This window comes from Bufo gargarizans, chromosome 10 (assembly GCF_014858855.1).
Source record: "Bufo gargarizans isolate SCDJY-AF-19 chromosome 10, ASM1485885v1, whole genome shotgun sequence".
Lineage (NCBI taxonomy): Eukaryota > Metazoa > Chordata > Amphibia > Anura > Bufonidae > Bufo > Bufo gargarizans.
The window spans coordinates 123,035,819-123,173,982 of NC_058089.1; the positions used below are offsets into that span (position 1 = coordinate 123,035,819).

The 138,164-nt window shown below is 49.0% G+C and overlaps 5 protein-coding genes across 7 annotated transcripts; 1 reads left to right on the forward strand and 4 right to left on the reverse strand.

The window, feature by feature from the left end:
- Positions 1 to 14,798: 14,798 nt before the first annotated feature.
- Positions 14,799 to 24,556, reverse strand: TUBB3 (tubulin beta 3 class III). Of its 2 annotated transcripts, none has more exons than XM_044270652.1 (4): positions 24,465 to 24,556; positions 19,470 to 19,578; positions 17,946 to 18,056; positions 14,799 to 16,469 (listed from the first exon to the last, which is right to left on the reverse strand). In XM_044270652.1, the coding sequence occupies exons 1-4, from the start codon at positions 24,519 to 24,521 to the stop codon at positions 15,397 to 15,399; spliced, it is 1,350 nt and encodes a 449-aa protein (XP_044126587.1). In that variant the 5' UTR covers positions 24,522 to 24,556; the 3' UTR covers positions 14,799 to 15,396. The 2 variants fall into 2 exon arrangements, with proteins under 2 accessions (XP_044126587.1, XP_044126588.1); XM_044270653.1 differs by lacking the exon at positions 24,465 to 24,556 and adding an exon at positions 23,426 to 23,566.
- Positions 24,557 to 38,798: 14,242 nt separating this feature from the next.
- On the reverse strand, positions 38,799 to 47,164 carry MC1R (melanocortin 1 receptor). The gene is made up of 2 exons (XM_044270654.1): positions 46,712 to 47,164; positions 38,799 to 40,132 (listed from the first exon to the last, which is right to left on the reverse strand). The coding sequence occupies exon 2, from the start codon at positions 40,117 to 40,119 to the stop codon at positions 39,163 to 39,165; it is 957 nt and encodes a 318-aa protein (XP_044126589.1). The 5' UTR covers positions 40,120 to 40,132; positions 46,712 to 47,164; the 3' UTR covers positions 38,799 to 39,162.
- Positions 47,165 to 58,616: 11,452 nt separating this feature from the next.
- TCF25 (transcription factor 25) lies at positions 58,617 to 85,123 on the reverse strand. Its single transcript, XM_044269753.1, has 18 exons — positions 84,901 to 85,123; positions 83,089 to 83,223; positions 82,438 to 82,512; positions 82,053 to 82,198; positions 80,140 to 80,205; positions 79,940 to 80,022; positions 79,687 to 79,817; positions 78,534 to 78,633; positions 78,345 to 78,438; positions 76,304 to 76,396; positions 75,405 to 75,510; positions 75,063 to 75,222; positions 73,052 to 73,139; positions 72,253 to 72,411; positions 70,825 to 70,915; positions 65,278 to 65,357; positions 65,119 to 65,191; positions 58,617 to 58,860 (listed from the first exon to the last, which is right to left on the reverse strand). Exons 1-18 carry the CDS (start codon positions 85,081 to 85,083, stop codon positions 58,687 to 58,689), a joined length of 2,037 nt encoding a protein of 678 aa, XP_044125688.1. The 5' UTR covers positions 85,084 to 85,123; the 3' UTR covers positions 58,617 to 58,686.
- A 6,724-nt stretch (positions 85,124 to 91,847) lies between these two features.
- Positions 91,848 to 109,952, reverse strand: LDHD (lactate dehydrogenase D). Its single transcript, XM_044270297.1, has 11 exons — positions 109,698 to 109,952; positions 109,428 to 109,522; positions 105,633 to 105,774; positions 103,856 to 103,997; positions 103,024 to 103,183; positions 101,833 to 102,032; positions 100,833 to 100,961; positions 99,276 to 99,403; positions 95,887 to 95,977; positions 92,698 to 92,809; positions 91,848 to 92,314 (listed from the first exon to the last, which is right to left on the reverse strand). The coding sequence occupies exons 1-11, from the start codon at positions 109,782 to 109,784 to the stop codon at positions 92,149 to 92,151; spliced, it is 1,452 nt and encodes a 483-aa protein (XP_044126232.1). The 5' UTR covers positions 109,785 to 109,952; the 3' UTR covers positions 91,848 to 92,148.
- A 1,314-nt stretch (positions 109,953 to 111,266) lies between these two features.
- LOC122920636 (zinc finger protein 135-like) lies at positions 111,267 to 119,648 on the forward strand. 2 transcript variants are annotated; one of them, XM_044270294.1, is made up of 3 exons: positions 111,267 to 111,362; positions 111,948 to 112,590; positions 117,224 to 119,648. In XM_044270294.1, the coding sequence occupies exons 2-3, from the start codon at positions 111,960 to 111,962 to the stop codon at positions 118,915 to 118,917; spliced, it is 2,325 nt and encodes a 774-aa protein (XP_044126229.1). In that variant the 5' UTR covers positions 111,267 to 111,362; positions 111,948 to 111,959; the 3' UTR covers positions 118,918 to 119,648. The 2 variants fall into 2 exon arrangements, with proteins under 2 accessions (XP_044126229.1, XP_044126230.1); XM_044270295.1 differs by having other exon boundaries at positions 111,341 to 111,460.
- The last annotated feature ends 18,516 nt before the right edge of the window (positions 119,649 to 138,164 follow it).

Consider the following 138,164-nt stretch of genomic DNA (forward strand, 5'->3'; position numbering starts at 1 on the left):
ATAGACAGGAAGAGTGAAGGGTGCCGGGTGCTGATCAGCTTTATGAAGGGAAGGCGTGCGCCATACACACGTGCTATCTCCCGTCTCCGCTGCTAAGTCAGCAGCGAGCAGGAAGAGAGACCGCACGTGCCTTCCTTTTATACAGTTGATCGGCGGGTGTCGGACCCCTGCTGATCTGATATTGATGACCTATCCTGTGGACACATCATCAATATTAAAATCCCGGAGAACCCCTTTAATAAATCTGGTGCATTTTATGACTACACCGACTCGCTAGATCAGGGATCAGCAACCTTTGGCACTCCAGCAGTTCAGAAACTACAACTCCCAGAATGCTCCAGTCACTTCTATGGGAGATAGAAGAAGAGTTCACCATATTTGCATGCTGGGAGTTGTAGTTTCACAGCAGCGGGAGTGCCGAAGGTTGCTGATCCCTGCGCTAGATGCTGAGCTTCAGTCAGCCGGTGTACAGAGTCTTCTGCTTCTGCTCCGTACAGCCTGAAACAGCCGATCGGGGGGTGCCGGGTGTCAGATCTTCACCGATCTGATATCGATGCTCTGATATCTGTAGTTGGAGACCCCCTTTAACCGTAAAAATGTTCTTGCTCTCTAGCGCCACCCTGGCAGGTAGGACAAAACAGGAACTACAAGCAAACGGAAAACCTTCAATTTCCGCATCAACCTTGCCAGTAGTAACAGATGGAACGTTTTTAGAGGATTTTTTCTTTTTGTTACTTTATTACTCTCAAAAAACTGCCTGAATCTACTAGAGGGACAAACATTTGCCAAATGATTTATACCTCCACAACAGAAACAAACCTTCCCATGCGGGCTGAATCCTCTATTGTCAGAGGCAATCAAACCCAGCTGCATGGGCTCCTGCTCAGAAGGGATTGAGAGCGACTGAGACCCCTGCGCACAGAATGAGACCGCTGCACTGTCCTGGGACTGAGTATGACAGGAAGGAGTGATCTCTCCTCTCTCTCTAAGACGCCTGTCAATACGAACGGCCCGAGACATGGCAGAGTCCAAGGAGATAGGTCTCTCATGAAAGGCAAATGCATCTTTCAATCCCTCTGAAAGACCATGGCAAAATTGACTTTGGAGTGCAGCATCATTCCAACCAGTATCAGCTGCCCATCTCCGAAATTCTGAGCAGTATATTTCTGCGGATTGTTTACCCTGGCATAAAAGACGTAGTCTAGACTCATCATATATCTGACCCAGGGCTAAAAAGAATTCATCCACTGAACGGAGGGGCCGTGCCCCCTCCGGCAGCGAAAAGGCCCAGGACTGAGCGTTACCCCTGAGCAGCGATATAATGATCCCCACCCTCCGCTCCTCATCACCAGAGGAATGGGGAAGTAGGCGAAAATGGAGTTTGCAAGCCTCTCTAAAACGAACAAAATTCCCACTACCCCCAGAGAACGTATCCGGGAGTGAGATCTTAGGCTCAGAGCAAACTCCATGAACGCAAGCTGAACCGGTCACTTGAAGCTGAGAAAGAGTCTTACGGAGATCTGCTACCTCCAATGAAAGACCCTGCAAGCGTTCAGCCAAAAGTGAAACCGGATCCATGCTTGAGGCGGTTTATAATGTCACGGAAGGTGTACAGAAAACTAGAAGACACAAAATGAAGATCCAACTGACTGGATCCAAAACTGCATCAGACCTGGCTCTCTCCCTAACTGCTCAGCCTATGCGAACACCCCAATGGTGGATCATCGCATATCCTCGTACCTCGACTGTATAACACCTGAACACCCTATAATAGTGAGGGGACACGACCACCGGCTCCCTACACTTGATACGGAGGGAGTCAGGGTCACCTGGGATCCAGCAAACAGAAAAACACAAATGAATGAACAAAACTTATCTGTAGAAGACTCAGTAGTAGCATTCAGCATGCATACACTCCAGGAAGTAATATAAACCGCAAAGTGATGCAGTATGGGAAGGGATTTAAAGGGATGCAATCAGTGCAACTACATGACAGCTGAGAGAGGCTAACGAGATGAGAAAATGAAAGCAAAACAAAAGGAACCTCAAGGAGGAGGTTCTGAAGGACGTCTGTCAGAGCTTCTCAGATGTCTGGTGGTGACATTTTTGAAGACATTGGGCCAGATTTATCACGACTCTGACAGCTCACTCCACTTTCACATATGGCTAAAGTCAGTTTTAGCCAAGTCAGATTTATGATCGGCCCTTTAAGACTGTAATAAATGTGGTTTGACGGTAGCAGTTTATCCGTCAGTAAGCAGCTTTACAAAAGTCGCACATCTTTACGAAAAAGTCGCATGTTCTATTAAAAAGTCTCATAAGATTAGCATGGTCCTCACTGGAGTGAAATTGCGCAATTTTTTGCGACTTTTTAAATAGTCACAATAGTAAATCTGTCTAGAGATTAATTTACATAAGAAAACACGCCCACTTTTAGAAAACTGGCGAGCATAGTGCAGAGCAGAAAAAAGTTGCTAATTTTTGCGCAGCTTTAGTGATTGCGCAAAAATTTGAGACTTTTTCACTCCATTATTCTGACTTGAGCTAATGATAAATCTGGCCCATTGACTTTGGGAGCACAGAAGAATCTAGATTTTGGGACCATACTGACTACAGGTGGGACTTGCCCAATTGGCCTACAACTAGTGGGGTGGGGGCAGATCTGACCTTTCTGGTCCAAAGGGAGTGGGAGCTGGAGCAAGATTATCAACAGTTGTTTCGCTCCATTCAAGCCCAGCGCAAGATACAAGACAGTTGGATACCAGGCCCAGACCTGCAGCCCTACCCCTGGCAAGTCACAGCTGAGGTATCCCCTACTTCCTCACCAACTGTGGAGGTAGGGGACCTCACAGACTGGTACTGGGAGGAACCCCAGTCGGCAGGTTGAGATGGGACCGTAGTCACTCCACCGTCCTAACAGGGTGGCTGGGCAGGCGGGCCAGATCCCCAACTGCCACTGGGAGTACAGGGAGAGGAGATTGTTGGTCCCTCATCTCTGCAACAACCAGAATCACTGGTAGTGGAGACAGCCGGTCTCACTACCCAGCGGCAGTATACTCTACAGGGAGAGGAGACAGTTGGTCTCTCTCCCCAGCGGCAGATGGGGTATCCAGAGGAGGGGGTAAGTGATAGCCCCCCTCCACAGCTCTCTCCCAGCCCAATACTGAGGGTAGTGGGTAAGGCTTTAAACCCCACTGACCCCATCCCAGCAGAAGAGCTGGCATCTGGGCAGAGCGCAGTTGGCCTCTGCCCTCCCCTATCCTCTTCTCCAGAGCCGGACTTCCCACAGGCTGCCCCAGCGGAAGAGCTGGCACCTGGGCAGAGTGCAGTCGGCCTCTGCCCACCAAGTATCTACAGCTCCAAGCTAGAGAACCACAAGGAAGCAAGGAGTAGCAAATGCCCACTCAACAGCTGGGTACATACAGAACAGAGTCAGTCCCCAAAATTCAACAGGTCCAGTATTGGGTTGTGGGTGGACTGCCAGACTAACTCAGGTACTGACCACATATAAGTGATATATTACATCAGTGACATCACCGCTCTCTACATATAAGTGATATATTACATCAGTGACATCACCGCTCTCTACATATAGGTGATATATTACATCAGTGACATCACCGCTCTCCACATATAGGTGATATATTACATCAGTGACATCACCGCTCTCTACATATAGGTGATATATTACATCAGTGACATCACCGCTCTCCACATATAGGTGATATATTACATCAGTGACATCACCGCTCTCCACATATAGGTGATATATTACATCAGTGACATCACCGCTCTCCACATAAAATGATATATTACATCAGTGACATCACTGCTCTCCACATAAAATGATATATTACATCAGTGACATCACCGCTCTCCACATATAGGTGATATATTACATCAGTGACATCACCGCTCTCCACATATAGGTGATATATTACATCAGTGACATCACCGCTCTCCACATATAGGTGATATATTACATCAGTGACATCACCGCTCTCCACATATAGATGATATATTACTTCAGTGACATCTGTAGTGTACGGGAGCTGTAATGCCCGTCACTACAGAAGGGTCACTTGTGTGCTGTCGTTTCCCCTTATTTATGGGGAGGTTGGTATGAGTCATCTTCCTAATGTAATGCTATGTACTTCCCTGTTACTGTGAAACGTGCATGTGCAGGCCTGCTAAGGGTGTTATTCCAGCTCTGAGTCACTAGAGGGAGCTAGGGAGCCCTAGGTTATATAAGGCCCAGTCAGGGAGAAGAATAGCGGAGAGAGGAAGATTAGACTGTGTGCGAGTTAAGGCCAGGCCATGGGCCTGTGAGAGCAGAGCAGGCCTGGAGCCTGCAGACTAGGAGAGGGTATTGTAATCCCTGTAACCGGGTTCCAGATCCAAGGAGAAGGTTCCCCTCCTGAGTTCTTATTTGCTAAGGCAGGAACGCCACAGTTAACCAGCCTGAGGAACAGAAAGAAGCAGAGGCAAGTCTAATAAAGCGAGAGGTACTCGAAGTAGCAGAGGAGGTACTTGATAAATACAGACCCAAGGATATACGCCAGAGCTAGGGCATCAGGCCTTGGAGAATAATTTCCATGTTTCAGGATCAGTCAGGAATAGAGTGCAAGCCGCCTGTACTGCAAGTCCTGTGTTTAACCCTCTGAAGTCACCTTGCTACATAAGGCCTGTCTGCAATGTACGGAAACTAACTGTCTTCAAAGGAACTGCGCTTCCAACTATGTCCATGCATAATGACCACAAGTAAAGTTACCCTGTTATTCAAATATAAAGATTCCTCAATTATTCCGCCTGTCACTACACGGTGTGCCACCGTTCAATTGGCACTGGCGTCACGACATTCATCACCTGCCTGTTCCAGTGCTGACCCATTTGAAGACGACAGTGAGTCCCAGGTTAGTGGGTTACCCTGCACTACAAAGCCCAGCATACCTAAAGCTACACTACTGACCCCCTGGGACACTGCACATCACCGCTCTCCATATGTGTGAAGGCATTTTGCCTGGATTTGTGGGAGGGGCTGAGGTCCGCCTCCAGCCTATTTAGGGCACCCCCTTTACCTGGCTCCTGCACCGTCCGAGGTCTGAGTTTTGGAGAGAGAGTCGCTTGTGGAGTTAACTGGAGAGTTACTTACGAGTTGCTGAGTTCCTGAGTTCCTGAAGTTCGTTGCTATCGGTGTCCAGGATTTGGAGCATTCCGGTTCCATCCGTCCCGCTTCACCTGGTTCTCTGCGGGTCGCGTTTGCCCGTTAATCTGTGAGTCATCCACACGGTACAGCACGGGGCCTCACGGTTGTCCCCTGTACTAGCTCTATTCATTTCACCTTTCATTTCACTCATGTCACGCTTTTTGTCGCTCACAAGTCACTGGCTATTTTCATGTCTGTCATGCTTCGGATCATGCAAGAACACGACTGCCAGCCAGCACGGGTTATCGTTCCCGTGGCTGCCACCATTTCAGTTTCCCTCCATCACCACGGCAACCTCTCACACACGTGCCCCCCCCACCCCAAACCCCCGGTTCAGGTCAGCGGCATGATGGTTGGCTTGTTCCGGCCACACCACACATACTCCCCCTACCACAGTCAGCGCGCTGCTGCGGACTTCCTTGTTCTCCCCACCGCTGCACCGGCCCGTCCCGCCGCTTCTCCTGCCGCGCTGCCGATGGCGGCCGCCCGCGTCCCAGTACTTGGTCTGCGCACGTGCGGCCGGGGTACTGCGCATGCGCGGCGGCGTCGGCTCGTGCGCGGTATCCCGACGGCCGTCCGCTGGTGCGGCTGGTGTGTGGGGAGGGGGCCGCCACAGGTCTGCTCGGCCCCGGTCTGACCACAATACTCTGCCCCAGGCTTCAGCCACTGCCCCCCTCCCACAGGCGGCGCAATCCAGGAGCGGCTGTTTCCCCTCCACACACCCCCCCCCCCCTTCACACCAACACCCCCCACCACACCAGGCCACAGTTCCCTTCATCACAAACCCGCCACAGCACCCGCGTGCCCCATGGAAAAAAAAAAAAAAAAAAAAAAAAAAACAATCAATTATTTAAAGTTCCAATAGTGTCATAGGTAGAAACCCGCCATATAGTCCTGGGACACAAAAAATTTAATAAAAAAAATAAAAATAAATGTGCCACCTCATCACCGCCCGGCACACGCGCCGCGACCACAGAGCCCCCGCTCTGCCTCCGGTTCCTGCTTACCTCCGTCCCTCCTGTCACGCTGCCGATGGCGGCCGGCCGCGTCCACCTGGCTGGTCTGCGCGCGCGCGCGGCCCGGCGGTACTGCGCATGCGCGGCTGGTACACCATAATCCTCATGGTCACACATTCCAAAAAAGGAAAAAAATAAAATAAAAAAATGGTATGGCGCCTACGTAGACCATGCGGTCACACGTTCATGACGGTCATTTCAGCCCACATGCTAAGCCTCATTTCTCACGTCTCGATCCAACTTGTCACACGCGCAAGCAGGTACTTGTTTCATACTCACGTTTCATGATCCCATCAAGGTCATGTGTCCGTTCGCACCACAGTCCACACTCGTCTTACCACTTTCTTTCAAAGCCCTTTTAGGCGGTCTAGCATAGACATATTTTTCTCTACACATGTGTTCTGTGAATTTTCTTACCACCAGGTACGTACACCTGCTCTTATGATTTCTTTCAACTCTAGACCTAGAAGAGTGAGGCACCACTCACATCCAGAGCTGCATTCACCCACTTGTTCTTTCATCACGCGTTTTACCCTGCTTCCACTAAGGCCTCATGCACACGACCGTTTTTTTTCACGGTCCGCAAAAACGGGGTCCGTGGGTCCGTGATCCGTGACCGTTTTTTTGTCCGTGGGTCTTCCTTGATTTTTGGAGGATCCACGGACATGAAAAAAAAGTCGTTTTGGCGTCCGCCTGGCCGTGCGGAGCCAAACGGATCCGTCCTGAATTACAATGCAAGTCAATGGGGACGGATCCGTTTGACGTTGACACAATATGGTGCCATTGCAAACGGATCCGTCCCCATTGACTTTCAATGTAAAGTCTGGAGTCCCTTTACTTTCACACTTGCGTTCATATAATGCAGACGGTGGCTCCGTCTGCATTATATTGTTAAAACATTTCTAAGTGTGAAAGTAGCCTCAGACGGATCCGTCCAGACTTTACATTGAAAGTCAATGGGGGACGGATCCGTTTGAAAATTGAACCACAGTGTGTCATCTTCAAACGGATCCGTCCCCATTGACTTACATTATAAGTCTGGACGGATCCGCTTGCCTCCGCACGGCCAGGCGGACACCCGAACATAACTTGAAGCGTCCCCATCACCATGGGAACGCCTCTACGTTAGAATATACTGTCGGATATGAGCTACATCGTGAAACTCATTTCCGACAGTATATTCTAACACAGAGGCGTTCCCATGGTGATGGGGACGCTTCAGGTTAGAATACACTGCAAACTTGGTACAAGACTGCCCCCTGCTGCCTGGCACCACCCGATCTCTTACAGGGGTATATGATAGCACAATTAACCTCTTCAGGTGCGGCACCTAAAGGGGTTAATTGTACTATCATATTCTCCTGTAAGAGATCAGGGCTGTCAGGCAGCAGGGGGCAGACCCCCCCCTCCCCAGTTTGAATATCGTTGGTGGCACAGTGTGCGCCCACCATCGCCCCCCCCTTCCTCCCTCTATAGTTAAAAATCGTTGGTGGCACAGTGTGTGCCCACCATCGCCCCCCCCCTTCCTCCCTCTATAGTTAAAAATCGTTGGTGGCACAGTGTGCGCCCACCATCGGCCCCCCCCCTCTCTCTATAGTAGTAACAACCATTGGTGGCAGTGTGCGGCCTCCCATCCCCCCCCCCCCCATCATTGGTGGCAGCGGAGTTCCGATCGGAGTCCCAGTTTAATCGCTGGGGCTCCGATCGGTAACCATGGCAACCAGGAAGCTACTGCATCCCTGGTTGCCATGGTTACTTAGCAATAGTACAATTGTAGAAGATTCATACTTACCTGCTTGCTGCTGCGATGTCTGTGACCGGCCGGGAGCTCCACCTACTGGTAAGTGAAAGGTCTGTGCGGCGCATTGCTAAAGAACTGTCACTTACCAGTAGGAGGAGCTCCCGGCCGGTCACAGACATCGCAGCAGCAAGCAGGTAAGTATGAATCTTCTACAATTGTACTATTGCTAAGTAACCATGGCAACCAGGGATGCAGTAGCTTCCTGGTTGCCATGGTTACAGATCGGAGCCCCAGCGATTAAACTGGGACTCCGATCGGAACTCCGCTGCCACCAATGATCGGGGGGGGGGGGCAGATGGGAGGCCACACACTGCCACCAATGGTTGTTACTACTATAGAGAGAGGGGGGGCCGATGGTGGGCGCACACTGTGCCACCAACGATTTTTAACTATAGAGGGAGGAAGGGGGGGGCGATGGTGGGCACACACTGTGCCACCAACGATTTTTAACTATAGAGGGAGGAAGGGGGGGCGATGGTGGGCACACACTGTGCCACCAACGATTTTTAACTATAGAGGGAGGAAGGGGGGGCGATGGTGGGCGCACACTGTGCCACCAACGATATTCAAACTGGGGAGGGGGGGTCTGCCCCCTGCTGCCTGGCAGCCCTGATCTCTTACAGGAGAATATGATAGTACAATTAACCCCTTTAGGTGCCGCACCTGAAGAGGTTAATTGTGCTATCATATCCCCCTGTAAGAGATCGGGTGGTGCCAGGCAGCAGGGGGCAGTCTTGTACCAAGTTTGCAGTGTATTCTAACTAGAAGCGTCCCCATCACCATGGGAACGCTTCTGTGTTAGAATATACTGTCGGAAATGAGTTTTCACGAAGTGAAAACTTAGATCAGAAAAAGCTTTTATGCAGACGGATCTTCGGATCCGTCTGTATGAAAGCAACCTACGGCCACGGATCACGGACACGGATGCCAATCTTGTGTGCATCCGTGTTCTTTCACGGACCCATTGACTTGAATGGGTCCGTGAACCGTTGTCCGTCAAAAAAATAGGACAGGTCCTATTTTTTTGACGGACAGGATACACGGATCAAGGCCTAGGCTGCAAAACGGTGCATTTTCCGATTTTTCCACGGACCCATTGAAAGTCAATGGGTCCGCGAAAAAAAAACAGAAAACGGTCGTGTGCATGAGGCCTAAAGCTGCATTTCTTTTCATTTCTAGGCCTATGAGAGTGTGTTCCTACCATGTTCACAAGTTGGTTATTCGTTGGTCATGACAAGGGTCTTCTCTTAGCGAGCTGCAATGCCTCTGACTCTTGTTTTCTCCATCAGTTCAATTTCACGGTTCACGGTTGATTAATGTTTCGGTTGTGCACGTGGTTCAGATCACTACTGTCCATGCATTTTTTCCACCAGGTCTGGCTCATGTTTAACTACTTATCATCACCGTGAGGTCATCTCGTTCAGTCCCTTGGCTTCAGAGGCCCGGTGACCGTTCTCGTGTTGTCCATTAGGGGTACTATACGGTTGTAGGCGGGTTAGTGTCTCATGTTCATTGTCGGAGATGGTCATGGTTATGCGAGTCCTATTGGTGCCGCATAAGTGAAAAAATTAAATAAAATTTTATCTGCCATTAGTCGCCCGCGCATGGCTTCTCCGTTTTAGTTTCACTCACAGCACTCCGCCATTGGTCTCCCACGCGTGTCTTCTCCGGTTTAGCACGCACCCACGACTCCACCATTAGTCTCTCACGCATGGTTTCTCCGGTTCAGTTGTATACATACGACTCCGCTATTTGAGTCTCTCACGCATGGTTCCGCCATTAGAGTCTCTCACGCATGGCTTTCTCCATTTTAGTGTTTCACATACAACTCCGCCATTAGAGTCTCTCACACATGGCTTCTCCGTTTCAGTGTTTCACATATAACTCCGCCATTAGAGTCCCCCACGCATTACTTTGCCGGTTAGTTTTACACACATTTCTCCGCCATTACAGACTCTCACGCATTACTTCGTCGTTTTAGGTTACACTTATAACTCCGCCATTAGAGTCTCTCACGCGTTACTTCGCCGTTTTACTTTCACACACATAACTCCGCCATTAGAGTCTCTCACATATGACTCCGCCATTAGAGTCTCTCACGCATTGGCTTCTCCGTTTTAGTGTCACACACATGACTCCGCCATTAGTCTCACGCATGGCTTCTCCGGTTAGTGTCACGCACATGACTTTGCCAGTAGAATCTCTCACGCATGGCTTCTCCGTTTCAGTGTTACACTGAAATCAAAGTGCTAATAAATAGTCGGCAGATGAAAGACCGACCAAGCAAATATGCCACTCTAAGGGCGTATTCAGGCGAACGTATTTCTGGGTCCGCGTGTGTGGACCCGTCCGTATTTTCGCTCCGCTGCCCCGCAAAAAAGAGTGTCCTTTTTTGTCCCCAAGAAAAAGCATTTCTATATAGGGCAGCCCCTGTGCGTTCTGCAAAATGCAGCCGGTATCTGTGTTTTGCGGATCCGCAATTTCTTGAACCCAAAACACTCACGGTCGTCTGACTGTAGCCTTATTGAAAGACAGACAAGCTTGATAAATGTGCCCCAATAAGTTAAAGGGGTTTTCTAGGAGTAAACAGGGGTGCACCTATCCTTTCTGCTGCCTGAGGCAAAAACTAAAACGGCGACCGCCCCCCCCCCCCCCATGCCAATTTCTTAACCTAACCCCTTTGCCACAATGAAAGCGCTCATTGCCCATGGCCCTTCTGCTGCCCCCCTCTTGCTCCTACCCGGTGCTTCCTGAGGCGATCGCCTGACCTGGCCTCATTGGTGGTGCCCCCCTGGGAGAGAAATATTGGTGACCTCTCCTCAGGTTATCAATATGTGATCAGCAGGGGTGCTGAGAGTCAGACCACTCCACCTGCCCACAGTAAGTCATCAGAGCGTACGCGCCTGGCGCTATTGTAGGGTGCTCGCCGCTGCAGTCTTGGGGCACTGGTAGTGGCACAACTTTTTTTTTTTAAGGGGAATTTTAGTGATTAGGGGGTGGGTGGGGGCTAAATAGGGATTGGGACTAGCCTCATAATGGAGGATTATTACTGTGGGCACCTAAGCGGTGCCTGTTCAGAGGAGTAGTTCTAGTAAAATCCTCATGGAGCTGCTGTGCAGACTCCATTTAGGCCCCCACAGTATTAACTCCCTAATGACCAAGCGCCATACATGCACGGCGCAGGATTATTGCTCCTGCAACCTACCAGGCGCGGGTCAGTGACAGCAGGGACCCCAAGGAGAAGACAGAAGTGGTAATTAACGCTCCTGCCTTCTCCTTTGCCCGGTGCATGGCGCTCAATGAGGGAGAATTATAAAGGAACTTAGTCACCCATAGCAACCAATCAGATTCGACCTTTTGTTTTCCTAAGGAGCTATACAAAATGAAAGGTGGAATCTGATTGGTTGCTGTGGGCAACTCAGCCAGTCTTCATTTACACCAGTTTTGATGATTATTGTGCAGTGAATCTGAGGGGCTCCGACGACCACGTGATCACTGGGTGTCTCGGGGGCAGAGCCTGATCAGCTCTGCCTTTGTAAAAAGGGGCGTGTCTACAGGTTAGGGGGCGCAGTACTTGGCAACCCACACTGCGCCACTGGAGAACCCCTTAAATTTTGCCTTTCTGTATCTCCAGTGGGGTCCATTAGCTTTCATGGCAGGTGCCTGACTTCTTCTGTGTGAACAGCGGCGCATCTCTTGTGCCAGTTACCGACTTCGGCCAGTGCCAGGGGTCAGACTGAAACAATTAGGAGGAATTATAGTAAATTGGATCAGGTCGTTTGGCAATTACTGAGCCTCAAATAGACTGCGGGAGGGCGGCTGTAGTCACGTTCTTCACAGGAGGACTAATAATATGTCTCTTGGTAACAGCTTTGGGGCTTATTTCAGTTTCAGGCTTTCAGTCTCATACAGCAAAGCGTTTTCTTACTAAAAGCAGTCATGTTGTTTGTAGCAACCAATCACGTGGCTGCTTGAGAGCTGGAATCGGATTGGTTGCTATGGGCAACGGCTTCATGCTATGTCTGGACTACACTGTATACCCGTGCTTATGACAATAGCAACTAGGGATGAGCGAATCGACATCGGATGAAACAACTGAAGTCGATTCACATAAAACTTTGTTCTAATACTGTACGGAGCAGGAGCTCCGTACAGTATTAGAATGTATTGGCTCCGATGAGCCGAAGTTATTGCTTTACGAAGTCTCGCGAGATTTCGCATAATTCATAATAAGACAGAATTCATAATCTTTCCCCCATCTTGTTCAACCCCCCCAACAGACCTATCTATCACGATCAATGGCTGCACATTATCCCCAGTCAAAAAAGCCCGCTGCCTTGGAGTGACCTTGGATTCTGCCCTTTCCTTCCGACCGCACATCCAAGCCCTTTCCACCACCTGCCGCCTCCAACTCAAAAACATCTCCCGCATCCGTGCTTTCCTTAACTTCGAATCTGCGAAAATGCTTGTACATGCCCTCATTATCTCCCGCCTAGACTACTGCAACATCCCCCTATGTGGCCTTCCATCTAGCACCCTCGCACCCCTCCAATCTATCCTCAACTCCGCTGCCTGACTAATCCACCTCTCACCTTATTACTCCTCTGCCTCTCCCCTCTGCCAATCCCTTCACTGGCTCCCCATTGCCCAACGAATCCACTTCAAAGTACTGACAAATACATACAAGGCCGTCCATAACCTGTCCCCTCCCTACATCTCTGAGCTACTTTCCCGATACATCCCCACGCGCACTCTCCGATCCTCACAAGACCTCCTTCTCTCCTCTTATCGCCTCTTCCCACAATCGACTCCAAGATTTCTCCCGTGCATCCCCCATACTCTGGAACTCGCTACCCCAACATATCAGACTCTCACCTACAGTGGAATCCTTCAAAAGAAACCTGAAAACCCACCTCTTCAGACAAGCCTACGACCAGTGACCCTGCTGCCTCTATACCGCCATGACCAACTCAACCCGCACCTACTGTGTCCTTCTCCCATACCATGTAGATTGTAAGCCCTCACGGGCAGGGCCCTCTCTCCTTCTGTACCAGTCTGTAACTCGTCTTGTTTATGATTAGTACAATTGTCTGTTATGTATGTGCACCGCTTATCATATGTACAGCGCTATGGAATGAATGGCGCTTAAATAATAAATAATAATAATAACTTCATAAATTAATTTGTACTGTAAAAAATCATTTCCCGAACTCGGGCTCGGTTCCAAGTGGTACCTTGGAACCGAACCCCAGTTCGGGAAATGTTTTTTTACAGTACAAATTCAGGTACATTCGGGGTCCATATTGAACTATTTGCAAAAAAAAACATTAAATCAGTTCTGCCTAATTTAAAGGGGTTTGCCGTGATTTTTATATTGATGGCCCATCCTTGATATCAGATTGGCGGAGGTCGGGCACCCAGCACCCCCTCCCACCAGCTGTTCTGCACTAGCTGCGGAAAGTGGTCCCAGGAATGACTGCTCCGTCCATTGTGTAGTCGACAGAACAGGTTACCTCAATAGTCACTTCAATGAGGGCAGTACCTGCAGTACCTAGCTCCGTCCACTACACACTGGATGGCGCTGTGCAGTTCTGCCACCTATCCTCTGCGGGGGGGGGGTTGCTGGGAATCTGACCACATCCTAGGGAAAGGCCATCAATACAGACCTCTGAAGTGAACATCCTCCGTTCATTATGCATATAAATTAAGTGATCTGGAAATGACAGGGTTAAAAATTAGTAAGGCCAGAAAACTCAATATATGATGGTGCCATGTAGGATGGGTTCTGTGAGAAGCAACCCCTTTAACCCTTTCTGCTGTTGATCATCTGGACACGAGACGGCAATAACAACAGCTTTGGGGACAGAGCCCAAAACAGCTGACCAGTGTGGCAGTGGGGCTGCCGGGTGTCGGACCCCCACCGATCTGATATTGATGACTTATCCTGAGGATACACTATCCATATCTAAATCCTGAAAAAAACTCTGAGGGCTGTGTGTGAATACAGGTCGATAGCGTTGTGAACATTTATGCACTGGATTCACCCCCCCCCCCCTCCCCCTTTGGTTGTTTTTTTCCCCCTCATACTCCGCTCTCTCTGCAACTGCCGCGCTCTCTGCACTTTGATTGATAGGACCAGGTGTGATGACCTTTTCACTGCTTGGCCCTGTCAGTCAAAGTCAGAGGAGGCGGCAGTTGCAGAGAGAGCAGAGCCTCTAGAACAGGGATGGCCAACCTGCAGCTCTCCAGCTGTTGTAAAACTACAATTCCCGCCATGCCCTGCTGTAGGCTGATAGTTGTAGACAGTCTGGGCATGCTGGGAGTTGTAGTTTTGCAACAGCTGGAGAGCCGCAGATTGGCTCTCCCTGCTCTAGAAGTAATGGTAACGCCCCTGTTGTTCTTAGAAGGAGGATAAATGTCCCCTTTAATGTTTAAAAAAAATATATGAAAAAATTAAACCGGCTTGAAGCCCAAAATATAACTAAATAGAAGGTTTATTGTACACCCGGGGAGAGCAGCTAGCCAGCCTCGTGTTGCATAAGACATAAATAATGGCCTCTTACAAGCGGATTTTCCTACAGAACCTGCTGGCGAACACTTGCATAAGAGAATATTTCCAAGTATACCCACAGGGTCATGGCCTTACTACAGGGGCACCTTTATTTCAGGGCCCCTCAGTGCACACAGGGGGCGGCTCCTCTGACGGCGCGCAGGCTCTCCGCGGCGGCCTGTGCTGTAATTGAGAGGCTCACGCATTGGACAGCAGGAAGTTTATTTGTCATTTAAAAATAAATAATCCAATAAAACCGACGGTTAAAAAAATAAATTAAGAAAAGAATCAGACAGTACATGAGAAAGATGAAGACACAGAACAAAACCCCGGTCTCGGCCGCTGGACGTTCACAACACTTTATTCTCTCTCGTTGACGCCTCCCTCCGTTCCCTAGCACGGCACATGCTCTTCACCAAGACACATTCACTTCTTTTATCTGCTCCTATAACCACTGCCAGACTCTATCTAGATTATATTTTAGGCCATTTGGTTCCTTCCTGTGCTCCTCCACCCCTAACGTTGGTTCCCTGCCGCAGAGGCCCTCAAGGTGATGCACGTTGTGCGCAATATATCACAAGACTCTGCCAGCAGAAGGCTCCGTGTTTGCCTCGGCAAGTAACATACTGTTGCACATTCAATTCTGCAGGATCCTTTTGGCAGCGGAGAGCGAAATAAATAAGGGAGATGGAAGGTACAGGTTGGGCTCCTGATTGGAACTATGATCCTAACTCATAAGCGACATGTGATGCGGTTAAGAGTGGGATTCCGAATCCTTGGGGGGGCAAGGGGGGCACTAATCGGCAGCTCTTAGATGGGTTTCTTACTTTCCTTGAGCTTCAGATTCCTCTTCATCATCTTCGTACATCTCGCCCTCCTCCTCCGCTGTGGCGTCCTGGTACTGTTGGTACTCAGACACCAGGTCGTTCATGTTGCTCTCGGCCTCGGTAAACTCCATTTCGTCCATGCCCTCACCCGTGTACCAGTGCAAGAAAGCCTTACGCCTGAACATGGCAGTGAATTGCTCGGAGATGCGTTTGAAAAGCTCTTGGATGGCTGTGCTGTTGCCAATGAAGGTGGAAGACATCTTCAGGCCACGCGGTGGGATGTCACAGACGGCGACTTTGACATTGTTGGGGATCCATTCTACAAAGTAGCTGCTGTTCTTGCTCTGAATGGCCAACATCTGCTCGTCCACTTCCTTCATGGACATACGTCCACGGAAGACGGTCGCCACTGTCAGGTAGCGTCCGTGGCGTGGATCGCAGGCGGCCATCATGTTCTTGGCATCGAACATCTGTTGCGTGAGTTCAGGTACAGTCAGCGCCCGGTATTGTTGGCTACCGCGGGCGGTCAGAGGGGCAAAGCCTGGCATGAAGAAGTGGAGGCGAGGGAAGGGCACCATGTTGACGGCCAATTTGCGAAGATCAGCGTTAAGCTGTCCAGGGAACCTAAGGGAAGTGGTCACCCCACTCATTGTGGCACTGACAAGGTGGTTGAGGTCTCCGTAGGTTGGAGTGGCCAGTTTGAGGGTGCGGAAGCAGATGTCGTATAAAGCCTCATTGTCAATACAGTAGGTCTCGTCAGTGTTCTCCACCAGCTGATGGATGGACAAGGTAGCATTGTACGGTTCAACCACTGTGTCAGACACCTTTGGAGAGGGGACTACGCTAAAAGTGTTCATGATACGGTCGGGGTACTCCTCCCTGACTTTACTGATGAGCAGGGTGCCCATGCCAGAGCCAGTGCCCCCACCCAGAGAATGTGTGAGCTGGAAGCCTTGCAGACAATCACAATTTTCACATTCCTTCCTCACCACGTCTAGCACAGAGTCCACTAATTCGGCCCCTTCTGTGTAGTGTCCCTTGGCCCAGTTGTTACCAGCGCCGCTTTGTCCTGGGAGGAGAGAAAATATAAAAATGACAAAAGGCGTGAGTAATTTCCTAAAATGTAGACCACACACAGATCTACAGAAGTATAATGGGACCTCACTGATTATAAGGCCTTGTGTCTTACAACATAAATGGCAAGTGAATGGGAGCAAAGCTGCAGTAACAGGGCATGACCACTATACAGTGCACGGCGCTGCGTAGGTCCGCTTCCGGCACTGATTGGTGGGACTGCTGGGGCCCCATTTATCTGATATCCTAAGAATAGGTCATCTATATTAGTGCCCATACACCTTAGATCAGGGATGGCCAACCTGCGCCTCTCCAGCTGTTGCAAAACTACAAATCCCAGCATGCAAAGACAGCCTACAGCAGGGCATGGTGGGAATTGTAGTTTTACAACAGCTGGAGGGCCGCAGGTTGGCCAGCCCTGCCTTAGATGAACGACGGCAGATCCTTCACATCTCTGTGGAACCGGATGACCATGCAATGTTTATGGAGGGTGTCCAACTCTCCTTTGACAGAAGATGTCTGATGAAAGAAGGATCAGGCATGTTGGGATGTCAACATGTCCAGTCCTTTCTTCACATAAGAGATAAGCCTCTGTTGGAGGTGTCTGGCAACAGCTTAATCCCCTCTCCCAATAGAGAACACATGCATGCTGGGCCAAACTGAGCATGCATGTGCATGGGGAACGGAAGGGAGGGAGTTCAGACGGAATAGCTGTCGGCAGGACAAGCATATGGCTAGCTTTAACCCTAGCTTTCCTGGGCTGGGCACCCACAATGCAGCCCGGGGGTGCGTACTGAGCGACTCATGTATATATACCTACAAAATCAAGGGCATCGGGCATGTCATAGTAACATATCAGAAGTTTGGTGGTTGGAGTCCAGGTGCTGAGACCCCCACAATCACTAAAAGGAGGGGGCAGAGGCGCACAGCTGAGTCGTTTCTGGAGCAAGTGGTATACGGAGTCTATGCACCTTCCGTGAATTGCTAGGGCTTCCACCCCTTGTGTCACCCTGTTGCCCCTCTCCCGCCCCATCCCATTTGAAAGGTGCAAGGAGCACTTGGTCTGATGCAGGGTTTCTCAACTCCGGTCCTCAGGTCCCACCTACCGGTCAGGATTTCAGAATATCCCACAGAATGAATACCTGAGGTAAGTCCTGATGGATGGACACTAATTATATCCCTGCTCAATACTAAGAAAATCCTGAAAACATGGCCGGTAGGTGGCCCTGAGGGCCGGAGTTGAGAAACTCTGGTCTGATGTAAGTGACTACAGGTTTTCGTAGCTTTAATGGCTGTTTCTGTGCTACAAACCGGCAGCGCCTAATGCATAGCTGACAGCAGGGGCAGTAAGGGGTGGTCTGGGTGATCTGCACCCGCTATCCTAAAATGATGAACCTCATGTTTATGATGGAAGTGATGGCAAATATATTATCAGTATCAGCAAAGTGGAAAAGCTCTACGACAACACTACCAAAAATGAAGTTATCTGGTCGGAAAAGGTGTCCAAAAGCTCCGGAGCGGACGCTGTCCATGGTTCCTGGTTCCAAATCCACTAAGATGGCTCTAGGCACGTACTTGTGTGCTGAAAAGAATGAATATTATATATCATTTCAGTTTATCCTTTCTAGCGTTTAGTATTCTGCAGCATTTGATTTTTATTAGTTTCCTATCCCCTGGAGGGAAAAAATAGAATTAACTACTAACTCCTTCCACTAGGGGAAGACTGTCAGTCATGTAACTGGTCCAGGGATGGAGGCTCCCAGTATGAACATCTACTAAACCAGGGGTCGGCAACCTCTGACACTGCAGCTGTTGTGAAACTACAGCTCCCAGCATGCTCCATTCACTTCTACGGGGATCCCAAGGATAGCCCAGCAAGTGTGCATGATGGGAGTCGTAGTTTTACAACAGCTGGAATGCCGATGATTGCTTATCCCTGCACTAAAAACGACGATTCTGTAATGCAACCATATGGTCTTAGGCTGCATTCACAGAATCAACTGAAGTCAACGGGACTAATCACACGGACGTTTGTTTTTTTACGGCCCAGTGAACAGCGTCCGTCAAAAAATAGGACGTCCTATTTTTGGCCGTTTCCACGGCCAGACAAATTCTATTGAAATGAATGGGGCCGTTTTAGACAGGAGTGCACCCGTCTGATGGCTGTTAAAACGTGTACGCTAGTGAAAATGGCCTTTTAGGGGTTAAAAAATAAAATAAAAAATGAATTACCCCCTTCAGCCCCTTGCACGCGCAGAGACAGTCGCTCCTCACTTCATGCAGAAGGACCTGTGCTCCCAGCGGGATGATGTCACCAGTCTCTCCTGGCATGGTGACATCATCATGTTGGGAACACAGGTCCTTCTGCATCAAGTGAGGAGCCGCTGTCCCTGCGCATGCAAGTGGATGGCACTAATGAGGACATATGCTATACTGGGGGGCAGTAATGGGGCATTAATAACCCTAAGGGGCACTAATGGAGGCATTCTTTATATTGGTGGTACTATGGGGGGGCCATTATTCACACCGGGGACACTATGTGGGCCATTATTTATACTGGGGGGCTCTATCTGGGCCATTATGCATTCTGGGGGGCCCTATGGGGGTCATATGATGTTCAGGGGGATATTATGTATACTGTGAGGGTTGCAATTTTAAAAATAGGCCAAAAAAATGCAACCATGTTTCATTGTGTGAATGCTGCCTTACAGTCTGCAGGGTGTTTGCCCTTTTATGTTTGCTCTTCCTATTGTCGTTTGGTCGCCCAGTCACTCGCCTGCACACAATTAAACAGCCTGTTCCTTGTTCTCCTCTCGGTGTCTTGGCATGGTCCTATGCCTGCTTGTACAGAAGGGTAAGCCGCCCTGCACTGACATGAATCCTGGCGGGGAGGGCTGCAATCCCCTCTATGAGGGGTTTCTATTCACTTCAATGGAAGGAGCAGCCGTCGAGTACAAATGGACACACAATGTAATGTCCGTCTCGGGGCACTTACAGGACGCCTCATTGTAGTAGACACTGATCCTCTCCAGCTGCAGCTCCGAGTCCCCAACGTAGTTTCCAGTAGGGTCAATTCCATGTTCATCGCTGATCACTTCCCAGAACTGGGGAGAAAACAGAACAAAGAAGACATGTTACGATACATGGGTGCTATGGGTGCTATGAGATCCCAGCTTAGAGGAGAATATGAAGGGTTTCCAGAACCAGAATTACTGAATTATCATATAAAACACAAAGTAACTCCGAACCGGCACCGGTAACGTCTCAACAAACGGCATCATTCAGGCACTGGAGGTAACAGCAGGGGAGTGCGGCGAGGGGTTAATTGTCCCCTCAGGCAGTACGGAGTTTACACATGAAGACAACGACTGATGCTGAGGGGCCCCTTCTGGGAAGCAAATATATATTGTGCACATCATGGTCCTTTTACAGTCACAGCGTTGACCATATGTCAGGACACACATCCTTCACATCTATAACAGGGGGTGTCATATGGAGCCAGAATTACGGTACAGATTCCAGGGATCTTCTGCTCATCAGATAGACCAGAAGCTGACACCAGAAATTACAGCCACTCAAATCCTCAATCAAACCAATAATTGGTGTACTGAAACCAGTCTGAGGCCATCGTATGTGATGGGAAATACAGCTTCATATATACCATACATGATAGAACTAGTAGGTCCACCTCCACCATACATGATCGAACTAGTAGGTCCACCTCCACCATACATGATAGAACTAGTAGGTCCACCTCCACCATACATGATAGAACTAGTAGGTCCACCTCCACCATACATGATAGAACTAGTAGGTCCACCTCCACCATACATGATACAACTAGTAGGTCCACCTCCACCATACATGATACAACTAGTAGGTCCACCTCCACCATACATGATACAACTAGTAGGTCCACCTCCACCATACATGATACAACTAGTAGGTCCACCTCCACCATACATGATACAACTAGTAGGTCCACCTCTACCATACACGATACAACTAGTAGGTCCACCTCCACCATACATGATACAACTAGTAGATCCACCTCCACCATACATGATAGAACTAGTAGGTCCACCTCCACCATACATGATAGAACTAGTAGATCCACCTCCACCATACATGATAGAACTAGTAGATCCACCTCCACCATACATGATAGAACTAGTAGGTCCACCTCCACCATACATGATAGAACTAGTAGGTCCACCTCCACCATACATGATAGAACTAGTAGGTCCACCTCCACCATACATGATACAACTAGTAGGTCCACCTCCACCATACATGATACAACTAGTAGGTCCACCTCCACCATACATGATACAACTAGTAGGTCCACCTCCACCATACATGATACAACTAGTAGGTCCACCTCTACCATACATGATAGAACTAGTAGGTCCACCTCTACCATACACGATACAACTAGTAGGTCCACCTCTACCATACATGATACAACTAGTAGATCCACCTCCACCATACATGATAGAACTAGTAGGTCCACCTCCACCATACATGATAGAACTAGTAGGTCCAACTCCACCATACATGGCAGAACTAGCAGTCTGTGCAAATTTCATATTCCTGGATGCTAACAAAAAATGAAATTACAAATGATGATACAAATATAAATTTTCAAAAATACTAAAAACGAGTGCCGTGGTTTCCTTTACTATAGAACTAGCAGGTCCACCTCCACCGTACATGATACAACTAGTAGGTCCTGATCTACCATACTTGACAGAACTACTAGGTCCATATTTAATGTACACGATAGAAGTAGTAGATCAACCTCTACCATAAATGACAGAACTGGTAGGTCCATTTCCACCATGCGTGATAGAAGTAGTAGGTCCACCTCCACCATACATGATAGAACTAATTGGCTCACCTCCACCATACATGATACAACTAGTAGGTCCACGTCTATTAGTATTTTCCATGATAGAACTAATAGGCTCACCTCCACCATACGTGATAGAACAGCCTTGTAGTTCTATAACCAGGATGGGATCAGTGTCGTATATTTCTGCCTATCATGCATCAGATTACACCAGGTTTATCCTTGATTTTGAAGAAAACCAGACCCATGGCTATCCACTATGTAGGAGTGACTGTGGACGCAGAGGGAGCTGTCCTTTGTACTGATCTCCTGACAGCCCCTCCAGCCGCCCCCCGGATACCGCTCACTGGGTCCCAATGGTTTGGGTGGCATATTTCAAGACTTCTTGACGGTCATCTTACTGACGGACATTACAGCCGCCCTGAAATGGCTGATAACAGAGAACACCAGACTGCACGGTAAAGCTGTGAGCGAGCCCCTGACTCACACCGTGGACCCCTAACCTTTGGTGACCCGTCCTAGACCCCGCGATCGGCAACTACATCAACCAGACAGGCCGCAGCCTTGTTTGTCTGCAGGGAAATCACTGGGTCATTACAGTACAAAGCAACAAAGCCCGGCGACACCCAGCGAGCACATTCCAACGCTAGTAGGGCGAGGGCGGGAGGGTGGGGCACCCTGGCAGCGGAGGAGGCGATGATGAAAGGAGCTAAAATGACAACGAGGAGACAGGAATCAAAGGAAGGAATCCACTGGGATTAGGATATGCAGGGTTCGGAATAAGCCCCCCCCCCCCCCGTCACCTTCAGGACGCTGTAGTAATCCATTCCAGACCATTGAAACCACAAAGTAGGCGTACGTTATAAATTCCAGGCTCAGCGCTATGGTTAGTATACCGCAACTGGACCCCCCCAACCACCAGTGGATACAGGAGAAGGGGGGGCGGCAAAAAAGGAGATCCTGCTGAAAGCCCCATTGGGTCATATAGCTTAGGGTTCATGCACACGGCCGTATGTATTTTGCGATCCGCATTGTGTGCATTCCGTATTTTGCGGAAAGGAACAGCCGGCCCCTTATAGAACAGTCTTATCCTTGTCCGTAATGCAGACAATAATAGAACATGTTCTATTTTTTTGCGGATCGGAAATACGGACACACGGAAACGGAATGCACATGGAGTAACTTACGTTTTTTTTGCGGACCTATTGAAATGAATGGTTCTGCATAGGGTCCGCAACAACAAAAAATAAAAAACGGAATAGACACAGAAAGAAAATACGTTCGTGTGCATGAGCCCTAATAAATAGTGTCGTCGATGTTACTTTAAAAAAAATGTATTACAATTATATGGTAAATTCTATAATGAAAAAAACATAAAATAAAATGTTTGATATATATATATATATATATTCCAGATAAACTAATTTAAAGCGATATTCCATCAGTCGTGTTGCATTAGGGCATGCCCAATCCTTTGGTCTCAAGAGAGTAAAACCCTTGGCCCGTTCAGAAGACATGCATGCAGCGTAACGAGCATGCATGTGTACAGGGAGAGCAGAGGGATTATGGCAGGAATAGAAATGCCGTATTTGCATGCAAAGTATTGTCCCCAGTTATCAGCCATTTTAAGGGGAGTGGCTGACTAAGCTAAGACGACCGACAAAAAGTAAAAAAAAAATAAAAAATTCCCTGACCCCCACCCCCGATGCTTTTCGCTGCTCATCTGCACTTTTCTTTTGGGGTACTGGCCCTTTAAGAAGCACCGTTCTCATGCGGTTATAGTAGATCCGACGTGAAATCTTTCGGCCGAGCGGTCGTTCTCCGTGCTGCAGCCATGGTGCCGCCTGCTGTAAAGCTGCCTAATTAATCTAATAACCCTAATGTCTCCCGACAGCTGCTCCATCCCCCCCCCCGGGACCATAAAAGACCGGCTGGAGGAGTGAAATTGTCATCTTCTGACTCCTGGGACCTGCCGATGTCTACAGGGCGAGCAGAGCATCTATCTGTCACACACCACAGACGTGACGTCACTCCTGATGACATCACACGGTCCAGGATCCGTACACGTTTATTGTCATGACCCCCCTTGTTTTTTTTACCACTGGTATCCTGTGACGTTCCCGGCGGTCCATTCTTTGTCTGTCAGTATCTGTCATTCTGATGACGGCCGGCCGATGACATCACCGCCGTACCCTGCTGCGGCAGGGAGGGAGTGGCACCGTAGGGCTGAACAATACGTGAACCAGCAGCAGTCCAGCACCGCACGGGTTAAACCGCGCAGGATCTTAGCGAAGGTGTCACCATCACACGGAAACTAATCGCCCCCCTCCCGTCCTGCCCGATGGCGCTGACGCCTTCCCTTTTGCCTGCAGATCCCTTTAATTAAACAGGATTTAGCACGCCGGGCCCTATCAAAGGGAATGAAGTCACCGGCTGGGTTAACCCTTGCTGGACATAGGGAGGCCGGGTGTTAACCCTTGAAATGCCTGCAGCATATTATAGCGGACACAGCTGGTTCCATTGAAATCAACAGCGAGGCCTGTGATGAATGAAACAGGGGGGGGGGTCCCCAAAACAAAGGTGGGGGGGGGGGTGGAAAGAGGAGTCTGGGCAGCCATATGGAAGGCTGGACACAAAGGGAGAATACACCCATCATTGTACGACACGTGCCATCCCCACAGAGCCTGTACATTGAATTTGGCTAATTACAGCGTGCGCTCCTCATACCGCCATGTAGTGCCCCCCACCCCCAGGTAGTGCCCCCCTATCCTGCTGCAACACCCGCTTCACCCTTTGTTCTGGTGCTGCAGTGATGGGTGTGGTCCTGCAGCAGTGGGCTGCTTCCGCCGCTACGCCCACCCAGCCTCCGGGGTGACACAGACACGCCACAGACACCCCAAAATCTACCCCGCCCCTCAAGGGTGAACTACAAGGAGGCATCAGCCATCAAGGTTAGGCGGTAGTTCAAGGGCACCCAGCATGTCATTCCAGCAGGCTAGACCTACAGACGTAATATGGTCATGGCTTAAAGGAGACAGTCAGCAAGCAGGTGGTCAATGCAAAAAAAATAATAATAAAAAAGATGGGTGGGCACTCGCCTAGCTACGTGCACGTGGAGGGCATGAACAGGGCACCTACCTTGGCCCCGATCTGGTTGCCGCACTGGCCGGCCTGGATGTGGACGATCTCCCTCATAGTGGCTCAGGTCTGGCTTGGGATGCGGGCACTGGAGGTGGCGGCTGCGAGGACGGCGCCTTATAAACGAGGGGGCGTGACGTCATCGGCCCGCTACAGCCAATCACGAGGCGCCTGCGACAACGCCGCAGCATCTCTGCAACATCAGCACCGTCGGCGGGCGCGCGCGCCGGACACGCCCAGAGCGGCGGGCACGCGCTCCGGCCTGTGTATGGACTGCGCGCCCTAGGGGAGGAGGAGAGGACACGCTGGGACTTGTGATACCACAGCGGGTGGCAGCGGCATCCCCTCACCCACCGCTTTGCTCATGAATACGCCACACATAATGAGCGCTGTGTGAAGAGACTGTGTCAGAAATGCTTCAGCTTTTGAGGTGAAAATTTGAAAAATTCGACCAGTATGAAGGAAAATGATGGTATCATTACTGTGAATACAAAAATGATAAAATGGCCGCTTCCGGCCTAAAAGCTTCTGCCGTTTGAAACTGAGCAGCGCAAATTATAATCCGGCATAACGTTGACCGTTAATGGGGCGGGTGCAACCGTTTATTGCTTCCCCCACCATTATGACCAGAAGTCTCACCTGTGGGGGGGGTCTGACCACCGGGACCAGGGGCTACCGCTTCCTGTCAGAGTGGTCATGCTCCGTCACGGTGAGCGCGCCCGCACCTCTGTGTCTACAGTCCGAGACGTCTTCACCTGGACTACCCCGTGGGTTCGGCCCATGCGCCTGTTATTTCCGTTGGGATAAGCGGCAATGGGCCCTGCTTATCTCTCAGACAAAGGGTTGGCGAGGTAAAGAAATCACAACTTTCCTCCGTCTCCATACAGATTGCTATCTAATGCGTACGTCCGGCTTTAGGCTAGGACCACCCAGCCATCGTCACAGCCCCTCGGAGTCTGTGTTACCACTGAGGTTCGGTGACGTCATCAGGCCACATTTTATCGCATCCATTTGCCCATTTTTATGGATGCAGGTCCTTACCGTAGGCGCCGCTCACGTGCTGCAAGGCAGACGGACGGTATATAGTATATAAGCGGGGAGGGTGAGCAGTGAACCGGGAGGGAGGGAAACAGTCAGCAGGGCACTGAAGGGTCCGATACAAGGACAGAGGAGATCAAACTACATTACGGCTTCCTAATATACCCTAAGGGTTTTCAGGATATTGGCGGTCCTAAAACACGCAGATCTTTATACATAACGTATATGGCGGCATATTCTCCGATCCGCCCTAAACCATAAAGGGCATCTGTCAGCAGTTTTGTCCCTATGACACTGGCTGACCTGCTGCATGTGCGCATGTTATATGTTGGTCCCGTGTTCATATGTGCCCGCATTGCTGAAAAAAAAAATATGTTTTAATATATGCAAATTAGCCTCTAGGAGCAACGGGGGCGTTACAGTTACTCCTAGAGGCTCTGCTCTCTCTGCAACTGCCGCACCCTCTGCACTTTGATTGACAGGGCCAAGCAGTGTAAATGTGATCACACCTGGCCCTGACTTTTAAAGTGCAGAGAACGCAGCAGTTGCACAGAGAGCAGAGCTTTTAGGTGTAACGGTAACGCCCCCGTTGCTCCTAGAGGCTAATTTGCATATATTAAAACATGCAATGCTGGCCCATAGGAACATGGGACCAACACAGATGCCAAGCGCACATGTAACAGGTCGGCCAGTTCCATAGGTACAAAACTGCTGACAGACGCCCTTTAAGACCGGTGATGTGCCGGTGGCATCTGTTACGGGGTGAGATATGGAAGGCTGCAAGTGAACAGTTCTTGAAGTTGATGTGTTGGAAGCAGGAGACATGGCCGGGCGTAAGGATCTGAGCGACATTGACAAGAGGCAAATTGTGAGGCTAGATGACCGGGTCAGAGCATCCCCAGAGCAACCGGTGAACTGGGACTCCAAGGCTTATTGATGTGAGTGAGGAGCTAAGGCTAGCCCACCTGCTCCAATCCCACAGAAGAGCTACTGTAAAGAAGACTGCTGAAGAAGCTGGCCATGATAGGGGGGCGTCATAAGTCATGGCCTCGCAGCTCGTTGGGGCTGTGTACTCACAGATCGTTCAGAGCGCCCGTGCTGTCCCCCGTCCACCACCAATGGGTGCATGAACTTCAGAACTGGAGCAACGGAGCAACGGAAGGAGGTGGCCTGGTCTGGCGACTAGTCATCTTTGCATCAGGGTGCGCAGGTGTCACTCACCTGGAGAAGAGATGGCACCAGGATGCACTATGAGAACAAAAGACATCCGGTGCAGGCAGTGCGACGTTCTCTGCAATGTTCTGCTGGAAAACCTTGGGTCCTGGCATAATTTGGGACACGTACCCCCCCCCCCCCCCCCCCCACCTAAACGTGGTACAGACAAGTACCCCCCTTCATGGCATTGGCTCTTTCAGCAAGTACGAGGAACATGACAAAGAGTTCAAGGTGACGACCAGATTCCCCAGATCTCCATCCCATCGTTATCTGTAGGATGTGCTGGAAAACCAAGTCCGATCTATGGAGGGTGCACCTCACCACGTACAGGATCTACTGCCGACGTCTTGGTGGCAGATACCACCGGACACCTTCAGAGATCCCGTAGAGTCCAGGTCAGAGCTGTTTTGGTGGCTCAAGTGGGACCTAAGCAATATTTAGAAGACATGCATGCTCAGCCGGGTCTGATCTGTGCATGAGGATGGGGATGGTAGTTTTGGATCTATTGTCTTAATTACGGTTGGATCCATGAGCCTTTAATGCGCTCATCTCGCTGAATGACTATCCGTATGGATGCGCCTGCAAATATGGAGGATTCAGTAGAATTGTTTTCAAGATACATCAAAGCTAAGAGCAACATATATATATATATATATATATATATATATATATAGTTTCAAAAAGGCCACAAGGAGTGCATGCAGTCATCTCCTCTGATTACTGTACAGTCACTGTGTTGTATGGAGAGCGCCGCCGATGATATTGTACCAAACCCTCCCTGTATAAGTGCACAGGGCAGCAGGGGGACATTATACTGTTACTCAGTGTTATTACCAGTAATCATGGTTACTATTTCATTATAGACTGTACCAAATTAGGATGGGGGGAGGGGGCGTGAAAGAGGCTCCTGTGAGGTGACACACCCCGCGCAAGACAAAGCATCCCTCTCTGGGGTGTAGGGATGGGAGAATAGAGGAGGGCACAGATAATAGGACCTGTTCTGTGAAATCGGGACATCCCTTGGGTCCTAAAACAGGGGCATACATGAGTCACAGATTTGGGAAGAGGCAGATGTGTCAGGGGGGATGGGAAGGAGGCGGCTGAGTCATGTTGCTGTGCAGACAATGGCCTGCGGCCCCCTCCTCTCCAGCACGGCTCCTCTTTCCTTCTTTACGTGATGGACGTGCACGCGGGTCCAACCACTTGTTATATTTCCGTGTAAATCCCCGGTTTACAGGGCGGAGATCTCTTTCATCGCGGGGATGGGAAGTGGCTTTCACACAGGGCCAAGATTTTCAAACCAGTAAATGTATATACAGTAACATTCCTGTAATCTGGGATTGATAACAAACTGATCTAACAGGTGCCAGATTATCAAATATTCTGGATTATTGGATAGCCATTGAAAAGAAGAGACCAAAATCAAGTGCTAACATCCACTACTATATCTATGTATATGCAGCAAAATTCCAGAATTCCAGCATCCAATAACTAAAAATATATATATACAGATGTACTAGCAGATGACCCGGCTTCACACAGGTACAGTATACTTCGACTATTTCATTTATTTAATGTTTGTGTGTGTCGTTCAAAGATATCGACAATGTCCCCCATAACAGTGACCTCCACAGCAGCCTGCCCCTTAACTTTGACCTCCACAGCAGCCCACCCCCTTAACTTTGACCTCCACAGCAGCCTGCCCCCTTAACTTTGACCTCCACAGCAGCCCACCCCCTTAACTTTGACCTCCACAGCAGCCCACCCCCTTAACTTTGACCTCCACAGGAACCCGCCCCTCTAACAGTGACCTCACCAGTGCCCCACCCCATTAACTGTGACCTTCTCAGCCCCCCACCCCCAGTACAGTGTTCCCACAGTGGCTCATCCCCTTAACATTGACCTCCACAGCAGCCCACCGCCTTAATTTTGACCTTCACAGCAGTCCACCCCTTAACAGTGACCTTCACAGAGGCTCTCCCCCCAATAATGGACATCCACAGCACCTTGTCCCCTTAACAATGACCTCCACAGCACCTTGTCCCCTTAACAATGACCTCCACAGTGGCCTGCCCATTAAAAGTGACCTCCACAGTGGCCCGCCCCCTTAACAGTCACTCCACAATGCCCCGCCCCTTTAAAGTAACCTCTACTGTATCCCACCCCTTAACAGTGACCTGCACAGTGGTCCGCCCCCTTAACAGTGACCCCCTACAACACTCGTCCCCTTAACAGTGTTCTCCACAGAATTCCGCCCCTTAACAGTGACCCCCACAGCACTCGCCCCCTTAACAGTGTTCTCCACAAATTCCGCCCCCTTAACATTGACCTGCACAGGGCTGCTGTACTTTAGGAGTGACCCCCCCCCACTGCGCGACACCCCCTTAACCACCTCCGGACCGCCTAACGCAGATGTGCGGTCCGGAGGTGGCAGCGCTGCGCAGAGTCACGCATATACGCGTCATCTCGCGAGACGCGAGATGACGCGAGTATGCGCCCGCGCATGCGCAGTTCGCGCCGGCATTTCGTTCAGGACCATTTCGTCAGCAACCTGCCAGCCAATGATCGTGGCTGGCAGGTTGCTGATTTTTAAAAAATCCAATCAAAGTGCCAGATAGCAGATCATATTTGTAAATATGATCTGTTATATGGCTGCCTGCTCCTCTGCTGGTTCTTTTCGTCGGTTGGATCCAGCAGAGGAGCAGGCTTCACAGTGAGTACACCAAACATCACACTTAGCCCCAGATCACCCCCCTGAACCCCAATTAACCCTTTGATCACCCCTTTGATCGCCCCTGTCAATCACAAGTGAAAAGAAAAAAGTGATCAGTGCAAACTGTCACTTTTTTTTTTCACTGTTATTGACCGTTAGGTTTTAGGTATAGTTTAGGCCCCTTGGTTAGGTAGTTTAGGGATCAGTTAGCGTCCAGCCCACCGCACCGCAGTCCGTTATTCGCTGATTAGCGTATCGCTAATCAGCATTTGTACTTTTATAGTATCTGGAAGTGATCAAAACTGATCACGGTCAGATCTATAATAGTACTAGTGTCACTTTAGTTCGCCCTCCACCCAAAACGCAGTGTTTGCCCGATCAGGCCTGATCGCTCGCCCACACCCGCCCCACCGCAGTGACAAAAAAAAAATTTTTTTTTTTATCGCTGCACATTCTATTTACACGCACTGCGGCGATAAAAAAATCTGTTTTGATATTTTTTATCAACCGCAGCGGCCTCCGGTACTTCGCTAGGCTCCCCTTTGTAAGACAGGCTTGCTTTTTTTTTTTTTTAGTTGCCCACATGTCTAACAGCGGGTATTCCTCTGAAGAGGCCTACAGGCTTCTGGCCCAGTCGGATGAGGAGTGGGAACCCTCATCTGATGAATCCAGCGGGTCAGAATACGAACCTGTAGAAAGCAGTGGCTCTCTGACCCAAAGTTCGGACGAGGAGGCTGAGGTCCCTGATAGAACCAGGCGTACCCGGCCCCGTGTCGCTAGACCGCAGGTTGCGCAGGATCCGCTTCAAGAGCAGCAGAGTGGGGCTGGTGCTGTCGGATTACGTGGTGAGGCATACACCAGCAGCCCAGCCCTTCCTGGACCTAGTACCAGCACTGCCGTAGAACATGGTGAAGTAGCGAGCACCAGAAGGGCAGTTGAAGCTGGTACGGTGGCACGTGCAGTAGTGACCCCGTCGCAGCCACCGCAAAGACGTGCCCGTAGAGCCCCTAGAATCCCAGAGGTGCTGGCAAACCCTGATTGGCAGTCCCCAACTTCAGCCGCACCTGTAGTTTTCCCTTTCACCGCCCAGTCTGGAGTTCGGGTTGAGACAGCTCAGATCGGTTCGGCCCTGGGATTTTTTTAGCTGTTCTTGACTGCGGAGCTTTTAGACTTAGTTGTGGCAGAAACAAACCGGTATGCCACACAATTTATAACCGCTAACCCGGGAAGCTATTATGCCCAGCCTTTCCGGTGGAAACCAGTCCAAGTTTCCGAAATTAAAACTTTTCTGGGCCTCCTCCTCAACATGGGCCTGACAAAAAAGCATGAATTGCGGTCATATTGGTCCACGAACCCGATTCATCACATGCCCATGTTCTCTGCTGCTATGTCCAGGGCACGTTTTGAGGCCATCCTGCGGTTCCTGCACTTTAGTGATAACACCGCCTCCCGTCCCAGGGGCCACCCTGCTTTTGACCGGCTCCACAAAATTCGGCCCCTCATAGACCATTTCAACCAGAAATTTGCAGATATTTATACCCCAGAGCAAAACATCTGCATAGACGAGTCCCTAATACATTTTACCGGGCGCCTTGGCTTCAAACAATACATCCCAAGCAAGCGCGCCCGGTATGGGGTCAAATTGTATAAGCTCTGTGAAAGGGCCACAGGCTATACCCACAAATATCGGATCTATGAGGGAAAAGATCAGACCCTGGAGCCGGTCGGTTGCCCTGACTACCTGGGGAGCAGTGGGAAGACAGTTTGGGACTTGGTGTCACCCTTATTCGGCAAGGGGTACCATCTTTATGTGGACAATTTTTACACAAGTGTGGCCCTCTTTAGGCATTTGTTTCTAGAACGGATTGGCGCCTGTGGTACCGCGCGAACTAGTCGCGCGGGCTTCCCCCAACGGCTCGTTAGCACCCGTCTTGCAAGGGGGCAGAGGGCCGCACTGTGTAACGAAGAACTGCTCGCGGTGAAATGGAGAGACAAGCGTGACGTTTACATGCTCTCCTCCATTCACGCAGACACGACAATCCAAATTGAGCGAGCAACCCGTGTCATTGAAAAGCCCCTCTCAGTCCACGACTATAACCTCCACATGGGAGGGGTCGACTTCAATGACCAGATGTTGTCTCCGTATTTAGTTTCCCGCAGAACCAGACGCTGGTATAAGAAGGTGTCTGTATATTTAATTCAATTGGCTCTGTACAATAGTTTTGTTCTCTACAGTAAGGCTGGGAGAACTGGATCCTTCCTCAAATTTCAGGAAGAGATCATCGAGAACCTCCTGTACCCAGGAGGTTCCGTGGCCCCATCCACCAGTGTAGTTAGCCGTCTACACGAGCGACATTTCCCCAATGTCGTTCCTGGTACCTCAACCCAACCGTCACCCCGAAAATGATGTCGTGTCTGTAGCAGGAGTGGAATAAGGCGTGACACCCGCTATTTCTGTCCTGACTGTCCTGACCACCCTGCCCTATGCTTTGGAGAGTGTTTCCGGAAGTACCACTCACAGGTACACTATTAGCATAGGGATCATCTCACCAGGATAGGCACACAGGGCTATTAGGGCCCATTCACTCACTGCTGCTGCAAACGTCTCCTTTCACATGGGACAAAGTGCATAACGCACTTCGCCACATCTTTGGGCGATTTGCGCTTTGCACATTGACCCATGGGGAAGGAGAGGTTTGTTCTATAAAGGTAAAAAAAAAAAAAAAAAAACACACCAGTAAGCAAACACGTTAATGTTCAGTTCAAAAAGTTCAAGTTACATGTTCTGTTGCAAAGTTAATAAAATTATTGCGTTGCGGCCTGTTTTTTTCTTTTTTTTTTTTTTGTTTTTTTACCTTCCAGGTGGACCAACCGATCGACCAGCTGCAGCAATGATGTGCATTCTGACAGAAGCATTGCGCTGCTGTCAGATTACACGCAAGTCGCTGTATGCGGCGCTGCAAGACGGGATTTTCTCCTCTGCAGTGACAGATACGTTTGCCGAGGCATACGAGCTGAGGAGGAGGCGGCGTTCCTATGCTTTGGCAAACACTTTGTATATAAAAAATAAATAAAATAAATCCCGGCAATGATTTATTCATCCACATCGATTGATGCGAATGGAGAAATCTGGTTTGCCAGGGCATACGAGCTAAGTGGGTATGGATGTAGGGCGGAGCTCCTATGTCCTGGCAGACGCCTTTCCCCTCCATTTTTTTTTTTTGGCAGAGATTTTTTCATCCACATTGATCGATGCGAATGAAGAAATCTGTGCCGTTCATTTTTTTCTTTCAGCCCAGAGGCTGAACGGAAAAAAAAATCTCATTACCTGTATGCTCAATATAAGGAGAATAGCAGAAACTCCTAATGCTGGCCATACATGTAATGATTGCGGAGACCCTCAAATGCCAGGGCAGTACAAACACCCCACAATTGACCCCATTTTGGAAAGAAGACACCCCAAGGTATTCCGTGAGGGGCATATTGAGTCCATGAAAGATTGAAATTTTTGTCCTAAGTTAGCGGAAAGTGAGACTTTGTGAGAAAAAAAAAAAAAATAATCAATTTCCGCTAACTTTTGCGAAATTTTTTTTTTTTCTATGAACTTGCCAGGCCCCTCATTGGATACCTTGGGGTGTCTTCTTTCCAAAGTGGGGTCACATGTGGGGTATTTATACTGCCCTGGCTATTTAGGGGCCCTAAAGCGTGAGAAGAAGTCTGGGATCCAAATGTCTAAAAATGCCCTCCTAAAAGGAATTTGGGCACCTTTGCGCATCTAGGCTGCAAAAAAGTGTGACACATCTGGTATCGCCGTACTCAGGAGAAGTTGGGGAATGTGTTTTGGGGTGTCATTTTACATATACCCATGCTGGGTGAGAGAAATATCTTGGTCAAATGCCAACTTTGTATAAAAAAATGGGAAAAGTTGTCTTTTGCCAAGATATTTCTCTCACCCAGCATGGGTATATGTAAAATAGCACCCCAAAACACATTGCCCAACTTCTCCTGAGTACGGCGATACCAGATGTGTCACACTTTTTTGCAGCCAAGGTGGGCAAAGGGGCACATATTCCAAAGTGCACCTTTCAGATTTTGCAGGCCATTTTTTTACACATTTTGATTGCAAAGTACTTCTCACACATATGGGCCCCTAAATTGCCAGGGCAGTATAACTACCCCACAAGTGACCCCATTTTGGAAAGAAGACACCCCAAGGTATTCCGTGAGGGGCATGGCGAGTTCCTAGAATTTTTTATTTTTTGTCGCAAGTTAGTGGAATATGAGACTTTGTAAGGAAAAAAGAGAAAAAAAAGAAAATCATCATTTTCCGCTAACTTGTGACAAAAAAAAAAAAATTCTAGGAACTCGCCATGCCCCTCACGGAATACCTTGGGGTGTCTTCTTTCCAAAATGGGGTCACTTGTGGCGTAGTTATACTGCCCTGGCAATTTAGGGGCCCAAATGTGTGAGAAGTAGTTTGCAATCAAAATCTGTAAAAAATGACCTGTGAAATCCAAAAGGTGCACTTTGGAATATGTGCCCCTTTGCCCACCTTGGCTGCAAAAAAGTGTCACACATCTGGTATCGCCGTACTCAGGAGAAGTTGGGGAATGTGTTTTGGGGTGTCATTTTACATATACCCATGCTGGGTGAGAAAAATATCTTGGTCAAATGCCAACTTTGTATAAAAAAATGGGAAAAGTTGTCTTTTGCCAAGATATTTCTCTCACCCAGCATGGGTATATGTAAAATGACACCCCAAAACACATTCCCCAACTTCTCCTGAGTACGGCGATACCAGATGTGTCACACTTTTTTGCAGCCAAGGTGGGCAAAGGGGCACATATTCCAAAGTGCACCTTTTGGATTTCACCGGTCATTTTTTACACATTTTGATTGCAAAGTTCTTCTCACACATTTGGGCCCCTAAATTGCCAGGGCAGTATAACTACCCCACAAGTGACCCCATTTTGGAAATAAGACACCCCAAGGTATTCTGTGAGGGGCATGGCGAGTTCCTAGAATTTTTTATTTTTTGTCGCAAGTTAGTGGAATATGAGACTTTGTAAGAAAAAAAATAAAAATAAAAATCATTTTCCGCTAACTTGTGACAAAAAATAAAAAGTTCTATGAACTCACTATGCCCATCAGCGAATACCTCAGGGTGTCTACTTTCTGAAATGGGGTCATTTGTGGGGTGTTTCTACTGTTTGGGCATTGTAGAACCTCAGGAAACATGACAGGTGCTCAGAAAGTCAGAGCTGCTTCAAAAAGCGGAAATTCACATTTTTGTACCATAGTTTGTAAATGCTATAACTTTTACCCAAACCATTTTTTTTTTTGCCCAAACATTTTTTTTTTTATCAAAGACATGTAGAACAATAAATTTGGCGAAAAATTTATATATGGATGTTGTTTTTTTTGCAAAATTTTACAGCTGAAAGTGAAAAATGTCATTTTTTTGCAAAAAAATCGTTACATTTTGATTAATAACAAAAAAAGTAAAAATGTCAGCAGCAATAAAATACCACCAAATGAAAGCTCCATTAGTGAGAAGAAAAGGAGGTCAAATTCATTTGGGTGGTAAGTTGCATGACCGAGCGATAAACGGTGAAAGGAGTGTAGTGCCGAAGTGTAAAAAGTGCTCTGGTCATGAAGGGGGTTTCACCTAGCGGGGCTGAAGTGGTTAATATAAGACCTCCACAGCACCACACCCCTAACAGTGACCTCTAACAGTGAAGATAAATGGCTGATGTAACCGTGTATGTCCAGACTGAAGGATCTGCGAGACTCTATTGGATATTAAGGGTCATGTGACTTTGTGAATGGCAATAAGGCTACATTCACACAGCCGTATGCGTTTTGTGGTCCGCAAATTGCGGATCCGCAAAACACGGATACCGGCCCTGTGAATGTAGCCGGCCCCATGATAGAAATGCCTATTCCTGTCCGCTACTGTGGACAAGGATAGGACATGCTCTATCTTTTTTGCGGGGCCGCAGAATGGATCTACGGATTGAAATGAATGGGTCCGCACCCGTTCCTCAAAATTGCAAAACGGATGCGGAGCAAAAAATACGGTCGTGTGAATGTAGCCTTAGAATGTGAGTGAAGCTGCAAGCTGCTATTGGCTAATACATTTTTTGAGAACATCTCAAGAATGGTGCGTCCTATGAAAAACCTTCCCGGACGCCTGATGTACCTACGGTATGTGCCGAATTTGATGCAGAACGGTCTAATTGTTTGGCCGTAAAGAACAGACAGAAATCTATTTTTATATATATATATATATGTACGGCTGGTATAAGTTATACATCTTCTTGTATATAGTGATATGGAGCATGCTGGTATAACATGGGCATCTAGTATGTAGTACTAATGTGCGCCACTGTCCCCGGTACGATGTCCTCCTTTTTGGGGCTCTGCAAGTGGCCACCCTAGACATTCCTGTGACTGCTATAATATTCGCGCCCCCTCATGTCCTGCCAGGTGGACCAGATCCTAATTGCACGCGTTGCTGCCTCCAGCAGATGGATGACGGGTGACATATGGGGCAGGGTCTGGACATTACACTCTCTAGCACATCTTCCTAATGGAATTTTATTTTATTAGTCTCGCTCTGGTTTAAAGACACACATTTCCCCGTCCAGACACATCTGCCGGCCACAGTGCGACCACTTTTACCATTTTGCTCCCCTGCGACCCTTCAAAGCAGCCTCTTGCCCATCAGTAGAAGGAAATCAGATTCTCCGCTGCAGTCGATTCCACAGGACACAGGCGGTGGATGCATAAAGAACACTCCATCCTGTGTTAGAGCGCTCTCATATCATAGGCAGGGGTCTCTTTCCGGCACAACGCAGAGTTCAGCTACATGATACCACCGTATGTATTTTGCGGTCCACAAAAAATACAGATGACATCCATGTTTACATCTGTTTTTTCCCCCGGATACATTGTAACAATGCCTATGCTTGTTTACAAAACAGACAAGCATAGGACGTGCTCAATACAATATTTTTTGCAGGGCTACGGAATGGACATACGGATGCGGACGGCACACTGTGTGCTGTCCGCATTTTTGCGGACCCATTAAAATGAATGGGCCCACATCCTATCCGACACGGAAACAAAATACATTCGCGTGCATGGTGTCGCACACATTTGGCAAAAAAAAAACAACTGTGCTTCTGTGTCTGAAGAGGTGAAATATAAAATGCAATCCATACAAACTTAAGAGGTGCACATCGCCTAATAATTTTGCGCACGGATTTATAATGGACTCCAGGAGAGAGCTGGTGTATAAGTTCATGTATAATCTATGCGTAGAGTATAATAAATGTGCCTCGCCGCCTCCCCCGCTCCGTCCTCTTGGGGCAAGCAGGAGCAAAACCCAGAAAATTGTGAAATATTGCTCAAGCGGGGCACGAGCCAAATTTTGTGACTTTTTGAAGCCAGTTGTCTGGGTAAGGCCCCATTCACACAACCGTATTTTTGCTCTGCATCCGATCCGGATTTGGATGTGGACCCATTCACTTTAATGGAGCAGCAAAAATCTGGACAGCACACCATGTACTCTCCACATCCGAATGTCCATTACGCAGTCCCGCAAAAAAGATAGAACATGTCCTATTCTTGTCCGTTTTCCGGACGGGTCCGCAAAAAAAAAAAACAAAGATGCTACACAGACGTCACACGGATGTCATCCATATTTTTGGTGACCGCAAAATACACACGGTCATGTGAATGCACCCTAAGGGCTCATGCACAGGAACAGATTTTTTTTGTCCGCATCTTATCCGCATTTTTTGTGGGTGGGATGCGGACCTATTCACTTCAATGGGGCCGCAAAAAATGTGGACTGCACACTGTGTCCGTATGTCCGTACGGACAAGGATAGGACTGTTTTATTATGACCCGGACGTTGTGTTTCTCAAAATGAGCAATGCACGCGGCCGGTATCCGTGTTTTGTGGACCGCAATACAGACGACGGTCGTGTGTATGAGCCCTTAAAAGGGGTTGATAAATTTCCCCCAAAGCATTTTGGTTTGGCGTTTCACAGCACGCGTGCCCTGGTTGGTTACGGTATTTTTTTCCCCGCAGGCTTCTCCATAGGACATGAAAGTCGGCAGAAAACACCCGAAAATCATGATGTTTTAGAGTTTAAAAAACTCTTATTTTTGCTGTGGTATAAACAACAGACGGCCATCGGCGCAGAAAAATAATGACTCATCTCTGTTAACTTGGCGCGGGCATGTAGGCAGAATGACTATGGCATGTGCTGCCCTCTTCTGGGTCACACTAATTGTACTGTTCCTCTTACAGATGCCGGCTATCCTGCTCCAGCCGATACCAAGGCCGTCAGGTCATCCTCTGTAGGTAGGATCTTTATGGTACTTTAGACTGGGGCTACACCTCGGTCTTGGCCGTGGCACCAGCCGTGAGACCAAGGATCTCTGTGTAGCACTAGGAACAGTAAGATAAAGACTGCTGGGACGCAGTCAGAGGCAAATAGAATAAACTTTGTTGGCAACGCGTTTCGGGATTGAACTAATTCTTTCCTCAGGCCACATACGCCATACTCCTCCTAGTGAAGTTCCGGCCGTGGCCACCGGCAGTACGGCACGCAGCCACGGGCTTGTTTCCACTACCTAGTGCTACGGTCGTGGCAAATTGTCATGCTACGACCCCAGCCAATGCACCGCTACGCAGCGATTCCTGGTCACGATATCTGAGTTTTATTTGGGCATCGAATAAGTAAAAGGGACTTTGGACACCCTAACACTATTAAAGGGAGTCTGTCACCACATTTTGACATGATAGACCGCTTACATAGCGCTGTAGCATCACTCTAGATGATTCAAATGGTACCTTCGTTGTGTTCTTGTGAAGTTCACCCGAGGCAAAAACGGACTTTTATTCCTATGTAAATGCAAGTGCCCGGGGGCGGCGTTCACTTCGTTGGAGCCCAGGCTGCTCATATCCCCGCTCCAGCCTCTGCCCGCCCTTCTCTTCCCTTGCGTCCTCCTTCTCTCCCAGCGAGATCCCGCGCCTGCGCTCTCCCTCGTTGGGCCGGGGCATGCGCACTGCGATGCCCATTGTGGGCACGGCATCACTGTCATAGAGCGACCTGCAACAATTTTCTGTGGGATAAAATCTCTATAGGTCAGCGTCTATCCGGCATGTCGGAACTCATGAGAAATGCGATCTCCACACGGAGTGACACAATGTCGGATCACAGGATCCAGGTTTCAGATAGTTAATAACTGCAAAATACACTTTTGTGACGGCTTTTATTACAATATTACGGTAAGTGACGGCTCCCAGTCTATTACATGACATTAGATATTATGTGACTGTCGCGCTTTCATTCCAGTGATTCAGATGGTCCCTCCCAACCCTAAAATATGATCAACGGGACACCCGTAGCCACGGACAGGTCAGTGAGTTTATTTCCTATGTACAGGCGACTCTTCTCCCTCATACTGGCATCTGCTGGAGTCAAAAAGGGGTTCCTTCTAGGCAGATGATGGAGCAGAATGCAGGGCCAACCATGATCCTCAGAAGTAACTTTATCTCTGTCCATAGTTGAATTGATACCCAGTGATAATGGTTATTTACCCGCTGTCTCTCTGTGGCATCCTTTTTTGTGTACCTCGGAAAAGTCAATAGTACATTTTTGGGGGAAGGAGAGGTGAAGAAGTTCAGATGTCCCCTCCATCCCCCTTGTACCGTCATTGGGAACAACACAGCACAATGTCCTTCAGGGTTTTTCTCAGCTCCCGGCTTCGAAACGCGTAGATGATAGGGTCAATAATGGAGTTAAAAATCATAAGGACGAAGGTAATGTTGAAGTACTTGAAGTATTCACGGCAGATGGGGTGCTTAGGACAGGACACAATTAGGGTGAGGTGGAGGAAAAAGGGTCCCCAGCACAGAAAGAAGATGCCAAGCAGCAAAGTCAGGGTGATAGCTCCTCGGAGTTTGGCGACGGCTTGATGCGGAGAGAATCCTCTTCGCACTCCTTTTTGCTGGGCCATAATGATATGGGAATGTTTTCTTGCTAGAACGAACATGTGGATGTAGAGACCCAGCATTAAGAGGAGCATGGAGATAAAGAACGCAATAAGACACAAGATGACAATGTGGCTGTCCGAAAACACTATGAACGTAATGCTGCAAGCCATGCTGGCCACCCAGATCCCAGTGATGGCGCTGACCACCCTACATTGGGTTATAATGCTATGGTATCTCAAAGCGTAGAAGATTGTGACGTAGCGGTCCACCGCGATAGCCCCCAGGAACGAGAGCGACGTCACCAAGGAGCAGAGAATCATTGTGTCGACAACGTTATCCATCATTTTGACCATGGGTTCATTATACTCGATGACGGCATGGCGGAGAAGGATCAGGATGAGAGTTTCTATAAGGTTGCTGATACTGACTAACATGTCGGACGCAGCCAGGCAGCAGATAAAATAGTACATAGGAGAATGGAGGTTGTGGTTTTTTGCAATAGCCACGACTACCAAGATGTTCTCCAGAAGGCTGAGCAGGCACAGGAACAAGAAGACCCCCTTATGGACCTCTATATGAATGATGGTGGTCTCATTAGGCTTCACCTCTAAGGCACTCTGCAGGGTGAAGTTGGTGATATTGACGTCTGACTGTAGACTGGCGAAGGAGGTCATACTGAGCCGCAGTCTGGAGAAGAAAAGAACAGAGAGTAAGACACTTATGAATGAGACCCTACAGGACAATACTTGATGGACATTGTCATACATCTACCCCACGACCTCATGAAGATCAGATTTTTCCATCATCAACATCTATGATAGGTGATAAATGTATGATCACTGGGAGTCTAACTGTAGGGTCCGCAACAATCTCGAGGGTCCCCTATTCCCTCTTCTGATGTAGTAGATGTATCCAGGTGAAGGAATGCCAGAGTGGTGTAGGGTGGCCTAAATGTGCCTTAATGTTGGTGCACGTGTCACGGTGCTCCTACCTGGATATGCTGGACCCTAAGCGTTGGCTCTGCGGCAATGAAAAAGGGGTTTGTTGATGAAGGGGATAATTAAATAAATTGAGTCCAGACCTTGTGATGAAGTTGGAAACAGCTTTAGGGTCCATTCACGACCCATTCATTTCTATGGGGGCCGCAATTCCGATCCCAAAAAAAATAGAACATGTCCTATTCTTGTCCGCAATTGCAAGATTAGGAATTTTCTATTAAGTGCTGGCGATGTGCGGTCTGCAGAATGCGGACGCACATTGCCGGTGTCTGCGTTTTGCGGATCCACGTATCCGCAAAACACACACAGACGTGTGAATGGACCCTTACTCTGCATAACTGCAGGCTTTGGCATTAACTGCGGCAGGCAAACTCCTCCCTGCTATGTCTTTTGCTCTCTGGCTCTGCTGTGCTGACAGGATAGCTGTATAATTTAGTTTTTTTTCTGGGTGCTGCAACTTCTCTCTTGTAGTCTGACTCTGAAGTTATACCAGGGAACTTTCTTCTTGGCTTCTGAGGCTTCAAGCTTCTTCCTCCATATGCAGCTGAGCTGAAGGTGCTCCAGCTGGCAACAGGGACGTGCACCTGCTTCCTAGACTGACTAGAACTGGTCTCTACCCTATCTGCAGCAGGTGGGAAACGCCCACCACACCACAGAGAGGGGGGGGGGGTTAGAATGGAAGGAAAGCTCCATTCTCTGTACCTGTAGCTCTGCCATTTATGCTGCCACCTACTGGTGAACCAGGCATATTACACGTGAACATAAACAGTTGCAAAATAGGAAATGCACAGTGGCAATGCCACTCTCGGGCGTTACACATGGCACATTTGGTATTGGTTAAAAGTCCTGTGTGTGGTGCCCATAACACGTTATTAGTACAGAGAACCCAATACTGCACCATGTATAGATTGTGGCAGCAATGATCTACCTCCTGAATTATTTCCCAGAGATGCATTTACAGTGGAGACAGTCAGCAGGCTGGTTATCAGACTCACCCATAAGAACTCTGCTGAGCTCCTATATTGTAGTGGGTGAGTTTTTTTAAAATTAATTTGAATTCTGTACAATTTGCTGTATAAGGCTCCATTCACACGTCCGCAACGTGTTTTGCGGATTCACTGAGCCGCGGATCCGCAAAACACGGAAAGGGGCAATGTGCGTTTTGTGGACCGCACATTGCCGGCACTAATAGAATATGCCTGTTCTTGTCCGCAATTGCGGACAAGAATAGGACATGTTCTATTTTTTGGCGGAACGGAAGTGCGGATTCGCAATTCCGTGTCCGGGCAGCGCATCATGCTGCCCCATAGGAACGAATGGGTCCGCAATTCCGTTCCGCAAAATGCAGAATGAAATTGCGGACGTGTGAATGGAGCCTAAGGGCTGTACAGACTGAGCAGGAGTAAGACGTAGACGTTAGAATCTCAGCCTGATAATAATGAACGTTAAAACACCAATGACTAAAAATAAAACTGGGGCATAAAACTCACAAGTGATGCCAAAAAAAAGGGCTGTGGGTGCAAACAGGGGTGAGCGGTGTGTCAACAAATATCACCCTCAGTCCAATTGCCCCCCACCAAAAGGTTTGTTTGGGGTAATAATCACACAGCCAGGTCGGATCCACAGAAATGGGAACCACGGCTGCTGCTGAAGGCTCAACAATTAAAGCCAGCCATAGTGGAGCGTGTGCAGATGGGGTCCTGTTATAGCAGTCAGCCAGCGTCCTGACTACTATATACAATAGTGTCTGTACTATTGGGTGTCAGACACCCTAAGTACTAACTGATTGCCAGTGGATCAATCCCTACCGAACTTGCATCCACAGTGTCTGCTAAGCCTGTGGATGCCTAAGCTGCTCGACGCGTTTCTACAAAGGGGATAGTACCCCTGTGTCATCAGGAGCAGATAGATGGCTGCTATGAGCAGGTTCTGTCCGCCGCTGATGGTGTGCGGGCTGTGTCTCCAGCACTAGGATGGCCGTACTTTCCCAGAATGCAAATCACCATGGCAAGCTCCCTTGTAGACACTTGATCTACAGAATAATGAGTGCAGCTCTGAAGTGTAATACCGGATGTAATTCAGGATCAGTACAGGATAAGTAATGTATGTACACAGTGACTGCACCAGCAGAATAGTGAGTGCAGCTCTGAAGTATAATACAGGATGTAACTCAGGGTCAGTACAGGATAAGTAATGTATGTACACAGTGACTGCACCAGCAGAATAGTGAGTGCAGCTCTGGAGTATAATACAGGATGTAACTCAGGATCAGTACAGGATAAGTAATGTATGTACACAGTGACTGCACCAGCAGAATAGTGAGTGCAGCTCTGGAGTATAATACAGGATGTAACTCAGGATCAGTACAGGATAAGTAATGTATGTACACAGTGACTGCACCAGCAGAATAGTGAGTGCAGCTCTGGAGTATAATACAGGATGTAACTCAGGATCAGTACAGGATAAGTAATGTATGTACACAGTGACTGCACCAGCAGAATAGTGAGTGCAGCTCTGGAGTATAATACAGGATGTAACTCAGGATCAGTACAGGATAAGTAATGTATGTACACAGTGACTGCACCAGCAGAATAGTGAGTGCAGCTCTGGAGTATAATACAGGATGTAACTGAGGATCAGTACAGGATAAGTAATGTATGTACACAGTGACTGCACCAGCAGAATAGTGAGTGCAGCTCTGGAGTATAATACAGGATGTAACTCAGGGTCAGTACAGGATAAGTAATGTATGTACACAGTGACTGCACCAGCAGAATAGTGAGTGCAGCTCTGGAGTATAATACAGGATGTAACTCAGGATCAGTACAGGATAAGTAATGTAAGAACACAGTGACTGCACCAGCAGAATAGTGAGTGCAGCTCTGGAGTATAATACAGGATGTAACTCAGGATCAGTACAGGATAAGTAATGTATGTACACAGTGACTGCACCAGCAGAATAGTGAGTGCAGCTCTGGAGTATAATACAGGATGTAACTCAGGATCAGTACAGGATAAGTAATGTATGTACACAGTGACTGCACCAGCAGAATAGTGAGTGCAGCTCTGGAGTATAATACAGGATGTAACTCAGGATCAGTACAGGGTAAGTAATGTATGTACACAGTGACTGCACCAGCAGAATAGTGAGTGCTGCTCTGGGGTATAATACAGGATGTAACTCAGGATCAGTACAGGGTAAGTAATGTATGTACACAGTGACTGCACCAGCAGAATAGTGAGTGCTGCTCTGGGGTATAATACAGGATGTAACGCAGGATCAGTACAGGATAAGTAATGTATGTACACAGTGACTGCACCAGCAGAATAGTGAGTGCAGCTCTGGAGTATAATACAGGATGTAACTCAGGATCAGTACAGGATAAGTAATGTATGTACACAGTGACTGCACCAGCAGAATAGTGAGTGCTGCTCTGGGGTATAATACAGGATGTAACTCAGGATCAGTACAGGATAAGTAATGTATGTACACAGTGACTTTACTAGCAGAATAGTGAGTGCTGCTCTGGAGTATAATACAGGATGTAACGCAGGATCAGTACAGGATAAGTAATGTATGTACACAGTGACTGTACCAGCAGAATAGTGAGTGCAGCTCTGGAGTATAATACAGGATGTAACTCAGGATCAGTACAGGATAAGTAATGTATGTACACAGTGACTGCACCAGCAGAATAGTGAGTGCTTCTCTGGAGTATAATGCAGGATGTAACTCAGGATCAGTACAGGATAAGTAATGTATGTACACAGTGACTGCACCAGCAGAATAGTGAGTGCAGCTCTGGAGTATAATACAGGATGTAACTCAGGATCAGTACAGGATAAAGTGACTGCACCAGCTAATAGATAATTATGCATAATAGGAAGAGGGGAGAAACCTCCCCTCCTTCTAATATGTGCATTCCAGCTATCGCGCTGTCCGGAATGCTAATTGTTGCAGGCGGGAGATCAAAGGTTTCTCCCGCCTGTCAGGTGGCGCGGCTACGAAGCGCACGTCCGGGGATGCACGGACTGGCGCAGTGACGTGTCCCCACAGTGTATATATATATATATACACATATATAAATATCCGGCGGCCCCTGCACTAGGGGAGAGTAACTGTGTAACGTGTGGTTTTAAGCGATAGTTCAGTAAGGCGCATGCAGCTAGCTTAGCGATTAGCATAAGGCAAAGTGAAAGTATTGTATTATTTATATAAAGGTATAAATAGGCGGAGTCATCGGTAGACGACTCCTCCTATTTATGAATATTAATTATTAATATTTGCATAAATATTGGTAATTAATATTCCCCCTTTTCAGTTATTTCATAGCTTGTCCCCTGCTGCCTTCCGCCTTCTCGTACTATGCAGGCTGCTCAGTATCCTTCAATCTGTCAGGTGACCTCTTTTTGATTTAAGCTTATTTTACTTGTTTGTAAAAATTTCAGCTTAGATGATGACCCTTCAAGGTGGACTTCAGGGGCGGACTGGGAACCTAAAGTGGCCCTGGAAAAAAATATTAAAAGTGGCCCCGTCTTGCAGTTGAGTCCAAATTGATGGAAGGCAGGGCCAGCAATACCATAGTGTGACACATTATACCACTCCGACAGAGTCAAATACCACAGTCCATCACAAAATACTGCCCCAGCAGACACAAAATGCATCCCCAAAAACTTCCACTGGGCATCGCCCCACCAGGAAATTTCCCTGTAAGGTCTATGGCCAGTCCGCCCCTAGTGGAGTTAGACATGCAGGAAGCGTTCTTTCCTGACAGTCGGCTGCTCGTTACATGGATCACCTCCACAATATGAGGACGAAGGGTCGTTATTGGGATCATTCATCCCCATACAGCTGCTCTGTTTCTGGGCAGCAGATCCCTGTTTAGACCTCACGATCTGCTACCCAGAAAGGACAATTTAGGTGCCTGCGAACTACAGGATCACCCGATGAACGAGCGAAGCGCTGATCGGCTGCAGATTGTCTGCACCGAGCGTTCCCAATAATCTGCTCGATTATCTGGGTGTCTAACACTCAGGAGGGCAGAGATAAGGGCTACAAAGCAAACCTTCAGACAGCTTGTCCGATGGCTTTCACTCTGAACGGGAATGAGCAGCCTGCAATGTATGAGAAGACTTGTTGTGAATTTTTAATCAAAGCCAATTGCAGAAATTATTTTATGATGCAATCGAATTAAACAAAACTGATGGAAAGGTAGGATTATGGGATACTGAGTGATTAGCCGACAGGTTAGCAGACTAGCCCCGTAGACATAATGAAGATGGTTACTAATTGGAGTTTAGTCAGATGATTGATTATAGCTACAGCTATGGCTGAGATCTGTTCTTTACCAGGTGGGAAGAATATCTGTGAAATAGCACACAAAACAATATGTTAAGCGATGGATAAGCCCCTCTTGGTATATGACCATCTGATCACATAGTTGTGGTGATCGGATCTCCATGAATCATCATGTACAATGGTCTGGATGATCTGTATCAATCACATGTATTACTCCCTTTATGGAAATTTTACCATAGATTTCCACCCTATTGAAATATCCCTGGGGAGATCTGGCTAAAATCTTTGGACAAACCACTTTTAACACCTCCGTACCATGAATATCTACAGGTCTTCTATGTAAATTCTACAACACTTCTGATCCAGATCTCCTCCATCTTGCAAATTTCCATAGTCTACAAACCGGTTGCATTGACACAAATAAAGCTTATGACACTAACTGTGCTCCAGCTTTTTTGTGTATGTTCAGGTTAGGTCGTGTCCGGACTCAGCTTGTACATAAATGAACATAGCTGATCCATATGGGCGGTTATATGGATGTGCATTCAACAAACATTACAGCACAAAGTCTATCATATGAGGGTTTGGTTATAAAATCTCCAACAGAATCCATTCCCAAAAATTGGAAATGTGTGCGTCCACTTTTATGGGAAGAGGGAATGGTAGTAGGGTATTGCATCCAACCCAATACTGACACAGTTCTGCGTAGAGTCCACATGGGGGAGATTTATCAAAACTGGTGCAAAGGTAAAAGAAGAGCACCGTCCGTAAAAACCAATCAGTTCGCTGCTCTCGCTTTCCAAGAGCTGGAGTCTGATTGGTTGCTTTAAGTGGCCACACTCCCTTCTAAAAGTTTTGATAAATCTTCCCATTTGTCTTCCAAAGTTAGTTTGATATTAGATGGCGCCCGTGTTGTATTAGATGGTCTCCAGCAATGACATATTATCTGTAGAGGACCTCATTACTTACCAGCCGTCCTATGTAGGTATTCGTATTGTCCAAATATCACCCCTGTTGATCAAAAACACCTCGGCAGTCAAACCAGTGTTGGCGTCTCCTTCCAATTGAGATCTCGCTCAAGGTTTGTGGGGATCAATTCTTTTAGTTCTCTCGGTTCCCCTTGAACATTTTGATGCCCTGTCAATAGCAACCGTTTTTATAGTTCTGCGTTGAGTGTAATCGCTTGTGCGCAGGGCAGATTCCCACTGTGCTTCTGACATACCAGTTTGATGTCCTTCTGCTTGGGTTGACTCACAGTAGATGAAGTCTCCAACCTTCTTCTGTTGACAGCAAGTCCAGATGGTGGAGAACACAAGCAGCGCCTTGAGATTTCTCCCAGCAGGACTCATTCATTTCACGTACCTTTTGGCTCCCTCTCTTCTTCCGCACCGTCTAACGCTGGGAAAGATCAGCTTCTTCAGATGAGACGAGGACAAAGCGCATCTTTCTCTCTTCATAGAGTTCTTAAAGGCTTCTTCTGAGCCCCTCCTATAATGCCAGGACAGACACACATGACTGGGGTGGCCAGAGGCAGTGGAAAGTTATGAAACCATGAAAACCATTCAACAAGCATCCACCACTCTTTAATTAAAGTAAATGGGTCATCAGCATGTATATGTATGAACTTATTCTGTAATTGGAAGTTATGCCTGACAAGTACGTCTCTGTCTTTACCCATCACAGCCATAAAATCTTCAGTTACCGACCCTTGTATGATATAATTACCCGGACTTTGCAGTTAACCACCATGTAGTTCAGTGTTTTCCCTGTAATATTTTTTTTTTTTTACCAATATGTCTTAAAATCCAATTATTGGAACACAAAGATCTTATGTGATTCTGGACTATATTGGCCTTAAAGTTCTGAAGTTTACAACCTTTTTTATTAAAATGCTTACAACATTGTAAGCCATGGTCCATGACGATAGATCTTCCACCATGTCAGCCATAATGGTTGTCGGAACTCTTGTGTCACACCTGTGACAGGTGTTAGACGGTCTGAAAGACTGACTGCACATGAGTGATCTGACAACCTCTTTTGGTTTCACTTTGTCTGTGTGTTGCTGGTATGTCCACACCTCCTGTTCAGGTGTGGATCATGTGACCTTTACCTCTCCCTATTTAGTCTGACTTTACCCATCACTCCTTGCTCTGGATAGCTTCATTTGGTTTTGGAAGAGCTGGAGTGTGGTTCTTGTTGAAGTCCTGTTCATCCATAATCCTAAGAAGTTAAGCGTTCCACTTGTTGTGTTTTGTATGTCCCCCCCGGTTGTTTACTAGGCCTCAGCGAGACGCTGGTTCCTTCACCAGGAAAGGAACGGGTTGTCTCTGCCCTGTCATTACCTTTAGAGCATCCAAGGGTTACCAGGGTTTTCTAGGTTCCTGTGTATGGGCATCTCTACCATCGAGAGTTTCCCATACAGATAGGAGTTAGGGCCAGGAGCAGGGTTTTATAGGTGGTGACCCTTTTTCATCCCTAGCGGTAAGGCCTAGTGTCTTTCCCCTTCCTTCTTGTTGTCTTTTGGTTTTCTCCCCTACTACATCCGTGACATCTTGGTAGCTGAAGGTGCTCAACTTGCCATTTGCATCTCATTACCTAAAAGAGTTGTGTCATCTGAAGCACTGGTGGCTTATTGCATAGGCCACCTCTGGGCAGAGACAGGGAAATTTCCCAATGGGCCGATGCCCAGAGGGCCACCTAAGCCCTTCTCTTGGCCAAAAGCCAGGTACATGAAGATCTGATGCTCTCGGCATTAATTAATGTAGGCAGTATTTTGTGTTGCACGGTGGTATATCAAATAATTAAATAATATAGAAGACGGGTCTAATATACAGAGAGGAACCAAGAAAACACTTTCTGGGTCAATATTGTCAACTTAATAATGCGAATCTTTATCTCAGATCAAAAAGAGGGACATTTAAGGAGCAAAGAGGGACAGAGGGACTGTCCCTCCGAAAGAGGTATGCGGGACCCCCGAAGTGAGCGGAGAGCAGCATGTGCGGCCACCTTCCACTCATTTCTATGGTAGTTCCTGAATAGAGCTGAGCGCTGACTCCGGCAGTCTCGTAGAAGCGAATGGAGCGGCGGCCGCACTTGCGCTGTGCACTTTCCATTCATTTCTATGGGACTTCCGAAAATAGCCTTGGCTTTTTTCAGAACTTTCATGGAAATTAATGGAAAGCACATCACGCGGTGCACTCCTCTTCACTTTTGGGGGGCGGTTTTGGTGATGTGGGTGTAAGAGGTGGGACCCGCACCTATCTAACTATCTGATCCTAGAGATATGCTATCAAAGTCCCAGATGATACAACCCCTTTAAAGGGGTTGTGCAGTGCAAAGATAATGATGACATCCTCAGAGACCGGTGGGGATCCGCTGCGCCCCCCACCCCTTTAAACAGCTGCTGATAAGTCACCAATATCTTTGCACTGCGCAACTCCCTTAAAGGGAATTTGTCTCGTTAAACTGAGTGTTAAGTGAGGCACAAGGCCTTGTAGGGCCAGCTCTGCTGAATGCTATCACACCTTTCACTTAGCGATTCCATTTCTTCATTTTGGAGAAAAAGTTTTTTTAAATCCGTATGCAGATGAGTAGATAAGTGCACTGAGGGCGGGCCCAAGCCTCTCTGTGCACCCAACTCCTCATTTATAGTAAGCATCATGGTGGGCCTAGAAAAACTACTTATTCTACCGTGGTGAACAATTGCCCATACGTTGTAGTACATAGTATTCACATAAAGGGGTATTCCAGTTAGAACACGTTATTCCCTCCATGCAAAGTGTATGGCAGTGCACACCGACTGTAGCTTTCTCCAACAGTCCCATAGAGCAGTGTTTCCCAACCAGTGTGCCTCCAGCTGTTGCAAAACTACAAGTCCCAGCATGCCCGCACAACCAAAGGCTGTCCGGGCATGCTGGGAGTTATAGTTTTGCAACAGCTGGAGGCACACTGGTTGGGAAACACTGCTGTAGAGATCAATGGTGTGGTGCATTCTTGAGCAGTGCTCCAGTTGCCCATTTTCACGATCAGTGAGGGTCCCAGCCATCAAACCCCCCACTGATCTAACAGTTATCCCCTATCCACTAGATTAGGGATAACCGGAATACCCCTTTAAATGTCCACACAAACCGACCAAAACAAGATCCACTTTTTGTTGGTGCCACAAGGTGCTGAGATTTTGGTAATGGCTGCAGGGAGTTGGGGGCAGGTGGTAGTCATATAATCGTCAGGAAAATGAGAGCCTAGCGATCCGCTTTATTCCTTGTTGACATTTCCGTGTCCATTTGACGTCTGTTGTAAATCAGCCCGTGTTTCCGTGAAGGATCCATATTTGTTCAGGGTGTCATCTGTATTCTACGGACACCGCTAGGCTGAATTAACTATCAACTGGTACGTGTGCGATCTTTGGAGAACACGGACAGCGCCTCCACCTCTGTGATTCACTGAAGTGTGAACAAGGCCTTAGGCTACATACACAGAACATGTCCTACCGTGTTCGTTTTCGCTGCCTGGCGGCCGCCATGCGGTTGTAGAGGACCGTTTTTTAATGGCCGTTTTTCAGAAAGGCGTCAGTGTAAAAACGGCCATGAAAGCCTGACAGTTTTTTTTCAATGTTGTGTAAATGTACAGGCCTTTAGTTATATTAGGCCCCTTTCACACGAGCGAGTTTTCCGCGCGGGTGCAATGCGTGACGTGAACGCATAGCATTCCATATGTGAGCTGAAGGCTATCCACAGGCTCTATATTTTTTGCTAGTCTGCAGTTCATCCATATCCGTCAGCCATTAATAGAATCAATAGGCCCCTAACAGAACACCAGGCTCTTGCTGTGTGCTCCGGTCCGGCGGGTGGTGGGTCGTACAACCCCCTACTGGTTATTGATGCAGCATCTGACGTCCGCCGCATTCTCTCCCACCCTCTGAACACAGGGCTTCACGTGTGTCTGAATGTATTAATATTACGGAACCAGAGCCGCTCAGTAGACTGCTGTGAGAATCGATGCCTGGTTATACGGCGAGACGGGAGCTGGTCAAGTATCTGTCGCTTCAGATACAACTGTACGAACTCAAGAAGGTAAAGTGTCTGATGCGGAGACTTCTGGACTCATTTCACCTAGGAACCAAAATGAAATAAAAGGTCCTTTCGATCCTCACATGCGCTATGATAAAGCTGGACGTACATAGAGACGTTTCACCGCTATGGTAGGGATCCTCTCCACCAGTGTCAGCCACTCAAGCCTTTAAACACAAAAAAGACCCCTATGGCCCACAATATCTTAAAGCAATATAATGGTTCCAATAGCCTTAAATATAATGCTTTAAAATATATTGTTAATGATCTAATTATCTGGCTCTCCCTGTGCTGCAAAGGAAGCTACAATCCTTCTCTATAAATCTAAATAGGTTCAATATCACGTAACGGTAATCAGAACGTTGCTCCAAATCCTCTGCAGACTGAAACAATAACATGCTCACTACCTGCAGCCGCCACTAGAGGGAGCTTACCGCAGACATTGGAGTGAATTACAAGAAAGTCTGCAGTAAACTCCCTCTAGTGGTGACTACAGGCAGCGAGCACGTCATATTGAAGATCTAGGTCTTTCAAGCTTTGTATCAGTAAATAAAATGAGGCTTGACAGCCACAAATATAGATTAAGAAATGAATCAGTATGGTGGAAATATGCTAGAGAATAATAGTAGAGCTTCTACTTAGAGGAGAAATGATTTCTCAGCTCTCTTACTTATTAGTGCAGCCTTTGTGCCATCTCTCCGGCCATAAAGGACAGTTCTGAAGTCCTTGCTCAGATGATTGTCCTGCGAGCGATGGGTCGGGGACCGCAGCCGGCTACGGATTATCTCTGTCCATACCTATGTACTAGCTGTAGGTTCTCATAGAACTAGTGATGAGTGGAGCGAGCTTCAGATCCGTACAGCATTCAAATGCATGGGCTCCGACGAGGCAAATTCGTTATCACCTGACTTCGGAGAATAACTTGAAAACCATTTTAGAACTTGGTTCTGAAGTTGGCTTCAAGGTGCCCATCAGTAGCGAAGCCGACTTCGGACGCCTGTTTTAACCGCCTCCGGACCGCCTAACGCAGATCTGCGGTCCGGAGGCGGCAGCTCTGCGCAGAGTGACGCATATACGCGTCATCTCACGAGAGCCGTGACTTCCTGTGAACACGCGCACACAGGCGCGTGCGTTCACAGGAACGGAAGGTAAGAGACAGGATCTCCAGCCTGCCAGCGACGATCGTTCGCTGGCAGGCTGGAGATGCGATTTTTTTAACCCCTAACAGGTATATTAGACGCTGTTTTGATAACAGCGTCTAATATACCTGCTACCTGGTCCTCTGGTGGTCTCTTTTGTTTGGATCGACCACCAGAGGACACAGGTAGCTGTGTAAAGTACCACCAAACACCACTACACTACACCCCCCCCCCCTGTCACTTATTAACCCCTTATGAACCCCTGATCACCCCATATAGACTCCCTGATCACCCCCCTGTCATTGATCACCCCCCTGTCATTGATCACCCCCCTGTCAGGCTCCGTTCAGACGTCCGTATGATTTTTACGGATCCACGGATACATGGATAGGATCCGCAAAACACATACGGACGTCTGAATGGAGCCTTACAGGGGGGTGATCAATGACAGGGGGTGATCACCCATATAGATTCCCTGATCACCCCCTGTCATTGATCACCCCCCTGTAAGGCTCCATTCAGACGTCCGTATGATTTTTACGGATCCACGGATACATGGATCGGATCCGCAAAACACATACGGACGTCTGAATGGAGCCTTACAGGGGGTGATCATCAATGACAGGGGGGTGATCACCTCATATACACTCCCTGATCACCCCCTGTCATTGATCACCCCCCTGTCAGGCTCCGTTCAGACGTCCGTATGATTTTTACGGATCCACGGATACATGGATCGGATCCGCAAAACACATACGGACGTCTGAATGGAGCCTTACAGGGGGGTGATCACCTCATATACACTCCCTGATCACCCCCTGTCATTGATCACCCCCTGGTAAGGCTCCATTTAGACATTTTTTTTGGCACAAGTTAGCGGAAATAGATATTTTTATTTTATTTTTCTTACAAAGTCTCATATTCCACTAACTTGTGTCAAAAAATCAAATCTCCCATGAACTCACCATACCCCTCACGGAATCCAAATGTATAAAAATTTTTAGACATTTATATTCCAGACTTCTTCTCACGCTTTTGGGCCCCTAAAATGCCAGGGCAGTATAAATACCCCACATGTGACCCCATTTCGGAAAGAAGACACCCCAAGGTATTCCGGGAGGGGCATATTGAGTCCATGAAAGATTGAAATTTTTGTCCCAAGTTAGCGGAAAGGGAGACTTTGTGAGAAAAAATAAAAATAAAAATAAAAATTACCGCTAACTTGTGCCAAAAAAATATATAAATTCTATGAACTCGCCAGGCCCCTCATTGAATACCTTGGGGTGTCTTCTTTCCAAAATGGGGTCACATGTGGGGTATTTATACTGCCCTGGCTTTTTAGGGGCCCGAAAGCGTGAGAAGAAGTCTGGGATCCAAATGTCTAAAAATGCCCTCCTAAAAGGAATTTGGGCCGCTTTGCGCATCTAGGCTGCAAAAAAGTGTCACACATCTGGTATCTGTTTTGGGGTGTCATTTTACATATACCCATGCTGGGTGAGAGAAATATCTTGGTCAAATGCCAACTTTGTATAAAAAAAATGGGAAGTGTGTACGGGGTCGTTTTAACACATTGGTGGTCCTAGAGGAAAGCTTCCATTAGCTGAACCCCCTGACGAACATTGCTAATTATTTTGTGCTACATGCTACCCATTCCGGTGGCATCTTGCTGTCATTTCACGGTAGGTTGCAGCAAAAAAAAAAAAAAAAAAACTGTGACTGCTACGTGTCATTATAAGAACAATTCTATTTAGAGCCAATTTTAGACACATTAGTTGAAAAGATTTGGACTGACATGTACGTAACACCTTCTCTGATTGTAATTTTTCGCTTTTCCTTTTCTTATCTCTCCGGCCCAGACCACCATGATGGCTTCTTCCAGCCATGACTTAATAGTGCCCCTAAAAACAACAGTGTCATAGATGGTAATAGTGTCCCACACAGTAGAAGTACCTGTATACCTGTGCACTGTATAATGGCCGTGCCTGGCATCACAGCCCAATCCCATTCACTTGAATGGCACCGAGCAGCACAAAGTCAAGGGGTAGAAATGACACTCAGAGCCTCTGCCCTTTCGTTTTATCAATTGGTGGTGGTCTCCGCTCCGGGACTCTATGATCAAAACGTCCGACATGTCACAAAATGCGCACATAGATTTAAAGGGTTAAGCACCGGGGTGCTGTATGTGCCAAGTACGGGAACAGCCCGGAGTGTCTTCTTTGGGATGTTTACTAACTTTTCCCATCTCTTTCTTGTGGTCTTGGGGCCGTAACATAATAAAACCCTCTCACCCATGTGAAACATCAGTTCTGGCACTTTTAGCCGGTATCACAAAGGCTTCTTTATTGCGCTGGTAAATATAGAAATCTGTGTGTCCTGGAGCCAAACGTGGAGCGACGTGTGAGCTTCATCCTGACCTCGCTGGATGACATAGTCTGATCACTAATCTATCTATCTATAGCTGACTGTCTTTTTATATCTATCTATGATTTAGGCTCCGTGCATACTGCGCCCACCATCAAGGCCGTACATCACTATGATTTTCTGGCGTATATCTCTATAGGCATCAGTGTTAGAAAATTGTTTACTGCGCGGTGTACTTTTTTTGTGGGATGCATCTGCGTAGAACAGTAAAACAAAAAAAGGTATACTTACGTAAACCAGCCCGACAAAGGTCAAAATGGCTCTGTTATAGCCTCTATCATGTTAGCGGAGCCTTATGAACATGTTAGCACACTCAGCAAACATCCCCTGCAAAAGCAGTGTGAACAGAGCCTTAAAAAGCATCTATCAGCATGATCAACCCTACTAAATCAGGTATACAACCTGGTAGGGTTGATCATGCTGATAAAATAAATACCCTGATTATGACAGTATGTTTCCCCTTTTATTTGTATGCGAATAAGCTTACTGGAGCACCTAGGGGTAGGCCACAGCCCTCAGAGCACCAGATTGTTACACCTCTTGAGCTTTAGTCCCTCCCCCTTTCCCTGGATTGAAAGGGCTAGACTTTTGGTCTACCGCAGTCTTCTTATGTCTGGTCTCAGCACTTGTGCAGTGCATCCTCCCCTGATCTCCAAGCAGCGCAGATTCCCACTGAGCAAGCGTCGAGACCTGTCATCTCATGACTGCGCTGTGTCTCCCAGTGGATCTTCTGCTGCCGTCCAAGCAGTGCTGAGACCAGGAGACACAGTGCAGGTATAAGATGACCAAGATGAGTCCCTGCTCAGTGGGAATCCAGTGGAGGGGACTAAAGCTCCAGGGGTGTAAAAATGCAGTGCTCCAAGGGCTCTGGCCTACCCCTGGGTGCTCCATTAAGATTATTTGAATTTGAATAAAAATTCAGTTTTCTCATCAACGTGGCAATGTATGGTAATAATACTGCCTGCTGGTGTTGATCATGCTGATGAAAACCATACCCTAAGGGTGGGCCATGCTGACAGAAAGCCATTAAAGTGTGAAGAAAAATTGACTCTACCTACATGGGCCTCACATGAACACGCAGACAAATACAAACACAATGCAGCAGCACTCTGCAAACACAAATAAAGTACAATTAATGCCATAGTTATAGAGTATTCTGGTGCTAATGCTGCGCTTATTTTATAAATTTGAGATTCTTGGCAAATACATTTTGTACAAAATTATTTGGGCCCGTCAGCCGGCGTCAAGGTGATCGCCACAGGACAGGGACCTAACACTAAATGCTATCTGTTATGTGCCATACTGGCCACCATAAAATACAGGGAATGCAGGTTCCACATGCATGCTGGGTCCACTCTGCCTCCATGAAATCCAAGGAATGCAGGTACCAACATGCATGCTGAGCCCACTCCATACCTCTCCTGTAGCCAGACTGCTTCCAATGAATGCAGGGAGAGCAGGCTACAGCTTTATACTTATACTAATTAAAATCAGCCTATAGGGCAGACAGGTTGGTCAGGGGTGCAAGGCCAACAGGAGTCAGCCACACCGCCAGCTCAGTACAACTGCAAAAAAAAAAAAAGGGGGTCAGTCAGCACATCCCAATGGGCAGGTGCACGTCGCCATGGCTACACACACACAAAAAAAAAAAAAAACACAATATAACAGTACTCTGCAAACACAAACATACAATAATGCCATAGTTATAGAAAATATTCTGGTGCTAATGCTATGCTTATTATTTGTGCCTGTCCGCAGCCGTCAAGGTGATCTCTATAGGACAGGAACCTAATACTAAATGCTACCTGTTATGTGCCATACTGGCCACCATTAAATCCAGGGAATGCAGGTTCCACATGCATGCTGGGTCCACTCTGCCTTTTACTGCATTTGGTGCCATAATGGCCTCCATTAAATCCAGGGCTATATGGGGCTTACATGAAAACGCAATGTTGCACTGTGTGACCACAGCACCACTTACTGCCAGATGACATTGATGGTTATGGTAGAGTCAGGAGCGTACGGCCAGCTCCAGGCTGCAGTAAATACAATTCTTTGTGGCTACACAGGATTAGAAAGAGAAAAGAAGCCCACATTCATAGGTTCTTGGGCATGCTGACTCCAATAAGGTAACGCATAGGATGTATAAATGAGACCCTTTAAGAGACATTAGAATAGCAGAGTCCATGGCTCCTCAACCTGAAGCTCCATAAATACAGGCATTGTGTGACCGTGAAGCCGGACAATATTGGGTCTATTCAGATGCGATGAGGATGAGAACTACACAAAGTACATTTTGAGTGATATAATAAAATCTTGCGTTCTTCTCCTTCCGATTGCACGCAAGGCTTCTCTGGCTGCACGGAGAAGTCACGTAGGGCTTTTAACGTGTTGCATAATGGCAGCTCCCCACAGACAAGACTGGATAGTAGGTAATAGACTAATATTCCTCGACCCAAAGCATTCTGCGCATTGACAAAAATAAAATAAATACTAAAAACGCACAAAGGCAACATTAAATAACGCCCTGTCCGTAGTGAACTGCGTGATTCACTACAGACGTGAAAGGGATTTTTCAAGGTTCATTTATGGCAGAAAAAGGCTGCAAGTCAACATGTCGCGCAACATTTTATGTAATGTACGTCTATGGTGTTGCAAATCACTCCCGACATACCCGTCTCACCTCTGGGACCTACACCGAGAACAGGGCCCTGAAAGTCTTAGACGGCACACTGCGCATTCGCAGCCGCCCTCCATTCATTTCTATGAAGTCGCCACAAATAGCTGAGCGCTGGCTCGGTTATTTCCGTTGGGCCCATAGAAGTGAATGGGAGCAGTGGCCGGGTCATGTGCAGTGCGCTCCCAATCACTTCTATGGGCAGAGCGTTTCGTGGTGGCTGGACCCAAGGAAACCCGGGGTCCTCCCACCACGACCACCTTCCCTAGTCCGTTCTCGATATAAGTGCGGGTCCCACCCATCAGACAATGGGGACATGTCCTAGCGATATGCCCCCAGTGTCTCAGATGGGAATACCCCCTTTAACGTCAGTATAAGTCACGCGCCACACGTGACTCGCCGGCAGCAGCGCGACAGCAGGTGTAGTCCTAGACTAAGAAAACCTTCACTAACCTTTAAGATTTCTCACCACTCCAGTCCCTGCAGCAATCCTGTGAACGATGAACGGCAAGTGACTGCTGCAGGCCTGGCAGGGACTGGAGTGGTGGTGCAGGAGCGGCAGGACTTTTAGGCTCCGTTCCACGCAGGTGCGATGGGAGATGTAGTTTAACAACACCTGGAGTGCGGGAGGTTGCTGACCCCCGTCCTAGACAGCCCATTTAATAGGCGAATGAGGGGTTACGTATTTGTTTTGTACAGCCCCCCAATTAAATAAAAAAAATGATATATATTTTTTTCTTCCCTTTGTGCAGGAAAGAGGCGGTGAGACGTACCGCTCGCCATACAGCACCCATAAACTATAACCGGACAAACGCAGTCCACGAGGGCATACTTTTTACTACGTTTGTCCTCGTTTATGTGTAGAATCGCGTAGAGTCCAAGGCGCCGCCAAATCATGGATACACAGCTTGGGGGCAGCCTTCACGCCAAAACATGGCTGCTATTCGCCCCCCAGAAAAAAGCGGTTTATACTTTTTTGGTGCTGCCTTGGACTCTTCATGCAAGTTGGGAGTTCCTATGGTACTCGTGGAGGACATGAAAAAAAAAAACACCTAAAAAACGTACGCTCTCGTAGATTTCTTCAGACCGTACCAAGTTGCTGTGTGCATGAGGCCTAAAGGTGTTAGGACACTGCTCAGATTTTTCCTGAAATGGGTCAAATCCATGACGGATAGGATGGCATCCTGTGATTCCCATTATGCCAGTTTGTCCACAGCTTGTGAATGGGATATTGAAGTCGCGATTCTGCGTCGGCAGAGAGCTGCCACTGTCTAGGGAAGAGCGGCCGCCAGCCACGGCCCATGTCATTACCACCGGTGGGGTCAGGGCGGTTCAATTCTGGAAGAAACGTCATGGTTTCCGTGTGACTGGTCTAATTCTGAAGGGATTGCTGTACCTCACATGAGATGCATTACCAGCGCCCCGCTTCACACTTCATGAGATTTGCAGGACGCTCACATGTTCTCAATGATGGAGGCACCGAAAACACGTGATTTACAGAGGAAGAACTTGATACAGGGGATTACGAGGAATCATCTTATGCATCATATTGACACCCGAGACCCGCGCTGGATAGCACATCTCCATTTATTGCACTGTACAGACTGTAAAAAAGTACGGTGAGGACCGGGGAAGGCATCAGTCCCACTCTCCATCTGCATCCGCATCCATGTCAGGATTGTCCTCCCGCGGAGGTTCTTGGAACTGGATGTTGGCCAGCATGTCTCTCATTGCTGCCATGAGTCTATTCACACCTCGATTCAAGTCCCGCGCAGCCCCGGCGTCTTCACCCTCGGCAGCAGCCTCATCGCCCTGAAAAAATTATGGGGAAGATTTATTACACGAAGATGGCTCAATGTGCACATGTGGTTTATGCTTTAGACGCTTTTTTGTGTGTGTGACTGGGGCGTGGCTTAATGGGAATGGGCGTGGTTTAGCGGGAAAGAGGCACCAAAATTGTTCCAAAATATTAGCACAAAGTGTGGGGTGTAAAGTTAGACAAAAGAGACTAAAGGACGCACCAAATTCTCAGAGCCATTTTTCAGACTGCCTGGTCTAAGTGTCTGAATATTAGACCGGATTAGTGAATCTACCGCAAGGGGGCACATTTACTAAGACTGGCGTTTCTGTTGGCAAACTCCTTGGGGTCCGCTTCCTGTCCCGTCTTAGGCTACTTTCACACTTGCGGCAGGCTGTTCCGGAGGAGGAACCGCATGCTGTGCTTTTTGTCCGGCTGCCTCTCGGCTTCTTTGCCCCCATTATGGTGAATGGGGCCAGAGCGGACTCCTGGCAGCACGGTGGGCTAGCGTTAGCACGGATCCAGCAAGCTGTTCCCCGCGCCGGACCCTGCTGCCGCAAGTGTGAAAGTAGCTTTAGGCCTCATGCACACGACCGTTGTTTTGGTCCGCATCCGAGCCGCAGTTTTTGTGGCTTGGATGCGGACCTATTCACTTCAATGGGGACGCAAAAGATGCGGACAGCACTCAGTGTGCTGTCCGCATCGTGCGCCGCAAAAAAATATATATAACCTGTCCTATTCTTCTCCGTTTTGCAGACAAGAATAGGCAGTTCTATCAATGGCTGTCCGTGCCGTTCCGCAAATTGCGGAACGCACACGGACGTCTTCTGTGTTTTGCGGATTACAAAACGCACAACGGTCGTGTGCATGAGGCCATAGCATGGCATTTCCAGCATGCTGAGTCAGGAGAGGAAGCCGAGAGCGGCAGTGGCTCGGGGGAGGTGAATAATGCTCCTTTTTGAACATCTTCTGGTCCTGCCCCTTTCTTGCCAAGACCCACTCGTGATTTTGTAAAAGTGGCGAGAGCAGAATAAAATATTAATAAATAGTGAATTCTGGCACGCCCCTTTTTTTGCGTTTTTACTATTAATAATCTCTCCTCAGGATAGGTCATCAATATCAGATCTAGAGTTGTTGCGATACCAAATTTTTGATTCGATACCATAAAAAAGTATTGCGATACTCGGTACCATGCAAAAAAAAAAAAAAAAAAAAAAAAAAAAAGCCATATGCATTCCGCATTTTTTTTAAATGGCGAATCGCGCTGTTTTTTTTTCTGTTCACTGCATAGATTTTTTTCTATTTTAATAGTTTGGACTTTTCGGACGTGGCGATATGTGATATAAAATATATAAACAATAAATAAACATATGTAATTTATACTTTTTTTTTTTTACTTTTTACTGAACTATTTCCGCCCTTAGGGGCTAGAACCTGGGATTTTTTCATCCCTTGTCCTATTCACCCCAATAGAGCTCTATTATGGTGAATAGGACTTCACACTCTCCCCGAGGCCCTGAGCATAGTACACACAGCAGCAGAGATTACCATGGCAGCCAGGGTTTCAGTAGCGTCCTGGCTGCCATGGTAACTGATCGGAGCCCCGGGATTACACTGCTGGGGCTACGATCAGAAGCTGCCACTGCCACCAATGAGGTGAGGGGACCCTGTGACCACTGCCACCAATGATTTTAATACTGGGGGGGAGGGGGCACTGAGCCACCAATGGTTTTAATACTGGGGGGGTTGGGGGGGCACTGAGCCACCAATGATTTTAATACTGAAGAGGGGGGGGGGGGGGTTGAGGAGGGGAGGGGGCACTGAGCCACCAATGGTTTTAATACTGGGGGGGCACTGAGCCACCAATGATTTTAATACTGAAGGGGGGGGGGGGGTTGAGGAGGGGAGGGGGCACTGCGCCACCAATGATAATTAACCTTTAATACAGGAGGCGGGTACTGGCAGCAAATCAGCAGCAGTTAACCCCTCAGGTGCCGCTCCGATAGTAGTGATTAGCATACAGAGCAGGAGACTGTAACTGGGGCACAGCGGGCGAACGGAGCGGCGCCCAGGAATAAGAATAGGTGCAGGGAGATCCCTGGGCGCCGCTCTATGTAGCCTGCTAACTTAACTAAGTCCGAACCCATAAAAAAGGTCGTCCTATCATTGGTGGCGCAGTGCGGCACAGGGGGAGGGAGAGACTGCTTCCTTCTCCCCTGTGGTGCTGAGGGAACATGAGCGCGGGCTAGTATCGAAAAAACCCTGCAACAACCCTAATCATATCGTCGGGGGTCCGACACCTGGAACCCCTGCCGATCAGCTGTATGAGGAGACGCAGTGCACGCATCCTTCTTCTGTCCCATAATACAGCAGCGGACAGGAGGAGTGACGGGAGACAGCACGTGCACACAGCGGTCGCCGTCTCCCCGCACAGCTGATCAGAGGGGGTGCCGGGTGTCAGACCCCCGCCAATCTGACATTGATGATCTATCCTTAGGAGAGATAATCAATAGTAAAAGCCCGGACAACCCCTTTAAAGAAATTGTCTTACATCAGGAAAATGGCATTTATCATGTAGAAGAAGTTACTACAAGGCCCTTCCTAATGTATAGTGATTCTCCATGTTGCCTCCTTTGCTGGCTGGATTCCTTCTTCCATCACATTATACACGGCTCGTTTCCAGGGGTTACGACCACTGCTACATATTGGCCACCAGAGAAGCCTGCGCTGTTTCCTATAGTGTGCAAGCACGACCACCGCTGATGGATTGCAGGGTGGTCGTAACCCCTGGATATGAGCAGTGTATAAAATGATGGAAAAAGGAATCCAGCCGGCAAAGGAGGCAACATGGAGAATCACAATACATTAGTAAGTGCCTTGTAGTAACATTCTCTACATCAGGGGTGCCCAACCTGCGGCCCTCGATATCATTCTAAACCATCTGGTGACAGACATGGATGTCTATGTCTTGTGGCTGCTCACATGCATTTTTCATGTATTCTCCATTAGATGGGAATTCTGGACATTCATAGTATATACTGTATGTACAATATGCAATAAATACAGTATATGAGTTGGTAATACCCCTTTAACTTTTATTTTTGGCCCTTGGGATTCCTTCAGTCTGACAAGGTTGTGCACCCCTGCTCTACATGGTGAAGTGAGAGGACCCCTTTAATAAATCTGCCCCAATGCGTTTATATCGTTGGACGTCTGAGATAATGGGATAAGTGGGATAACCGGCCACTGATGTCATTTTTCCAGCACACAGCCCGAATTACTTCAAAGTCAAATATTTCTAATGCCCAAATTAGTTTATCCTTCTGGGACGTCTTTGAAGCTTTACGCCATGTGATTTCCTTAGGATGCTGTTCCTAGAAGCGGGGGGGGGGGGGGGGGGGGGGGGGGCATTTGGGGACCGTTCCCTCTGAGAGCAATGGAGGCTGTTCCCAGCAACAGACAAAACTACAATAATATACGTGATCACCGATGGCTCCGTGCCCCGCGTTTCAATGGAGGATTGGTTAGGCGTGTTGTACGGCCGCTCCATTCACGGTCTACGCGATTTACCGTGCGCAGTACTCCTATAGCCGGCAGCGTGCATGTTTGACCAACAGGGGACACGGGCCCCCCACGTTCTTGTGATCAGTGGGCATCCCAGCATTTGGGCTCCTACTGATCGGACACTTAACACCTATCCTAAGTCAACTTTCTGGGACAACCTTCTTAGCTGAACGCGAGTTTCTTTCCACCAGACCACCCCTTTAACAGTAATAGTCCGGTGGATATCAGGTCTTTAAAGATGGCGCCCGATCCGGAGCGGAGCCAACAACCCTAGCAACCGCTTTCACACAGCAGACACCCAGGGCTAATGTATGCGATTGACAATAACATCAAATCGCACACATTTGTGGTCAAAATGTGACATCTGGAGAGGCCTAAAACCCAGAAGCGCGCACTTGCCGAGCAGGAACGCCTCGACCGGGCAGAGATTGGGGAAGGCGTTTCATGAAAGCAATGAGCCAAAGCCTGTACTAGGCTTCTGGGCTCATTACTTGTATATTACAATTCAGACCAGCAGGTGGCAGCACTGAAGTGTAATATAGTGATCTATGTAAAGGGTTACGGATAAAATTCCATTAAAGGGGTTGTCCCGCAAAAAATATTCTAGTTTTCAAACCAGTGCCTTGATCTGAATACTTTTGTAATTGCTTGTAAAAAAATAAATAAAATTGTATAGCTGTTGAGTTATTCAGTACAATCTGTATAGCGCCACCTGCTGTTTGTGCTTTTTCTTATTTCTTTGACCTGCACACTGAGGTGGCCGCACATGCTCAGTTTTATCCTTCAAATGCTTCCTGAGCTGTGATAAGGAGAGAGCTGCAACAGGCAGGACACGCCCCCTGAGCTGCAACAGGCAGGACACGCCCCCTGAGCTGCAACAGGCAGGACACGCCCCCTGAGCTGCAACAGGCAGGACACGCCCCCTGAGCTGCAACAGGCAGGACACGCCCCCTGAGCTGCAACAGGCAGGACACGCCCCCTGAGCTGCAACAGGCAGGACACGCCCCCTGAGCTGCAGCAGAGCAATAGGAGCAATGAATGGTGGGATCTCTGGATCCGTGTGAGCGGTCACCCAACAGCAGAGGGCCCCTGCCTCACCCAATTCTAAATCATCCTTCTACTGAAATACTCTGCACTGCTGTGGGGCCTGCTCCTTCTGCTTTTAGTGCGTGCGACCCCTTCCCTAATCGCTATTCTCCCTCTCACATCAATGACCTCCCCCCCATTACACACAGCCCTCCCCTCACACCATCACATGAGTCTACCAGTCGTCCCTCTCCAGAAATGATCCGTACCGCTGATAAACCCAGTAAAATGGCTCACCCCCCGGGGAAACAAATGATGAAAACAAGGCATTGTGTGTATTTTTGGATGGTTACTATAGTACCATGGGGTGTGACCGGGCGAAATACAGCAGCGTGAGAGAGGACAGGAATACACAGGTCATAGAGGCCTCTACCACCGAAATGATCTGCTACACCCATCAGATGCCTTGTGGCCGCCCGTGTCTCCCCGGGGGCTAATGGCTTACACACAAGACCTACTCATAAACACTATGGTCCTCGAGGCGTTTCAAGGGGGTCACAAAGGCTTTCCCCTCTTCGTCAGGAGAATACAACACTGATTTCACCTTCCCGTATAAGTTTAATGGGCTGTCAGGGTTTTAAAAACAAAAAACAAAACTGACTTAACCATAAAATCCCGGCAGCTCCAGCGCTACTGTCCAGGTGGTCCCTGCTGGTCATCCAGCGAGGAGGTCACTCACATCATTCATGTGAACACTGCAGCCAATCACTGGCCTCACCGCCCACATGTACAACCAGCGATCGGCTGCAGCAGTCATATGAATGATGAATGTCCTGTCAGCACCGGCGGCGGGGACCTTGGAGTGTAGGGGGCCATTCACACGTCCGCAAATGGTTCCGCATCCATTCCGCAATATCGGGAACAGGAGCCTCTGTGGCGGTGCTCCGGGGCTGCTGCGTCCCAGGATTGCAGTGTTCAATGTGGAAAAACTGCTTTAACCCTCTGGAATGTTTTCAGAGAACTCCGCATTGTGGTTCCCCCGTTATTCCTCCTGGAAATGTATAAACGGACAACTGGGTGTTCCCTTTCTCCGTGTCACCGAGAGTGTCCTTACAGTGTTGGACGCCGTATTAACAAGATGAGCGGTAACGCCCAGTTGCAAATTTATTTCTACCTTTCCAGAAGGAATAATGCAGGGATGGCACAACACAGAGTTCTAAGAAAAGATTTAGGGCTTTATGGAAGTGACTGCCGGAGAGGCACCACATGATCAGCGACATGAATTAAGGCACAATCATTTACAGGGCGCTCGCTTCAGCCGACGTGATTTAGATTGATAATCATCTTCTAGAGGCTCTCTCTTAAAGGGGTCTGTCTGGCGACACTCCCTTTAAAGCCTTGTCTAAAGCAGGCAGCCTCCTTAGGCCTCATGCACACGGCTGTTGCTCGGCCGTTCCGTGCATTGGGGACCACAACATCTGTGCGGCTGCCGCAGATGGATCCAGACCCATTCAACTTGAAAGGGTCCGTGGTGCGGAAGCACAGAGAGGAACCCCACGGAAGCAGTCCATAGTCCTTCCGTGTCTCCGTTCTGCACCGCCCGCACTCCGGGTAATGGCCGCGTGCATAAGGCCTTGACAAAATGACAAAAGCAAAGAGCTTCGTTTTATGTTCTCACCCACCTGCAAGTTAAAATTTGGTAAAAGCGATCTAAAGAACAGAGATAGGGTCCCTCCATTCGACGGCCGGTGCGTTCTGGAAGAAGAGCATAAAAAACAAAAAAAACATTAACAACCAGACCGGGCAGAGACATCATGGTGGGAAATGACACCAGGATTTACCTCTCGGGCCTTGTGTACGACACCACAGAGTCCAGGGGAGGCAACGGGTCAAAGCCGAGCACCGGCTGCGACGTCACATCCTGTAGACGGGACAAACACAAGAGTAAATCCCCGGATAATCAAACACAATACAGGAATGAGAGGAGGCTGAAGAGACGGGGTGCATGAGACACGATGCAGGATGGGGCTTGGCGAGACACGCGGATTGTGCGCGCTCAGTACTACACACAAGATGGGGGCTGCTTTAATGGGCCACATTCAGATTGGTAATGCCCCTCCACCACCAGTCAATGCTGGATACTGTAATCAGCGTGGACATAAACGTCTGCAATGTGACTGGGCTCGGCCGCTATCTGCACAACCAGGCATTATCAATCCATCCGCACCGATATCCAAAAGGTTTAACACGTCCGATTTATGTTTACTTGCAGGTCCGTGCTCCGAAAATGGACGCCGATAGAGTCCCGTCCATCAGTGGCCTCCATTCACTCACACAGGGGACAGGCTGGTTCCCAAATCCGTTCCCAGTGTAAGTGAATGGAGGCCGCTGATGGACGGGACTATCATTTTGGGAGCAGGTGAGCACACCTGTTACTAGCCGCAGTAAAAGACAGTAACCAACCCCTTTATGGGTGTCAATGTTTGATGGGATCCCCACAGATTACGGGACTGTGGTCCTCCTTGGATGAATGCAGTGGTGGTCGAGCATGCACGCTATGGCTGCCTTCATCTCCATAGGAGTTCCTAATCTCTGACACCGAATTATGCAACAGCGCACGTGCTCGACCGCCACTCCATGGGGCGACAAGTCCTCCATTCTTGTGGGGGTCTCACTGATGGGACCGAAACCCGGGGACCCCACCGATCAGTTGCTGGTAACTACTGTACATGATGAACGGAGCCGTAAAGAGTCATCTCCATCCACTGTGAAGTGGCCCTGCGGGGGTACTCCAGCTCAGAAGCCAAGTGAATGCTGCAGCACGCCCGGCGCATGCAGTCTTCCGTCCACCGGAGAAGTCTAACCATGACGTACGGCGAATGTCTTACTAAATATTCCGCATTTTTAAGCCAACACCTTGATCTGAATACTTTGTAATACTTTATAGCTACTGAGCTATTCAATAACATCTCTGTATAGCGCCACCTGCTGTTTGTTCTTTTCCTCATCTCTCTGTCCACCTCGCAAAGGTGGTTGCACATGCTCAGTTCCATCCTTTGACTGCCATATCTTCTGTTTGATGTCATGACAGCTATAGGACCCCCCCCCCCCCCGCCCCCGAGCTGCCATCTTGAAAAAGATTTAGCTGGGCAATTGGAGCAATGACTGTGGAGATCTCTGGATCCATGCGAGGTCCAGGGCTGGTTCTGGCTTTGTTAGAGGTTGTCATGTGTTCTATGATGTGCGATTTTAAATTTTTTTACATTGATCGTGGGATCGCCCCTTTACATGGGCCGCAACCCTAGGAGTAAGCCGGAGAAGATTAAAGCAATAGGAGATTACGCTTTGTGGGCGGAGTTAGTCACTAATGAGACATCAATGGGAAAATTAACAGAGCGATTATTGGCGCTTCCGTTAATAGCGACACTTACTGAGAGGAGCAGCTTAACCGGTTCAGGACCATTCACACGCGTCCGTTTAATGCCTAGAACTTGCTTACTTGTTGGGCGAGTGACGTGATTTTCTCCGCATTTTTTTTTTCCAAAGAATAATTCAGGTTTACATACTTTGTTAGACCTTTTTTTTTTCAATTTATATGATTTTTACATCTAGCAATTTATAGTAAGGTGCTATAGAATATGCTGGCGCTATGAAAATGACATTACTCTGCAATAGACCTTTTTGCATTAATCATTCTCTACTGCAAGTTCTGATATCTCGCACGTCCAGTTCTGGGTTCGTCTGGTAGTCACCTTTACACCCAGCAGCAGCCTCCTGGCACTGGAATCCCGGTGATCATGTGACCACCTCCAGGACAAACACAGTAAATACTAGAGAAGACAGAAGTGGGAAAACAACCACCTTGGTCTTAGTGCCAGGGCCCCCAGCCATAGGGCAACCGGCTAAGGGTCCATTCACACGTCCGTAGAATGGGTCCGCATCCATGCAATTGCGGACCCATTCGTTCTCTATGGAGAAGGAATGGATGCGGACAGCACACAGTGTGCTGCCCGCATCCGCATTTCTGGAGCGCGGCCCCGGAAAAAAAATAGAACATGTCCTATTCTTGTCCGCAATTGTGGACAAGAATAGGCAGTTCTGTGGGGGTGCCGGCCGGGTGTATTGCGGATCCGCAATACACTACGGACCTGTGAATGGACCCTAAGGCTGATGATGTAAATATAATGTGGCGCAGACGTTAGAGACCTGGACCACCCGCCATATATTTAACTGGTTAAAGTTTTTTTTTTCCAGAATCCACTGAATTGGACAAGCGTGTCTTTGCTGCAGCTACCCTGACATGGGATGATTCTAAGAAAACCCCTTTAAGATTCTTAGTATTGTCTTCCAAGGCTGAGAAATGCTTGACATCTTGTGACATTCTGAACGTTAAAAGGGTATTCGGGTTATATAAGGTCCTGCTGATAGGGGATAACCATCAGATTTTTGTGCTTACCTGTACAATTCTTTTCTCGCTGAGTTCATTGGAGGGGACAGGAGACCCTGGTATAGCTGCTGCTGCCACTAGGAGGCGACACTAAGCCACAACGTGTTGTTATCTCCTGCTCTCAGCTATACCCCTCCTGCAGACACTGAGCTAACCAGTTAGTACGGAAGCAGTAGGAGCAGCCAGGAGAGCTGGAGACGGGTCAAAAGCAAGAACAGGGGGGAGTCATCCAGAGGAACCGGCAATGCAGATACTGGGTGGGAACTGTGTCCCCCCAGTGAACTCTTATAGGCAAGCACAAAAAATCCTATTTTCCCACTCGTTATCACTGGGGGACACAGAAGACCATGGGACGTTCTAAAGCAGTACCATGGGGAGGGAACAATAGACCAGAATAAACCTAAGGCTGGCCATAAGGTCCCACATGGAAATTTGGGGGAAGGATGGACAGGAACCCTGAATGGAACAGGAAGAACACAAAAGAGAGTGTCGAATACATAGAGTCTGAGGATAGGCAGAAGAAAGAATAGCCCAGGGAAACTAAGCCAAGGGCCAAGTGGATAGCAGCACAGAATAGCCAAAAAGAAGGACGAGCACGAAGACGAGTCAGCCACCATAACAAACCGAGCGAGAAGATGAAGGAGAAAGAAGACATTGCATGGGCCAGAATACTCAGACGGAGACTGATACCAGAAGACCAGAACCATAGGAAAACCACCCTAGGGTCATCAACTGTGACAATATAGGATGAGATGAAAGAAAGAAGTCTGAAGACTGGCGATAGGAGCAGCGCAGAAAGAAACCAAGGAGACCCAGTCTGTGGAATACGGATTAGAAGGCTCATCAGGATATGAAGGACCGCAGACACGAAGAAGGGGTGCAAAAAAAAAAAGCCCAAAACGCCATGCCTGGTCATGGCTACCAGAAAAAGAACACTCCAGCAGGACGATGACAAAGTAGTCAGGGCTGAATATCCAGGGAGGGAACCGAGGGAGGTCTATCCAAATAGAAATGGGTCTATAGGATCTGCGTACATATGAGACCTGGTCAAACCTAGCGACCGGTGGACCTAGACAAACCCTTACCAAATGTGCAAACACCAGGAAGGGGTATGTGAACATAGGAAAAATCATAGAATATAGTCACTCATCAAGAGAGATGGAAAAACCACAACAGGAACAAACCAGTTGAACTGACCCAAAAACCATTACAGAAATGGGGAGTAGCGTGGTAGGAGAAACATTGCCCTCAGGGAGTAATAAGAGCCCATTCAGGAAGACTGAGTGATGCTGGACCCAGGTCAATGTCATGACTGGCGCTGGGCTGGATGACCAAACGGAGAAGACAGAGCAACTGCACTGTGAAACGTCATTACGAGTATAGGCACGGAAGCGTATCCAAAGTGAAAAACCGCAGCGCACACTGTTCGCAAAAAAATAGGAGCTACAGAAAAAAGGAGAATGGCAATGTGGTAGGCCGAGGCACGCAGAGGATTACAGTAACTACCAGAATTAGAGGAGCGGTCAGACTCCCCGGAAGACTGCCTGGCCTGGAAGCTGAAGAATAAACACCTAGCGATAGGGAGAAGCGATGCCGACTCCTGAAACATCGGAGATGTGTAACTCGTCCCAGACCATCTACCGCCATAGTCTAGTAACTCCACCTGAAGACGGGAAGAAAGTGGTTATCAGAAAAATACAAAGTGGTGAGACAGCAACCAGAGATGTACAAATACTCCGCCAGCACAGGAGTGTCATGTGGACGCCCCAAAAAACTGGTAATATAGAAAAAAAATATAGTGCCAGCGCAGGCGCCCCACAGCGGAGAGGGGTAATACAAGAACCCCATGAATATAGATGCTGGTCAAGCAGACAGAACAGTATCTGGGGGAGTGCAACTACTCGCCTTGTGGAAGAGGAGAAGTAGAGGGGGAGCTGTGTCTCAGCAACGAATAAGCGGAGACAACAAGTGACAGCACAACCGCTCTACCCGGAGAGGAGAGCAACGCAGACGACAATCTCCTAAAAGAGGGAACGCTGATGCCGTCACAGCATCGATTGGTATCGCCAATGCCCCACTTGAGAATGGAACAATGTGGTAGACAAGTGCCATAGAAACGAGTAGGTTATGCCAGCTGAAGAACCCCGTACTAGAGCACACCAGAAGTGAGGAGAATCATCAGCTACAGGATCCCGTGCTACTGCAAATACCTGGACTGCTGATGGAAGTGGTGCAGATGTCCCGTGCCATCCGGAGCGAGTGGACTTGTCAGCTACGGCGCCAAGTGCCAGCATAAAGACGACAAATGTTGGAGCTACAGCACCCAATCACAGAGGCAGAAGTGATTAAAACTAATTTTGCCTCCAAGGAGGCAATACATTTTAATGCTGTATAGAGACAGCTCTCCAATGTGCCCTGCTGGCTAGATTACCCGAGCTAGGAAACGAGGAGAAGGTAATATACTTGCGTATCTGGCGGTTTCTGCCCACCCTGACTCCAGCCGTCTCACCTTCACCGGTGTGCTGCCCCTTGGAGAGGACAGCTACACTGGTAACAGGGAGGACTTCCCCGAGGGGAGGTTAAAATGACCCTGCGGTTAACAGCGGATTTGAGATCCTTGCCTAGAGGTGGGGAGCGAGCAGCAGGCTTGGGGTCCCCCCCCCCTCATGTGTGGGAAAACCAGTGGTTTAAGACCGACCGAAGCCCAAACCTCAAATTAGATCTTTGGCAGACCTGTAAGAAAAAGCTAAGAACTGATTAGCCCAGTGTCTGCAGGGGGGTATAGCTGACAGGAGGAGCTAACACTTTTTGGCTTAGTGTCGCCTCCTAGTGGCAACAGCTATACCCATGGTCTTCTGTGTCCCCCAATGATATGAGCAAGAAATCGCTAAATGTGCCCCCTCCTCCGCGGATCAAGCACACAGGGCAGCGGAATACTTACCAGAGGCAGCGCAGCGCTCGCTCCCTTGATCTCAGATAGGATGATGTGACGATGGATGTTCCTGGGGGCGCTCTGATACACAGTCTTTCTCCTGGCGATGGAAAAAGTTGACATAGATCAGTGCAACAATCACAAGTCTTTCAGGCCCCTGCGAGTACAGGGCGATCCGGCTATTTCTAGCTACAGAGAACGCTTTCATGTTATCAATGGGCCTTTGTTCTCCGAGCTTCACACTTCTCACAGCGGCTCCCTTTCCGAAAGTCTAAAAAAAGGGAGGCACCATAACCTCCTGACAGCATCTAGGTGCCCGCGGCCTGCCGTAAGTAATAAACCTACTGATCTAGATACGTTTCATTATAGATGTGGATGGCACATAATTCATACGTGTCAGTGGCACCGGGCGCCTCTGTGGTCTCCTCTGCGGAATAGAATTTCACTTCATACTCTACACTTAGTGCCAAATGATAATGCACAATCCGGGAAGATGGTGGCCGGACTCCAGCTCTGCAGTTTCATCTACGAGCAGTGAACGTGCAGCTGGGCAAACTTAAAGGGGTTGTCCGACACTTTGCAAAGTCGGAAGGGGAGCAGCCAAGTCTATAAAACAAAGAAGGAAGATGAACTGTGGGCACAGTCTCTGCTGGACCGGAAATGACAATCTCGCCTCCATTGTTCACGTGACCGCCAAGTCAATCACTGGCCTCGACCGTCACTAGTGCGTTAAGGGCAGGTGACAGCTGAGGCCAGTGACTGGCTGAGCCGTCAAGAAAACAACGGATGTCACATCATCATTACTTCCAATCCGAAGGTGACCAGGCCCGCCTTGCTGGACCCGAGGGACCTTTATCTTTTATAAGCCTGGCTACTGCCCTCCAGAATTTTATTTTACAAAGTGTCAGACAACCCCTTTAACCTGGCCAAACCTGAAAATTTCTTCAGGACTGGCTAACCATCTAATGTGCATGGGGGGGGCCTTCTGAATCACAGCCAATAGCAGATGTTGGGGGAGATAAGGATGGGGCATGTTGGATTTCAACTCGCTCATCCTTTTGTTCGCTCAGGGATAATCAGCCACCAGAGGCATCTGGCAGCAGCTTCCACTCCACGTTCAGCGCACATGCATGCACAGCCAAGCCATGCGTGCATGTGTACGGAGGGCTCAGGACATACAGTGTCATCTGCAGGAAGTACTAGTGCCCTTCATATCAGCGCCTGCCCGGTTTGCTTGGAAATTGAACCTTCAATCATCCCACTCCCCATGTTTTCACTCCCAGGGTGGCATCATTTTTGAGCTCGGGATAGTCTGTGTTGTAGATGGCAGGGCAGTGGATAAGGCCCCTCTCCCAGGCAGTTCTGCTCAGTCATACAGATTGGGGTACACTTTGTGCATTGCCACCAGACAACCGTCACACACAGAGGTGTCCTCACCGGAGCTCACAGTCCTTCACTGCAGGATCGTTACTGTCCACCCCGCGCAAAACTTCTTGTACATTCTGCTCCAGCCAGGACATGACTGAAGGATCCTTCCAGAGGTTGTGACATCTTCCAATATACAGAGAGATCAACTGGGACAGGGCAATGGGTTGGCTGCAAAAAAAATGCATTCCAAAAGTAAAATACACTTATTTTCATAGCAAAGTCCAAAATTATCTATAGAACTGTCTGAGACTGGAAAAACAGAACCATGCCACTCTTGTCCGTGGGTTGTATCTGGTATTGCAGCTTAGCACTATTCATTTGTGTCAGTAAAATATCTATCAACTACCTTAATGACGGGCTTGCCTTAAAGGGTCTGAACGTTACCCACAGGACAGGAGAAAATGAACTAACAACTGGGACCTTCACAGATACTGAGCATGGAGGTCCCGTCCGTCAGCCAAGCATCCTGTTGTTCCATTCATTCTGTATGGGACGGCCAGTTAGAGAAGAGCCCTGTGCCCCTTCTGTCCAGCGGAGAGAATCATAGAAGGTCTGTGCACAGACATTGCTTGCTTGGAGAGCTGAACAAAGGGGCACAGGGATCAGCTGAGCACCTCAATTTAACCATCAGTGTGGGTCACAACCCTCAGACCCCGCTGATCGAAACCTCTGACATGTCAAAATAATAGGTCTCAAGTTTCTAAACTGTAAAGGGCCTGTCCAGAATTGTAATATTGCTGGCTTATCGTCAGCAGAGGCCATCAATATCTGATCGGAGGGGTCCGAAAACGCCATGAACATTATTTACCTGATTTGGGAGACAGCTCCGAAAAACGGATGAGAAGCTACAGCAGAGTCAGGCTGAACGCCACAGGCATCAAGGAGGGGAATGAGAACTACAGCAAAAAAAAAAAAGGGAACATAAACCACAGTGATCAACAGCAAGGACAAATGCAGGAGTAAGAAGAGGCCAACCATTCCTGGCATAAGATATTCCACAGCACAGGTGGCGATCCCCTGGCACATGGAAGGACTTGACAGGCACTGGGAGGAAGCCCTATGGCCTCTTTGTTCTGTGGACTGGGGCGAGACCATAGATGTAACATAGTTGTAAAAAAAAACTAAAAAAAAACACAACCTTGAAAAAGCCAATTGGACCCAAGCAAAGCACCATTAGGAACCTGAAACACACCACCAATAACAGCTTGCTGATGGTTTCCAGGTGTTTTTTTTTTATAGAGGAAAATAAATAAAAAATAAACAGCAAAAACAAGATTTTTGCGAACTCACCTGTAAAATCTCTTTCTCGCTTTATTCATTGGGGGACAGGACTGTGGTATAGCTTGCTGCTGCCACTAGGAGGCGCTGACACTAGGCTGAAAGCTGTTAGCTCCTCCCCTGCAGGCTATACCCCCTCCAGCCTGGAGAGAGCTGATCAGTTTGTGCTTCAGCAGTAGGAGAAACAGAATTAAACCAAAACCACAAGGAAAGCACACTGCCGAAAGACCGACCGCTCTGGTAGAGTGAGCCGCGATTCCGGGAGGAGGTGCCTTGCCCTTAGCAATAGTCACCTTGGAAGCCTCCAAACCTTTACGAGGCCCTTCGGAGATTACGAACAGAGCGTCAGTGCGCCTAAAAGGAGCCCACCGCTGACAGGTAGATTTTCAAGGCCCGTACCACGTCCAGACGATGGAGAGAAACATGACATGCAGAGCACAGTGATAGTGACTGGCCACGAGGGAATTTCACTGAGTATGAAGTGCAGGCATAGTAGGTGGTCCTGCAGGGTGCCTGAGGGGGAGCAGTGGCTGGGTCAGACATTGTGGCACTGTCTCTATGCTGGAGGGGGTAGCGATCTCCTACCAGACAATATGGCGGTCCCCAGCCCTGTAGCGCTGAGAGAAGGAGGAAGAAGCTGTGCTGAGGCGGGAGAATAAGCCACGCCCCCTCAAACTTTGAGAATGAAGGATGCCCCCCCCCGCACAGGACCCTCGTCGGGCGGCGCATGCGGCCGCCATTAATCGCGGCAGTTAAAAAAATAATAATATATGGCCAAATCGATTTGTCCCCAACAGTAGTCGCAATGGCCAGAACGGTGCCGATGCAACGATATGTGCCCAACTGAAAGGGTGCCGCTGGTGCGCTGTGCACCCGAACTGAAAGGGTGCCGAGCAGCGCTGATATGTCAGGGGAAAAGGGAGGAGACTCTCCGCTATTGCGTATGCAGCCGCCAGTAACCCCAGCCATGTAATGGTGCCGCCGGTGGTGGATTAACCCCTGAGAACCTAAGTGTTCAGCAGGGAGAGTGCTGAGCCAGACGCTACCTCCACTAGGTGGGAAGGGGGACAGGGAGAGGTAATACTCACCCGGCTTCATCTTTGGTCTTAAATCTGTACCAGCAGGGCCACCACACGACCGCTGGCACCAGGCAGCAGGGGTCCGGGCAGAGAAGGGCTGGAGATTAGGTGGCCCTGTTGCTGGCGCGAGGCTGCCCTGGTCCGCTTTGTCTTCTTGGGGAGGCAGGGCGGTGGAAACCGTGACACCGGCCAGCCTCCCAGGGAGACAGACGCAAGCGAATCTATTCCCCTTAAGTAAATCTTAACAAAAAGAGCCAAGCAGGGAGGTCTGCCTCCTACGACACTAAGCTAAAAACTGATCAGCTCTCTCCAGGCTGGAGGGGGTATAGCCTAGCGGCAGCAGCAAGCTGTACCACAGTCCTGTGTCCCCCAATGATACGAGCGAGAAATAAAGGCTGAAGATACATTAGAAAGAATCTGGACTTTTTTAAAAAGAATACTCCTGATGGACGGGTCACCTACCTCCGGGGAACATTATAAGAGCCTGCTGAATGAGCTGTGAAGCTCTGTCATAGGTCGTCACCCGCTCTGGCTCCGGCACCTCTTCCTGCTGACTGTACTGTAATAGAGCCAACGGTACAGAAAACGCAATATTGGGGAGTAATGATAAGTTTCGATGAGCCTGAAAATGACACAAAAGTGATTAAAACATAGATAAAGAGGTGGTAGAAAGATATAGCAGCCAATTCTCTATGTGTATATCTACAGCTAACGACACCCTAATCAGCCTGGGATAGATGGAAGCGGGCGACTTGTCTTAGGCTTGTTAATCCGCAGTTCTCCCATTCCCTCTAATCTACTCACCTCCCACTCCTCAAACATCCGGATAAGAAACAGGTAATCCCGTGCGCGCAGAGCCAGGTAATCAATCAGCAGCTGCATACAAAGAGGGTCGTTCTCTGGATCAAAACTGCAAAATATAACGTCAGGCTGATCAGTCCGGTAATAAAAAATACTAGTGTCAGATTTAAAGGGATTTTCCGGTACTTACATATTGAGCACCTATTCTCAAGATTGGTCAGAAATATCAAGGACCCCCCTTAATGATCAGCTGTTTTAGACAGTCACCAGCGCGGGGAGGAAGACTCCGTCCACTGTATGGTCTCCGGCGCTGGGAGCGGAGCTGCAGTACCCCGGCAAAAACACGGCACAGTGGCCGAATCCTTATGCTTCTGTCTACTATATAGTGTCTGGCGGCTGCCAAAACATCTGATCAGTGGGAGTCGACCCCCATTAATCTGACACGGATAACCCATCACCAGGATAGACCATCAATATCTAAGTACCAGAAAACCCCTTGGCGACCTCTGCTGTACATATATGGCGTAAGTCGGCACTCATGCGTGCAGTGGGTGCCATAGCCGCCGGGTTTCTGCGGTTTTAAACAGTGGAGACCCGGGGTCGTGGTCAAATGTGAGCACGCCATCTGAGCAGTCCAGACGCGTGCTCCTGCGCCCATAACAGCGTTCCCCGACATGAGATCGGGGAAGCTGTAATATCCCAGGGATGGCTCAGAGCCTCAAGCAGGCTCCAGTACCCATCACTGGTAGAATATGGCGATGAAACGAAAGAAGACATTTTTTAAAGGGGTAAAGACTAATTTCATTTAGGCGTCACTGCTATCAGCCACAGTATAAGTCTTCCTCCAACGTCACGCTCGCCAGAAGCTCCGATACGAGGCGGTAAGATATGCGCTCACTCACCTGAGGAGTAGTTTACAGAACTCTAGTGCAGTCCTCAGGCAACCTCTCTTCTCCAAGAACACCATGTGCTTGAACAAAGCCAAGAAGAACCCTCTATGGACACAGGGAGAAAAAGGTCATCAGGCTGTCGCCGTGTTAAGGATTTGTACAGACATGCACCGCAGCACTGCCACCGCGGCCCCCTGGAACCTTGCATCACATGTACTGGCCGTCAGGAGGAGGTCAGTAGCTCTAGACTTCCCGTTTCTGCTGCATAAACCTCTCTGGAAAATTAAGAAAATAAAATGACTAAAAAATACTTAAATATTACTTTGTTATAAATATATTCCCAAATACTTTTTATTAGTTATAATGGCTCGTTTTGTCTGGGGAGCAATCATCAGGGGAAATAAAATGGCCGCCGTCCTATTAAAGCGCACAAAACCTGTCCTAATCACACAGGAGAACAGGTTACTTCAGAGCAGTGATGTAAAGAGCCGCCTCATCCTCCTCTCTGCTCTGCTTGTCGGGGATGATGATCCTGAATACAAATGATAAGATCTTCAGCTGAATCTCTGTAGGAATGGAGTTCATGAGGAGACATGAAGTACAGAGAGGAGGGTGGGGGGGAATGAGCAGCAGCTCTTGTATGCAGTCACCATTACCACAGTCTGTCCTGTCCGTCCTCTCTGTACATTCCTACAGAGATTCAGCTGAAGATCTTATCAGCTGTATTCAGGATCATCATCCCTGACAAGCAGAGCAGAGGGGAGGATGAGGCGGCTCTTTAGCTCAGTGTTGTCCCGCTGTGTGATTAGGACAGGTTCTGTGTGTACTAATAGGACGGCGGCCATTTAATTTCCCCTAATGATTGCTCCCCAGACAAAAGAGCCATTATAATTAATAAAAAGTATATGGGAATATATTTATAATGAAGTAATATTTAAAGGAAGGAGTTATCCAATCCCTGAAATGCTCTCCCATATGCCCGGAACCCCAGACACACAATGTACTTGCCTCGCTCCTGAAGCCTGCACGGCCGCCGTTGCATCTCCCCATCGCGCGGATGAAAACATCCAGCATCGGGGGTGGTATAGCCAATAGCAGGCAGTGACTGGAATGAGCCTCCCTATCATCTGTGTGACGGGGAGATGCAGCGGCGGCCGTGCGGGCTTCAGGAGCGAGGCAAGTACATTGCATGTGAGGGGCCCGGGCACATGGGGGAGCATTTCAGGGGTTGGATAACCTAAGTATTTTCTTAATTCCCGGAGAACCCCTTTAAGAACATTTTTCAGATACTCTCTGAAAGTAAATGCAAACGCAGCAGTAACCCCGAGGATCGACGCATGGAATATTCGCAGCCACGAGGATCTAACCAAACGCAGCAGAGTTTTCCCTGCACAGAGACGGGTGACTTTTATATGTCAGTTATGTGCCAGATATTTTATGTTGATTTCTAGCGCATTTTCAGGACTTTTGACCTAGAGGTGGAAAATGTGTAGCAAAATCCGCACGTAACACATGAGGATTCTGCACCTACTGTAAACATAACATCAGCCGCCTTTGACCACTGACTCCTAAGGAGCATCTGTCAGCAGTGTCAACCTTATTAGAACAGGCATCATGCCTGCTAATAGGGTTGACCCTGCTGAGTAAAGCGATACTTGTCCGAAGACAATGAAGGTTTTATTACTTTGTTAATTACCAGTATGCCTTCGGAGCACCAAGTAGAGGACCTCCGCCCTCCCCTAACCACGCACCTGCACCGGAGTCCGCCTCCCCTAACCACGCACCTGCACCGGAGTCCGCCTCCCCTAACCACGCACCTGCACCGCAGTTTCCACTATTGGCGCAGCCACAAGATTACATGTCCAGGTGAGATGTTAATTTTCTCTCAAATGGCACAGCTCAGCAGAGTCAACCCTAACTGGCATTATATATGGCATATTAGGTGTGTTCCTGCTGACAGATGCTCTTTAATGAATCCAGAACAAAAGCCTATGGATTGAACATAAACATGTGTAATGGGTAAAGCCCTATAATAAGAGCAGCGGCCTCAGACCTGTTCTCTGCTCGGCAGTAATCAAGCCTGCAGGTCCCGCTGGTGAGACTGAAAACCGGATGGAACGCACACTCCAGACTGTAGAGGGCCCTCTCTGCAGGAAAAACAAGGCAACGTTACCACTCTAAGGAGGCACCGTCATATAAATCACAACATTAACAGCGCAAATCTGCAGAACCGGACATTTACCAATTAGATCTCTGGCCATTTCTTGGTCCTCCTGAAGACGGCAGACGTCACTGAGCTGCAGCAAGGAGTCTACATGATACGGGTTCATCTGGAGGAGCAGCTGAGGAGAGAACGAAAGAAATGCACAGTCAGCTACAAATCCCATCTGGGAGGCCGCTTCTCGGACTGAAGCCGTTACCATTAAAGAGGACCTTTCCCCGGTCTGACATCATCATATAACTAGCGGGTTGACTAGGGCATGCTGAAGGCCTGTTATATCGCTTACTATTTATCCTATGCTCTGCTCCGTCCCCCCGCTGTGCCCCCTGTTGTGGTTTCCCGCCTGGTATGTAAATCCAGACCATCGGTACAGGGAGGAGGAGACGGCCGTGTTTCTCAAGGGGCGTCACCTTCTCCCTGGCTATGCCGCTCTCCGCTGTGATTGGGCAGCTCAAAGCCAGGGAGAAAGAGACGCCCCTTGAGAAACACGGCTGTCTCCTCCTCCCTGTACCGATGGTCTGGATTTACATACCAGGCGGGAAACCAGAACGGGGGGCACAGCGGGGGGACGGAGCAGAGCATAGGATAAATAGTAAGCGATATAACAGGCCTTCAGCATGCCCTAGTCAACCCGCTAGTTATATAATAATGCCAGACCGGTGAAAGGTCCCCTTTAAGTCCAGCTTCTCACATTCCTGGTAATCAGCGGGTAAAGTCTGGGAAAGGTCTTGGCGACCAGGTCACAAATGGTTCTGTTGAGTCCACCAGAGAGGGCGAGGTCTTTGCCCCAGATCATACAGGGAGGCCACAAGTGAGGTACAAATCACCCTAAGGCCTCTTTCACACGAGCGTATGTATTTTGAGGTCCGCAAAAAATACGGATGACGTCCATGTGCATTCCGTATTTTGTGGAACGGAACAGCCGGCCCCTAATAGAACAGTCCTATCCTTGTCCGTAATGCGGACAATAATAGGACATGTTCTATCTTTTTGAGGAACGGAAATGGAATGCACACGGAGTAACTTTGTTTTATTTTGCGGACCCATTGAAATGAATGGTTCAGTATACGGTCTGCAAAAAAACGGAACGGAAACAGACTAAAAGAGGCCTAACAAGAATATGTACAAGGCTTGCCCAGAGAGTGTCACGCCCATGAAGTAGTCCGCCGCTTACCACAATGTTGTTCGGATCCATCGACTCTACAGCGTCCAGGAACTTGAACTGAACCTGCTGGTAATCTCTATGGTGCTCAAAGGTGAAATACTGGACCCCTCGCTTGGTCTCCAGAAGACTCATCGAAATACCTGATGACACAAGATGGAGTATCTAGGATTAATACTGCGCCCAATCAGCATGGCGGTGTCACACAGGCGTTAAAGGACACGCCAGTCGGTCATCTTGGCATTTCATCCGGCGGGGCACTCACCCGTTTTGCTGAATCTCGGCCATGTGTTTTTCGGGGACGTCAGCCACGTGCTTCGGTGATGCAGCCGTTGTCGCTGTCGTGGTCTGCAAAGTAAATAACCAATACAATCTCCTCCATTCTCCAATCTGCGGCTGCTGACGGCCAGTCTATAAACCCCCCCCATGCTGCCATCTTCTCTCCGGCATATACCCGTCACCCACCTCTGATCCCCCATGACGGCTCGAGATCCAAAGATTTTCTTCAGCTCGGTCTCTGGGTTCAGGTTCCTACAAACAGAATCACCGATAGTGACATAACGTGCATTTCACGAAGGCATAGAGGGGCGCATCTCGTCATTTCAACATGACCCGGCAAAAAAACACCAAAGTATTAAAAGTTCCAATCACCCCCTTTTTTCAAATTTTACATATAAAAATATATAAACAATAACAAATATATATAAAACCCGTCAGAAAAAGCCCAAACTAATAAAATATTTAAAAAACAACTCTCCTATGTGGTGAACACTGTGACAAAAAACATAAATAAATCAAATAAAAAACAAACATACGATTCACCATTTCTTAGTCACCTTGTTCCTCCCCCCAATAGGATTGGGACTGTTCTATTATGGGCCGGATGTTTCATAAAATGCGGAATGCATGCCGCTTTTTTTGGCGTTTTATTTTTTGGCGTGGTATCGAATATCGTAATACTTTTTTTTTACGATATCGAATCACAATTTTGGCATCGTGACAACCCTATTTTGAACTGACGCTTTGTTCTTGCGGATTCAAAAGGTATAAACTCAATCCCAGAACCAGAGACTATCCATTCATCACACTCCTCTCGGCTGCTCAACTCTCCTAGGGCTAGAATGCTTGGCTTTTATGGACGGCTACTTGGCGCTGCTACACGCATTATCAGTAACCTGCCTATGTAGCTGTACCCGTTTATTGCAAACTCAGCACCACTGCGCCGGAATAACACACTCAACCCTGCTGAATGCACTTTATGAGCCTTGGACCGGTTGTTCTGCACTTGACATCTGGCCGTGTTCTTGTGTGATGACGTTTACACTGCCTGGCCCTGTCAATCAAAGTGCAGAGGGCGTGGCAGTTGCACAGAGAGGAGAGCCTCCTAGAGTAATGGCAACGCCCCCATTGCTCCTAGAGGCTCATTTGCATATAGTAAGCCATCACTTTTCTCAGCAATTCGGGCACATATGAACATGGGACCAACACGGATGCCTTCAGCTGCCGGGCGCACTTGTAACAGGTCAGCCAGTGTCATGGGGACAAAACTGCTGACAGATGCACTTTAAGCTACAGGCAGATGTCACAAACACAGTAGAAAAGTATTGCTGTCTATGGTACGAGAGATCCAATGATCACATCTTCAGGTCCCCTGGGGGGGAGGGGTTAAAATAAAAGTAATAAAAAAAACAAAAAAAAACAAAAACAATAAAACATCAATATAATTGGTATCTCCACATCCGAAAATACCTGAACTATTAAAGTATAAAAATATATTTATCCCTTATAGTGAAAATAACAGAAAATTTCATAAATCTGTGGGGTTTTTGGTCACTTTTTCCCCCAGAAAAAATAAAAATAGATCAAAAAGTCATGTGTTACCCCAAAACGGTCCAAAAATAAAAATAAAAAAAATACAGAATAAGTTAAGGGTGTCAGATTATGGCGACCAATTTTTTTCCCAAAGTTTGGTAAATCATAACAAGATATATAAATAAATTTGTCACCCCTGTAATCGCACGGACCTGCACAATAAACGTAATCTGTCATTTTTGACGCGCAGTGACCAAAACTCAATTTTTTCCCCCTGTTTTTTTCAATATGTAACATGATGTTGTGTTGAGCGAACTTCTGCGTACAAGGTCCGGGTTATCTAAGAATAACTTATGGTCCGTGGTGGCGGATTCCATAACGGAATTCTTAGAGAACCCGAACCTTGTACCTAATGATGAATTACACGATGCCATTAACACAGCAAACCCTCATCCGGCTGAACAGAAAAGTAAAAAAGTCACGGCTCTTGGAAGGCAGGAGAGTAAAGTGAGAACTCAATATGGTTCGGGCAGGAAGGGGTTAATAGTAGACCTGTCTCGCCGTACCTGTGCTCCACGTACAGCAGAGGACGGGCGCTCGCGTTGCCGCCGTTGTTCTGGAACTGGTGCACAACTCCATTGGTGTTTTCTATCCTCTCCAGAATACTGTCAATGTCTCCAAGCTCATCGCCACCCTCTACAGCGCCATCCGGCTGCACGTGGTTGAAAAACACAAGATGGCGACAGGTGATACGAGACACGATAACAACGTACACAACGCAAAATGCATTATAGCATCAGAAACTAAAGGAGCAGTGAACCCAACACATCCGATTTTGCTGACGGTTTGTGGGGAAATCTCCCCCAGTGATAACAGCTGGTCTCCGGGCAGGTTCCCATTTACAAAGGGCAGCCCCTAACATATGAAGTACAACCCCCACCGTTATCTTACCTGACCGTCCACGGCCGCGGGCTTCTTCGATTTTCTTTTCTTTTTCTTCTTCTTGGTTTTATTACTGGAAGCAGTCTAGGACGAAAACCGGACACACGTCAGTTACTGACGCACCGCTCACGTATCCATTGACTTGAATGTCTGTATTCACACAGCAGTGGTTTTCCGCAGACTGTGGCGACATCACGGAGGCACGCCCTATTTTTGTCCGTGATTATGGATCCCTCACACACATTATAGTCTAGAGAAGTAGTGGAAACCACACACACAACACAGATGCCGTGCGTATTTGCTCCGTGGACCATTGGTCGGAGATGCTCTGGAAATTCATTTTCAGCCTGGCGGTGTCTGTGGATTACGGATGAGACACGGAGGGCCAAAGACGGACACACGGACCAAACACGGAACCACTGACCATCCGGTCACAGATGTGTGAAAGGCCTGTTTCACACTGGTGTTAATGGTTCCGGATCCGTAACTACAGTGTGTTTGTCCGGCCGCCTCTCTGCAGCTGGATCTGCGCACACCACTATTATAGTGAATGGGTCCGGACGGACAGCTGCACGCGGTAGTTACGGATCCAGCAGGCTGTTCTCCTGCCGGAACCATTAACGTCAGTATGAAACAGGCCTGTCGTCGTGGAGTCCCTACCTGAGCGGCAGTTGTCTCACTGGGCTCGTGTTCAGGCTTCTCTTGCCCGCCGGACTCCTCTTCATCCGTAAGTCTGGACGGGGCTGTCTGACCGGTGTCTGGATCGCTCTGGGGGTCTTCATCTGGTTCGGTGATCTGTGGGAAGCAAGAAACACGTTCTGTGTGACCTGAAAATTTACTCCTAGAAGGCACGTGAAGCGACATCGTGCCTGGCGCATGCGCAGGAAAAAGTGGATCTGCCCAGAACAGGGCATATGTGATGCTCATGCACCGGTTGTCTGCTGGAGTGGCACGTGTGTCAATCAAACGAAGAGGATTACATCCGGGTACGCCCCGCGGACACTTATTCTGTATACGGTACGAGGCGGTAATGGCTGTAACTGTGGTCCGGTCTTTGCCAGGTTTACAGCAGCAATCGCAACGCCTCCGTCATTTAACCCCCCCTCAGATGCAGCTTTCAACACTGATCGCGGCATCTGAGAGTCACATTCAGCCCATCAGGGAGTTAAAACAAAAAAGTACATACTCGCCTCATTTTATCACGGAGAGGCTGCCGCGGCCATCTTGACGGAAGAAAACTTGCCAATTCCCGTGTGCGCTGGCGTGATGATGTCACTAATGTCATCATGCTGGGTGGGCGCAGTGATATCATCACTGATGTCGTCACCGCACCAGGCCAGCGCGCTGACATGTTAACGTCACACATCAGCGTGCGAGAGATTTGGCGCATTTTCTTCAATCAAGATGGCCGCCACGGCCTCTCCACAATAATTTTTTTTTTATCACCATTTCAGGAAAAATTTATTCATTACCACGAAGCACCAATAAATTCGGATTTGCGTTGAACTGAATTCTTCCTGAAATTCGGATTGAATTCCACTTTGTTAACTTTGATTCGTTCAGCGCTAATGCGGATACCGCCCCCAGGTCCTGCGCCTATCTCCTGCGCAGCCGCCTCCCATTCACTGCTATGAGAGTCCCAAACATGGAACTTGCACCCATCTGACATTAATGACGTATCCGAGCCATAAAAGTCGGGACAACCCTTCATGGGATTAGGACTCTTCATGTCCTACACCTGCGTCTCTCCACATCCGACCAGGCAGAAAGAAATGGAAGGAAACAGATGGCGGCAGGACTACTTCACCACCAGGGGCGCCTCAGTGAGGCCTTCAGATCATACATATGGGGGCTCCCGTTCTGCCCCCCTGACATCCGCCTCTGAGGGAGATCATGAGCTGGTCTTGTTGCATATTGTTCCCTAAGACATCAGTGGCACCTGATATTTCTGTAAGCCTTCTCTGGGAGATCAGCGGCGCCAGATGTCTATGTACGCTTCCCTTGGGAGATCAGCGGCCACAGAAGGCTCTGTAAACCTTCCCCGGAAGATCAGCGGCGCCAGATGGCTCTGTACACATTCCCTGGGAGATCAGCGGCACCAGGTGGCTCCATGCACCTTCCCTGTGAGATCAGCGGCGTCAGATGGCTCCGTAAGCCATTCCTGGGAGATCAGCGGAGCCAGATTGCTCCATGCACCTTCCCTGTGAGATCAGCGGCGTCAGATTGCTCCGTAAGCCTTCCCTGGGAGATCAGCGGAGCCACATTGCTCAGTAGGCCTCTCTAGCCTCCCTCCACTGATCTGCGGCTTCAGTCAAGCAGTAAATGTAAATTAATAGATATTATTGGGGGGGTGTCAGGGCTAATAACGCAGGGCAGGCACCTAATGTGAATGAGGCCACCAGGAGGGACACATCACAGGTCCTCTCCTGACACGCGCCGTTCCTCTGCTCGCCACCAGATGGCAGTACACACCAGCTGGAATGGGTTGCTCAGGCCCCGGTCCCCCAATAGTTTGCGGTTCCCCTTGTTTTTCCGGTTCCGCGACTCGGGCTGTAGTGGTTCTTCTTCCTCCTCCTCCACGATCTCCTCGGGGCCACCAGGTTCCTCTTGTCCCTTCTGTTCCCCTCGCAGCCTTCTCAAGGCCCTGCGAGACATGGCTGCGGCTCACCCCTGCGGGCGGCGAGCACGTAAATAAAGAACGAGCACGGAAGAGTTGGCCGTGCGCATGCGCAGGTATAATTCCAGCCTCTTGGTGTGTCCTACCCGCTGTGGCCAGCAGGTGGGGATAGTGATACGTGCGTTCATTATAGGATGCTGCCACCTAGCGGCGGAGTTACAAATCCATGGATACATTATTCAATCATGTGTAAAGTGAATGATCATAAAGGAATCTCCATGCACCTGGACTGATGCTGCTGCTACAGGGCTTGTCAGTCCACCTGATGAAATGCTTTGGCTTTCAGGCAGTATAGTCTCTGAAAAAAACTGCTTTTTAACCATATAAAATGAATGTGGCTGGCATGCAGAGACTGGACCAGTTTACTACATGGCGAGCAAGTTTTCGATATAATTAAAGTTTTATCTACACACATCACAATGATGATTTGCTGCTGCTAATTATCAAAAAACACTGCAGTCCCATGCTATAGCACAGTGATGGCGAACCTATGGCACGGGTGCCAGAGGCGGCACTCGGAGCCCTCTCTGTGGGCACCCGCACCCTAGAGAAAGTCTATAGTGTACCAATATGCCTTAGAATTTGCCTGCCATTCAATAGTGCAGGACATGCTATGAACAGCACAGGCAGCATATTGAATGTAGGCAGGTTTTTATAGCTAAATGATAAAGTACATGGAAGATATATGATATTGGTGTTCAGGTTAAATTGCCGTGTTGGCACTTTGCGCTAAATAAGTGGCTTTTGGGTTGCAGTTTGGGCACTCGGTCTCTAAGAGGTTCACCATCACTGCTATAGCAGAATACTGAAGAGACAGATTCTGGCACCTAGGTCAGGACATCTCCAACATGGCAGGTCCTCTGCAGTGTTCTTTGTATGAAGTGGTTAATACCAGGGGTGTAGCTAGAAATGACTGGGCCCCATAGCAAAAAAAATTGATTGGTCCCCCCCCCCCTCCCGGATCTCCCACCCCCACATTCCTCTCGGACCTCGCCGCCAGATCCGCAGCTCCTCATGCACTTGCGACGGTTACGCGTAGGACTGAGCACAGACAGTTGGTCACTGGCAACGCATTTGTGTCAGTGTAGGAAATGTATGAATCTAAAGGTCTGTGTATTAAAGAAGATTGTTAAATTGTGCAGGGGTCTGTGACACAAGAAGGTGAAAGAACATATCGTGGGGTGTGTATGTGTATTAGAAAGAAGGTAGGGATATGTATCTTGTGTAGTTTGGGTATTAGGGAGAGTAAGGGGTATATATCTAGTGCTGATACACGTGTAGGTGAAGAGCGGCTCTGACATAATTAGTCTCTTTCATATTATAAGCTCCCCTTATATATAATTTACTTACAGTTCTGAAGACTCAGGGGTGCTGGCAGGCTTGGCCTCAGGGGTGCTGGCAGGCTTGGCCTCAGGGGTGCTGGCAGGCTTGGCCTCAGGGGTGCTGGCAGGCTTGGCCTCAGGGGTGCTGACAGGCTTGGCCTCAGGGGTGCTGGCAGGCTTGGCCTCAGGGGTGCTGGCAGGCTTGGCCTCAGGGGTGCTCGCAGGCTTGGCCTCAGGGGTGCTGTCAGGCTTGGCCTCAGGGGTGCTGACAGGCTTGGCCTCAGGAGTGCTGACAGGCTTGGCCTCAGGGGTCCTGGCAGGCTTGACCTCAGGGGTGCTGACAGGCTTGGCCTCAGGAGTGCTGACAGGCTTGGCCTCAGGGGTGCTGGCAGGCTTGGCCTCAGGGGTGCTGACAGGCTTGGCCTCAGGGGTGCTGACAGGCTTGGCCTCAGGAGTGCTGACAGGCTTGGCCTCAGGGGTGCTGGCAGGCTTGGCCTCAGGAGTGCTGACAGGCTTGGCCTCAGGAGTGCTGACAGGCTTGGCGAGATGGCACTATGATACTGGGACATGGGGGGTGGGAAGGAGAGAGGCACTTGATACTGGCACTTTTGGGGGGGGGGCGAGATGGCACTATGATACTGGCACATGGGGGGCTAAGGAGAGAGGCACTTGATACTGGCACATGGGGGGCTTGGCACTATGATACTGGCACATATGGGGGGTGGGAAGAAGAGAGGCACTTAATACTGGCACATTGGGGGGGAGATGGCACTATGATACTGGCACGTTTAGGAGAGAGGCACTTGATACTGGCACATGGGGGGGAGGCACTTGATACTGGCACTTTTGGGGGGGAGATGGCACTATGATACCGGGACATTGGGGGAGAGAGGCACTTGATACTGGCACATGGGGGGTTGGCACTATGATACTGGCACATGGGGGTTGGGAAGGAGAGAGGCACTTGATACTGGCACTTTTGGGGGGGGGGGGCGAGATGGCACTATGATACTGGGACATGGGGGGTGGGAAGGAGAGAGGCACTTGATACTGGCACTTTTGGGGGGGCGAGATGGCACTATGATACTTGGACATGGGGGGTGGGAAGGAGAGAGGCACTTGATACTGGCACATTGGGGGGCGAGATGGCACTATGATACTGGCACATTGAGGGGAGAGGCACTTGATACTGGCACATGGGGGGGTTTGGCACTATGATACTGGCACATGGGGGGTGGGAAGGAGAGAGGCACTTGATACTGGCACATTGGTGGGGGGGAGATGGCACTATGATACTGGCACATTGAGGGGAGAGATGGCACTATGATACTGGCACTTTGGGGGGGGGCGAGATGGCACTATGATACTGGGACATGATGGGGGCATCTATGGGGACACTAACTGGTACATTATTGGGGGGCATTATGGGGGTCCCTTTTTACTGGCACATTATAAGGCCCTTAATCATACCCAGTGTCACCCAGAGCCAGTCCCCTGCCCCTCTTAATCATACCCTGTCACCTTTACCCTGTACCCTGCCCCCCTTAATCATACCCAGTGTCACCGATAGCCAGTCCCCTGTCCCTTAATCATACCCAGTGTAAACCAAAGCCAGTCACCTGTCCCTTAATCATACCCAGTGTCAACCAAAGCCAGTCCCCTGCCCCCCTTAATCATACCCAGTGTCACCCAAGGCCAGTCCTCTGTCCCTTAATCATACCCAGTGTCTGTCACCCTTAAATTAAGGGAGGCAGGGTCTAATTGAGGGGGCAGGGGACTGGGTAAAGGTGACACTGGGTATGATTAAGAAGGGCAGGGGACTGGCTATGGGTGACAAGTGAACAGAGCTTAGCCCCGCTTACGCTAGTTGATACTAGTCGTGACGTCACTGGGCCGGCGGTAAACAGCGAGAAGGTCGCGGTGCTGCTGGAGCACCGCTGCCTTCTCAAATAGCTGATCGGCGGGGGTTCCGGGTGTCGGACCCCCGCCGACCAGATGCTAAGGATCTATCCAGAGGATAGATCATCAGTTAAAACAAAGTGCAGAACCCCTTTAAAGTTGTATGGGCTGGATTTCTTTGGACTGGGAGACAGGCTGGCAGTGGGAGTCTCTCAGTCCACCACAAGCTGAGGAGATCACAGGTGAGGCCTGCTGTGTAATCGATGGGGGATAAACCAACCCTCTGTGTATGACTGAGGGAGAGGACTTGGAAAAGGAAGACCTATGTATTAGGTAGAGCCCAGACGGGCAGGTGTTTATGTTTGTGCTGGTGCTGAAGTGCCATTTGTCCTTGAACCCCATTGTCTGAGGAGGAATCTGTCATCGCCGCCCTGTTTGAGAGAGCGATCCCTTTCAAGAAGCAATGACGGCTTGGGACTCTCCATCTCGGCAGAAGCCATCAGTTCTCTGAAAGGTGCAGAGTCCACCACATGGAAAGGGAGGGACTGTAGTGCCAGCAACTTGGACAGGTGCGCGTTCAGCTTCTGCGCCGTTGGGTGAGTGCACGCATACTGCTGTCGTTGTGCAATTGCCTTGGTGATCAATTGCTGAAGAAATGACTGAGGAGGAGGAGAATCAGGACCAGTAGATGATGGGAAGGAAACACAGCTCCCTTCTGCTGAGGTGGTGGAGCCTTGACTGCAGGAGAAGGGGTGTGCGCCACTGGGTGATGTAGCGGTTGCTGCGTCAGGCTGTACCAATACAATAGTGTCACGGTTTCCCCAGGACACTTTATGGTGACGCAGGGCCGAGGTGAACCAACGGCATGCAATACTTCACGAGCAGGTCGCTGCGGCCACCCCCCTTCTCTTCTGCCAGCTCCAGAAACATTTTGGCCACTACCCGTTCCCCTAGAAGGGCCCGTCACCTGTCTGTCAGACATACTGCACTGTAATTGTAAGGGTAAAAGAGCAGTAGTGTCAGGCCGCAATTTCACCCCCGAAACAAGGATAAATGGATGTACTTACATATGAGAACGTGAGCACCCTAAATGTGTAGTATCACCCCAGAATCAAGGACGAACAGATGTATATATATATATACTGTGGGGTTTTGCTCTGGTAGGCAGGCTGCGGACGCAGTATAGACCCAATCACAAAGTCTTTAACTTATGGTGTTTATTCACACATAAGGAAAAACAAAATGACCGTTCACAGTCTTGGTGTTGGTTCACACCATGCAATGTCCATAGAACAAAACCTTCACCTGGTCAGCAGTTTTCCACCCGCAGTCCACAGCTTTAGGGGCCTGTTTCCCGGCATGCGGCTCTCAGCCCTTTAGCGCGGCACAAATTCACAGGTCCCAAAACACAGAGACTCCCCAGCTTCTCTGTCAGATGGAGGATAAACCACACACAGCTGAGACTGCTGGCTGGGTTCTATATAGGACCCGGCCTGGAGCGTGGGGACCAGCCACCCACCCAGCACTTTGGCTGCTCCCAGTAATAGCCGGCACGGATCGGCTTTACAGCCACACTAAATAACCAATGGTGTCAGTCAGCACTAGCTGCCGCTGACACTTAAAACTACCGGCTCTTACCTCACCGAGGCCAGGAATCTCGGTGACACATGCCTTCCTACAATATATAATAAACACCCCAAAACTTGTAGTATCAGGCCTCAATTTCACACCAATTGCACAATCAAGGATTAACTGATATAAAATAACGTGAACACCTCAAAATCTGTAGTATCACCCCAATAACAGAATCAAGGATTAATAGAATTACTTATGTATAAAACAATGCAAACTACCTACAATCTGTAGTATTAGATCACTTTTTAACCCCAGTTAGTACAGCAAGGTGTAATAGAATCGCTCCTATTGCCCAGGCTGTACCCTCTCCTATTAGGCCCTGCTCTATGAATAGTCTTTCCCTGAACTGCTCAGTCCCCAGCGCCTGTAACGTCTCTCCCTGCACTAAATCGCTGTAAAATGGCGGCGACCGAGGAGGAGACTTTTTATAGGGCTCTGACATCACAGGGGCTGGCGATCTGCTGATTGGCATTATGGGTGACCCCTCGTTCCCGGGCTGCTTTCTTCCTCTTTCCAACATGTGCAGCAGCCATTTTAGAAAAAAATCTGATTGAATTCCATTTCATTAACTTTGATTCGCTCATCTCTATAAGATATACATCATCTTGTATATAGTGATATGGAGCAGCTGGTATAACCTGGGCATCTCCTGTATATAATTATATGTGTACAGCTGGTATAACCTGGGCATCTCCTGTATATCATTATATATGTACAGCTGGTATAACCCGGGCATCTCCTATATATAATTATATATGTACAGCTGGTATAACCTGGGCATCTCCTGTATATAATTATATATGTACAGCTGGTATAACCTGGGCATCTCCTGTATATAATTATATATGTACAGCTGGTATAACCTGGGCATCTCCTGTATATCATTATATATGTACAGCTGGTATAACCTGGGCATCTCCTGTATATAATTATATATGTACAGCTGGTATAACCTGGGCATCTCCTGTATATAATTATATGTGTACAGCTGGTATAACCTGGGCATCTCCTGTATATAATTATATGTGTACAGCTGGTATAACCTGGGCATCTCCTGTATATAATTATATATGTACAGCTGGTATAACCTGGGGATCTCCAGTATATAATTATATATGTACAGCTGGTATAACCTGGGCATCTCCTGTATATAATTATATATGTACAGCTGGTATAACCTAGGGATCTCCAGTATATAATTATATATGTACAGCTGGTATAACCTGGGCATCTCCTGTATATCATTATATATGTACAGCTGGTATAACCTGGGCATCTCCTGTATATAATTATATATGTACGGCTGGTATAACCCGGGTATCTCCTGTATATAATGATATATGTACAGCTGGTATAACCTGGACATCTCCTGTATATAATTATATATGTACAGCTGGTATAACCTGGGCATCTCCTGTATATAATTATATATGTACAGCTGGTATAACCTGGACATCTCCTGTATATAATTATATCTGTACTGCTGGTATAACCTGGGCATCTCCTGTATCTAATTATATCTGTACTGCTGGTATAACCTGGGCATCTCCTGTATATTATTATATATGTACAGCTGGTATAACCTGGGTATCTCCTGTATATAATTATATATGTACAGCTGGTATAAGTTATACATCTTCTTGTATATAGTGATATGGACCATGCTGGTATAACCTGGGCATCTCCTGTATATAATTATATATCTACAGCTGGTATAAGTTATACATCTTCTTGTATATAGTGATATGGACCATGCTGGTATAACCTGGGCATCTCCTGTATATAATTATATATGTACAGCTGGTATAAGTTATACATCTTCTTGTATATAGTGATATGGACCATGCTGGTATAACCTGGGCATCTCCTCTATATAATTATATATGTACAGCTGGTATAACCCGGGCGTCTCCTGTATATAATTATATATGTACAGCTGGTATAACCTGGGTATCCCCTGTATGTAATTATATATGCAGATCTGGTATAACCTGGGCATCATCTGGTATACAGATTGATATCTGTGCCCGGTGCCCCTATGTTATGTATCTGTGATGGATTACATTCATTTATTGCTGCCGGTAGGATACACAGTAAGATGAGAGGACAGGGTTTCTCTCCCAGTACAGTTTTGTCCCCCGGAGTCATTTCCCAGTTTGGGGTGTCAGGATTCCCTTCCCCGTCCATTTAAACCACTTTTCCTGGGTTCATCAGATTCTTTGGATCAAATGTGGCTTTAATCTGTCTCATTGCCGTGATGCCGACGTCGCCGACCTCCTCCTGCAGTAATCTCCGCTTTCCTATGCCAATGCCGTGTTCACCAGTGCAGGTGCCATTCATGGCCATAGCTCTCCTAAAAGACAAAGGAAAGAGACATTGGAGACGTTGTGCTGGACACAGAGGCTACCCTCACACAGTAATTGGCACAGTGGGCTTTCTAACCCAGATGTTGGCGCTGTCCTGTCCCAGAAATCAGCGACCTGCGGGTGTTTTGCTGAGGATTTCACGGTTGGAATTGCAGAAGGTGAAACCTGCAGCTAAGGGTTGTCAGAGTCCAGGAGGAGGGGAGTGGGGTCTGCAGAGGAGTCCATGGCCTCAGTTGTATGCTTACACCTACGCTATGTATGAAGCCCTCCCTGTGCCAGCAGATCAGGACCAGAACAGTGAATGTTCCTATTCACTGACATAAAGCAGAGACGGTGACGCTGACGGACAGGGTGTTGGAGGGGCATTTACCTGGCCAACCGATCCGTGAATTCCTTCACTTTCCTCACTTCGTCCTTGTCATTGAGGTCCAACACCATTATGCAGTGGAAATTCCCATCGCCCACGTGTCCGGCTATAGGACCTGCCATGTAAACAGTAGAAGCAGCGTCATTTCTATACGGCGGTACCGCGACTCCGGAGCTTCACCCCATCTGTAGTCATTAGGACACCGCCATTATCACGCTCCATTCTCAGGAGGTTGTGCACTCACATAGCTGAGCTCCACCACTCCAGCCCGCCCGTTTACTTCACTTGCCCGATCATTCATCACAGCGTCACGTGCTTAGACTGCCACCATTAAAGGGGTCCTCTCACTTCAGCAAATGGCATGTATCATGTAGGTGAAGTTAATACAAGGCCCTTACTGATGTATTGTGATTCTCCATATTGCCTCCTTCGCTGGTTTGATTAATTTTTTCAGCACATTATACACTGCTTATTTCCATGGTTACGACCACCCTGCAATCCAGCAGCGGTGGTCGTGCTTGCACACTGTAGGAAAAGGTGCTGATCTCCCTTGAGGCTAGGACTGCAGGGGTACGCATAGGCCAGCTCTTTTTCTATGGTGTGCAAGCACGACCACTGCTGCCGGATTGCTGGGTCGTCGTAACCATGGAAACAAGCCGTGGAAAAATGAATAAAGCCAGCAAAGGAGGCAACATGGAGAATCACAATACATTAGTAAGCTCCTTGTAGCAACTTCCATTTGCTGAAGTGATAGGACCCCTTTAAGTAAACAGAGACTGACAGGGATTGGCGTGGCGCTGGATTGGTGGCGCTTGGACAGCTGAATAAATGTTATTATTTTAAAGCAGTGCCAACTGAGTAAGGCTCCAATCACACATACAGTTTTTGGTGCTGTTTTGATGCCCTCAGTCACAAAAGCTGGTGTCAGCCCTAGTAAAGGGGCCGAAGACTTGTGTGCCGCGTCAAGGGGCCGAAGACTTGTGTGCCGCGTCAAGGGGCCGAAGACTTGTGTCCCGAGTCAAGGGGCCGAAGGCTTATGTCCCGAGTCAAGGGGCCGAAGGCTTATGTCCCGAGTCAAGGGGCCGAAGGCTTATGTCCCGAGTCAAGGGGCCGAAGGCTTATGTCCCGAGTCAAGGGGCCGAAGGCTTATGTCCCGAGTCAAGGGGCCGAAGGCTTATGTCCCGAGTCAAGGGGCCGAAGGCTTATGTCCCGAGTCAAGGGGCCGAAGGCTTATGTCCCGAGTCAAGGGGCCGAAGGCTTATGTCCCGAGTCAAGGGGCCGAAGGCTTATGTCCCGAGTCAAGGGGCCGAAGGCTTATGTCCCGAGTCAAGGGGCCGAAGGCTTATGTCCCGCGTCAAGGGGCCGAAGGCTTATGTCCCGCGTCAAGGGGCCGAAGGCTTATGTGCCGAGTCAAGGGGCCGAAGGCTTATGTGCCGCGTCAAGGGGCCGAAGACTTATGTCCCGAGTCAAGGGGCCGAAGGCTTATGTCCCGAGTCAAGGGGCCGAAGGCTTATGTCCCGCGTCAAGGGGCCGAAGGCTTATGTCCCGCGTCAAGGGGCCGAAGGCTTATGTCCCGAGTCAAGGGGCCGAAGGCTTATGTCCCGAGTCAAGGGGCCGAAGGCTTATGTCCCGAGTCAAGGGGCCGAAGGCTTATGTCCCGAGTCAAGGGGCCGAAGGCTTATGTCCCGAGTCAAGGGGCCGAAGGCTTATGTCCCGAGTCAAGGGGCCGAAGGCTTATGTCCCGAGTCAAGGGGCCGAAGGCTTATGTCCCGAGTCAAGGGGCCGAAGGCTTATGTCCCGAGTCAAGGGGCCGAAGGCTTATGTCCCGAGTCAAGGGGCCGAAGGCTTATGTCCCGAGTCAAGGGGCCGAAGGCTTATGTCCCGAGTCAAGGGGCCGAAGGCTTATGTCCCGAGTCAAGGGGCCGAAGGCTTATGTCCCGAGTCAAGGGGCCGAAGGCTTATGTCCCGAGTCAAGGGGCCGAAGGCTTATGTCCCGAGTCAAGGGGCCGAAGGCTTATGTCCCGAGTCAAGGGGCCGAAGGCTTATGTCCCGAGTCAAGGGGCCGAAGGCTTATGTCCCGAGTCAAGGGGCCGAAGGCTTATGTCCCGAGTCAAGGGGCCGAAGGCTTATGTCCCGAGTCAAGGGGCCGAAGGCTTATGTCCCGAGTCAAGGGGCCGAAGGCTTATGTCCCGCGTCAAGGGGCCGAAGGCTTATGTCCCGAGTCAAGGGGCCGAAGACTTATGTCCCGCGTCAAGGGGCCGAAGACTTATGTCCCGCGTCAAGGGGCCGAAGACTTATGTCCCGAGTCAAGGGGCCGAAGACTTATGTCCCGAGTCAAGGGGCCGAAGACTTATGTCCCGAGTCAAGGGGCCGAAGACTTATGTCCCGAGTCAAGGGGCCGAAGACTTATGTCCCGAGTCAAGGGGCCGAAGACTTATGTCCCGAGTCAAGGGGCCGAAGACTTATGTCCCGAGTCAAGGGGCCGAAGACTTATGTCCCGAGTCAAGGGGCCGAAGACTTATGTCCCGAGTCAAGGGGCCGAAGACTTATGTCCCGAGTCAAGGGGCCGAAGACTTATGTCCCGAGTAGGGATGAGCGAATAGACTTCAGATGAAACATCCGAAGTCGATTCGCATAAATCTTCGTTCCAATACTGTACGGAGCAGGAGCTCCGTACAGTATTAGAATGTATTGGCTACGATGAGCCGAAGTTATTGCTTCGCGAAGTCTCGCGAGACTTCACGCAATAACTTCATAAATTTATTTCTACTGTAAAAAAACTTTTCCCAAACTCGGGTTCGGTTCCAAGTGGTACCTCGGAACCGAACCCGAATTCGGGAAATGGTTCAGACATTGTGCTGACCTTTGCCCTGATGTAAATGTAATAAGAGGCTGTGCTTACAAGCCATTCCTGAGGCCTCATCTAGTTTTGGGCACTCGCTCAGAAACAGGATGCCAGGAGGGGAAGGACGATTCCTACGGGGCCCAGATCAAGTAGAAGGAAGAGTCAAAGAATTCAATATTCTTCTGTTGAGAATTGAGCAGTTATGGAGGAGAGCGCATGAAGATCCCTTACAAATGCATAGAAAGAGTGGCGAGTAGAGCTCTTCACCCCTCAGTCTGTCTTTACAGGACTGTGGACCATGTTCTGACCTGACCCTGGTGTTTACCGGATTACGGCCTGTTACATACCTGTAAGGCGTGACGTCAGGAGGTCTTCCTTGGTGTCCACTATGATTTGGGGAAGTTTGGAGACAGGAACACACACATCCGTGCTGTAACCCTGAAACAAAAAGGGAACATCTGGAAAATCTCATTTCACTCCCCGGGAGACCCTCATATCACGAGGAGCTCCCATGGCACTTTCCAGACTCCTCTTCTAGAAGTCCATCCGTCCTCCTCTATCCTGACCGTATCCTCTAGTTTTAAATGCACGGTCACAACTATTTCCAGGCCGTAATATCGCACCCCCCCCCCTTGGAGGTGAGACCTGGGGCCATAATCGGAGGCCTAAGAAGAAGATGGCAGCAGGCGGATATGCCCTCAGAGAGCCCACCTGGATGCCCTGACCTCTGCACCCATATGGAGGGCCTCACCTCTTCATTAACCCTTTCAGGACACAAGCCCGTTTTTTTAAATCTGACATGTCCCCTCTTGTGGTGATCGCTTTTTCTCATCCAAGCGATCCTGTTTTTTAGGACATATTTTACCCTATGTTAGTGGCAAATTTCCGGTGCTGTGTTTTTCTACGCTCTTCATTTCACGAATTAGTGTATAATCATTATTTTCCACTGTATGTTGGTTTCATGTTGTAAACGTCATTGTATTTTTCGGATGTTCTCAGCCTAATCCGTTTAGCCGCAGGTTCTGAAGTGGTTTTACATTAGAAACCTCCCATTAATTCGCCCGATTTATAAGCCGCGCATTTAAGTAGAAAAAACGCAAAATTGAGACGAAACGTAAACCTTTTGGGGGACATTCACTATTACTATTAGAGGCAGCTCTTTTTGGTGTATATTTGTTGTGCGCTATTTTTTTCCTGTAATTTTTGCGACATTTGCCTCTTTACGCCACTTTTCATAGTGAATGGGTTTACGTTTTGCGGCCTCTGTGGGCCCCCCCCGCTGTCCTCTCACACATATAATAGTAAACCACGTTGCAGTCACACCAAATAATTTATTAAGTTGCGCAATGTAATACATTTGGCGCAGACGCACAAAGCAAAGACAGACTTAAAAATGACACAAAAACAACCACAACTGATAAACGCCCCCCCTTTTATTTTTTTTATTGTAAATTTTCAATTTCAGTCCAGTTTTTTGGAACACAATAGAGGAATAAAACGTAACATTTATCGCCCCGATTCTGCAGTTTTTAGAAATATCTCGCATGTGGCCCTTGACTCAAACACCGCACCTTGTGGATTTTGGGGCTTCCATTTTTTAGCATGTTCTTCAGGCACAATTTCAGCTGTGCAGAAACATAGAAACACCCCCCAAAAGACCAATTTTGAAACATGACACCCCCTCAAGGAAGTCATCTGTTTGTTTCTAAGAGATGCTGGTTTAAAGGGGTTATCCCATCTTAGACAATGGGGGCATATCGCTAGGATATACCCCCATTGTCTGATAGGTGCGGGTCCCACCTCTGGGACCCTCGCCTACAAGGAGAACGAAGCCGGGGAGAGTTGTGGCTGGAGGACCCCGGGATCCGTCCACCACCAGGCGCAGCTCCCCGCCTCTCCCATTGAAGTGAATGGGAGCGCACTGCGCATGCGCGGCCACAGCTCCCATTAATTTCTATGGGGCCGACGGAAAGGTGGGACCCGCACCTATCAGACAATGGGGGCATATCCTAGCGATATTCCCCTATTGTCTAAGATGGGATAACCCCTTTAATTACTGTCCAAGTCATGTCTCAGGGCCTCCAGAATGGTTGCCCCGTATCTGTCCATCAGTCTTCACCTCTGTGCGGTGGTGGGCTCCATGTACCACACTTGGTGGGCCTGCCCCGTTGTGTGTGCTTTCTGGACTTCCATCTGCTCTGTCTTGACCGATATTTTGGGCTCCGCATTACGTACAGTCGGCCTCCCGGGCGCAAGACCCATTGGGGTGAGATTTGCCCCCAGTTTCTCCACCCTCTCCATTGCAGCTGTTAAAACTAAGATAGCCATTTTATCTATCTTTGAAAAGATGGCCGCTATTAGTGATGATAGAGTGGATGTTTTTACAGGGGGGGGGGGTGGCATCCGTGGATATCCTCTTCCCATTCAATATACTATATTTCTCTTTAGATGATGGGGTGGCTTCCTATAGTAGTAATGCCCCCGTCGCCCCCTCTGTGCAACACCATATCTAATAACCGAACTTGGATTATGTTCTTGTTGTAATGTTTTTTTTTGCTTCTTAGATTACTTTTATGTTGTTCTTGTTTTCCTATATTGCTTACTGACAGCATGGCCTCCTGCTTGGGGTCTCCTATAACAATCAGGTCATGTTTGTATAGTATTTGAAACCTTTAGGAACTAAAATATTCAGTTTACAAGGGTTAACGGGGGGAAACGCCCACAAACTGTTACGCAATTTCTCCGGAGTACGGCCCTATCTGCACAGGGAAGGAGCGCCACTCGGATTTTGGAGAAGGGCTTTTGCGCAAATGAATGTCTAACATTATTATGTTGTGGACTGAGGTGTGTGAGGCTTTGTTTTGTGATAAGTAACACAATCGTTTTATAGATCCGGTCTTGTAATAAAGGACTGGATGAGGGCAGCACGGTGGCTCAGTGGTTAGCACGGGGGCTCAGTGGTTAGCACTGGTGTCTTGCAGCACTGGGGTCCTAGGTTCGAATCCAACCACGGACAACATCTACATGGAGCTTGTATGTTCTCCCCGTGTTTGCCTGGGTTTCCTCTGAGTTCTCCTGTTTCCTCCCACACTCCAAAGACATCCTGATAGGGAGCTTAGATTGTGAGCCCCATTGGTGACAGTTGGATACTAATTTCTGTAAAGCGCTGCGGAATATAGTAGCGCTATATAAGTGCATAAAATAATAAGGGCTATATTCGTTTTTAGTCCCACTAGGGGACTTGAACTTGCAATCTACTGATCCCTGGTATAATACATTACAATACTTCTGTATTATACGGCTTCTATACATGGCAAACATAGAGACCATTGTTAGGCCCCCAGTTCCCATGGTCACCAGCAGAGACCCTGTGATCACCTTGCAGGGGGCTTGTTTCTGTAAATTAATTAGATTCCGCGGTCACTATTGACCGCATCATCTAAGGCAGAGATACTCAACAGCTGGAGGGCCGCAGGTTGAATATCCCTGATCTAAGGGGTTAAATACCTGAGATCAGTCTTACCTCCAGTGGTGAATGCTGCACTATATTACAGCTGACACCTGCCGCTAATGGTGCCAGCTCAGCTCCTGAGGAGCGCTATCCTTATGCCATAAGTGTACCACATGGTGGATGAACATACTAGATGCCATGCTGTACGTTTTCACCTTGGTGCAGGAAAGGGTTCATGCACTGGAGAGACACGGCAGTATTAACCACCAGTGTGTAATAACTCACCTGGCACCCAGGACGCAGAGCGAGGGCAGCATACCATGCATTGTGCCTGGCGGTCCAGAGCTTGTTCCTCTCCTCCTGACCTTGTGCCCAAGTAAAGTCCGATCCTCCATTCAGCTGTGTTATCAGCTCTGAGAAACGATGAGAGTACAGTCATGTTTCTGGTAAATGTGAGGTTGGTACAGCACTGGGCATACATTACTGGTGAGGGCAGTACAGTGCTGTATATACAGTGCAGGTGAGGTCAGTACAGTGCTGTATATACAGTGCAGGAGAGGTCAGTACACCACTCTGTATATGGTACAGGTAAGGTAAGTACATCACTCTGTATATGGTGCAGGTGAGGTCAGTACAGTGCTGTATATACAGTGCAGGTGAGGTCAGTACAGTGCTGTATATACAGTGCAGGTGAGGTCAGAACAGTGCTGTATATACAGTGCAGGTGAGGCCAGTACAGTGCTGTATATACAGTGCAGGTGAGGTCAGTACACTGCTGTATATACAGTGCAGGTGAGGTCAGTACACTGCTGTATATACAGTGCAGGTGAGGTCAGTACAGTGCTGTATATACAGTGCAGGTGAGGTCAGTACAGTGCTGTATATACAGTGCAGGTGAGGTCAGTACAGTGCTGTATATACAGTGCAGGTGAGGTCAGTACAGTGCTGTATATACAGTGCAGGTGAGGTCAGTACAGTGCTGTATATACAGTGCAGGTGAGGTCAGTGCTGTATATACAGTGCAGGTGAGGTCAGTACAGTGCTGTATATACAGTGCAGGTGAGGTCAGTACAGTGCTGTATATACAGTGCAGGTGAGGTCAGTACAGTGCTGTATATACAGTGCAGGTGAGGTCAGTACAGTGCTGTATATACAGTGCAGGTGAGGTCAGTACAGTGCTGTATATACAGTGCAGGTGAGGTCAGTAAAGTGCTGTATATACAGTGCAGGTGAGGTCAGTACAGTGCTGTATATACAGTGCAGGTGAGGTCAGTACAGTGCTGTATATACAGTGCAGGTGAGGTCAGTGCTGTATATACAGTGCAGGTGAGGTCAGTACAGTGCTGTATATACAGTACAGGTGAGGTCAGTACAGTGCTGTATATACAGTACAGGTGAGGTCAGTACAGTGCTGTATATACAGTACAGGTGAGGTCAGTAAAGTGCTGTATATACAGTGCAGGTGAGGTCAGTACAGTGCTGTATATACAGTACAGGTGAGGTCAGTACAGTGCTGTATATACAGTACAGGTGAGGTCAGTACAGTGCTGTATATACAGTACAGGTGAGGTCAGTACAGTGCTGTATATACAGTACAGGTGAGGTCAGTACAGTGCTGTATATACAGTACAGGTAAGGTCAGTACAGTGCTGTATATACAGTACAGGTGAGGTCAGTACAGTGCTGTATATACAGTGCAGGTGAGGTCAGTACAGTGCTGTATATACAGTGCAGGTGAGGTCAGTACAGTGCTGTATATACAGTGCAGGTGAGGTCAGTACAGTGCTGTATATACAGTGCTGGTGAGCCCAGTATATCGCTGTGTAGACATTGGGGTCCTACCTGTCTGCTGCACCTGCTCCTTGACCCCGGTCTCTGTACCGTGGAACTCCAGAAACAGCGTGGGCTGCGTGGGGTAATGGAGGTTACTGAATTTGTTGCAGGCGTCGATCATGACATCGTCTAAGAACTCTACGAATAACACAGGAGGACAATCAGCAACCTCCATCCACGTCTGACCAATATCCATCTGAACTGCTGCATGGAAATGCCAATGTCAGCCCGGCCCCAGAAGTGGGAGCGAGCCATGCGTCTGTACGTCTCCGCGGGGAGAGAGCCCATTAATCAGCATGAGGAGACTTACAGGCCGTACACGCTCCTCTGGAATCCTGGGAAGAAAGGGATGCAAATGAGCTCTTATCAAGCTCCGCCTCTGATGCCACCCGATGTAAGGCAGCTGTCCTATAAGTCAATGTTTGACCCTTTAAACAGGCCTTGAGACATGACTCGTATATTAAATAAGCCAGCATCTCATCTGCAGTCGGCTGTTCGAGTTGATTGCCCATCATCCGTGCAGAGTAGAGAGTTCTGGCTGAACTGGGCAAGAGGCCAAGTCAGGATTTGGGGGGTACTATGTCTCCTTGGGGAGAGCACCTTAATCGGCGTGAGGAGACTTATAGGCCATACAGTACCCCCCAAATCCTGAACTCTCTGCTCTGCACTGATGAGGGGCCATCACCCCGAAACAGCTGTCTGCAGATGAGATGTCATGTCTCAAGGCCTATTTAAAGGATCAAACATTGACTTGTAGGATATCTGCCTTACATCTGGTGGCATCAGAGGCGGAGCTTGATAAGAGCTCATTTGCATCCCTTTCTGTACATCATGTGACACGGTGCTACGTGGATCATGTGATGTAAGCATCACGTAACGCCTCATCACAAGGATCATCTGTCCAACCATCGTGACACCACATGTGATTGGGCATCATGTGACACCATACCATCTGGATCATGTGATTGGGCATCATGTGACACCACACCACTATGATTGGGGAACTCACCGATCCTGGCAATGGGGATGCCAGACTGCAGAATCTGGACCGTGCTGTCTACCGCCGCCTGCACGCTGGGGAAGGTGCACACCGCAGCTATGGTGGCCTCTGGCACTCCATACAAACGCAGCGTGGCTTTGGTTATAATTCCCAACGTCCCCTCGGAGCCCACAAACAGGCTGGTCAGGTTGTATCCAGCCGACGTCTTCCTGTAGAACGAGTTATACAGTGCTGTGAAAAAGTATTAACCCCCCTTCATGGTTGCCCAAACCCATTAATTTTCCTCAGGATTAGGGTTATCAAAGTCTGTTAGCAATTGTGACCATGTAAACTGCTGACAGCACTACCTGGAGGGCAGGACAGACAAAGCTTTTATTATCAGGAGCGGTGTGAATATTAATTCTGCCATGCACCGATCCTGGAGGTGGAGCTTCACGCTGACCTAAGGGTGTCCCCTCCCACTTGGGCTGTAATGGTCTCCTGGTTGGATGCTACAGCTGTCACTCACAGCAGAGGGGAAGGACCTCATACTGATGCTTGAAGGAGCGGCGCCTAGCACAGTAAACATCATATTCCCACCACTTCTGATGATAAAAGGTTTGACCTGCTCTCCCCAGCCCCTTCCGAGTACCATCAGTGGAAGTACATGGTCAGGACTGCTGTCAGGCTCCCGTGTGAAGGAAAGACGGGGGTTTGGAGCACTACTCCTATCCTGGACCACCTCAATTAAAGGGATATTCTCATCTCAGACATTTATGGCATATACAAAGGAGCCAGATGTGGGCCCCACACCTACCTCTAGAGCATCTGGACACCTCTCGTCTGGATGAAGCGACCAGCAGAGGTGGTCAGGATTACGGACACTAAGATGGAGCGGTCAGCTGTACCTGTAACCCCGGCTTCTTCCAGGAGTCAGGAGCTTAAGGTAGTGGGGGTCATTCTTAGAGGAGAATACCCCTTCAACCTCTTCACCATCTTAAAAGGTATTAATTGAATAGTTGGCAAAATAATTTGGGCAATTTAAGTCTAGCCTAAGAAAACAACCCACAAACTGCCCACTTTGGGGTAAATCTGCCCCCTTCCCATTTAAACCCTTTGTGGTTGGCTCCCCAAGGCTAGCCATCGTCCATATATGTGCGATGGGGATGTTATTCCAATACCACCGTCGGCGCCAGGGTTTGCCCATGCCCTTGTTCACACCTGAAGCTTCTGTCTTTTCCTGCGGTGTTCAGTACGCGACCATCAGGCAGAACGACTTCCAGATTGATGACGTTTTCACGCATTGTGCCGTACCGTACTGCATTGGTGCCCGACGCACTGGTGGCCACCATGCCACAGAGAGAAGCATCGGCTCCCGGATCTAGAAGAGATAATTAGCTGTAAAGCTTGTACTTCTGTCCTGTCCTCTGTCCCGGAGCACCAGGGATACCACCGGACGCTGGCGCCAACCCCACTCCTTGGGTTTCTATAGGGCAGGTGGTACTTTGACCTTCAGCGGTGGTTGTTTGGCCTCCCTTCAGGTATAACATGGCAGCAGGACAAGCACCCTGAGGTGCCACGTTGCTACAGGCTAGGGAGTGGGCGCTGAGGATGCACCATGGCTTTCAGGGGTGGACACCTACATCTACTGTATGTAAGGGGTTAGTTTCTATGGGGGACTCTAAAGCCTGTGATATGGAGGCCGGGGTGGGGGGAGAGGAAGAGATGAGACGGTGGCTCTAGTTAGTCCTGCAGGGAGAGGCTGCCGGACGGTTGTGGCTGGCCAGGCAGGGCCTCCAGGTCCATTACCAGAGGCCTGAAGTCAGACTTTCTTGCTGAGGCTGTGAGTCCTGCCCTGGTGATGGTGGAGAGGGAACCTTCCCGTGTTATGTAGACAACAGTTTCTATGGAGCACACATGCATGCTTGGCCGAGCCCAGCATTCCGGTACATGAGGTGATCGGACGGGAAAGCACTTGGCTGGTGGTACTGCATTTGCACTGTGCCTCCTCAGTCTGGAATAATGGCGGGCAGGTAGAGCGACATCTACGTACCTACAGGAAACCACAGGCCGCTGCCCCGGAGATATGAATTCAGGGCCTTGCGGGTGACCCCGGGCTCCACCGTTACATAGAAGTCATCAGTTCTGAGGTTCAGAATCCGGTCCATGCGCGTGAGATTGAGGCACAGCCCCCCCTGAAAGATAGCACAGCCCTCCTGAAAGACAGCATAGCCACCCCAAAAGACAGCATAGCCACCCCCAAAAGACAGCATAGCCACCCCCAAAAGACTGCATAGCCACCCCCAAAAGACTGCATAGCCACCCCCAAAAGACTGCATAGCCACCCCCAAAAGACTGCATAGCCACCCCCAAAAGACTGCATAGCCACCCCCAAAAGACTGCATAGCCCCCCCCCAAAAGACTGCATAGCCCCCCCCCCAAAAGACTGCATAGCCCCCCCCCAAAAGACTGCATAGCCCCCCCCCCAAAAGACTGCATAGCCCCCCCCCCAAAAGACTGCATAGCCCCCCAAAAGACTGCATAGCCCCCCCCCAAAAGACTGCATAGCCCCCCCAAAAGACTGCATAGCCACCCCAAAAGACAGCATAGCCACCAGAAACAACGTACAGCTCCTCAGATATACAGCACAGTCTCCCGAAAGGCAGCACAAGGCGGGGCCCTTTATGTTGGGTTCTGCAGCAGGGTGTATGTGGAGGTCACATTAATAATGGGTGGCATCTCCTGCTGCTGCCATACAGGCTACCCTTCTAGCATGGTGGAGGTCATACAGACGCTGGATATCCTCCTGTGGTGGCGGTCATACAGATGCTGGATATTCTCCTGTGGTTATTCCAAGCTTTTGCATATTTGAGCCGTAGTTCACCACCACAGGAGGATATCCAGCGTCTGTATGACCGCCACCACAGGAGGATATCCAGCATCTGTATGACCGCCACCACAGGAGGATATCCAGCCTCTGTATGACCTCCACCACAGGAGGATATCCAGCGTCTGTATGACCGCCACCACAGGAGGATATCCAGCATCTGTATGACCGCCACCACAGGAGGATATCCAGCATCTGTATGACCGCCACCACAGGAGGATATCCAGCATCTGTATGACCGCCACCACAGGAGGATATCCAGCATCTGTATGACCTCCACCACAGGAGGATATCCAGCATCTGTATGACCTCCACCACAGGAGGATATCCAGCATCTGTATGACCGCCACCACAGGAGGATATCCAGCATCTGTATGACCGCCACCACAGGAGGATATCCAGCGTCTGTATGACCGCCACCACAGGAGGATATCCAGCATCTGTATGACCGCTACCACAGGAGGATATCCAGCATCTGTATGACCGCCACCACAGGAGGATATCCAGCGTCTGTGTGACCGCCACCATAGGAGGATATCCAGCATCTGTATGACCGCCACCACAGGAGGATATCCAGCATCTGTGTGACCGCCACCATAGGAGGATATCCAGCATCTGTATGACCGCCACCACAGGAGGATATCCAGCATCTGTATGACTGCTACCACAGGAGGATATCCAGCATCTGTATGACCGCCACCATGCTAGAGGGCCGCCTGTATGGCATCAAGGGGAGGGGCCACCCAGTATTAATGTGACCTCCACATACACCCTGCTGCAGAACATAAAATACAAGGGAACCACCTTGTGTGATCAGGGACCAAGCACCACTAGCAGTTTATACTGTGTCAGTCTCTGCTCACTCGCATGACGTTCTCCGGGTGCTCTTCTCTGCTTTTCCAGTAGTGTATAACCATCAGCGGAGAATTGCAGGTCCACATACCATTATTGCGGCCACTCCTGCTTCCAGACCTGTTCCTGTGCCAAAAGGAATCATGGGGACACTGCGTGCATAACAAAGCTCAGCCACCTTGCTGACTTGCTCCACATTCTGCGGCCAAATGACAACATCAGGGGGCTGACAGCTGTACAGAGAAGAGAGGAAACCATCATCAGGGAGATTGCTGAATTGGGTTCACTAATCGAAGCTGGGTCCTAATAAAGCATAGCTGCAGTGTAAAGCATAAGGATGGACACAGCAACTGCATGATCACCTAAAGATGGGACATGTAGCACACCTTTCGCGGCAATTTTTTAGAATTGCATTTTACTCATTTTTGAGCTAAAAATAATTTTTTCAATGGGTCTTTATTAAAAAAATATTAAGCCATTCTGTCAAAAAGGGTTAACTGCCTAGCTGTGAGAATCCTACTTCCCGTGTCATCTGATAAACCTCATCTCTAAATTACGGAAAAGTCCTAAACACTTATTCATCCACATTCTTATCAGGGAGATGATGAGTGTTAATGAACTCAGAGATAAGGAGCCGTCAGCTGAGCTGCCTGACGGAACGTGAGAACACAGAGCCTGCTACTAGAGAATCTCAAGGGTGTACCGAGAAAGGGGCTCAAAAATTTCAAGATCCATTGAAAATATGATTTTTAGCTCAAAATGAGTACAGTGGAGATTTGGGGTCTTCTTCTACGTAATAGATTGGAGAAGGATGTGACCAAATAATGGCACCCGCGTGCCGAGATGAAGATAATATGTTCAGATATTTCTGCAGCTGAAAATTGTCTCATGTGAACAGGGCTGATTCTGCAGCAGGGTGGGATGTGTGCGGCTCCGTCTCAGGAATCCCATCATCTAAGGCTGGGTTCACACCTGAGCGTTTTACAGCGCGTTCCTACGCGCTGTAAAACGCTCAACAAGGAGAAACCAATGCTTCTGTCACGGCCACGGTTATGGTCGTGACTCCTTGGGAGCCGCATACAGTTGCCCGCGGTTGTGGTTGTTGTGTCAACCGCAGCTGAGGCATAATGTAGTTGGCCTCAGTGCGGTTGCCGCGGACAACAGCTATGTGTGCGGTTCCCGGGGAGTTGTGTGCGTGTGTGGATGCACTTTGTTTGTATGTCTGGTGTGCACTTGTTGTTGATTGGTGCGCACGTACATCTTCCTTTCACTGTGGCTGCCCGTGGCAGCGTCTGGTATGTTGTACATGTGGTGGCAGTGTCCTGGCCTTCGGGCTGTCTTTCTGGACGGCTGCCACCCATGTCGTTGCCAGCGGCAACAGCCACAGTGTGATCTGTTGGACACTTCCCCTGTCTGTGACTTTCCCTTCTGTGGTGCTGGAAGGGTTAACCCCCTTCCCAGTGTGTGAGTGATGTCACTGGGTGTGTCTGACTGTGGGTGTGGCTTCTTGGCCTATAAAGCCTGAGTGTTTTGCATGGTTCAGTAGGTTGCTTCAGCCCTGCTAGCTGGAGCAGCCGCCTGTGTATTTGACCTGCCTGTGAGAGCCACCCCTGTGGTCATAAAAATTATTGTTCTTGTTGATGTCTTTATGTTGGTGAGGTTGTATGTTCTTCTGTTGGGAGCTTTCTATGTTTTGGTGCAGCTAATGGTTCTGGATTCCTGTCTCTTGAGGGATCCAGTCAGCAAGGCTGTGGCAGGTTGGTAGAACTACTTAGTTCGCCTGCCATTTCCATTAGTCTGTTAGTGTCCCCCTTTTCCCAACAGCTTGGCCACTGAGACTCCTGCTCCTCCGTGCCAAGGAGGAGTAGGTCGTCTACCCAGCTCCTAGCGCAGGGATCTGCGGAGGGCAAGATAGGGCTCCGAGGTTCCTGCGCATGGGTCCTCCTACCTTAAAGGTCGGCCCATGCTGGTTAGGAGTTAGGGTCAGGTTAGGGATGCGTTGAGGAGGTGACCTGCTCCCTATCCTGTTCTCATGGCCGAGTAGCCACTACAACACCTGGCATCTCACGGCTGAGGGTTTCCCCCATCCTCAGCCGTGACAGCTTCCCTATGGGAATGGTTCTCACCTGCGTGTTTTACAGCGCGTACGATCGCGCTGTAAAACGCCCGACGCCCCAAGAAGTACATGAGCTTCTTTGGGGCGTCTTGTCGCGCGTTCCCGTACATAGACTTTCGGGAACGCGCGACAATGGGCGTTCGCTTGTCTCTGTATGCGCGATTGCAAACACCGGTACAATCACGCATACAGAGCGCTCCTTTCAGAACGCTCAGGTCTGAACCCAGCATATTGATGTGGCACTGATGAGAGTCCACCGGCAGATTGCACTGGCTGACAACCTGATAGGCCTCAGGACACAAGCAGAAGGGTGTCAGAGGATCGGGGTCTTTCTGTGCATGGAGTGGACATGGGTCGGAGGACGGGGGTCTTTCTGTGCATGGAGCGGACAGGGGTCGGAGGACGGGGGTCTTTCTGTGCATGGAGCGGACAGGGGTCGGAGGACGGGGGTCTTTCTGTGCATGGAGCGGACAGGGGTCGGAGGACGGGGGTCTTTCTGTGCATGGAGCGGACAGGGGTCGGAGGACGGGGGTCTTTTGTGCATGGAGCGGACAGGGGTCGGAGGACGGGGGTCTTTCTGTGCATGGAGCGGACAGGGGTCTTTCTGTGCATGGAGCGGACAGGGGTCGGAGGACGGGGGTCTTTCTGTGCATGGAGCGGACAGGGGTCGGAGGACGGGGGTCTTTCTGTGCATGGAGCGGACGGGTCGGAGGACGGGGGTCTTTCTGTGCATGGAGCGGACAGGGGTCGGAGGACGGGGGTCTTTCTGTGCATGGAGCGGACAGGGGTCGGAGGACGGGGGTCTTTCTGTGCATGGAGCGGACAGGGGTCGGAGGACGGGGGTCTTTCTGTGCATGGAGCGGACAGGGGTCGGAGGACGGGGGTCTTTCTGTGCATGGAGCGGACAGGGGTCGGAGGACGGGGGTCTTTCTGTGCATGGAGCGGACAAGGGTCAGAGGACGGGGGTCTTCCTGTGCATGGAGCGGACAGGGGTCAGAGGACGGGGGTCTTCCTGTGCATGGAGCATACAGGGGTCAGAGGACGGGGGTCTTCCTGTGCATGGAGCATACAGGGGTCAGAGGACGGGGGTCTTCCTGTGCATGGAGCATACAGGGGTCAGAGGACGGGGGTCTTCCTGTGCATGGAGCATACAGGGGTCAGAGGACGGGGGTCTTTAGCAGTTACCAGGGTTGTCAACCGTCCAGAAATGTCTTGACAGTCCGTAAAAATAGGCAACTTTTTTCCTTTGTCCGTGATTTTTTTGAGGCTGGTGATATTTGACTATAAGGCTAGGTCTACACGACGACATTTGTTGCGTGTCAAAAAGTCGCAACATTTTGTTGCACTAATGTCGCGCGACAATTTTTATAATGGCAGTCTATGGTGTCGCACTGCAACATGCGACATGCTGCGACTGCGACGCAACAGTCGCAGAAAATCCATTCGAGATGGATTTTTCTGCGACTGTCGCGTCGCAGCATGTCGCATGTTGCAGTGCGACACCATAGACTGCCATTATAAAAATTGTCGCGCGACATTAGTGCAACAAAATGTTGCGACTTTTTGACACGCAACAAATGTCGTCGTGTAGACCTAGCCTTATTTTGGTGGTGATTCCCATCATTTTCCGGCTCCCAGTAACTGCTGGTGACGAGCGGTCCCCCGTGTTCTGAGCTACAGACGTGTTACGTATAATCTTTATCATTCATTAAGGTTTTCCTATTTTTCCGGTCACTGATTTTGGGAGAAGCTGGCATTCCTGGCAGTTACCTGTGCATGGACTCGTCCCTGCCGTGCTGCTCGCGGACCACCTTCGCTGTGGACACATTGCTCTCTCCAACCAGTGCCCTCAGGTCGTCTACCAGCTGCCAAAAGAAGGACACAATGAGAGTGAATGGTGAGAAGCCCCCCACACTGCCGGTACAGAGGGCAGACATCTGGCAGTGATTGGGGGTCTCAGCCTCCCACATTCTATACACCCCGATGCCACCCTCAGGAGAGGGTCAGATGGCTAGAGACCAGTGTGTGCCGCCATCGTACCTGCGCAGTGACGCTGTATGATCTGCAGCCCCAGCTGTGAGGACGGCACAGGCTGAGCGCCCGCTGTACCCCTCCTAGCAGCAGCATGACCCGGCTGTCCTCACTGCCAAGGTCCAGGCTCCGGCCTATACATTAAACAGCACTTATATAACACAAGGACATGACGGGGCGGAGGAACCCGACACCAGCAACACCCACTTAAAGAGACAGGAGCCCGCACTGGAGACCCTGGGAATCATCAACCACGGCTCCTCCAGCTGATGGGAAACTAGAACTCCCAGCATGCTCCGCTCTTATGTATACAAGTTCTGAGAACAGCAGGCCAAGTGTGCATGCTGGGAGTTGTAGTTTGTAATAGCAGGGATACTGGAGGTTACTGATTCTTAAGCAGAAGCTGCAGAGAACAGACATGCTGAGCCGTGTATCTAATCCTATCCTGTGTGATACTGTATCTAATCCTGCCCTGTGTGATACTGACTGCTGAGCCGTGTATCTAATCCTGTTATGTGTGATACTGCCTGCTGAGCTGTGTATCTAATCCTGTCCTGTGTGATACAGTCTGCTGAGCTGTGTATCTAATCCTCTCCTGTGTGATACTGTCTGCTGAGCTGTGTATCTAATCCTGTCCTGTGTGATACTGTCTGCTGAGCTGTGTATCTAATCCTGTCCTGTGTGATACTGCCTGCTGAGCGGTGTATCTAATCCTATCCTGTGTGATACTGTCTGCTGAGCTGTGTATCTAATCCTATCCTGTGTGATACTGTCTGCTGAGCAGTGTATCTAATCCTATCCTGTGTGATACTGCCTGCTGAGCTGTGTATCTAATCCTATCCTGTGTGATACTGTCTGTTGAGCTGTGTATCTAATCCTATCCTGTGTGATACTGTCTGCTGAGCTGTGTATCTAATCCTATCCTGTGTGATACTGACTGCTGAGCCGTGTATCTAATCCTGTCATGTGTGATACTGCCTGCTGAGCTGTGTATCTAATCCTATCCTGTGTGATACTGTCTGCTGAGCTGTGTATCTAATCCTATCCTGTGTGATACTGTCTACTGAGCCGTGTATCTAATCCTACCCTGTGTGATACTGTCTACTGAGCCGTGTATCTAATCCTACCCTGTGTGATACTGTATCTAATCCTGCCCTGTGTGATACTGTCTGCTGAGCTGTGTATCTAATCCTCTCCTGTGTGATACAGTCTGCTGAGCTGTGTATCTAATCCTATCCTGTGTGATACTGTCTGCTGAGCTGTGTATCTAATCCTATCCTGTGTGATACAGTCTGCTGAGCTGTGTATCTAATCCTATCCTGTGTGATACTGTATCTAATCCTATCCTGTGTGATACTGTCTGCTGCGCTCCTGTATCTAAGCCTATGATGTGACACTGCCTCCTTAGCTCTGTATCTAATCCTCTTGAGTTGCAGGCTGACATATGCATTGAGACCAGTCCCTTATCACACCCCCTCCCCCCACCACACAGGGAGCGCGTGCTCAACACGTGACACTACTGACGTCACCTATTGTATGTCACATGACCTGCGTCTCCAGTTGCTGTATCACATGACCGTGGGCGGCTGTCCCGGCATGCATCGTAACAGGAAGTGATGGTGACAGCGCTTGTCAGCGGGCGATATAACGACAGCGGCTCCGGGAACTCTACAGGTATTTACAGGGAGTAGGCAGCAGGTACACGACGTGGAGGGGGAACGGATGATGGAGCAGTGGGTACATGACGTGGGGAGCACAGCTGATACAGTGAGGTATTGGAGCAGCGGGTATGGGGGGCACGGCTGGTACATGGAGAAGTGGGTATGTGATATGGAAGGGGCATAGCTGGTACATAGAGAAGTGGAGGAGCAGAGGATACGTGGCAGGGGGAGCACGGCTGATACAGAGAGGTGTTGGAGCAGTGAGTATGTGACATGGAGGGGGCATGGCTGGTATATATAGGATTGGTGGAGCAGTGGGTACATGACATTGGGGCCACAGGTGATATATAGAGGAGTGGTGGAGCAGTAGGTATGTGACATGGAGGGGGCATGGCTGGTATATATTGGATTGGTGGAGCAGTGAGTATGTGACATGGGGGGGGCACGGATGTACATAGAGTTCTGGTGGAGCAGTAGGTACGTGACATGGGGGCACATCAGATGACAGTACGTGCCCTGTGTCGGTATAGTGAGGCGATCTGGATACCGCACTGCGGGCTGAGCGCTCTCCTGACTCCGTGTCTCCTCTGACCTGCAGACTGGATCTCCGATGACGTCACCCGGGTTTCCTCATCCGCCTGCAGTGGAGCTGCGCACACATGACTTTGAACGGGAATCCAGAAATTTGATTTCCCAGGAACTTCATTGTACGGCGTTGGGCGAGTACTGCCGTACGCACCGGATCCCACGCGCGCTGCGCTCACGTTTACGGCCCACGCTGTTTAGGGAGGATGAGTCCTACTGCAAGCAATTTGAGAATATTCTGAACAAATGTTCCTTCGACTTAATGGTTCTGACCATCGATTACCTGCAGAAGTCCATCAAGGAGACGAGGGAGAAGGTCTGCACCATAGAGCGCCAGTTATCGGCCCGTCTGCCTGCCGACGACTGGCAGTCTCTAAAAGCGGGCATGGAGAAAGATCTGACCAATTTCCGAAAGGAAGTGGAGAAGAAGGTAAGGGAGACCTTCCTCCAGGATACAGAAGACTACCAGCTCAAGCGCGTCTACAGGTGGCAGGAGCCTCCATCGCGTTACTTCAGGAGCTCGAGCAGCGGCTCCAGGAGAGGAGATCCCTGCGTGGTTAGGCATCGGGAGACATCGCACCGGTCCAGGTCCCGAGTGACGAGCTCAGGCATCCGCCCCTGCAGACCACTCCGCACACATCCAGACTCTCTGCCAGGTAGGTGGTGTATCTACAGCTGGGGGTCTCTGTCTGACCCCCGTTATTTCGGCGTAGTAACGGCAGTGATTTGATCCTCCCTCTGTTAATACATCTTTCCAAACCACAACATCACTTAAAGGGGTTATGTTATCCAAGAGTATTAAACGCCCCCCATACACCCAGGCCCCTCACATTAAATATACTTACCCGGCTCCCTGCGCCGCTCCTGGTCCCCGCACCGCCGCTTCTCCTAGTGTGCGGATAAAAACATCCGGGGGGAGGAAGGGCAGCCAATGACGGTGACTAGCCTCCCTAGCGTCACCCACAGGATAGTCTGCTAAATAATGTATCTTGGAGGCGTAGGTGGGTGAAAGCTATAATAGCAAATTATAGGGTCACAAGTTATCCTGGAAAAAACAATAGGACTTTATCACATCCTTAAAAAATTTAACCTCTAAAGGTTTGGAGATGGTGGGCTGACGTAATATACATACATTTTTGAATAAATGTTTGCATTCCCCCCCCCCCCAAGCTCTTGAACACAATTACAGCAGTAGTCAATGATGTCTGAGCGACACTGACATACATAACCATTGGGAAACGTACGTTTCGCTGCGTTAATATCACACCGCGCAGTCACATGTTTTGCATTTTCCTTTTAGAAAGCTTCCAACAATTGTCCCTTTTCGAGGGCAGATGTTGTTTAAACACACACAATGTTATGGGGGAAAAAACTGTCAGAAGAAAAAGTGTCTCGTTCTGAACAAGCCTAAAAACATTCTGCCTGTTGGGAGCAGCAGCAGTGTGGATGTGGAAAGGGTAGGGTATAATAAGCACGTGGTCTGTGAGGATAACAGTACTAATTTCACACACAAACAGGGATAGTTCAGCCCTAAAACTTCCCAGACTCACTATTCCTACCTACTTGCACCTTAGGCAGTGACCCCACAACTGGGCGGCAGTCCCTATGCTGAAATACGTGTCTGGACAACGCAAAGAGTACAACAGACAGTCAGAGAGTAGTCGTATGTAAAAGGTTAAAAAACCAGACAAACGATTAAGACAACCAATACACCAAAAAGTCAAGAACCAGGAGATCAATACAGCACCAAATCGCCAGAGGCCAAAGCGTAGTCACAAAACCAGTCCAGATATTCGCAAGCTAGCGGAGCCTTCAGAAATACCACGAGGGAACCAGAGGGCAAGAAATTCACCAACGCCTGCACGCACTGGAGCCAGCCTTATATAGAGAGCTGGGAATGAGGTCCAGCTGGCTTCCTTAGGCCTCTTGCACACAAACATTTTTTTTGCGTTCCGTTTCCGTTGTTCCGTTCAAAGATAGAACATGTCCTATTATTGTCTGCATAACGGACAAGCATAGGACTGTTCTATCAGGGGACAGCTGCTCCGTTCCGCAAAAACAGGAATGCACACGGACGTCATCCGTATTTTTTGCAGATCCGTTTTTTGCGGACCTCAAAATACTGAAAAAGCCATACGGTCGTGTGCAATAGGCCTTACACGTCAGAGCTGTCAGCTGACCATGCTGACACTCTGAAGCCCCGACGCGCCCATTGGGGCTCGGATCCCTGAGATGGCTGCACCACTATCTTGGTTCCCCTGGATGCTGAGGCAGCGCTGTGCGGGGGAATCATAAAATCAATTTCCTGGGAGAGCTGCACCTGGGACTTGGTTCTCCTGGCAACCAAACACCGCTGCCGCTCTGAGGCGGCGCTGGCCCCTGACATGGCCGAAATAGTAGCGGCTGCAGAAACAGTAGATCGCCTGTTTATGGGTAGTAGTAGTGGCAGACGGCAACAGTGGCAAGATGGGGCACTGCCAGCAAGGCCAGATCTATTCATCCGGCCGGAAGAGTGTGAAAATCCTCCCCATCCAGGCTTGGTTCATTTTGACAAAAGTGATGTTTTGAACACTGAAGGAGGACAACGTGGTCCATTTGGATGTCAACACGCAAGCTGCGGCACTGAAAACCCTCTCCAAGATGACATTGGAGGCTGGGCAAGAAGAAAGAAAGAGAGCGTGCTGTGTCCACAGGGTCAGGGAATAAGACATGCCCCGGAGACTGTCCAGAGTGTAGTTAGGCCTGTTCCTTGCCGTTGTGGTGGGACGTCTCCACTTGCTGATTTGCCTCAGCCTCACACGGCACGTGAAAACACCTCTCCATCTTCTTGAGGAAAGTGAACTGTCTGCTGCTGCTTGAGGTGGGGCCTCCCTTTCAGACCCGCTGGCCATAAGCTGTGTCAAGCTGCGTACACAGTCTTTCCTGGTAATAACGTAACTTGGCCTCCCTTTTGGAGGGAGGAAACGTTCCCCCATTTTGCTTTCATACCAAGAGTCTGAAAGGTTGGCTATAAAGTAATCATCAGACTGCTTGATGTCCACAACCCGCCTGTCACTGTGTAAGCAAATCTACAGATCACTGGCCTGCGTGCCTGAGGAGCTGGGTGTATCCAACGCCATCCCCCACTGAAAGGTTTGGGTGTCTTGGCCAGTGTTATCGTCATCCTCCTGCTCCTCCTTCAGTGGCAGCTCCTCCTCCTCCATGGGAGTTTCTCCTTGTGAGATGCGGATAGCTAGATGCGTTAGCTGTTCTTCTTCCTTATCTGTCGCCACTTGCTGTTCTCAGATAAATATGAGGGAGATGACGTAGTTCATGCTGCAGTTGTCCTTGCGGACAAACTTTGTGGCCTTTTCGAAAAACTGACAGAAATGGCTTTCTGCTGCTCATAAGGCACAATGTTGAATTCTAGCAAGTTGGCACGTCGCAGATTAAGTGCTGTAGCGGCAGGCGGTTTCGGTTGCTGCAAGTCCAGCAGAGCGTTCCTCGTCACCTAAGTGGCTGAAAAGCGAGCACGGTCTCCTGGACATTGCCAGCACTTTGCGCGAGCCAGTGTACATTTTCAAAAAGCGTTGCACAACTAGGTTAATGACGTGCGCCATGCAAACGCCATGTGTTATTTCCCCCAGGTTCAGGCCAGGATGTTGAGGCCATTGTCGCTGACCACCTTGCCCAGTTGGAAGTTGGCTGGGTGACAGCCCGCGGGATGTTTGCTGCTTGACGTACTTTAACCACCACTTCCCAGTGTGGCCGATCAGCTCCAACACCGCATGGCAATGCTTGAATTGACACGTGATAGAAAGGGCTAGTGCAAGCAAACCTGTGCACTGCTGCTGTTGGGGACGGGAGAGTGTCACCTCTGATCTTTATTGCTGCCCCACCACTTAAATCCGTCTCGCAGGTCCTGTACAACACACAATCATCAGAGTTCTCGCCCTCCATGCCACTTTTATCAGACCGTGAGATAGCATGGTGGGCTTCTTTGCCCTCCCTCCAGATTCCCTGCTCTTCATTTGCCCCCACTGCCAATACCGTAGCTACAGGTGCCACTATTGCCACAGCTGTGCATGGAGTCTGATTGCTCTTACACATGTCGTCAGCAGGGAGACTCTCTTGACTATCTTCCGTAGGGTGTGGTGGGGTTTTCTTGGCGTCATGTTTTTTGCCCGGATAAGATGCGGGTGCGTTGCGGGAAAATGCGCAATTTTTTCCGCGTGAGTGCAAAACTTTGTAATGCGTTTTGCAAACGCGTGAGAAAAATCGGCATGTTTGGTACCCGAACTTCTTCACAGAAGTTCAGGTTTGGGTTAAGTGTTCTGTAGATTGTATTATTTTCCCTTATAACATGGTTATAAGGGAAAATAATAGCATTCTTAATACAGAATGCATAGTAAAATAACGCTGGAGGGGTTAAAAAAATAAATACATTTTTTTTTTAACTCTCCTTAATCCACTTGATCGCACAGCCGGCATGCTCATGTGCAAGCCCCATAGAAATGAATGGGCCAGGATTCAGTGCGGCCGCAATGCGTTCAACTCGCACATTGCACCCGCGCGGAAAACTCGCCCGTGTGAAAGGGGCCTTAGAGAAAGAAAGGCGCACCCTACTAGGAAGGGGCAGTGAAGATAGAGAGGACAGCACTGAAAGTCTTCTCCGGGGCTGCAAGAAGGAGGAACGCTGTGACCCCCGGCTCCAAGGCACCTCAATGTCATCCTGCTGTGACGGAGGAGGACTGAGCCATCCAGCCATCAGTGTCATCCTCTTTCTCCTCAATGAAAACGTGCCTTTCTTAAGCCAGGTAGAACTGCGGCTTACTACTTCTGGCCGGATAGCTGGTGCTACTACTACTCGCATTCTGTTCTCCGCCCCCCCCCCCCTCATTCTTGCACAAACCCTTTTAAAGACAAAGACGCACAATAAAATGTCTTTCCCTTTTCATAAACACACTGAAGACACTGCTGTTGACTTTAGAAATAATGCAGTATCGGCACCACTAATAAGCTTTGAGCTGGCTGGAGATGCTCTGACACAGATTTCAGACTAGTAGTTCATGTATTTTCACTCAGATGTAAAAAGCTTACCCTCTGTATTGTAAAACGCATGTGTAGCACAGGTATATTGCTATTTTTGCTAAATAAATAAATAATAATGAACCCTAACTGTCTGGAGATGCCCGGACACAGATTTCACTATTACCACGGCCCTGATTCGTCTTATACTTGTTGTCCCTTTTTTAGCACTTGATTGATTTTCCAATACAAACATTTAGAGCAATTTTCTCTTTTGTGCAGATCCGAGAGGCCTGGAGCGGACACCGGCAAGCTGCGTTTCTCTGCCTTATAAGAAGAATCGAGTTGGGTGTACTGGAGGGTCTGTGGGGGTCGTGCTGGAGAAATCAAAAAGTCCTAAGAAAACTGCCAGAAGCCATGAAGCAGTGGATAGTCCTCCGGCTGGATCAGAGTCATCGCACCGTGATATAAAAGGGATCTTAATATTAAGAGAAAGCCATACATACAATAATGTCCCCACCGCTCCGCCACTGCACCAAATTGATAAGGAGATTGGCCAACAGCATAGTAATCCCAGAACAAGTGATAAAAGTATGGAGAAACTGGGGCAGCGAGGTAGTCCTCCTGATATGAATGTCAAAAACATTTGTAGACCGTCTAGAAAAAGCACAGAATCTAAAGCTGGAAGCCTCATAAGTGGTGGGAAAAAATCAGTGTCCACCAGGGACCACAAGAAACCATTGGTCACTTATCCTGGAAAGAGACCTTGTACCTGTGCTTCTGTCAGCAGTGGGGCTGGTGGTACAAATGGTGTCTCTGACGGGTCTGCAGATCAGCATCCAGAGGCGGTCTGCGCTTTTGGGGGATATAATAAATGTCGAAGCAGTGACGAGCCAGGCTCGGAGGTGTGCGGAGGAGCCACGATGCCTGCTGTGTACAGTATGATCAGGTCACTGCCTGGCACAGATCAGCATTGTGCAAATAGCAATAAATGCAAGACCTCACGTGTGTCCAGGAGTAAGCGGGCTCGTAACTGCAAGCTGGCCAAAAAATCTCCAAACCGGAAAGGTGGAGCTTTATTTCAAAAGGTTTCAAGAAGGTTTCAAGAGTGCAACAAATGCCGAAAAAAATTCTCTGTAGTGGTTATCAAAAGCAGACGTCGCCACGGAGCGGAAGTGTCACGATGGAGCGTGCGTTCATGTGGTACCGGCAAGAGTAAGACATGTACCGAATGCAAGAAGATGATCCACGGCAGAAGGCTCTCATCTGGAAAGGAAGCCTATTCCTGCACCGAGTGTGGAAAGCGCTTTCTGCAGCGCGCGCTGCTGGACCTTCATCAGAAGAGCCACGTCGAAGAGAAACTCTTTTTCTGTGCTCTCTGCGGGAAGCGCTTTGTGCAGCAATCGCTGCTGCTCTTACATCAGAAGACGCACACAGTCAACAAACCGTATCGGTGCATGGAGTGCGGGAACCTGTTCTTCAGGAAGGCATTATTTGCAGAGCATCTTAGGAGCCATAAAGAAGCAAAGCCATGTCGTTGCTCTGATTGCGGCAAGTGTTTTGCAGACAACACCACACTTGTTATACACCAGAGAATCCACACAGGGGAGAAACCATTCAGCTGCCAAGAGTGCGACAAAAGCTTTAGTCAGCACTCGACCCTGGTGTCCCACCAGCGCATCCACAGTGGTGAGAAGCCGTATGAATGCCGCGTGTGCGGGAAGCGATTCAGAGACCGCTCGTCCTTGGCTTGTCATCAGAGAATCCACAATGGCGAGAAACCCTTCAAATGTCAGGAGTGCGGCCAGAGGTTTACACAAAGCTGCAACCTGCGCAGACATGAGCGCCTGCACATGGGACAAAAACCGTATGTCTGTAGCAAGTGTGGAAAAGCTTTCAATGAGTCCACAAAGCTAAAATCCCATGAAAACGTTCATCTAAAGAAAGAAAGGAAAGAGGCCCAGAGGACAAAATGAAGCCTGTGAGAGGAAGGGATTTGTGTCAGACATAAATGTAATGGAAATGATGTGTCTCGTGTGGCTTCTTATGTCTGTCCATATTCTGTGGATCAGCGGAGGTCAGCCCAATACATTATGGTAGCCGCATCTGAGAGCCACGCGTTTGGTATGGTGTCTCGTGGCTGCCTATTTTCAGCGTGCACATGGTCACATATATGCCATCACTTTCCTTTGAGCACCACTCCATTCACTTCTGTGGGACCGGCGGAGATGGAGCCACGCCATAGAAATCAATGGAGCATTGCTCACACATGTCCACCACTTTTATCCTCCCTGTAGGAGGTGGTCAGACCAGCCACAATCAGACTCAATGTAGGAGATAAGTATTAGAAAACCCCTTTATAGTCACAGTCCTGAGCGCAGCAGAGACGGATTAACTGCACTTAGGCTGGGCTCCATTTTTCCTACTAAAGGTGAAGCAACTAGTTACCAAATACAGGGGCAGGTACGTTCTCATGTAGGCGATCTGGGAAGTGACTAGTCAAACCCCTTTACTAGGAGTGTGGTTGTCAGTCACTATGGTGTGATTCATCTGCCCCATTGTGTTTGACAACTAGAGAAAGGGAAAGGTGGAGCTAGCGTAGGCGGATTGGCCATAGACCACCTGGGCCCTTCTCGCAGCCGGCCAGTGGAAGTTTTTGGGGATGTACAGTACAGACCAGAAGTTTGGACACACCTTCTCATTCAAAGAGTTTTCTTTATTTTCATGACTGAAAATTGTAGATTCGCACTGAAGGCATCAAAACTATGAATTATCACATGTGGAATTATATACATAACAGAAAAGTGTGAACCAGCTGAAAATCTGTCATATTCTAGGTTCTTCACAGTAGCCACCTTTTGCTTTGATTACTGCTTTGCACACTCTTGGCATTCTCTTGATGAGCTCCAAGAGGTAGTCACCTGAAATGGTCTTCCAACAGTCTTGAAGGAGTTCCCAGAGATGCTTAGCACTTCTTGGCCCTTTTGCCTTCACTATGCGGTCCAGCTCACCCCAAACCATCTCGATTGGGTTCAGGTCCGGTGACTGTGGAGGCCAGGTCATCTGACGCAGCACCCCATCACTCTCCTTCATGGTCAAATAGCCCTTACACAGCCTGGAGGTGTTTGGGGTCACTGTCCTGTTGAAAAATAAATGATAGTCCAACTAAACGCAAACCGGATGGAATAGCATGCCGCTGCATTTGAATGAGAAGGTGTGTTCAAACTTTTGGTCTGTACTGTATTTTGTGTTGGATGTGGTATTTGTCTCTGTTGGGGCGGTATAACGTGCCACAATATGGTATTGCTGGTCCTGCCTTCCATCAATTTGGACCTGACTACAAAATGGGGCCACTTTCTGTTTATTTCATTTTTTTTCTATGGCCACTTTAAGTTTCCAGTCCGCCCCTGGGAGCTGCTAACCAAGAAGATCTCTGAAGAGGGTCCTGGAAATAATATATATATATGAAAAGACAATGGCAGCACCGTCCCAGATGCAAGCTGGTGGGTGCAGCAGCCCAATACGGATTAAGGCCAATCCAAAAATACAAAATAAAAAAGATGGGCAGCACTCCAAATAGTAAAAATGAAAAAATCTTTATTTACCCCAGTGGGAGATGCGACGTTTCAGTAAATAAAGATTTTTTTTTCATTTTTACTATTTGGAGTGCTGCCCATCTTTTTTATTTTTTATATATATATATATATATATATATATATATATATATATTCGCTCACCAGACAACCTTACAGCTGGAGCTCAGCCGGCCCTCCACCTTCAAGCACCCTTATATATGGCTGGCTCACAGTATCATAAGGACATTTAATAACCGTTTAAGAATATATATCACAAATACATCTCAACAATACTATAGCAATCCTAACACACAAAACTGCTAGAATTATATAATACTGTCACAGTCCCTTTTAAAGATAACACGCGGAGCTCATGCATGTGATATCCGTGATGACGACCCTTATGGCTTTATTCTTATAGCATATAACGGATAAATAGTCCACTGTATCCTCTCACTTGGCATATATCTGCCAGGTGCTGTAGTTTACTGCGCACTGAATTGCTATATAAGGTGCCAGTTCACACACAAGTCTTTTCCTTTATTGCAAGATTTTATACGCCATAATTACGTCTCTGAGCGGCCGCATGTCTCCCTGCATGCTGAGTCTCTGAGCGGCCGCATATCTCCCTGCCTGCTGAGTCTCTGAGCGGCCGCATATCTCCCTGCCTGCCGAGTCTCTGAGCGGCCGCATATCTCCCTGCCTGCTGAGTCTCTGAGCGGCCGCATATCTCCCTGCCTGCCGAGTCTCTGAGCGGCCGCATATCTCCCTGCCTGCTGAGTCTCTGAGCGGCCGCATATCTCCCTGCCTGCTGAGTCTCTGAGCGGCCGCATATCTCCCTGCCTGCCGAGTCTCTGAGCGGCCGCATATCTCCCTGCCTGCCGAGTCTCTGAGCGGCCGCATATCTCCCTGCCTGCCGAGTCTCTGAGCGGCCGCATATCTCCCTGCCTGCCGAGTCTCTGAGCGGCCGCATATCTCCCTGCCTGCCGAGTCTCTGAGCGGCCGCATATCTCCCTGCCTGCCGAGTCTCTGAGCGGCCGCATATCTCCCTGCCTGCCGAGTCTCTGAGCGGCCGCATATCTCCCTGCCTGCCGAGTCTCTGAGCGGCCGCATATCTCCCTGCCTGCCGAGTCTCTGAGCGGCCGCATATCTCCCTGCCTGCCGAGTCTCTGAGCGGCCGCATATCTCCCTGCCTGCCGAGTCTCTGAGCGGCCGCATATCTCCCTGCCTGCCGAGTCTCTGAGCGGCCGCATATCTCCCTGCCTGCCGAGTCTCTGAGCGGCCGCATATCTCCCTGCCTGCCGAGTCTCTGAGCGGCCGCATATCTCCCTGCCTGCCGAGTCTCTGAGCGGCCGCATATCTCCCTGCCTGCCGAGTCTCTGAGCGGCCGCATATCTCCCTGCCTGCCGAGTCTCTGAGCGGCCGCATATCTCCCTGCCTGCCGAGTCTCTGAGCGGCCGCATATCTCTATGTCTGGTCTAACCCCTTAAGGACCCTGCCATTTTTCACCTTAAAGAGGACCTTTCATCAGTTTTGACATAAGCTAATTATAGTATTACCTTGTAGGGCGGCCCCCACTGATTCCATGGGTGTTTTTTTTTCAAACCCCCCCCCCCCTCCCCCACCGTTCATCCGCTGTGGTCCCCCAATATTTTGGCGAGCTGTAACTTCAGGACGGAGACGCAGTCTTCTGCTGTGGGCGTGTCCTTCTCCCTGGCTGTGAGCGTGATCCAATCAGAGCGGGGAGGAGACGCCCACAGCAGAAGACTGCGTCTCTGTCCCGTTGCGAAGTTACAGCTCGACAAAATATTGGGGGACCACAGCGGATGAACGGTGGGCGGGTTAAAAAAAAAACACCCATGGAATCAGTGGGGGCCGCCCTACAAGGTAATACCATAATTAGCCTATGTGAAAACTGATGAAAGGTCCTCTTTAAGGACCAGGTAATTTTTTAGCAAATCTGACCAGTGTCGCTTTATGTGGTGGTAACTTTAAAACGCTTTTACTTATCCAGGCCATTCTGAGATTGTTTTCTCATCACATATTGTACTTCATGACCGTGGTAAAATTTAGTAAAAATAATAATAATTTTTATTTATAAAAAAAATACCAAATTTACCCAAAATTAGCAAATTTCAATTTCTCTACTTTTATAATAGATAGTAATACCTCCAAAAATAAGAACATTTTGAAACCCGAATTTTTTTTTTTTGGACCAGTTCAGTTATGAAGTCACTTTCAGGGGCTTACATATTAGAAACCACCCCATTTTAGAGAGTACACCCCTCAAGCTATTCAAACCTGATTTTACAAACTTTATTAACCCTTTAGGTGCCCCACGAGAATTAAACAAAAATGGGAATGAAATTTCAAAATTTCACTTTTTTTTTTTTTTTAGCAGATTTAAAATTTTAATCGATTTCTCATTTAATGTTTTATTGATGTTTTTAACATAGCATTTTCTTTTCTGTGTCATTTGGTACAAATAAGCACACGTGCATTAGGAGGGAGCACGCAAAACATTTAGTGCTCGACATAGTAATCCGAATAATAGCGTGGAAACAAACATTAAATCAATACAGAAACAACAGTTTAGGAGAAGACACAAGAGAGGACATAAGATGGGGGGGAGGCTAGGAAGGCGACAATGTCTAGATATGCGGAATTGACAGTTGTATGTTCCGAAAAGTTTCTGAGGAACGGAACGCGTCACGAGTAGTGTTTGTTTTAAGTTCGGCGTCTAAAGTTCGGGTTATCGAAGAATCGCGTTATGGATTCCGCTACCACGGACCATAACCTGAACTTTAGACGCCGAACTTAAAACACAAGTTCGCTCAACACTAGTCGTCACACTAATAAGGTCCTCTATACCTCTCCGGTATAGGGCAATCCCCTCAAACCACTGCTCCGGTGATGGGGGAGAAATGGATTTCCAATAATGTGGTATTATTGTTTTTGCTGCCTGGACCATATATTACAAAAGGGAGTTTTTGTAGGCAGGGATATTCAGGTCAAGTATAAACAATGGAAGAGCTTCCGGGGAATTTTGGATGGGGATGCCCGTTACTTCTCTGATAACCCTGTGTACAAGGTTCCAAAAGGGACTGTAGAATAGTACAATGCCACCAGATGTGGATCATCGTGACATCTCCAGCAGCGATCTGACACTGCGGGGAACCATTTATGGAGCAACACCGGTACCCTGTACCATCTGGATATCATTTTGTAACTCGTTTCTTGGGCTTTAGTAGAGATCGGTGCTTTGTGAGATAGAAGAAAACTTCTATTCCATTGGACAGGGGTGAAAGGAATACCCAAGTCCCGTTCCCAGGCCTGACAGAATGGAGAAGGGCACGAGGAGCGTTGATGTATCAGCAGATTATATGGTTTATATGGGGGGATGCACCTCTGCCCAAATGTTGTGAGTCAATGTGTGGGATTTACACATGGATGAGTGGAAGTGCTTTAGTTGTAAATATTCAATGTTGGGCGGTAATAATTCAATTAAGAATTATTAATTATGGTCATAAAATAATTAACCATGAAAAAATAAAATTTGGCATAAATTCTTGAAATCATGATCTAAGGAGTTGTAGACAACGTCTTTTTCTGTTGGAATCTATCACTTAGCTTGGCGAAGAATATTATTATCAATATATATATCATCAATTAATGCTTTGATAAATTATGAGTCTTGATTCTTCTGCAGGTAGAATGAAGCCTCACAATATCCTAAGACTACATCTCAATATGAAGATAATCAATTATTTATTTATTCGCCAATCTAGATGGTATCATTTCACCCACATTATCCAGTTAGTCTTAATAAAATGAAATATCATTCTTTGTGTCTCTTACCAAGTCCTAGTAGGAATCTCACTTCTGCTCCTAGGAAAGCTGGGTGATCCATCATCGCATATCTCACCATGGCTTTTATCTTGATAGACCCCTCTAGAGAGCCCAACTTGTCCTTGTGTGTCTAAGCCTGTCTTCTAACCTCTGTAGGTGTCTAGCCCTTTGGTTTTCTGATCTCCTGGTTGTTTGGTTCCTTGGTTTCCTCCTAATCCGTGTATCTGGCTTATTACCAAAAACGTATCCGATGAACACACCTTCCTAGTTTGGAACTTTCCAATCATTGTCGGATAGGTGTGTACATTGATAATGAATGTGACGTCATAACACTACCCAGAATGCACTTTTGCTACTGGTGTAGTGTTACCTATTCATACCAAGCTGGCACTGTTGTATAAGTCACAAGCATCATACCCTAAAGAGTTAACTATGCAAGTCTGACTTCATCTTCACTACACACACCTGACATCTGAAAGTTTAAATCAAAGCTAACTGATTAATTTTGACACTTCTTACCAATTAGGGACAGACTTTTAGACGCCATTTGAATGTTTCTCACGTTAAATTATGGGACTAATAATAATATGAATGAGCCTTGTTTTCTCAAAGAGGTATTCGTGCCTCCTCTGCTACACCAATGGTTAATTGATTGTTAGTAAAATACCACATCTTTAGACTAATGACAGCTCCAAGAGCTAATTGGAGTGAGGTGTCAGCCAACTGAAGTCCAATCAATGAGATGAGATTGGAGGTGTTGGTTACAGCTGCCCTGCCCTATAAAAAACACACCAGTTCTGGGTTTGCTTTTCACAAGAAGCATTGCCTGATGTGAATGATGCCTCGCACAAAAGAGCTCTCAGAAGACCTACGATTAAGAATTGTTGACTTGCATAAAGCTGGAAAGGGTTATAAAAGTATCTCCAAAAGCCTTGCTGTTCATCAGTCCACGGTAAGACAAACTGTCTATAAATGGAGAAAGTTCAGCACTGCTGCTACTCTCCCTAGGAGTGGCCGTCCTGTAAAGATGACTGCAAGAGCACAGCACAGACTGCTCAATGAGGTGAAGAAGAATCCTAGAGTGTCAGCTAAAGACTTACAAAAGTCTCTGGCATATGCTAACATCCCTGTTAACGAATCTACGATACGTAAAACACTAAACAAGAATGGATTTCATGGGAGGATACCATAGAGCATGGGTGTCAAACATGCGGCCCGCAATGAATATCTTTGCGGCCCGGCAGTCTAGTATCTCTGAACATGAGCGCGCTGCTATCGGCGCGCTCATGTTCTCTCAGCAGCACAGAGAGAAGGAAGCTGTCCCGCCTCCCCCTGTGCTGCTGACGCTGCCACCAATGAGAAGAGAGGGGGGGGAGAGGAGGGGCGGGCGCACTGCGCCACCAATGAGGAGAGAGGGGCGGGCGCACTGAGCCACCAATGATAGGACTATTCCCATTTCCCACACAGAGCGGCGCCCAGCGATGTCCCAGCACTCACCATTAGTCCTGGGCGCCGCTCCGTTCGCCCGCAGTGCCCCATTACTGTCTCCTCTCCTGCTCCACATGCTGCTGCTTACTATCGGAGCGATGGGAGGAGACATCAGCTTCACTAGTGGGCGTTCCTTCTCCCTGCGCTGCGATTGGACAGCGCTACAGCCAGGGAGAAGGAACGCCCACTAGTGAAGCTGATGTCTCCTCCCATCGCTCCGACAGTAATCAGCAGCATGTGGAGCAGGAGAGGAGACAGTAATGGAGCACTGCGGGCGAACGGAGCGGCGCCCAGGACTAATGGTGAGTGCTGAGACATCGCTGGGCGCCGCTCTGTGTGGCCTGATAGTGAAAGTCAGTCTAACAATACAGGAGGCGGGTGCCGGCAGCAGAATCGCATTGCCGGCACCCTGCCCCTGACAGGGAGCTGCGATCAGAGGCAGTTAACCCCTTAGGTGCCGCACCTGAGGGGGTTAACTGCTGATCTGCCAGTACCAGCCTCCTGTATAAAGGGGTAATTTATCATTGGTGGTGCAGTGTGCCCCCCCCCCCCCCTCAACCCCCCATCCCATTAAAATCATTGGTGGCACAGTGCGCCAGCCCCTCTCAACCCCCCCAGTATTAAAATCATTGGTGGCAGTGGCCACAGGGACCTCTCCCCTCCCCCTCATTGGTGGTGCAGTGGCAGCTTCTGATGTAAGCCTGGGGCTCCGATCAGTTACCATGGCAGCCAGGACGCTACAGAAGCCCTGGTTGCCATGGTAACATCCCTGATGCTGTGTGCACAAGGCACAGAGCAGCAGGGACAGTGTGAAGTCCTATTCACCCTGATAGAGCTGAATAGGACAAGGGATGAAAGATCCCAGGTTCTCGCCCTAAGGCTACTTTCACACTTGCGTTCAGAGCGGATCCGTCTACATTATATTGTAAAAAATTTTTTTTTTTTTTTGATGCGGCCCACATAAACTTAAATTTAGTTTTTTTGGCCCATGTTAGCCTTTGAGTTTGACATGCTTGCTATAGAGGAAGCCACTGCTGTCCAAAAAAAACATTGCTGCATGTTTACAGTTTGCACAAGAGCCCCTGGATGTTCCACAGCAGAACTGGCAAAATATTCTGTGGACAGATGACACCAAAGTGGAGTTGTTTGGAAGAAACACACAACACTATGTGTGGAGGAAAAGAGGCACAGCACACCAACCTCAAAACCTCATCCCAACTGTGAGGTATGGTGGTGGGGGCATCATGGTTTGGGGCTGCTCTGCTACGTCAGGGCCTGGACGGATTACTATCATCGAAGGAAAAATGAATTCCCAAGTTTTTCTTGCAATATATATATATATATACAGTACAGACCAAAAGTTTGGACGCACCTTCTCATTCAAAGAGTTTTCTTTATTTTCATGACTATGACAATTGTAGATTCACACTGAAGGCATCAAAACTATGAATTATCACATGTGGAATTATACACATAACAAACAAGTGTGAAACAACTGAAAATATGTCATATTCTAGGTTCTTCAAAGTAGCCACCTTTTGCTTTGATTACTGCTTTGCACACTCTACAAATGAAAGGTTCAGGATGATTAGTGACGTCCGCGGTGCCCAGGGTTCAGGATGATTAGTGACGGCCGCGGTGCACAGGATTCAGGATGATTAGTGACGGCCGCGGTGCACAGGGTTCAGGATGATTAGTGACGGCCGCGGTGCCCAGGGTTCAGGATGATTAGTGACGGCCGCGGTGCCCAGGGTTCAGGATGATTAGTGACGGCCGCGGTGCACAGGATTCAGGATGATTAGTGACGGCCGCGGTGCCCAGGGTTCAGGATGATTAGTGACTGCCGCGGTGCACAGGATTCAGGATGATTAGTGACTGCCGCGGTGCCCAGGATTCAGGATGATTAGTGACGGCCGCGGTGCCCAGGGTTCAGGATGATTAGTGACGGCCGCGGTGCCCAGGGTTCAGGATGATTAGTGACGGCCGCGGTGCACAGGGTTCAGGATGATTAGTGACGGCCGCGGTGCCCAGGGTTCAGGATGATTAGTGACGGCCGCGGTGCACAGGATTCAGGATGATTAGTGACGGCCGCGGTGCACAGGATTCAGGATGATTAGTGACGGCCGCGGTGCCCAGGGTTCAGGATGATTAGTGACTGCCGCGGTGCACAGGATTCAGGATGATTAGTGACTGCCGCGGTGCCCAGGGTTCAGGATGATTAGTGACGGCCGCGGTGCCCAGGGTTCAGGATGATTAGTGACGGCCGCGGTGCACAGGATTCAGGATGATTAGTGACGGCCGCGGTGCACAGGATTCAGGATGATTAGTGACGGCCGCGGTGCACAGGGTTCAGGATGATTAGTGACGGCCGCGGTGCCCAGGGTTCAGGATGATTGGTGATGGCTGCGGTGCCCAGGGTTCAGGATGATTAGTAATGGCCGCGGTGCCCAGGGTTCAGGATGATTAGTGACGGCCGCGGTGCACAGGGTTCAGGATGATTAGTGACGGCCGCGGTGCACAGGGTTCAGGATGATTAGTGACGGCCGCTGTGCCCAGGGTTCAGGATGATTAGTGACGGCCGCGGTGCACAGGGTTCAGGATGATTAGTGACGGCCGCGGTGCACAGGGTTCAGGATGATTAGTGACGGCCGCGGTGCCCAGGGTTCAGGATGATTAGTGACGGCCGCGGTGCCCAGGGTTCAGGATGATTAGTGACGGCCGCGGTGCCCAGGGTTCAGGATGATTAGTGACGGCCACGGCGCACAGGGTTCAGGATGATTAGTGACGGCCGCGTGCACAGGGTTCAGGATGATTAGTGACGGCCGCGGTGCCCAGGGTTCAGGATGATTAGTGACGGCCGCGGTGCACAGGGTTCAGGATGATTAGTGACGGCCGCGGTGCCCAGGGTTCAGGATGATTAGTGACGGCCGCAGGTGCCCAGGGTTCAGGATGATTAGTGACGGCCGCGGTGCACAGGGTTCAGGATGATTAGTGACGGCCGCGGTGCCCAGGGTTCAGGATGATTAGTGACGGCCGCGGTGCCCAGGGTTCAGGATGATTAGTGACGGCCGCGGTGCCCAGGGTTCAGGATGATTAGTAATGGCCGCGGTGCCCAGGGTTCAGGATGATTAGTAATGGCCGCGGTGCCCAGGGTTCAGGATGATTAGTGACGGCCGCGGTGCACAGGGTTCAGGCATGATTAGTGACGGCCACGGTGCACAGGGTTCAGGATGATTAGTGACGGCCACGGTGCACAGGGTTCAGGATGATTAGTGACGGCCACGGTGCACAGGGTTCAGGATGATTAGTGACGGCCGCGGTGCACAGGGTTCAGGATGATTAGTGACGGCCGCGGTGCACAGGGTTCAGGATGATTAGTGACGGCCGCGGTGCCCAGGGTTCAGGATGATTAGTGACTGCCGCGGTGCACAGGAGTCAGGATGATTAGTGACTGCCGCGGTGCCCAGGATTCAGGATGATTAGTGACGGCCGCGGTGCCCAGGGTTCAGGATGATTAGTGACGGCCGCGGTGCCCAGGGTTCAGGATGATTAGTGACGGCCGCGGTGCCCAGGGTTCAGGATGGATTAGTGACGGCCGCGGTGCACAGGGTTCAGGATGATTAGTGACGGCCGCGGTGCACAGGGTTCAGGATGATTAGTGACGGCCGCGGTGCCCAGGGTTCAGGATGATTAGTGACGGCCGCGGTGCACAGGGTTCAGGATGATTAGTGACGGCCGCGGTGCACAGGGTTCAGGATGATTAGTGACGGCCGCGGTGCACAGGGTTCAGGATGATTAGTGACGGCCGCGGTGCCCAGGGTTCAGGATGATTAGTGGACGGCCGCGGTGCACAGGGTTCAGGATGATTAGTGACGGCCGCGGTGCCCAGGGTTCAGGATGATTAGTGACGGCCGCGGTGCACAGGGTTCAGGATGATTAGTGACGGCCGCGGTGCACAGGGTTCAGGATGATTAGTGACGGCCGCGGTGCACAGGGTTCAGGATGATTAGTGACGGCCGCGGTGCACAGGGTTCAGGATGATAGTGACGGCCGCGGTGCACAGGGTTCAGGATGATTAGTGACGGCCGCGGTGCACAGGGTTCAGGATGATTAGTGACGCCGCGGTGCACAGGGTTCAGGATGATTAGTGACGGCCGCGGTGCACAGGGTTCAGGATGATTAGTGACGGCCGCGGTGCACAGGGTTCAGGATGATTAGTGACGGCCGCGGTGCACAGGGTTCAGGATGATTAGTGACGGCCGCGGTGCACAGGGTTCAGGATGATTAGTGACGGCCGCGGTGCACAGGGTTCAGGATGATTAGTGACGGCCGCGGTGCACAGGGTTCAGGATGATTAGTGACGGCCGCGGTGCACAGGGTTCAGGATGATTAGTGACGGCCGCGGTGCACAGGGTTCAGGATGATTAGTGACGGCCGCGGTGCACAGGGTTCAGGACTGATTAGTGACGGCCGCGGTGCACAGGGTTCAGGACGATTAGTGACGGCCGCGGTGCCCAGGGTTCAGGATGATTAGTGACGGCCGCGGTGCACAGGGTTCAGGATGATTAGTGACGGCCGCGGTGCACAGGGTTCAGGATAGGCCCGGTGCACAGGGTTCAGGATGATTAGTGACGGCCGCGGTGCACAGGGTTCAGGATGATTAGTGCGGCAGCGGTGCACAGGGTTCAGGATGATTAGTGACGGCCGCGGTGCACAGGGTTCAGGATGATTAGTGACGGCCGCGGTGCACAGGGTTCAGGATGATTAGTGACGGCCGCGGTGCACAGGGTTCAGGATGATTAGTGACGGCCCGCGGTGCACAGGGTTCAGGATGATTAGTGACGGCCGCGGTGCACAGGGTTCAGGATGATTAGTGACGGCCGCGGTGCACAGGGTTCAGGATGATTAGTGGCGGCCGCGGTGCACAGGGTTCAGGATGATTAGTGACGGCCGCGGTGCCCAGGGTTCAGGATGATTAGTGACGGCCGCGGTGCACAGGGTTCAGGATGATTAGTGACTGCCGCGGTGCACAGGGTTCAGGATGATTAGTGACGGCCGCGGTGCACAGGATTCAGGATGATTAGTGACGGCCGCGGTGCACAGGATTCAGGATGATTAGTGACGGCCGCGGTGCACATGGATTCAGGATGATTAGTGACGGCCGCGGTGCACAGGGTTCAGGATGATTAGTGACGGCCGCGGTGCACAGGGTTCAGGATGATTAGTGGTGGCCGCGGTGCACAGGGTTCAGGATGATTAGTGACGGCCGCGGTGCACAGGGTTCAGGATGATTAGTGACGGCCGCGGTGCCCAGGGATTCAGGATGATTAGTGACGGCCGCGGTGCACAGGGTTCAGGATGATTAGTGACGGCCGCGGTGCACAGGGTTCAGGATGATTAGTGACGGCCGCGGTGCACAGGGTTCAGGATGATTAGTGACGGCCGCGGTGCACAGGATTCAGGATGATTAGTGACGGCCACGGTGCACAGGGTTCAGGATGATTAGTGACGGCCGCGGTGCACAGGGTTCAGGACGATTAGTGACGGCCGCGGTGCACAGGGTTCAGGACGATTAGTGACGGCCGCGGTGCACAGGGTTCAGGATGATTAGTGACGGCCGCGGTGCACAGGATTCAGGATGATTAGTGACGGCCGCGGTGCCCAGGGTTCAGGATGATTAGTGACGGCCGCGGTGCACAGGGTTCAGGATGATTAGTGACGGCCGTGGTGCCAGGGTTCAGGATGATTAGTGACGGCCGCGGTGCACAGGGTTCAGGATGATTAGTGACGGCCGCGGTGCACAGGGTTCAGGATGATTAGTGACGGCCGCGGTGCACAGGGTTCAGGATGATTAGTGACGGCCGCGGTGCACAGGGTTCAGGATGATTGATATGTGGCATTATTTTGCTGATTCCAGAGTTTTCCATCTATGTGATCTGGAATTAATTTACAATGATTTCCTTTCATTGGCAGGGGTTTAGTGATCAGACCATGCTCCTGGGCTCTACGGCGGCATGGCGACTGTCACGACTGTTCAGAATCAGAGCAAGGTGCCCCTAATTCTGTAATCTATGGAAATAAAAGTGGAATTGTGTAAGACCGGCAAGTGTGATGGATTAGTAATGACGAGGAGCCTCCTCCCTCTGCACAGCCCAGCGCATTACTGGGAGCAAACTGTCCTGCAGTCGAAGAGACGTAGAGCGGAGGACCAGCTCCCCAGTGTGGAGGTAGGTGACAAAGCAGCTGACAAACACATGGCAGACCCCGGCACAATGTTCTGCAGACCTATAGGGAGGCCAGTAGTGTGATAATCTGCTGCATTATATCCTATCAGGAGGTAGACAGGAAAGGGCAATGTTCTGCAGATCTTCAGAGAGGTCCGTTGTGTAATAATCTGGGGGACAGGGGCGTTGCTAGGGTCTGAAAACATCCAGGGCACAAGCCCACTGTGTTGAAATTGCACATTAAAGGCATGCTTAAAGGGGTGTTCTGGTTTACGCAAATGAAGCGCAGTACTGCAGACGGCAGTCATTATATAATACAATGTCATGTTTCATTTCCTCACCACTGCAGAAATCGTTGTGCCCTTTAATATTGATGGGAGTGAAACCCCACAGATCATCCCCCAACCCCCCTTGTACTTGTTCCGCTGATCCGCTGCGCGGGCATGAGTTCAGTCACTTTGGTGCGGAATCCCGTCCTGCGGCGCGTGACCTCCCGCGGCGGGTCTCGCGGAATCACACACCGCAGGATGGGACTGCGTACCAGGCTAGCATAACATTCGGGGCACTGGACAAAACATCCGGACCTAACGACGCCCCTGCTGGAGGATATATCACCATATATCTGTCAGGAGGTAGGGAGGACAGAGCGGTCTCCAGAGAGGTCCGCGGTGTAATAATCTGCAGGATCGATCACCATGTATCTGTCAGGAGGTAGAGAGGGAAGAGTGATGTTCTGCAAGTCTCGAGAGGTCAGTGGTGTAATAATCTGCAGGATATATCACTATGTATCAGGAGATACAGAGGACAGAGCGATGTTCTGCAATCTCTACATCTAGGTCAGTGGTGAGGAGGTAAGTACCAGACTGGACCAGGGTAATGCCCCAAAAGTTGAGAAATAAAATAAAAATGCCTGGACTGAAGAAAATAGGGGGTGGTTAACGGTACAGCCTCACATTGGGTCACAGTTACCAGTGGGGTACCACAGGGTCAGTATTAGAAGGGTCACAGTTACCAGTGGGGTACCACAGGGTCAGGACTGGAATGGTCACAGTTACCAGTGGGGTACCACAGGGTCCATACTGGAATGGTCACAGTTACCAGTGGGGTACCACAGGGTCAGTATTGGAAGGGTCACAGTTACCAGTGGGGTACCACAGGGTCAGGACTGGAATGGTCACAGTTACCAGTGGGGTACCACAGGGTCCATACTGGAATGGTCACAGTTACCAGTGGGGTACCACAGGGTCAGTATTGGATGGTCACAGTTACCAGTGGCGTACCACAGGGTCTGTATTGGAATGGTCACAGTTACCAGTGGGGTACCACAGGGTCAGTATTGGAAGGGTCACAGTTACCAGTGGGGTACCACAGGGTCTGTATTGGATGGTCACAGTTACCAGTGGGGTACCACAGGGTCAGTATCGGAAGGGTCACAGTTACCAGTGGGGTACCACAGGGTCAGTATCGGAACGGTCACAGTTACCAGTGGGGTACCACAGGGTCCGTATTGGAACGGTCACAGTTACCAGTGGGGTACCACAGAGTCAGTATTGGATGGTCACAGTTACCATTGGGGTACCACAGGGTCAGTATTGGAAGGGTCACAGTTACCAGTGGGGTACCACAGGGTCAGTATTGGATGGTCACAGTTACCAGTGGGGTACCACAGAGTCAGTATTGGATGGTCACAGTTACCAGTGGGGTACCACAGGGTCTGTATTGGAAGGGTCACAGTTACCAGTGGGGTACCACAGGGTCTGTATTGGAAGGGTCACAGTTACCAGTTGGGTACCACAGGGTCTGTATTGGAAGGGTCACAGTTACCAGTGGGGTACCACAGGGTCCATACTGGAATGGTCACAGTTACCAGTGGGGTACCACAGGGTCAGTATTGGAAGGGTCACAGTTACCAGTGGGGTACCACAGGGTCTGTATTGGATGGTCACAGTTACCAGTGGGGTACCACAGGGTCAGTATCGGAAGGGTCACAGTTACCAGTGGGGTACCACAGGGTCAGTATTGGAACGGTCACAGTTACCAGTGGGGTACCACAGCGTCCGTATTGGATGGTCACAGTTACCAGTGGGGTACCACAGGGTCAGTATTGGAAGGGTCACAGTTACCAGTGGGGTACCACAGGGTCTGTATTGGATGGTCACAGTTACCAGTGGGGTACCACAGGGTCAGTATTGGAAGGGTCACAGTTACCAGTGGGGTACCACAGGGTCTGTATTGGATGGTCACAGTTACCAGTGGGGTACCACAGGGTCTGTATTGGATGGTCACAGTTACCAGTGGGGTACCACAGGGTCAGTATTGGAAGGGTCACAGTTACCAGTGGGGTACCACAGGGTCAGTATTGGATGGTCACAGTTACCAGTGGGGTACCACAGGGTCAGTATTGGAAGGGTCACAGTTACCAGTGGGGTACCACAGGGTCTGTACTGGAATGGTCACAGTTACCAGTGGGGTACCACAGGGTCCATACTGGAATGGTCACAGTTACCAGTGGGGTACCACAGGGTCTGTATTGGATGGTCACAGTTACCAGTGGGGTACCACAGGGTCTGTACTGGAATGGTCACAGTTACCAGTGGGGTACCACAGGGTCTGTACTGGAATGGTCACAGTTACCAGTGGGGTACCACAGGGTCCATACTGGAATGGTCACAGTTACCAGTGGGGTACCACAGGGTCGGTTAATACGGTTGAAAAAAGACAAACCATTTCTTATCAGAGAAACTACAAGCAAAGAGCAGCTTTGTAATCAGGTGAGGAAATCCGATTTGGCGCTGCCCGGGTCACACAGGGATGTCGCCAGTGACCGCCTCCCTTTTACAGGGTACACGAAGGGTCAGTACAGAGTCCTCTCTGAGGTCTCAGGCTCACGGATCCGCTAAGTTCGGACACCTTCCGTGTGCAATCCACATTTTTCTCGCCCCCATTAGTAGATATTTGTTTGTCCACAGTAACCGCGTGTTCTATATTCTGTGGATGCCGACGGCACACGGACACGGATGATTACTTTGTGATGTCTGGAGTTTTTTTGTATTTTTTGCAGTCCCTTAGAAATAACACACGGACCGTGTGCAGTCTGCATTAAATGCGGATCGGACATGAATACCAAACATGGTTGTATACATGAGGCCTGACTATCTTTTTATACCCAGACCTGTATTTTGGACAAGAGGACGTCCTGCACATCTACCTTCTAGAGGGAAGAGTTTCATCATCATCAAAGACGGGGTTCTTTAACCACTTCCTGACTGCCCATAGGCTATAAACGTCCTGGGGGTCGGGATTATCTCTGAGACTGCAGCTCATCGTGCAGCTGCTTAGTGGGGGGGCCGCTGTCTGACGGCAGGTCTCTTCATAGAGAAGGCAGAGACCATTCCTCTGTGTCCCTGCCTTCTGGATCACTGTATGAGCGTTGTATATACAGATCAGGAAGAGCTATGCTGCTTCCTGTTCCGGATGACTGTCGGGACTGTCGTACAGCCTCTGAGGAGTGCTCCCCCCTGTAACTGTCAGCCCCAGCTACAAAGAAAGCCAATGGGGAAATTCTTTTTTAAATGTCCCCCGGAGGTCTTGTATGACCTTATGGGGGGACACAAAGTGTAAAATAAAAAAGCATTTTATAAAAAATAAAAAATAATTTACATGTAAAAAAGTGCCTGTTTCCCCAATTAAATCATTTAAAAATTGTTTGAAATAGAAAATAAATAGACATACATTGCTGTGTCCATAACGACCGGCTTTATAAAAATATCACATTATCTACCCCATCCGGTGAACGGTGTAAAAAAAAAAAAAAAAAAAAAATGATGCCAAACCAGCAATTTTTTTTGTCACCTCCCAAAAAAAAAGACATATGTACCGCAAATGGTACCAATGAAAATGTCACCTCCTCCTGCAAAAAAACGAGCCCTCACTTAAGACCATAGCCAGAAAAATAAAATAAAAATATCTCTGAGAAAATGGCATGATTTTTTTTTCCCAAAAATTTTCTTATTGCATATAAAACTAAAAAAATAGACATATTTAGTCTCTCCGCGCCCATAACAACCAGCTCTATAAAAATGTTATATGATCTACCCCATCAAGTGAATGATGTAAAAAAAAAAAATTATAATTACGCCAAAACAGCTTTTTTGTTACCTCGTCTCCCAAAAAACATAATATCAAGTCATAAAAAAAAGCTCTCAGACATCTATGTTGGCACAAGAATAAAAATGTTATGGATGTTTGTGTATGTCAATGCAAAATATAGTAGATCTTTAATAAAAAGGGATTTTATGATGCAAAAGTAAAAATTTGGTATCGCAATAATTGTGTCAATCTGCAGAGTAAAGTTATTATCACATATACCACATGGTAAACCTCCGAAACACCGACATAATTTCAATTTTTACCCACCTCACATCCCAAAAAATTAGCTAAAAAAGCGACCAGAAAGCCAAATGTACCCCGATATGATGCCAATAAAAGCTACAGCTTGTCCGGCAAAAAATAAGCCCTTACACAACAAAGTCAACAAAAAAATTTAAAAGTTATGGCTCTTAAAAACCATTTCACAAAACCCCATGTTAGAAAATCCAAAAGCCGCTCCTTCCCTTCTGAGCCCTGGCGTATCCCCAAACAGCAGTTTACGACCACGTTACTGCATTCAGGAGAAAATGGGTAACAAATTGTGGGGTGATATTCTCCTGTTATCCTTTGTGAAACCTGTTGGTTCAAAGACCTCACTAAACCCCTTGGGTGGTGTAGTTTTCAAAATGGGATCACCTATTGTGGGTTTCCACTGTGGGGGTACATCAGGGTCTTTTTAAATGCAACGTGTCACCCAAAAACAATTCCAGCAAAATCTGCCCTCTAGAAACAATATGGCGCTGTGACGGACTGAACCGTCACTGGGGCTGCTGGAGAAGCCTGAGGGCTAGCCTCCTTCCTACGCACTATGGACCCAGAACTATGGAGACCCCCTCAGAACTCTTGGGGTTACAAGGAACTATTAACACTGATGTATGTGTGGAGTTTATAAGCCAAATCGTTCCTATTGCCCATTAAAGGTGGAGGGGTGAACCCAGCCACACAAAAAGAGTTAACTCTGGACTGAGGCTCCCAAGGAATGTGTTAGTTCATTTGTCCCTTTGTTCTGTTGTGTTAGTGTTGGGATTAAGTAGCCGACTCCGGTGTAGACGAGTAGATCAACCTCTGATGCACTCAGGAGATAATCACATCACATGTGTCTCTTCTCTCCCTATTCTTTCATTAAGACACTGGGGAGGTGATGTCTGTGTGCATGCTGTTCATGTGTGATTAAGTTATGATGTTAGACTTCTTGAATTATATATGTATACTGAGTTGGTCCATTGTCTTAGTTAACTGTATTACAGGCAGGGGGGGGGGTGCCTCTGGCCTGTGGAATTGTATAAAATGTGAGTGCTGGCATCAAAGTGTCCTGTTCTACCCTTCATAAAGTCTTGGCTCATGTTTGGGGGATTGGAGAACTGCACTCTGGGGGTTACTATAATCATTATACTCTCCGCAGTATAATCCCTAGCTCTTGTAAGAGCTGTTGTTCCTGTTTCACTCTCTGGACTAAGGAGAGGTTCACCCACTGGAAGCTGGAGCCCAGCCTTGGGTCCAGGGTGGGTGGAGTACGGCGAAACCCCAAACCAAGCTGCTGCGGTTCGTGGGGTTTGCGGTGGTTATGGTGTCGAGTGCGGTGCTGATGGTCCTTGGCGAGGACTAGGAAGCATCGATTGGCGGAGGCACCCAGTCGGGGTGCCAAGTGGTCCGTCACAGGCGCTCCTTTCCTTCTGAGCCCAGCCGTGTGCCCACACAGCAGTTTACAATTATATGTGGGGAATTTATGTAAACTGCAGAGACAGGATAATAAACATTGAGGTTTGTTTTGTTGTTAACCCTTGATGTGTTATAGCAAAAAAAAAAGAGTAAAATGGAAAATCTGCAAAAAAAAAAAATTTACATTTTTAAATTTCACCTCCATTTTTCTTTAATTCATGTGGAATTCCTAAAGGGTTAACAACATTTCTAAAATCAGGTTTGAATAGTTTGAAGGTG

What these genes read in the sequence shown, in the direction of transcription:
- TUBB3 (XM_044270652.1), bottom strand. Translation starts at nt 24,521, where the DNA reads ATGAGGGAGATCGTCCACATCCAGGCCGGCCAGTGCGGCAACCAGATC. An exon ending in GCAACCAGATCGGGGCCAAG is followed by an intron (nt 19,579 to 24,464) that starts GTAGGTGCCCTG and finishes TTTTCTCCCCAG; the next exon opens with TTCTGGGAAGTGATCAGCGA. An exon ending in ACCAGATAACTTCATTTTTG is followed by an intron (nt 16,470 to 17,945) that starts GTAGTGTTGTCG and finishes CTCTCCTCCCAG; the next exon opens with GACAAAGCGGCGCTGGTAAC.
- LDHD (XM_044270297.1), bottom strand. Translation starts at nt 109,784, where the DNA reads ATGCTGCTGCTAGGAGGGGTACAGCGGGCGCTCAGCCTGTGCCGTCCT. An exon ending in CGGCCTGTGGTTTCCTGTAG is followed by an intron (nt 103,184 to 103,855) that starts GTACGTAGATGT and finishes TATCTCTTCTAG; the next exon opens with ATCCGGGAGCCGATGCTTCT. An exon ending in GGAAAAGACAGAAGCTTCAG is followed by an intron (nt 102,033 to 103,023) that starts GTGTGAACAAGG and finishes CTCGTTCTACAG; the next exon opens with GAAGACGTCGGCTGGATACA.
- LOC122920636 (XM_044270294.1), top strand. Translation starts at nt 111,960, where the DNA reads ATGACGTCACCCGGGTTTCCTCATCCGCCTGCAGTGGAGCTGCGCACA. An exon ending in ACATCCAGACTCTCTGCCAG is followed by an intron (nt 112,591 to 117,223) that starts GTAGGTGGTGTA and finishes TCTTTTGTGCAG; the next exon opens with ATCCGAGAGGCCTGGAGCGG.
- MC1R (XM_044270654.1), bottom strand. Translation starts at nt 40,119, where the DNA reads ATGACCTCCTTCGCCAGTCTACAGTCAGACGTCAATATCACCAACTTC.
- TCF25 (XM_044269753.1), bottom strand. Translation starts at nt 85,083, where the DNA reads ATGTCTCGCAGGGCCTTGAGAAGGCTGCGAGGGGAACAGAAGGGACAA. An exon ending in GCCGTCATGGGGGATCAGAG is followed by an intron (nt 80,023 to 80,139) that starts GTGGGTGACGGG and finishes TTTACTTTGCAG; the next exon opens with ACCACGACAGCGACAACGGC. An exon ending in TGGATCCGAACAACATTGTG is followed by an intron (nt 78,634 to 79,686) that starts GTAAGCGGCGGA and finishes TTCTCTCCTCAG; the next exon opens with CTGCTCCTCCAGATGAACCC.